The sequence below is a fragment of the Liolophura sinensis genome, chromosome 10 (genome assembly GCF_032854445.1).
Source record: "Liolophura sinensis isolate JHLJ2023 chromosome 10, CUHK_Ljap_v2, whole genome shotgun sequence".
Classification (NCBI taxonomy): domain Eukaryota; kingdom Metazoa; phylum Mollusca; class Polyplacophora; order Chitonida; family Chitonidae; genus Liolophura; species Liolophura sinensis.
Window position 1 is genome coordinate 34,030,233 of NC_088304.1, and position 126,618 is coordinate 34,156,850.

At 41.0% G+C, this 126,618-nt stretch overlaps 4 protein-coding genes and 1 long non-coding RNA gene across 5 annotated transcripts; 2 read left to right on the forward strand and 3 right to left on the reverse strand.

Annotated features, from left to right (window-relative positions):
- The first annotated feature begins 27,295 nt into the window (after nucleotides 1-27,295).
- LOC135476108 (uncharacterized) lies at nucleotides 27,296-31,286 on the forward strand. Its single transcript, XR_010445094.1, has 3 exons — nucleotides 27,296-27,372; nucleotides 30,363-30,454; nucleotides 30,944-31,286. It is a non-coding gene; the product is annotated as an uncharacterized LOC135476108 (long non-coding RNA).
- A 9,270-nt stretch (nucleotides 31,287-40,556) lies between these two features.
- Nucleotides 40,557-65,804, reverse strand: LOC135477143 (uncharacterized). Its single transcript, XM_064757299.1, has 10 exons — nucleotides 65,775-65,804; nucleotides 54,003-54,475; nucleotides 52,792-53,539; nucleotides 51,617-52,440; nucleotides 49,911-50,685; nucleotides 47,551-48,401; nucleotides 46,025-46,784; nucleotides 44,384-45,219; nucleotides 42,515-43,301; nucleotides 40,557-42,043 (listed from the first exon to the last, which is right to left on the reverse strand). The coding sequence occupies exons 1-10, from the start codon at nucleotides 65,779-65,781 to the stop codon at nucleotides 41,577-41,579; spliced, it is 6,528 nt and encodes a 2,175-aa protein (XP_064613369.1). The 5' UTR covers nucleotides 65,782-65,804; the 3' UTR covers nucleotides 40,557-41,576.
- Nucleotides 65,805-67,711: 1,907 nt separating this feature from the next.
- Nucleotides 67,712-77,106, reverse strand: LOC135476714 (zinc finger protein 121-like). Its single transcript, XM_064756827.1, has 4 exons — nucleotides 77,015-77,106; nucleotides 74,502-74,647; nucleotides 73,323-74,146; nucleotides 67,712-70,563 (listed from the first exon to the last, which is right to left on the reverse strand). The coding sequence occupies exons 2-4, from the start codon at nucleotides 74,642-74,644 to the stop codon at nucleotides 69,545-69,547; spliced, it is 1,986 nt and encodes a 661-aa protein (XP_064612897.1). The 5' UTR covers nucleotides 74,645-74,647; nucleotides 77,015-77,106; the 3' UTR covers nucleotides 67,712-69,544.
- Nucleotides 77,107-80,906: 3,800 nt separating this feature from the next.
- LOC135477144 (uncharacterized) lies at nucleotides 80,907-90,099 on the reverse strand. Its single transcript, XM_064757300.1, has 9 exons — nucleotides 90,081-90,099; nucleotides 88,392-88,676; nucleotides 87,387-87,616; nucleotides 86,375-86,543; nucleotides 85,384-85,488; nucleotides 84,666-84,723; nucleotides 83,584-83,705; nucleotides 83,187-83,457; nucleotides 80,907-81,201 (listed from the first exon to the last, which is right to left on the reverse strand). The coding sequence occupies exons 1-9, from the start codon at nucleotides 90,097-90,099 to the stop codon at nucleotides 80,907-80,909; spliced, it is 1,554 nt and encodes a 517-aa protein (XP_064613370.1).
- Nucleotides 90,100-96,870: 6,771 nt separating this feature from the next.
- Nucleotides 96,871-121,390, forward strand: LOC135476219 (vacuolar protein sorting-associated protein 53 homolog). Its single transcript, XM_064756162.1, is given in 24 exon segments — nucleotides 96,871-97,052; nucleotides 98,683-98,813; nucleotides 99,029-99,182; nucleotides 99,708-99,823; nucleotides 100,942-101,015; nucleotides 101,018-101,060; nucleotides 101,448-101,526; nucleotides 102,056-102,118; nucleotides 102,120-102,200; nucleotides 102,978-103,120; nucleotides 104,141-104,279; nucleotides 104,945-105,052; nucleotides 105,593-105,687; nucleotides 106,474-106,507; nucleotides 106,509-106,547; nucleotides 106,549-106,718; nucleotides 109,097-109,333; nucleotides 110,858-110,936; nucleotides 116,040-116,188; nucleotides 116,927-116,996; nucleotides 117,588-117,673; nucleotides 118,365-118,416; nucleotides 119,416-119,520; nucleotides 120,195-121,390. Coding segments are annotated over 24 exon segments (2,571 nt in total). The 5' UTR covers nucleotides 96,871-96,911; the 3' UTR covers nucleotides 120,378-121,390.
- The last annotated feature ends 5,228 nt before the right edge of the window (nucleotides 121,391-126,618 follow it).

Sequence of the window (126,618 nt, forward strand, 5' to 3'; positions counted from 1 at the left end):
CGTCATTGTGGTCCTTCTTTATTCATCTGCTGTAGAAAAAAAGAACTACTGTACTATATTTTAAAAAAATATTAATGACGGCCACCATTAATGACGTCAGAACGTTCTAAAAACAAAGACGACAAACCATGTACATTTTCCGTACAACGTGATATCAAACAACTACGAAAACATTTATACACTGAAAACACTTAATGACTTACTTCCACACAAAAACGTTCATAATGTGATAACAGGAAAATACAGCTTGATAGGTAATGGTCATAGATAACCGGGGAAGTATGGCTTTTTGTCAATTTACTTCAGCTGAACTTTATTCTCACTGGTCATGAAAATTCTTAAATACCTGTAATTTATACTGCAATTGACTGTTGTCAACAGTTTTTGGAAAAATGGAAATCCTTGCAATTCACCTTTTTTACAAAAATTCTTAATCTCTACTGCAGATTTTGTCTGATATCTCACCTGCAAGGAAGCTGGTTGGCCATATCTCATCTGTAATTTATACTGCAATTGACTGTTGTCAACAGTTTTTGGAAAAATGGAAATCCTTGCAATTCACCTTTTTTACAAAAATTCTTAATCTCTACTGCAGATTTTGTCTGATATCTCACCTGCAAGGAAGCTGGTTGGCCATATCTCATCTGTAATTTATACTGCAATTGACTGTTGTCAACAGTTTTTGGAAAAATGGAAATCCTTGCAATTCACCTTTTTTACAAAAATTCTTAATCTCTACTGCAGATTTTGTCTGATATCTCACCTGCAAGGAAGCTGGTTGGCCATATCTCATCTGTAGCGAAGATAGCTGGCCATATCTCGCCTGTAAGCTAGGTGGTTGGTCATGTTTCATCTGTAATGATGGTGGTTGGTCATATCACACTGTAACATTACAAGGTTGTCCATGAAGCCCTGCCCTAAGGCCACTTGGCCGTATTTCCAGTATAAATAGCGAGACAGGTGTCGGACTAGACGCCTTCACAATACATTATCTCAAAGGCTCCGCTGTATCCATCTTATCTTTTTGAGTTATTATTGTTGCATTAAGAAAATCAAATTTCACGGTAGACCACACTTCGACAGGCCTGGTCCTGGTAAAATATAGGCTGTTATTTGTAAAAGGCCTTCCTCGACCTGCTTCTAAATACCCCTGTATACTTAAACGTGAAGGCATTTCTCATTATCAGTAAACTAAACAGTAAGCTAGTGTTTTTATGTTGACAGAGGACAGCATGAAAAAAGAGCTTGTAGTAAAAAGGTATTATACCAGACAAGGACGATAGAATGTTTTCAAGCCCTTTTTTCTGCATGATAATTGTCGTTCACGTCGACAATAAATTTATTTATTTATTTGATTACGGATTAATGTCGTTCTCAAGAACAACTTACTTACACAACTGCTGTAAGGATGACGGTTGGAAGAAATCAGGATAAAACCACCGTCGCCAGGAACCTGACCAACGCCTTAGCTTCAGTCGGCCAATTCAGCAGGATCTACATCCAGACACGCGTACTCCATGACAGACAGGAGCCAGATGGGTAACACCGATAGTGATGCATTAGATGACTGGGTCAGAGACGGATGTCGAACATATATCCTAAATTTAGGATGAGTTACAGCATTACATAGATAGGAGTGTATCTTGAAGAGTATCAAACCAAACCAAAGTAAAGACTTCCTTGTAATGGGGTACACTTTCCCGCGCAATGGCGCCTCTTATGCACGCCGGATTAACCTTCGTTCTCTTGTAAAGTATGAGAGACCTTACTAGTTTCGTCACGACAAAAGCAAAAATATGCCACAGACTACACAGTTCACACAGAATTATTTGATGCAAGGAAGGATATCCATTGGTATCTGGTCGTACATACAGTGGTCGATTCAGCGGATTCACTTCTATTTAAAGGAGCCGTATTTCACCGGTTACCTGTGACCATTTGCCAGCAATCGTACTGTCGTTGTTGCTCTGGTTTTACTCTCGATGCTGTACGTCTGTCACTGTCATCGCTGCTCTCGTCTTACTCTCTCTTCTGTACGTCTGTCACACTGTCGTCGCAGCTTTGGTTTTACTCCCTATGCTGTACGTCTTTAATTATGCTGTTGTGTTCTAATCTTTTCTGCCATAGAATGTATGCATGTACACAGTCTTTGTGCATTTATGTGCTATAGAGATGCCTGTTTCAGACCTCAAACGTGCCCTGCAAAGTGAACAATGAGCTCAAAGCCGTCTAGAGGGATATGGAAGTTGTAGTTTATTGTTGCATCGAACCCATGGTTCATGAGTATACAAACATGTAATATTTCACTTCGAGATGATGGCAGAAGACATCAACATTTATAACATGTATACGACTGTCAATAAAGAGGTGATGCAGTCTGCAAGTTATTACAAGTTTATGACTCCATTAGTCTAAAATATTTGTCAAGAATCATTGCAAAGCTTCGTAACTGTTGTACATTAGTTGTAGTCGGCAGTTCGGAACTGTCACCCAAGTATTCATTAGATATAAAGCATGGCGCAATCACATGTTAAAGTTGGAGAATGCCCAATGTACCCTGTGAAAAGTATCGGTACAGTCGGTTGAATATCCAATATGGCGGTAAGAATTCAAGGTGGTCACCAGACACTCGTCTTTACAGCCAATTAAACACCCGTGTCGTTTTTATGACGGTTTTGTCACGTGCACTTATGCATTCATCCGAAGACACGGCGCACAGATCCGTTAATTTAATTGCCGTTTTATTTTGCTAAGTGCCCTTTACAGAGTATTAATTATGAACTTTCGCCTGACATCAGTGAAGCCTCGCAATTTTTCACGTATGTTCTTTCATATCCGCGTTTAACATTCGCAATACGTTTATTCGTTCCCTGGAAAACATTTTGAAACTGGGACTGTCGTAATTTTTTGTGTGTCAAGAGAGCAAGAAGTCATATAGCCTCCAGCGAGATACTATTCATGAATTGTGTTGTAAAGAAGAAAAACATCAGTTTGGCTGATTTGTACACCTTTTCTGAGCAAATGATCATATTAGAACAGCTTAGCAACCAGCAAACACAATAAACCAAAGGTGTTCCCGTGTCTCACATTCTCATTATACCAGTGATCATATCAGTTCACCTCTTTAGGGTAGACCCTGACGTCATTGATGGGTAATTTGAGTTCAGTTCAAATACATGTAGCATATGCTAGAGCGAAAGATCTTCTGTGAAGAATTGAAAATTGAAAGGTTATATGAGCGAATTGATTTTCCTTACTATTTATGGATATGTAGTAAATTTGAAGTTCAGTTCCCCAAATGTATATCCCCTAACTTTCGCACGGTGCCATGACATTACCACTGCATGCAATGGCACTTTTCTCTACAGTCCAGCATGACCACAGGTTTGAGCTTTCGTTGCTGACGCCATAGCATGGTAACCTCCAGGGATAAAAATTCATTTTTCAGTTCTAACCAAACAGACACAAATCTGGTATATTTTAATCATTGGTAAAAACAATGCAGAAATTTATATCAACAATCTAAAATGTCTGTGTGGCAACATTCCCCGATCATTGTCCAAGAACTCTTCAGTTCGGTGGTAAATTTTGTACGCAGTAGCACGAATTGCCATGGGTAACCTTGAGGTCATACACTCACACAGAATGGCTAGAGGAACAACACGTGACAGAAGATAAGTTCAGAGAAGTTTCATTGTATGTTCTAGTTTAAACATATACCTGGATCGAACTATGTGTAGAGTTCTCATGTGTAAAGAATCCCACTGCAGCGACGCGTAAGAGAACTGTTGAGATTGAGAAGGCTCTTTGTCGGGGATTTTGTCGGGCCTTTTGTCTTACATGAAGGTCTTTACCCTTAACAAATATGGCTTACACATTAACCTGACTCTCCAGGGGAAAGCATACGTGCAAGATGCATCGAAATCTGGTGGATACGCATTGCGTTAACCACATCCAATCAATCAATGTACAATCACAGGAGATGCAGCAATCCTTAGCATTACTGGTATGAGCAAGATATCGAGCATTTTAAACATATTTGTAAATATTAGATGGGCCCTCGTTGGATCACATGGGCCCTCGGTGGTGGAGATTAGCTCTTTGTTGGTTCACATGTACTCACGTTGGGACAGATGGTTAAATCGTTCACTGAATGTGACTATCAGGAGCTTGACCAATGGGGTCGCGTGTTCGAACCCGGCTTTTACACCTTTTTGTGTGGCCTTTAAATCAGGGAGTTTGTCAGGTACCTAGCAAATGGAGGTGGTGTAGCCTACTCCGGGCATTCCGATATCGCCGGTCCAAAAGCCTGACCTCCTTCATAAAGGAGGTGAAACATTTTTGAGTTTTTTTCCTTTTTTGAATACCCGACCAACAAATGAATTGGTGTCACATTTTTATTTGAATAACTGGCTTACTTAAAATGATGACAGCAAAATCTCTCCACCAGTAACTCTCCCATAGCTCCCACAATTTTCCCACAATGTCTGTTTACCATACCATTCATAACACCCGTAGAGTGAGATGTAAATAGGGACGCGCATCTATTAATAACTGTGATGTATATTCTTATACACGGAACTGCTGAGTTGGGTGGTTTAGACATGTAGATGTATATTTTTATACATAGCAGAGGGATACATAATGCAAGTCATGGTTTATTGCTAACCACAAAATGCAAAAAATAAAGTCACCTGGTTAAACGCAAGTCATGATAACGCATCCTGATACAGGCTCATGAGCTCAGTTTTTTGTGGTTGTTTTTCTTTTCTTCTTTTCTTTTCAATATTCTGAAAAATTAGGGAGCTGCCAAAGGATGGGGAATCGTAACGTTTTTAATAACTTCGTACTTCTGGTGTTTATTTTTTCTGAAATTAAAGCAGAATTGTATTAAATCTGCCCAATTTTTAGTGTATATTGAAGTGAACGTTGTTTGTCTTTTTGTTTTGTTTTTTTGAACATTTATCTCATATAAAAACTTAACATCGTGAGCATTGTGAATTAACACCATAGATCTTTGATTTGTCCGTTTTTTGTTTAAAACAGCTATTGAAGACAGCTGAGTATTTAACCCAGGACAAATGGCAGTATATTCTCCGTGTTGAATTAGATGGTCATGCTGGATATATAAACAATTGCAATCAAGGCGTAAATGAGATACACATATTATTATCGGCAAATTATGTACTTGCCTGTTTGAATATTGATTTCACTCATTCGCCTGGAACATACCTTGCCTCTGTCCAAAATAATTGAAAATTTTTGATTGCTTCTCTTTGCAGGATTCCTTCCTAAGTTTATACTTTTCACATGCCATATTGCAGTATTAGAATTGTTGATTAAGTCTAGCAGTAAAGACTACCCAGGAGATTACCCAGCATGTCAGCTTCAGTCTGTACTCTCACCCCTATAGTATGGGTGGTGGATGTGGAGGGGGGGGGGAAGGGGGTAGGGGGGAGTTTGTTATAAATAGACTAGAAAAATAGAAGAATGCATTCAGCCCCGCGGCAAATCCGATAACCATTCAGCATTGAGCATAATAATTTGTGGTAGCGCAAGAAATTCGGTTTTTATCAGTCAGTTGATCGCCGCTAGATGGCTTTTTTAATCACCAGATGGTTCGTTTTTTAAGCGCAACACCACGCCTGCCCTCCAGATCAACTCTGATCGTATAAAACACTGGCTACGTTGTCCCTTTCAAGGGATCACATGACATGGTGGATGGTCCACAGTTTGGCACATGTGTCCAAAAGGCACCCACGCACCTGGAACATCTCTTGTCTCTTCTCGTCTCTTGCCTCTTGCAAACTGTCAATGACTGCTTCTCTTTAAATGAAACCGTCGTAATTTCTGTCTTTATTCACTTTGTTAGCATTACGTTTTTGCGTTTGCAATTTGTGTTGAATATTGCTTTGGAATTTGACGCATTGATAGCGTGCCCCTTGCTACTTTTTAAGCACGTACAGTCGGAATAAAACCCTGATTGAGGTAAAATGACCAGCGACAGGATATCACCGGTAATACGTGTGGCCATTTCCCAATTATCACACTATCATCACTGCTCTGGCTTTACTCTCTGTGCTGTAGTCCTTTAAACATTAGGGTTTAAATAAGCTGTACTTTAATACATTTGTGACGCTGCAGACCGCTTTTCGTTCACCAATATAACACGTGAAAAGCAGGGGAGTTGGTCAGAAACTCACCAAGGATTGGTTGCTCAATCCGGGCACTCACTGGATGCGTCTTTACGTCAAAATGTATGTTAGGTACGTGGTGAAGCGCGGTGGTTTAATTCGGGCACTCTGGTTTCCCCAACCCATAACACTCACCACCGTCTTGTAAGTGCAAAATTCTTGTGTTTAACACAAGTAAATAATTCTCGAAGTACTGGACGTGATGGTTCGTAGCTGTATGGTTTTGCTTCCGTCAGCATAGACATGTGTTTCTTCTCCCACCATTATTATGGCCGCTGTTGTATGAGTGAAATATTCTTGAGTACGGCGTAAGACATCAGTGAAATAAATAAATAAACAGACGCAGTGTTCATTATCCCCAAAATAATTTCAGATTCATTATGCTCTGAATGCTCTACCAGTCACTACGCATGCTGTCATGATGCTTTAGCTCAAACAAGCGCATGTATAGGTCTGTCTGTCGGTCGGTCGGTTAGTGCTTGGCATTATATCTTTAACACCTGACACATTTCTGACATCCTGTCTTAACATGCGGCCTGAGTGCTAGTCGAAATTTGGTGGCATGTCGCAGGTATTGCGAATTTTTTGGTTTACCTGTAGACGGGAAGGTTCCTGATGATGGATGGAGGCAGTCAAAGATATACCACTATAGAACAATGAAAGCACTTTTGGAGGCCAGTAAAATAGCTGACAATATTCAAGACATCACGTATAGGCAGTGGTAGTACATAACAGAGTGCTCAGAGTCTTATGTGGAAGAAGATAACTGTCTTTTGACATCCGTATCATCTTAACTCAAATAGCAGAAGATGGGTTTTTCAGCTTACCTTTCATACGCATGACTTCATTTATATGGCTTGAGCACAAGTGGACATTGTTAATATCTACAGGTACCACTGGCACGGAAAACTTAATTTCAGTATATCTCATATGTTCAGCCTCTCTCGAAAAGTAAATTAATTTATATACCCTTGGTCTATTGAGCGTCTTTAGCATGTGTTTTTTTTTTTACTGTTTTTTGCTTTTTGATTGCTATCGATGTAATGTAAGATCGACATTTCAACCCCAAATCATAGTAGATGCTAGGCCCAATCCTTGGCGGATGAGTGCATATAGAGTGGCATGAATGAATACAGTTGAACCTGTGTGTAACAGCCCAGACCGTCAGGCCCCCGGGCCACGTACTGAACCTGTGCTTTTCTGTCTTTATCTCTTCCCTCTCTACGTTTGCTGGGGTGATGCTATTGTCTATCACCATATGCCTTCTGAATGGTCGAGGGAGGAAGACAAGCCTCCTCACTTGCTCTTGCTCTCTTTAATTTTCTTCACTTTCTCTCTGTTCCCCAAGGGTGACGATGAGCTACTGGGCGTTGATGGTTGTCTTCCCCATCGTGGGACACTTTCTTCTATTCACACCAGGCCTTTGTCAAGGTAAGTATTACTTGTTTATCAGCGCTTTTATGTAATAATTTGTAATTTCACTGAGGTAGGTTGTTACGGTTGAACAGTTCGTATAATTAGGGATTTCTAAATTCGTGGTTTAGAATTGTAAATATTTACGTTTTTTCAAGTAGTTTTGCCTTTGACGACTTGCAGACTCATCAGCAAGTGCTACTTGTAAAAGCTTAATGGCACGAATCAAATGATTCTATTCGGTCTTAACACAAATCACTGAGAAGCATCAGGCAATAAGAAATTGCCCTTAAGGCCTACTGTTCATGTAATTGTCGTTGTGAAGGAAAAAAATAAAGCTCCATCAGTTAAACGCTGAATGCTAACACATTATGTTTTAGCTCCCGGAAGTGACTTCTTAAGAGTTTAAGGCCGTTTGGCGACTATGTCACTCATTACACATTACGTTGCAAAACTGAAAAAAAAATGAGTACACAGTCTAAAGACCAAAACGTAGTGAAATGTGTTAAAATGTTAAACTCTTTTAAACTGTGATCCGGAAATTCCAATTAAACACAACGTGCATATGACGACTTGAGATAAAACGTGTGGAGTCGACCATCCGAGCAACAGCTCAAAGTTAAACATTAAACCACGCCTTCACATTTATTCTAAGACACCGTGCAGCGTGCAAGGCCTGAGCAATTTTTCAGGACTCCTTTTCCATAAAGAAACCGAGTAGGCTGCGTCCATTGTAACAACATTATCATGGGGATAGTAATCCTGCATGAACCAGGGTTCTTCTGGTAGACTAAGGAATACTCCTCCTTTGGCATTTAATGTGGTTATCTGTGATCATAACACAGTATTTTGAGTAATTCTAGAGCAGTGACGTATAATAACGTGCAGCTAACATCACTATTTAAGCATTACATGAACACAATTTAAGTGAATTGACAAGAAGCCGGATTTCACGGGCAATACGTCTGCCAAGACTGTCTTCGCGCTCTACCATAGCATCTTGTTTCATGCCTAAATATGTGTAAGGCACCCTGATAAACTGACGGCTGGGAAGGGAATGCTCCAGAGCGGCGCAAAAGGCCACTTGAGAACGATAATCACAACCCGTTGGCATTTACAACACATGTTGTGGTTTTAAGCCGTCGATCTCATGACATTTTTTGTTATCGTCACAAAAATCTCATGGGATGTGGTTAGATTATAATTACATGTGGGAATCGCGAGCTGCAGGCGGCATGCGTATAAACCTTGATAACATGTGGCTTGATTGGCGTCTTAGTCCCCCACATACAGCACACAATGCTTTACTTACTTTATAACTCACTCAACAATAACACATTCCATTCCAATCGTTTAGGTTAGAGATTGTATTACCCTGCGTGATCTTAAGAACATCTCGGTGGCATCTGATATTATCATACCCACTGAATGGGGTTGTCACCAGAGGTTTGGTACGAGGGCAGTGTGTGAGAGGAGGGTAGTTCTAATATTGTAATAAAGCTAGGCGGGGTGTCAGGGATCGCCTAGACCCCGGAAGTCCCAAACTCATCTACCCCCTTGTTACACGTCTTGACCAACTTTAGGCTAATGCTGCAAATATAAACAGCGTTTATTTGACCAGTTGATCATTATTTTATTAAGTTGAATAAATAGCTTCTCTAAGTGAATTTAAGACTGATATCATCAGGAGTGTTTGTACGTTTGTGTGGGAGAGGGGAAGGGGTGCGTAATTCCCCACTATGCTCCCCGTTTAAGACGCCTATGATTCTGTATTTCTTTCTAAGAAAAGTGAATTACAAAAACTTTCAGAAGTAATGAAATATTCCGTTTTACGGCTCAATATATATATGTATATTCTCCAGGCTATTGAAAAGTAATGACACATCAACAAAAACAAGTGATACATCTAACAAAGTTCTTATGGGTTAATACACTCTGTCTACAATGTATATTATGTGTTTTATTTAGCTTGGGGCGTATAATGTGATGGTATTTAAACAGTTAGATAAGCCGTTAGAATAAAAGCCTGGTGTAACAATAACAGGATCCAGTCTAGTGGTATTCCATGGGCCATGCTCATATGTCGTTTAACGTACTGTGAAAGTGTTTCCTTGTTTCTCCGGAGGAGCGACGGTGCAGGTCTTTTGCGACTCAGTGGTATTAACAGTTTGCAGCTAGGCCGGTCATTTCATCCTGTAACTCACCAATTAAGAACTGAAATGCAAAGAAAAATCCACCTCGTTTCTTCACTATGTCTTTACAGAGTACTGGAGGCATGAGTGTATCAGCTTCAAAATTTATTTACTTATTTGATTAGTGTTTTACGCCGTACGACTATTTCACTCATACGACGTGGGCCAGCATTGCGGTGGGAGGAAACCGGACAGGGCCCGGGGAAACCCACGACCACCCGCAGGTTGCTGGAGACCTTCCCAGGAAGGGCCGAAGAGGAACCCAGCATGAACTAAAGCTCACAGCAACCGCATTGGTGGGAGTCTCATAAAAACCCAGTGTAAAGAGACAATCTGTTACACCTATCTCGCAAATATCTCGTGGCCCATGCGAGATTTCCGCGGAACTCGAATAGGGTTTGTTAAGTGGTCCAATGTCGCCCTCGATTATATGCTCTTACTTTCGTGTGTGATGTGCAGACTCCGCACGTCCAACATATATTATGAAGTAACATGAAGTAACTGTAGATAATGCAACACTCTTATCTGAAAGCTGCTGGGGAAACAGGGGCAATTTCGTGCAGGAAATACGAAACTGTAGAACGAAAGAATCTCTCTTAATGGGATTTTAAAAAATTGTTTTTTTTTAAATAAAAAAATAAGATTGCTTAGTTCACAGGGCTATTTGCATACATTGTAGGAAATATATGACCAGGAAGCTCATACTCAACAACAATGATGCTATTCCCTGCTAACAAACTCGTTCTTCCACATTCTCACATATCCACGGGCTAAAGTCAGCTCTTCAAAGACATCCCAGAACTACAGGTTTATATGTACTCATTAGCATTTTCAGCCCCTTAGTAGCCTGACTCGAGTAATTAAGTCATGTAGGGAAATACACATCATTTACGCACTTCAGATATTGTGTGCAACAGTTCTTCTAGGTCAGCGAACCACTGCTCTGTTGATTTACCGTAATTTAACGGGCTACATTTAAGAGTGACATCTGTAGACAAGAGGCGCTATTTCACTGTTTACGTTTAAACATTTGCCAACTAGGGGCCTCCGTGGCTCAGTCGGTTAGCGCACTAGCGCAGCGTAATGACCCAGGAGCCTCTCACCAATGCGGTCGCTGTGAGTTCAAGTCCAGCTCATGCTGGCTTCCTCTCCGGCCGTATGTGGGAAGGTCTTGCAGCAACCTGCGGATGGTCGTGGGTTTCCCCCGGGCTGTGCCCGGTTTCCACCCACCATGATGCTGGCCGCCGTCGTATAAGTGAAATATTCTTGAGTACGGCGTAAAACATCAATCAAATAAATAAATAAATTTGCCAACTATCACACTGTCTTCGCTGCTCCGCTTTGTACTCTCTATGTTGTAAGTCTGTTATATCCCACACAATGAAAGGAGAGACCCTGATTCAACCCCAGTTTGTGTCATGATTTAAAATTTGACAATTTTCTCTGACATGTTGTTAAGCATAGAAGCATAGATATTTTGAATAGCACTGGTTGACATCATGTCTGGTGTCTTCCTGTGTCATCAGGGCTAGAGGTTTTATATTCATCGTGTTGATTTTTATCGCTGCGTTGGATATATGCGCAGTTGCGATAAAAGCGCAACTGAGGTACATATTTTGATTATCGACAACTTTTAAACAAGCATGTTACACATTTTTGATCTATGCGTCGAATCAATCTGAATGTGAATATCATTCTTCCGACTAGAACATTCCTTGCGTCTTTCCATTATGGTTCAAGGCAACAAAGCCTTCTTCATTTCCACTACATACAAGAGTTATCAATCATGGGATGTTTCGTTGTTCATCGAATTGCTTGAGTTTCTCATTAATAGCATCTATGTGAAATTCGGGGAAACCGTATACCATCAGTGTACAGGTATTTGAATGGGTACCAGTTGTGACTCCCTTTTGAGTGACCTTTACCTGTTCTCATAGGACTGTATGCAGAAACCAGTAAGGAGTAATCCTCACCAGACCCGATCTTTCTCATTCACTAAACGGTATACTGATGATATGCTAGCTTCAAACAATCCATATATAGCAAAGGCTGTAAAAGATACTTAACCATCTTCGCTGAATTAAAAGGAAACCACAGACTCTCTGATGTTACATCTTATCTGGACCTATATTTGTTCAAAGACGGTTTCCTCTCTTGCAGACTGCACAAAAGGGATAGTTTCAAGTTTGACATAGTAAATTATCCTTACTTGAAGAGTGATGTACCGAAGGGCGTGTTCATATTTCGCCCTGTACCATTTGTTAGATCCTGCCTGTTGAACGACGATTTCAAGCAACGTCACAAGTTATTGCTGCAAAAACTAGTGTGTCAAAGTTATTTCGTCAAACGCCTTCACTCCAAGTTCCTTAATTTTTACAGTGAGTACAATTCTCTTCTAAGTAAATATGGAGAGAGCGTCCAGAATCTCTGGCAATGTGCTTCACGATTGTGTCTTATTCTGCTTAACCCGGGGTTAGAGGCGGTGTATTCATCATGTTGAATTGGATCGCTTCTGAGTATATATGAAAACTTGCAATCAAAGCGTAACTGAGATACATATTTTATTTTCGACAACTTATATTCTAGCATGGTACACCGTTTAAATAATGGTTTCACTCCGTCGCCTAGAACATGCCTTGCGTCTTTACTACATCATTGAAACTTGTTGACTGCTTTTTTTGTATGATTCAGTCCTATTTTCACACTTTATATACTTCCATAGTTTTTAGGTGGTTTGTGTTATACGTCGTTTTGGGAACTGGCCTTGCGATTATTGACCTGGAACGCTCTTATTGGTTGACGGCTGTTATACAAATGTCTGTTTCGACGCAAAGATTGATCCAAATTATAAATATGAATAAATAATCTTAAATCACAACTATATCATAAGTAATTTTAGACAGATTTGCTGTATTCAGACATCGTTGTAATGTGAGCGATATGAAAATGAAAGCAATGTTGAGCTCCAAGCAAACAATACCAAACACTAAATAAACAAATGATGTATATCCTGAACTATTTGTCATAAATCAAGCATATATTCATTCATTCTCGTTCATGGAATTGTTATGGAGGAATTATGATCTACCAACGTTTAATTTTCTTCTTCGCCAAATTATCTCTCGCCAAATGTCGGCCTGATGTTCCCCTATGACGTTTAAAGCATTAAACATGCTTGACTTTTTAAAGATAAATGCCTTGATGTTGATTGAATCTAGATGTAAATGAAACATTTTCTTCCACAATTGTTGTCTTCTTGAGTATGATCATTAAGCAACGTCCAAATTATGAAATAAATAAATCACTGTATTCGGTAAGTCTGTTTTGTGTGTATTAGGCATAGAGAGTAAAACCAGAGCAGCCTAATACTATTCAAGTGAAATACGATCTCTTCTTAATTTACCTCAGTCAGGGTTTTATTCTAACTGTTCACGTAAATGTATAAATAGTACCAGTCTAAAATTTACGTGCCTTATGTACATTCATCATAAACATGACCATTTTGCTGTGTTAAATTTTGTCACGATGAAAACCGCATTGGATTTGTATTAGAACAAAACCGTTATTACGGCTTTAGTCTGACTGAACGTTTGGCACACATTTAAACAACAGGCCAATTGATCCCCAGACAGATTGTTTTCTTTGAGCGCATAGAACAATAGTTAAGCTAATGTTTTATCCGTGAAAGTCAAACTCTTTGTTCCGAAACATTTATTCTGAAGCACTCTTCTTCAGTTTCTTGTTCTGATTTTTTATGAGAACATACACCTCAGGCAAGTCGTTTTCATGAGAAATGAGATTAATTTACTGACGAAAAACGTTTTCTGTTGAAATTTTACAAGAGTGTGTGTCGTATGATAACGATCCACGTGGAATGTTAGCTGTAATGACCAAACATTCCACAAGATGCACATGTGTCAAACACTTACACAAGAGTTGTGAATACTTACGCAAGAGTCGTGCACACTTAACGCAAGAGTTGTGCACACTTAACGCAAGAGTTGTACACACTTAACACAAGAGTTGTGCACACTTAACGCAAGAGTTGTGCACACTTAACGCAAGAGTTGTGAACACTTAACGCAAGAGTTGTGCACACTTAACGCAAGAGTTGTGAACACTTAACGCAAGAGTTGTGAACACTTAACGCAAGAGTTGTGGAGTAAAAACGCATTTGTTGTAAACAGGATTGATCGATCATTCCTCACTAATCCTTCTTTAGCATTTGCCAGTGTGAACCAATCATTTCTCAGTACTGACCAATCAGTCTTCAGTATTTACCAGTCATTCTTCAGAATTGCCTCACCAATTCTCGTCATTCATTGATCATATCTCTACAATCATTATTTAGCCTTCTGCGATCATTCTTCAGTATTGACCAGTCATTAGCACTGGTTAATATTTTGGGGCATTTTTCCAATTATTCGTAAATATTTACCATCCATTTTCAATTCTGACCAAGATTCATACTGATTCATCGATCAGTATTACCAGCCTATATAGAATATAAAGCACTACAGCACGGAGAGTAAGACCACTAGGAGTAAAAGCAAATGGTCACATGTAACCAATCATCATTCACCAAGCCCTAATTACCCAACCAGCAATCAAAAGTTAATGGACGTGCACGAGCAACAGTAACAAGAATTGATATTCACAACTTGCACAAAAAGCTGATTTGAATTCACGGATTGCCATTGTCAACGTGTGTGTGTATTGGTGCGGTATAAAAGATTACACCATAGACAGCGCAATCAGAGCATGTGGTGACACGTGTGTAATAAACTGACGGCCAAAAGAATTGCGCATATTCGTATTGCGACAAGCGCCATATACGCCCACACGAATTTGTTTTGAGACAACGAAGAATGTTGAAATATCACGTTACCCATGTATGGCCGCAACTGCACATGTAATAAGTGTATAAACCTGGACTTGCACACTGACAAAAGACACCAAAGTAATGCCTCGATTGACTCCAGATCAACGAGAGGGCCCTGGATGTGGTACCCATGCCCACATTGCAAGGACCTTCGGCTGCTCTCGTGTAACTGTGTCAAACTTGATGCAACGTTACAGACAGACAGGGCAGACATCGGACAGAGCAAGAACAGGCAGGCCTAGGGTAACTACGCGCAGAGAAGACTGGTACCTGCGCACTTTAAAATGATTAAAGGGCTGCTTTGTCCGTTCTTACTCAAGACTTGCAATGTCAAAAGTCATTGGTCTTCAATATAATAAACTTCATGATTTTTTGCTTTTTGCTTTGCAAAATAAATTGATTTGAGCTCTTTGTAAAGTTTCTATTGGCCGTCAGTTTAGTTGGCAATTGGTCACACGTAACCGGTGAAATGCAACCTCTTGTCAATTTGCCTCAGTAAGTGTTTTATTCCAGTTGTTCATTTAAATGCTTGAATAGTAGCCGCACCCGTATTACCATGATTTATGCAGAACTAAGGAAAAAGCTACATGTAGGTAAGTGATGTTTAAATACAATTTATTAGTCCTCAGTGATCTATAATGGCAACCAAAGCACTGTGTTGTCATCTTTTATAGACTGGTAAAGAGTACTATGACCATTACATTTACTGAGAGAAACGTCTGGGTCAACCAACTCAAAAATGAGAGTTTGTGCTGATGTAATCAAGAGCTCATCACAGACGTTCTTCTACCAGTCAACGGTCATGTATAGACAGTCTAGTTTAGTTTGTGTAATCATTACGACATTTTGCAATATTTTGAGTAATGCCGTTTGGCTGTGAGAGTCGATGGTTGATGTACTTTGGGTGAAAAGCTCACCGGCAGGTTAAATCCGAGCAAATGACTTTCAACTTGTTGACGTGATGCATACAAGCCATAGTGCTAACAAGTGCCTTCAGCGCTGGTGATGACATTACATCATTTTGAATTATTCTAGATCAGTAACGTCTAATAAATTGCAGTTGACGTCACCGCATTTTTTTTGCCTGAATTGTGGAGAAAAGGGTGCTAGGGGTGGGTTATTTGCTGCTGTTTAAGTTGCTGTCATAACTGAGGTAATTACCCTTCACCGGTTACGTGTGACCCACTTGCCACTCATCACATCATCTGTGTCTGTGTTAGTCACTAAGTTAAAAGTCTGTTATAATATTATAGTAAGGTTTTATGGTATGGTGTTCCTGACTCCAACAATGAGGAATCGGGTCCAAGCTGAACTGACCATTCTTAATTCTCTTCGGCAATTCTTGGGTAGTTTGCCACAATACTTCACCATCATGAAGGCAGGAATGGACAATAGGCCACATAGCTCATATAATTAAAGACGCATAGAGAATAAGATCAGAAGACAGTGTGATGGCTGGCAAATGCTCACACGTAACAGGTTAAATACGGCCTCATGTCAATATACTTCAGTCAAGATTTTATTCTAACTATTCATGTAAATGCATAGATAGTAGCAATTACCGTCCCCAACCCCTTCCCACCCTAGCAACATGCCTTAAGCAGAATTAGGTAAAAAAAGCCGTGATGTTAATTGTATTTTATTAGATGTCACATGCCCGAATCTCTTAACGCGTTAAATTTTCACCAAAAGGTACATCTTAAATCCGTACGGATGTATTCAGATTATTTCAGGTCATTTATATGTCTGATTCTTCCTCCTCAGTTACTACAGTCATCCCCTGTAACATGATTGACATCATGATGGGCCGGTTCTTTCACCCTCACCCCACCGTCTGCACCAAATACCTCCAGTGTTCCCAGCATCGTGGGGGTGGTGGTACCCCAAACCCAGGGATTGCGCTCCGGGGCTTTTTTGGGACGTCCGGACTACCTCATGCATCGTTCCCAAATCCATGAACAACCCATGTGCCAATGGTAAGATTATAGAATATAAAATACAACAAATACTGTTGCAGAAGGAAGATTTGGACAAGTTGTCGCTATATTTTCACTGTGGTATTCTGTCGTGCGTTTTTCAAACTTAGTTTTGGTTAATGTTGGTTCCTGGCTCAGCAATATAACGCGTTGCTTTCGCTACAACCGACAAGCGTTTGAATCGTAAGGTCGTGAGTTCGAATCCAGTCCTCGCTCGTTTGGTTACGGATTTACACCAATAGGTTTGTCAGATATAAAGCGTAGGGCGGATATTTTTACCAGGTTCTGTTAGATTTCCTTTACCCATAAAGATGATCATTGTTACATAAGTCTATGTTTTTAATTATAGCATAAGATCTGAATTAAATAAATAGGCCCTATGCTTTGGCCGAATTCAAGTAGCGTACACCGGGAACCACCACGCTCTTGTGAACGGACAAGAATGCAATAAATTCTTTGGGACTCAGTATGGTTTTCTCATCTCTTGCTGCCCAGTAAAAGCAACAGTGTGACACAGGAACACAAACACAACAAATGTAACATACACGTACACGTTGATCTCGCTTTGTATGTGAAATTTATTTGGTACGTGTATACTTGCGCCGAGTACTTTTGTTTCCTCTACCCATATAAGGGACTACTTCATATGGAAGTGAAACATTCTTGAGCGCTTCATATAATTCAATTTATACACAAACCAACGCAAGAATACTCCAATGTCTTACGCTTGTTATCAGCTATGCTTGGCTTATCTTGCGCCAGATTACAATCCTGTCTGAGATAAAAAGACAATAGGCCGTATTTCACCAATTACCATTTGTCAGTTATCACACTGTCGTTGCTGTTCTGGTTTTACTCTCTATGCTGTGCGTCTATCACACTGTCGACTGTGTTCTGGTTTTAATCTCTATGCTGTACGTCTATCACACTGTCGTCGCTTGTTCTGGTTTTACTCTCTATGCTTTACGTCCATCACATTGTCGTCGCTGTTCTGGATTTACTCTCCATGCGGTACGTCTATCACACTGTCGACGCTGTTCTGCTTTTACTCTGTATGCGGTACGTCTGTCACCCTGCCGTCGCTGCTTTGGTTTCCCTATCACACTAACGTCGCTGCTCTGGTTTTCCTCTCTATGCTGTACGCCTATCTCACTGTCGTTGCTGTTCTGGTTTTACTCTCTATGCTGTGCGTCTATCACACTATCGTTGCTGCTCTGGTTTCACTGTCTATGCTGTACGTCGATCACACTGTCGTCGCTGTTCTGGTTTTGCTCTCTATGCTCTGCGTCTATCACATTGTCGTCGCTGTTCTGGTGTTACCCGTTATGCTGTACGTCTATCACACTGTCGTCGCTGTTCTGGTTTTACTCTCTATGCTGTACGTCTATCTCACTGTCGTCGCCGTTCTGGTTTTACTCTCTCTGCTGTGCTTCTATCACACTGTCGTCGCTGCTCTGGCTTTACTCTCTACTTTACGTCTACCACACTGTCGTCGCTGTTCTGGTTTTACTTTCTATGCTGTACGCCTGTCACATTGTCGTCGCTGTTCTGGTTTTACTCTCTATGCTTTACATCTATTACACTGTCGTAGCTGTTCTGGTTTACTCTCTATGCTGTGGGTCTATTACACCGCCGTCGCTATTCTGGTTTTAATCTCTATGCTGTAGGACTGTACTGTCGTCGCTGTTCTGGTTTTACTCTCTGTGCTATGCGTCTATTACACTGTCATCGCTGTTCTAGTGTTACTCTCTATGTTGTGCTTCTATCACACTGTCGTCGCTATTCTGGCCTTAGTCTCTATGTGGTACGTCTATCACACTGTCGTCGCTGTTCTAGTGTTGCTCTCTATGCTGTGCTTCTATCACACTGTCGTCGCTGTTCTGGTCTTAGTCTCTATGCGGTACGTCTATCACACTGTCGTCGCTGTTCTGGTTTTGCTCTCTATGCTGTGCTCCTATCACACTGTCGTCGCCGTTCTTGTATTTACTCTCTATGCTGTACGTCTATCACGCTGTTGTCGCTGCTCTGGATTTACTCTGTATGCTGTACGTCTATCTCATTGTCGACGCTGTCCTGGTATCACACTCTTGTTGCGGTTGTGGTTTTACTCTGTATGCTGTACGTCTGTCACACTGTCGTCGCTGTTCTGATTTTATTTTCTATGTTGTACGTCTTTAATTCTGTTATTGTTTGTCTGCAGATCCTTGTTTGGCTGGAATGGATTTTTACGAGGCTGAGAACCATTGTAGGAGCTACTTTAAGTGCAATGGATTGACCACAGATGAAATGTTGTGTTGTCAGATAGGTGATAGGTATGATCCCGTCAGCAAAACATGTGTACTGGACATCTCCAGGGAATGTGTGAACGACGTATGCACGGACGGACCAGCCTTGGTGCCATACCGTAAGTCAGCTTCGGTTAATATTTATTTATTCGTTTATTTGATTGGTGTTTTACTCAACACTCAGGAAAGTTTCACTTGTACGACGGCTGTAATGCAGCCTTATGGTGCGAAGAAACCGGATGGACCGGTGATCCGCAGGTTGCTGACAGGCCTTTCCGAATAGGCAATAGCTCGAAAGTCAGAACGCCTGAACCGATTAGCACAATGTTTTTTTTTTTAAAAGACGCATGCAGCTTTTCAACAAACCGTATGCCGTTTTAGCGAAGCGTGTGTCGCTTTTCAGCAGACGGATTTGCCGTTCTTCAGCAAAACTTATGTCTTTTATCCGCGAAGCACATGGAAAGATCGGCCAGGCAGGCAGTTTTGTCACCATAATTGTGTATATGGCCGTTTGAGGCGGTCTCACTCTTGGGTGTTCCCTTGAATGGGGTTATAAGCACACCCTGAGTCCACGGTTTTCACATGGTGTGAACTTGGATACTAGAAGCTCTGCTACTAACCATCGATCATGCGTGTAGGTAAATCATACATATACCTCTCTTGGTGTTTTACAAACTTCCCAAATATGTCACATCAGTTAAATATTCTTCGGCACGAATCCAATGGAATAAGGGAATGGTGCTTTTGTTCCTTTCCTGCATTAGGATGTTTGTGCTATAGTTTTAGAAATATAGTTTAATAAGTTTACATATTTGTCAGACAGATTCTTCATCGTCATTTTAAAAATCTGGACCCCCATTTTTCTGTTTTCACGTGTATATTATACTCATAAAACATCTGGCTTCTTATTTGGGCTGTTATCTTATCACTAACACTGATCTACTGATCATATTTCATATGACATGTTTACTTTTTCTCGTCATGTACATCCAGGTTAAGAAATACATGTCGTCCTGGTGCTTGGTACAAACCCAGAAAATCTTTCTCATGTTTATTAAATTTTTTGAACAAGTCAACGATCATGATTCCCCGCGCCGCCATCGCAGATCCTGTAATGTGTCGCCTCACCACCCCCCCTCCCCATTCCCACCCCCCACCCATATCCCCAACGATTGCGATCCTTATTCCCTAGTCACCTGTCACAGATGATAAATCATGCTGGCTAGACCTATATGATCAAGGTCATATCCCTGCCGCACACTTTTAATATTCCTTTTCTCTCTCTATTTGAATCCTGAAATATGCGAACGGTAATATGCTGTGTGCCCGCTGAGCATTACCGACACGTAACTATCGTGGCAAGGACCTTGTACAAGTCGCCAGGAGTTACTTCCGTGTAACTACCATACCAAATGAAGCTTTTAATAAGCGGATATGAATGTCAGGAGCCCCCACTTACCCTCATTTTAAACCAGCCTCCACTTACACCCATTTCAAATCATTCTCCACTTACCCCTATTTCAAACCAGCCTCAACTTACACCAATTTCAAATCAGTCTCCACTTACCCCCATTTCAAAACAGCCTCCACTTACCTCATTTCAATCCAGCCTTCATTTAAACTCCACTTCAAACCAGCATCTACTTAACCTTCATTTCAAACTAACATCCATTTAAACTTCACTTCAAACCAGCCTCTACTTAACCTTCATTTCAAACTAACCTCCATTTAAACTTCACTTCAAACCAGCCTCCACTTAACCCCATTTCAAACTGGCCTCCACTTAACCCCCATTTCAGACCAGCCTCCACTTAACCCCCATTTCAAACTAACCTCCATTTAATCCCCATATCAAACCATCCTCCACTTTATCCTCATATCAAACCAGCCTCCACTTAATCCCAATATCAAACCGGCTTCCACTTGATCCCCATATCAAACCAGCTTCCACTTGATCCCCATATCAAACCAGCTTCCACTTGATCCCCATATCAAACCAGCCTGTACCTATACTGGCTCAGTGTAGGCAAAGCGTCAGGCGCAGACGTCAGTAACCTTTCCTTAGGGTGAGTGAATGGTAGATGGATCTAGTTTTTCTTTCATGTACTTCTTGTGTTCATCCATGGCGGTAATCTTAATATGCCGACTGCATACTAATCGCCCAGCTACGGCATCTATAATAATTAACCGCCAGGCCCCAGTATGTTGCCAAGATTAAGCCAGACTGTTATTAGTGATGAGATTGTCGCTGCAGTAGAGGTTTGTGTTGAAGAAAACGTTCAGCGCATTGCATGAGGAAGTTTTCCTAGAATCTGGTCGTTCAGGTCACACTGATTAGCATATCGCCTGATCTTTAATATCATGAAAACAACCTTTTAATGTTTTTGTATTTTAAATTTGATGACAACACATAATTTTGAGCAATTTTAGTTCAGTGATAAATTGCAGTGAACGTCATTTTTTACCTAATTCTGCCTAAGCCATGGTGCTAGGTGACGTGTAAATTTGTTACTTCTATGCACTTATAGGAAGAGTTAGAACCCTAACTGAGGTAAATTGACAAGAGTAACCTTCAAATATTCAGTTGTGCTTTTATATTTTTAATTATCTACACATATCAAAACGGTCAGGTCGTGAGGTGAAAATATTGAGATCACGGATGGCGAGATGAATTGAACCCCTGTACTTCTTTTGTGTGAAACAGAAGACTATAGCATGGAGAGGAAAACGAGGGCAGCTACAACATTGTGATAGTTGTTATATGGTTACACGAAATTTGCAAAATTTGGCGTCTTGTCAGTTTAACCTAACTATAAGGTTTTTATTCTTTATGTACTTGTAAATGCTTAAATAGTATAGTAACTTACAGACAATGTAGTGTGTCCCCCATCCAAGACTACTCACGATGCTGTGTTGTCAGAACATTTAACAAACAATCTCATGAGACAGTGTAAATGCGTAAGGCCTCAAATAGCTGACAAGACGACACTTAAATGATATTAGCCCTGTGTGTATATTCTTCTGGCCACTTTGCTGACCTGGGACAGACGATGTACAAGTTCGAGCCAAGGTGGTTCGGCTCACTGAAGAATAAAAGCATGTCGAAGTGCATGATCTTATCCCATAATGCCTCGGGCATGGCGATTTTTCTTTCCGCAGAAACGCTTAGACCCTCAAGGTGTTAACTGAGCTTTCATTCAGTTTTATCTGTTAATTGAATTCTGTGCTACACGATAGGCCCTTTCAGTTTTTTATCCGCAAACTTTCTAGGTGTGAAAAATATGAATATGAGTAAGGATTATAAAAGGCTACACAGACTGTACAGTTCGGTTTAAAAACCTACCTGCATGCAGTGAATGGTGATGAATATTAAACAATTAAGTCTTACTGGTTAATAACGAAACAAAGTCTTGGCCCGGCGGTCTAGATGATTGACATAGTTTGTTACTGATTGGAGGAGATTCATGAACTGTTTCTTGAGCTATAAAATGAGTATAATTATCTTGTAAGTAAACATGGGCAGAGTGTCCAGAATCTGTGGTACTCTGCTTCATAATGGTGCTCGATTCGGTTTAAACCAGGGATAGAGGCTGTATATTTATCGTGTTGAAATAGATCGCCACGATGGATATATGAACAGGTGCAATCAAAGCGCACCTGAGATTCATATTCTGAATGCATAAGTTAGAGTGTCATTCTAAGAGTTTGTGTAAGACCTTCAATAGTAGCCAATTACACACCCCCTGTCATCACGAATTAAGCAGAATTAGGTAAAAATAAATAACGGCATATTATTAACAAACAGTAACATATCGGCATGTATCTGAGAAACATGATCTCATGTCGGCCCGTTATCTCCTGACACCGGATGTCAGGTCTGTGATTAGATCAGTAGGTTAGTGTGACCTGAGTTGTGTTGTGACTAGGACCATGTAATATATACAGGGATATGCACCGGACCAGAACCCCAGGGCAGAATGGAATATACAACATTTTATTCACACCTATTAAGAAGCTCGTCAGAGTCGTCGGGGTAGGGGGGGGAGAGATTAAAATGCCTGTTTTTCGATCCACATTGCGCACCATTATAACAAACTATATCGTAGAGAATAAAATCAGAGCAGCGGCGATAGTGTGACAGTTGGCAAATGGTCACTCATAACCGGCGAAATGCGGTCTTGTGTCAATTAACCTCAGTCAGGGTTTTATTCTAACTGTAAATACATAAATAGCAGAAACTTGTAAGCCCTTAACAGCAGGATTGAAACAGAATTCCTTAGAACAAATTAATGGCATTAATAGCCTTCTAGTAGATTGTAACTGATCTAGAATTGATCAGAATGCTGAGTTGTCGTCATATTTAACTAGTAATAACATGAAAGCAATGCAAACGTTTAAGGCCTCGAAATGTTTCGTCCGCCATTAGGAGGCCGGGTTGAAAGGCTTATTGTTAAATATGCATTTCTCGTGTATACTCATATCAATATTTCATAAAGTTTTATTCTAATTACAGGTTCATGTAAATGATTAAATAGTAGCTAATTGCGGGCCCCCTATCACCAACGCAAAGACAAAGTTATGTAAAAAATACAATGGTGTTAAATGCAATTTAGATTTATTAAACAGTCACCTGAAAACCTGGCAAGTGACCTGACAGGTCAATCCTAGTGTCGGGCAGGAAATGGGGATTCTGGCGAAGATTCTTCCGTTATGATTGACAAAGGTCCGTGGTTTGTAACCGCCTTGATTGGGGATATGATTAAACATCAATACTACTGGCTAGCTTTGTGAACTAACAACTAACAACAGGTGCAACGTTTCCTTGTTGTTTTGTTTGCTGTTGTTTTCTTTTGTTTTTATTTTGTGTGATGTCTTAGTGCATGATATCGACAAAAAAAATTCTAGGGGGCTACTGAACAGATAAGATCGCTGATGTAAACTAACGATAATTAATAATAGTATATATTTTAATTAGAATTGTTATCATTATTATAATTATTATTCATAATTATGTTGATGGAAACTGTGATGATATCAGTGCACGATGACATATACTTAATATTGTTTCTTGATTTCATTTTTTTAGCATGCCGACTAACAAGATTTCAAATGGACAACAGATTTTACTATGAAAGTGTGCCTTATTTTAATAATTCCAACATGGTTATGCGTAACTGCCCAAAGGGAACGTCTTTTAATGAAGAGCGATGTGGGTGTACCGACAAGATTCCGGTTACCTTCAGACAAGGTAGGATCCAAAGGTTATCATATCGGTAATGTTACGTCACACGTGACGTCACATGTGACGGCACACACTCGGAAATACAACTCATTAAAATGTGTGTATATATACTTCCACTCAGACCGGGGGGTTATCGTGCCATCGCGGCACAATGGCTCATTAGTTTCTTAACAGTGCAGTGGTTGTGTTTTATTCAAGCTCATGCCTTTATCGTACTTGGGAAGGTCTTGCAGCAACCTGCGGATGGTCGAGGGTTTCCCGGTTTCCTCCATAATATTGGCCATCTTCGTATAAGTTAAACATTCTTGACCATGGCGTAAAGTACCATAATGATAAATAAAAGGAACCGTGGCCTGATCGGTGTGTAGAATATATGCTTCTTTTATAATTTTGTTTTAAAATTCTGGTCTCACATTTTTTGTCCCGCTGATATGTTATACTGGTTGATTTCCTGTGTGTGTATTAATCAGCGTAACTTACAGAACGTTTCTGTTTTGTGTGTTAGGGTCCACGTTAAATGTTTCAGTACTTCATCTGTTTGGCTGAAGTTTTGGGTTCATTTATCTCAGTTGGATATCATGGTGCCTTCCAAACAAACTTCTAAATAGCTTTCTGAGGTCAACGGGACTCGTAAGTCATACAGCAGTGAATAACGTAGTCACAGGCGAAAATACAGGTCATATTTATTATCTCTTCAATGTTTTCAGCCTGCGTCCCTAGCATGGCACTTATGTTCTCCGACAATAAAGCCCAGGATGCAGAGTTTGGCCACTTCGTTAAGAACGTCAACGTGGGTGTTAGAGCTGATACAGGGATGTTCCGTGGATTGCCCGAACAAGGATCACTTCTCATCGTTCCTCGCTATGCTAACATGGAGTGGGGAGACTCGTTTGTCTTCTACGTTATTTTCGCCACCCAGAACATCCAGCAGACGAATGCCGTGCTGCTGGCCAATTCGGGCTGCCAGGGGGAAGACAATCCCTCTATCAAGCTATCTGTGATGAACTCGAATATTTTACAGGGGCAAATTGTTTTAAACGGCGGCGAAACTGTCACGGTCTCTGCACCATTTGGCGTGAGTTGAACTGTTTGTATAACTCATATTTATTTATTTATTTATTTATTTATTTAACGTATTTTACTTATTTATTTATTTATTGGTTACCTGATATGGACATTTGTCTGTATTACTATTGCTGCTGTTATTATCTTTGCTGGGGTAAGCAGTTCTGTAATTAGTTCTGGTAGTCGGTCGGTCGGTCGGTCGAAGCTCTGACATGCTTTGTATTAACATAGATCGTTCACTTAACGGAGTTAAAAACAACATCGATATTAGTCTGTGGCACTGACGAATTTCCTATGCACATGACCTAGACAAGACGTCTTCAGTGGAAGTAAGATTGTGTGTATATATAATCCCACTGTCGTTGTCTAACGCTTTATGTTACCAAGAAACCCACGGATAACGAATGCAGGAGTCATATTCATTAATCAGTTATTTGCTTTGTAAATCAGCGTGAGATTTAGTTCGCCTTCCACAAAACTTCGTAAATCCGTCTCGTTCTCTAATAATCATAAATAGGACATTTATGGAAGGTGTTAAATACATGTATTAGTGCAGACTATTGCATATTATTCATTCTTTCAGTCTCTCTGGGTGCGTGCAACCACCACATGTGTTTCATACAAATCTCATAAGCTACAAAAAGGGTATTTGGGAAAACCTTAACTGGATTAGATTATGCATAAATGCTTTTCAACAAACGAGGATGATTAAACAAAATTTCGAAGGGATCAGTCTCTGTTGAAGCGGCCAATCATTCCATTGACGCCATCGTTTTAGTGACGTCATTCCCAGTCATTGTGCAGTACTTTGATTATGCAGAGGGATCAAATTCTGTTTGACACAATGGTGTTTTTTACACTTCTGAAAGGATCTATAGCTCCTTTTAGACGTATCGTATCAAATGCGACTGATCACATGAAAATAAGACAAACTCCTTTTCTCTTCCCGCTGGCACCTTTCTATTAAAACTGATTGAGATTTCTCACGTTTCGACTGAGCTTGATTCTACAAGTCGGAAAACAAATTGCGCGGTGCGAAACTATTCATTATAATACTACAACGTCCATTAAAAATACCTTCATTTTGACTACGAAAGCAGCGAAGTAGCGTTGTCCGTACCACATTTCTATAAACGGTCAATTTCTGCTTAAGAAACTCCCTTGACCACACCCCGTGACTATTGCCTTAACCCACATCTAACACTATTGTTTACTTAGTCTCGGAAATCTCAGTAATTCTCCAAAAGGTGCAAGTAACCTTTGTGTTTCAAAATGATATACTCGGTGACCCGTGTTATCCGGGATCTCGTCACTGTTCAACTCTTCAGATAAGTTCACGCTAAGATTAAACAGACAGTATACGTGCAAGATGATTTCCTTTGAAGTGTGATATGATTTGATATCATCAAGCAGGAGGTTTGTTACTTTTTACAGAAGCCACGTTCTTGATGTTACAATTCAGTCCTACAGTTTTTGATAATTGATATTTATAAAAAAAAATTGACAAACAGGTATATCTGTTAGGTACAGTAGATGTGGCCGTTATAATCTGTACTAATAAACTGAGGGGTTGTCAATGCAATTTGTTGAGCAGTTTTCATTGAGTTCAAATTTGCCACCGTTTTACGGACCGTTTCGGGCTGTTTATAGATGGAAACTTGCCTTAAGGAAAATGTGAGCTTGCCAATACATCGCGTCCTACAGTTAAAATTTTTCTGCAACTTGGTATATGCGAAAACTTTTACGGACTACATTGCTTATTTTTCCTGAATTACTTGTCTTGAATCACTGAATGAGATACAATGTTCGAATCCAGTCCTCGTTAGTTTTGACGCGGCTGTAAGTCGGGGATGGGGAAAAGTATTATGTACCTGACGAACGGCGATGGCTTTCATTTGGACATTTCGGCTTACTTTACCCATGAACTCTCCTGAGGTTGTATGAATCAGCATTGTTAAAATAAACAAATAAATCAATCAATCAAAAATATCAGGTTTGTTTACATCATTTCCTTCAGACAATGGGCTATAACCTGGCTGTTTTGATGTATGACGGATCCACCCTGTCACTCGTAGTTACAAGACCTGACCAGACGGAAGCCAGAGACGAGCAGATTGTACCAGGTACACATATTTCTAGTTATTACATACACAACAAAATACCCTCACTACTGACTGGCATGTTAGCCACGTGAAGGTAACGTTACGTGCACGTATATCTACTATGGCGGTAAAATACCCTCACAAGTGACTATCGTGTTAGTCGCGTGAAGGTAACGTTACATGCACGTATATCTACTATGGCGGTAAAATATCCTCACTACTGACTAACGTGTTAGCCACGTGAAGGTAACGTTACGTGCACGTATATCTATAATGACGGTAAAATATCCTCACTACTGACTGTCATGTTAGTCACGTGAAGGTAACGTTACGTGCACGTATATCTATTATTGTGGTAAAATACCCTCACTAATGACTGACATGTTTGTTATGTGAAAGTTACGCTACGTGTACCTATATCAACTGTGGCGATTAAATACCCTCCCAATTGACTATCATGTTAGTCACGTGAAGGAAACGTTACGTGCACATGTATCTATTATTGCGGTAAAATACCCTCACAACTGACTATCAGGTTAGTCACGTGAAGGTAATATTACGTGCATGTGTATCTACTATGGCGGTAAAATACCCTCACTACTGACTGTCATGTTAGTCATGTGAAGGTAAAGTTACGTGCATGGGTACCTACTATGGCGGTAAAATACCCACACTACTGCCTGTCATGTTAGTGACGAAAAGGTAACGTTACGTGCTCGTATATCTTCTATTGCGGTAAATACCCTCACAACTGACTGTCATGTTAGTTATGTCGCGTGGAATATCTTTTAATGAAGAGCGATGTGGGTATACCGACAAGAATCCGGTTAGCTTTAGACAGGGTAAAAATTCAAAGGTCATCATGTGCGTCACGTTACGTCACACTTGAGCACACACACTCGGAACGATAACTCATTAAAATGTGTATATATATTTCCACTCAGACCGAGTGGTTATCGTGCTATCGCGGCACAATGGCTCATTAGTTTCTCAACAATGCAGTGGCTGTGTTTTATTCAACCTCATGCTGCCTCATTCTGTGGTCGTATGTGGGAAGGCCTTGCAGCAACCATATCTACTAGGGCGATAAAATACCATCGCAACTAACGAACATAGGCATGTGAAAGTAACGTGACGTGCACCTATATCTACTATGACGGTAAAACACCCTCACTACTGACTGTCATGTTAGTCACGTGAAGGTACCGTTGCGTACATGTGTATCCACTATGGCGGTAAAATACCCTCATAACTGACTATCATGTCAGCCACGTGAAGGTAACGTTGCGTGCACGTATATTTACTATGGTGGTAAAATACCCTCACTACTGACTGACATGTTAGTCACGTGAATGTAACGCTACGTGCACGTATATCTATTATGGCGGTAAAATACTGGTTGCCACGATAGTCACATCCACCTAACGTGACGTCCATCTATGGTTACCTTGACGACGAACTGCCCACAGTACTGGTTGCCACGATAGTAATGTCCACGTAATGTGACGTACATCTATGGCTACCATGGCGACGAACTGCCCACAATACGGGTTGCCACGATAATAATGTCCACGTAATGTGACGTACATCTATGACTACCATGGCGACGAACTGCTCACAATACGGGTTGCCACGATAATAATGTCCATGTAATGTGACGTACATCTATGGCTACCATGGCGACGAACTGCCCACAGTACTGGTTGCCACGATAGTAATGTCCACGTAATGTGACGTACATCTATGGTTACCTTGACGACGAACTGCCCACAATACGGGTTGCCACGATAATAATGTCCACGTAATGTGACGTACATCTATGGCTACCATGGCGACGAACTGCCCACAGTACTGGTTGCCACGATAGTAATGTCCATGTAATGTGACGTACATCTATGGTAACCTTGACGACGAACTGCCCACAATACGGGTTGCCACGATAATAATGTCCATGTAATGTGACGTACATCTATGGCTACCATGGCGACGAACTGCCCACAATACTGGTTGCCACGATAGTAATGTTCACGTAATGTGACGTACATCTATGGTTACCTTGACGACGAACTGCCCACAGTACTGGTTGCCATGATAACAATGTCCACGTAACGTTGCGCCTTCCGGAACCATGGCGGTCAGTTTTAGGGGTTGCTACAATGGTAACCAGGTGCACGTGACGTTAGGTAAAGCAAAGCGAAGCCTTTCTTGTCTTTTGTGAAACTGTTCAAGTGTCTGTTATAATATCGTATTATAGCATGATAGTTAAGGTGTAGCTGAACTAATTGTTTAACCTCCATTTAATAGACCGGCCCAGATAGCACAGTTGGTAGAGCGTCCTCTTCGGTAGATCCAGGATCAATCCTTGATCGAGTCACACCTAAGACTTTAAAAGAGGAAGTTGTAACTTCCTCGCTTGGCGTTCAGCGTGAAGGGGATAGTGCAACGACTGGTTGACCCGTATCAGTATAATGGCTCGGGCGGGGCGGTTTACTTGCCTTCGGTAAGTCGTCTCAGTGAAGCAGCACTAGATAAAAGAGTGGTGGAAATCCGTCCTGCAACAAGGAGGCACATTACACGTACAAGCACCCTAATGATTCCTTCGTCGTCATATGACTGAAAAATTGTTGACTACGACGTTAAACCCCAAACTCCATTTAATAGAATGAAACCCTGCCCTGCATACTTGACAATAATTGCGAATTACTCGTCAGAGTTGTGTCCCTTGCTCACATTGTTCGATCGATCATTGAAAAGCATCCTTTAAAGTAAGGCTGAAAAGAGCTATACCAGGTCATTGTGGAATGTCTGCCACTTGTCGCCTAGGCGTACAAATACCAACGATACGAATTACGATACGACGTAACGAAATTTTGTTGGTCGTTGTCACGATCGTATTTATTGCGATCTATCCTTAGTTGATGACCTAAGTTTAAATCCCGATGACAATTTTATGTTACGACCACACATGTAAATGTGCCTTTTATGATTATCTTTCTCAATATTTGTTTCAGCCGACCCTAACACGGTGGCACGGCGCCACTGCGCTCTAAGCATTGGCTATGGGGGCAGAGAGTCAAACTACTTCAGAGGCTTTATTGATCTGGTAAGTTAACACAAAGAAACCACATACATTTCTATGGCCTCTATTTGCAGCCTTGCTTGGGTTACTCTTATAAATATCCCTAATAATGATTTGTTTCTTTTCAGTTACAATTAGCTGGCCTATTCAAGGCTCAGAATGTTTAATATTTCAAGCTTTTAGAGTAATGGTTAAAGGTTCAAAAAGAGTTTTGAAAAGTTAAAGATTTGAAAAGTTAAAGATTTGAAAAGTCAAAGATTTGAAGTGTGTTATATTTAACTTTACTAGCAATGTTAGATATCATGGAAGTAGCCAGAACGGGTTGAACGAGTAGAACTATGCGCCGTTTACTATAATAATAATAAAACATTAGTTTTAAGCACAAATATGTAACTGATAGAAAAGTTAAATGCCATTTCCGATGTAAAACAACATTTCACGTTTTTTCCCCCATATTATCGTATACTTTCCCATAGATCTGATGTATGTGATTTATTTTTCCTTTCCTCTCAGGTTCAGGTATTAACTTGCAACTAAACGGTTTTCAAATTCTGGTGGCGGAAAACTGTCCTCTCGGTCAGGGCGGAAGTCACGTGATCTACAAGACCGTCATTATAAGAAAAAACCACACCGGATGAAGAGATGTAAAATAGCAATCTGTGATTGGCTGTCAAACATTCACGCGGCAGTGTCTTAATATTGCGTGCGAAAACGGTCCTTTTTCAGTGAAGGCTTGTCTTTGAAAAACTGATCCTTGATCATGGGAAATATTTATTCCGAAGACTGGCTGTGTCTGTTTGACAACGCTGATCTGTCTGTGACGTCAGGAGACAAAAATTCATATATGGACTACTTCCGGCGGTTACATCGGTTACATGACAATCTTAAACAGGACAGTACCATAAAGCGTTCTGAAGGATCTGTTCCTCGGCATGTGTACACTTTGTTGAATTTGTTGGAGTTGTCTCCCCTACTGTGGAAATCGTAACACGTGAATATAATGATGACAGTACAGACTCATGGGTGAAAAATAGAGCACTCTCCTATCCTAGATTTGAAAGTAACCTGAACTTTAAAAAATGTATATTTGTAGCCATTTGTCACGACGGTGTATTTTATATATTATCTACCAGTGTAGTTCTACGTTGAATAGGCTGAGCAGACATTCCGGAAGTATACAACGCATACAATGGCAAAGAAGTATTAAATGACGTGATTCAAATAGTCTGTATAACGGGTGATAACGGTTACCGTTTCCTACCGTTTTCTCTAATAAATTATATCTACAGTGACATGATGTGATTTGCTATTTCGGTTTATTTCATACCAAGTTCATCGTTCTTAAAAATTTTATTACATTTTGAGATCCAGCATATATTGTAAAGCTTATCAGTCGAAACACAACACAGCGTCACCATCACCGTTGTTTTATACCTACTATATCAGGAACTGTATCATCTTTACAATAAAACAGTGTTGCTTGTGTAACAACTCACTTTAATTCACGTTAATTTTAACTAACGCAACGTTTAATAAATTAAAACCCAGACACCGCCTAAAGACGTAATTTTTATTGCTTGACTGATTTACCGAACAAGAGTGAAATTTCGCACAACTGATGCCTATATTTGATACCATATAAGGTTTGAAACGGGACGCTCAGATCGGAATAAAAGATAGTTTGTACAGCTTGTAAAAATGACAGTTTGGGGGCGGGGTATTTTGCACATTATCCGTGTACATTAGTGATTCTGGGCACATTAATGATTATGGGCATATTCATGATTATGGCATATTCATAACTACAGGCACATTTATGATTATTGGCATATTCATGACTGCAGGCACATTTATGATTATGGACACATTCATTATTATGGCCAGAATTCCACTTAATACACAACACCACGTGTGTACACTTCCTCGCCCGTCTGTTGCCTCCCACGGTACATTCTTGATTTACTTGATTGGTGACTTACGCCGTACTTAAGATATTCACTTATACGACGGCGGTCAGCCTTATGGTGGAAGGAAACCGGGCAGACCCCGGGAAAACCCACAACCATCCGCAAGTTGATGGAAGACCTTCCCACTTACGGCCACAGTACATTCTGATCACGGAGAATGTGTTGATGGTTTTCTAATGAGCGAGTCGTGCATATAAATCGGATGTTGCGATCATGTTTGTACAAGATGAAAATATATTGACAGACTTCAGTTTGTCATCATCATGTACTGTTTATGCTTTGTAATAAATACACCCGTCTGTCTACACAATTGCTCTTGTGTTTTGCAGTTTTATGCACAGCAAAGTTGTGTGTTTCTGGAGACGGAAATTACTGCACTATTGTTGTGTTATGAATGAAAGCTCATTAGGTTAGGAGAGGTATTCCTGGCTGACAAGTAACAAGTTAATACGTGACTTAAGGATACATGAAACACTCCGGTTTTACTTCGCAATGTGCAGATTACTATGTGTAATACCATATAACAGTACAAACAAATTTTTCAACTTTCACTTTGGAGAGTTAAATGGCTTCTAAGTTTTCTTAAGGCCTCAGCAGTCAGTCCGAAAATTAAGTAACTGGCAGCGGTGACGTCAGCGATGTTCCCTGTTTAAAACGAACTCTGTGGGGAACAGACCGAACGGGTCTGGCCGAATTGGGGACGGAGGTGTGGGGAACAAACCGATCGGGAGGCGGGAGAAGGAATGTGGAGGGGCGCTAAGCTCGCCCTCGGAAGCCCTGCAGTATCTGTGTACGTGCCACTTTCGGTGGGGGGGAGGGGGGGGGGGAGCAACGAATTCCCAGTAAGTTCAACGATGACGTAATTTCTGAAAAACTCTATGTCTCAAACGACATAGCGCAGCAGTAAAAGCTTTGCAGAATTTTGATGCCCAGTTGCTGGAGAGAAAACACATTTTCATCAGAAGGTGTGACAATTTACAACAAACAATAAGGTACCAACCAATAACCAAGAAGAAAAAAGTGATCTTATTCTACTTCTTAATTCAAAATCCAGATTACAACATTCGACATGACTTGATGCTGAAGTCGTGGGTGTGTATAACCATGATTTTGATTATATGGCCAGCAAAGGTTAACACGACATTCGTTAGTGAAACAGTGGCCCCTGTGGTCGAGTGGTTAGCGTGCCACCGCCGTGCAATGACTCAGGAGCCTCTTACCAATTCAGCCGTGTCGAGTTCCAATGCAGATCATGCTGGCCTCCTCTCCTGTCGTACGTGAGAAGGTTTCCCAGCAACATGATCATGGGGTTACTGGGCTCTGCCCGGCAAATGAGCAGATGCTGACCGCCGCAGTATAAGTGAAATATTCTTGATTACGGCATAAAGCACCAATTAAGTAAAAAATAAATACATTGAAGCAATACCTTGGATTGCGCACTTCCATATACGGTAATAGGTGAAAGTGTGTTTTCACGCTAAAGCATCCTTTAGGACAAGTGTCAAGAATGTTCGGTATTCACGCTGGATTTGGAACGCTGCAAGAGGGTAACTCTTCAACCTGGTAAGCATCACTATCACATCACTTGCACAATCGTCCTGGATGACCAATGGTGGCTACTCCTGCACAAGACCGGCTCATCCGGGTCACTCATCTAAGGGGCATAACTCAAGCAACAATCAGGAAGCATCATCAGCAACAACGGTTGTTAGTTTATTGTATGTGTCAATGGTGCATCTGTCAACGTTCTTCAATTGCCGTCTCTCTTCCCAGACTGGTGTTTGAACTAAACCACTTATCTGGAAACTTGATTAAATTTCAGCATCCATATTTAGCTCTCAGAAAACACACCCAATAAATAAATTATCAGAGGAAATATGGTCAGATTTCTCCACGAAAACTGGACAACATTTCCATGTTTCATCTTCGATGAAAATATGTTGTAACAGTGTAACGAGAATGAAAATGGACCAAACCTTGGTTGTCGGTCAATTCAAATAAAAAAACGATACCAATAATAATAATCTGGGTGCCTCGGACAAATGTCATTCTGACGCCGCAATCTCAGAGTAAGCTATTCTTAAATCATAGTGATTGTCTCACACTCTAGTGGTTGTCCCATACCCTAGTGGTTGTCCCATACCCTAGTGATAGTCCCATACCCTAGTGGTTGTCCCATACCCTAGTGGTTGTCCCATACCCTAGTGGTTGTCCCATACCCTTGTGATAGTCCCACACCCTAGTGGTTGTCCCATACCCTAGTGATAGTTCCACACCCTCGTGATAGTTCCACACCCTAGTGATACTCCCACACCCTAATGGTTGTCCCATACCCTAGTGATTGTCCCATATCCTAGTGATTGTCCCATACCCTAGTGACAGTCCCATACCCTAGTGATAGTCCCATACCTTAGTGATAGTCCCATACCCTAGTAATTGTCCCATACCCTAGAGATTATCCCATACCCTAGTGGTTGTCCCATACCCTAGTGATAGTCCCACACCCTAGTGATAGTCCCACACCCTAGTGGTTGTCCCATACCCTAGTGGTTGTCCCATACCCTAGTGGTTGTCCCATACCTTAGTGGTTGTCCCATACCCTAGTGGTTGTCCCACACCCTAGTGATAGTCCCACACCCTAATGGTTGTCCCATACGCTAGTGGTTGTCCCATACCCTAGTGGTTGTCCCATACCCTAGTGGTTGTCCCATACCCTAGTGACAGTCCCATACCCTAGTGATAGTCCCATACCTTAGTGATAGTCCCATACCCTAGTAATTGTCCCATACCCTAGTGGTTGTTCCATACCCTAGTGATAGTCCCACACCCTAGTGATAGTCCCACACCCTAGTGGTTGTCCCATACCCTAGTGATTGTCCTATACCCTAGTGGTTGTCCCACACCCTAGTGATAGTCCCATACCGTAGTGATAGTCCCACACCCTAATGGTTGTCCCATACCCTAGTGGTTGTCCCATACCCTAGTGGTTGTCCCACGCCCTAGTGGTTGTCCCATACCTTAGTGGTTGTCCCACACCCTAGTGATTGTCCCATATCCTAGTGATTGTCCCAAAGAACACCAGTGGTTGTCCCATACTCTAGTGGTTGTCCCATACCTTAGTGGTTGTCCCATACCCTAGTGGTTGTCCCACACCCTAGTGATAGTTCCACACCCTAATGGTTGTCCCATACCCTAGTGGTTGTCCCACACCCTAGTGGTTGTCCCATACCCTAGTGGTTGTCCCACACCCTAGTGATTGTCCCACACCCTAGTGATTGTCCCACACCCTAGTGATTGTCCGATACCCTAGTGATTGTCCCATACCCTAGTGATTGTCCCACACTCTAGTGGTTGTCCCATACCCTAGTGGTTGTCCCATACCCTAGTGATTGTCCCATACCCTAGTGGTTGTCCCATACCCTAGTGGTTGTCCTATACCCTAGTGGTTGTTTTACATACCCTAGTGGTTGTTTTACATACCCTGGTGATTGTCCCATACCCTAGTGGTTGTCCCATACCCTAGTGGTTGTTTTACATACCCTAGTGGTTGTTTTAAATACCCTGGTGATTGTCCCATACCCTAGTGGTTGTTTTACATACCCTGGTGATTGTCCCATACCCTAGTGGTTGTCCCATACCCTAGTGGGTGTCCCATACCATAGTGATTGTCCCATACCCTAGTGGTTGTTTTACATACCCTGGTGATTGTCCCACACTCTAGTGGTTGCTCCATACTCTAGTGCTTGTCCCACACCCTAGTGATTGTCCCAAACCCTAGTGGTTGTCCCATACCCTAGTGGTTGTCCCATACCCTAGTGGTTGTCCCATACCCTAGTGATAGTCCCATATCTTAGTGATAGTCCCATATCCTTGTGATAGCCCCATACCCTAGTGAATGTCCCATACCCTAGTGGTTGTCCCATACCCTAGTGGTTGTCCCATACCCTAGTGGTTGTCCCATACCCTAGTGGTTGTCCCATACCCTAGTGGTTGTCCCACACCCTAGTGGTTGTCCCATACCATTGTGATTGTCCCACACCTTAGTGATAGTCCCACACCCTAGTGATTGTCCCACACCCTAGTGGTTGTCCCATACCCTAGTGGTTGTCCCACACCCTAGTGGTTGTCCCATACCCTGGTGATAGTCCCACACCCTAGTGATTGTCCCAAAGAACACCAGTGGTTGTCCCTACTCCCAGCATTTACAGGGGCGCGGAGTTACGGGTTAAATGTGCTCCACAAACCACTAACGCGTGTACTTTCTATCCGACAGATTCCAACAAGCAAGTTTTAGTCATGGTGTCTGTGTATGCTTTAGTAATATTTTTGTGAAGTCTTTTTAAATTGAGGGCGATATATCCTAGAAAGAAGAGGAAGTAATAAACATAACAAATCCGCTCATTTTTTTTTTTCATTCAACCAATATGTAGTTAACTCCTGCTTCATTGAAGGCTTTGGTCATACTTCCTGAATACATGTATAAACCCGGTCAATGAGATGGTCTCACTCACCAAAGGATTCAGGTGTTATGCGTTTGAGCATACATTTGTTGGTATTGTTCAGCATTACATAGAGCATGATTCGATCTTGTGAAGAGTCCACTTAACCTTGGTCCATGACGGATATATATATATATATATATATATATATATATATATATATATATATATATATATATATATATATATATATATATATATATATATATATATATATATATATATATATATATATATATATATATATATATATATATATATATATATATATATGCTTACAATATATATATATATATATATATATATATATATATATATATATTGTAAGCAGCTATATCATTGCTGTAAGTAGATCTATATCATTGTAAGTAGATCGATATCATTGTAAGTGCATCTATATCATTATAAGTGCACCTATATCTATATTATTGTAAGTGCACCTATATCATTGTAAGGATCTATATCATTGTAAGCATCTATATCATTGTAAGTATACAGTGCAACAAAAGTAAGTTCCCCCCCCAAAACGTTGTTTGATATCTCCCGTGGTATGTACCGCCATGAAATTCTGCACACACTATCCCAGTAATCCGGCGGACGTGGTACATCAAGGATTAATGTGCAGGTGCATTTGTGCGCTAATGAGCATGCGCAAACTGAAAATCGGTCGATTTTGAAAATTTAATAAAAAAAGTCAACCAGATTTAACGTTGTACTTAACAATATTTTCCGTCATATGACGACGAGGAGTCATTGGGTATGTCTACAAATATTGTGTCTTCTTGGTCAGGATTAACTCATTCTCTATCATCATATACCTTAATCAACTCATTCTCTATCATCACGTACCTTAATCAACTCATTCTCTATCATCATATACCTTAATCAACTCATTCTCTATCATCACGTACCTTAATCAACTCATTCTCTATCATCACGTACCTTAACCAACTCATTCTCTATCATCACGTACCTTAATCAACTCATTCTCTATCATCATGCATCTTAATCAACTCATTCTCTATCATCACGTACCTTAATCAACTCATTCTCTATCATCACGTACCTTAATCAACTCATTCTCTATCATCACGTACCTTAATCAACTCATTCTCTATCATCACGTACCTTAATCAACTCATTTTCTATCATCATGTACCTTAATCAACTCATTCTCTATCATCACGTACCTTAATCAACTCATTCTGTATCATCACGTACCTTAATCAACTCATTCTCTATCATCACGCACCTTAATCAACTCATTCTCTATCATCACGTACCTTAATCAACTCATTTTCTATCATTACGTACCTTAATCAACTCATTTTCTATCATCACGTACCTTAATCAACTCATTCTCTATCATCACGTACTTTAATCAACTCATTCTCTATCGTCAGGTACCTTAATCAACTCATTCTCTATCATCACGTACTTTAATCAACTCATTTTCTATCATCACGTACCTTAATCAACTCATTCTCTATCATCACGTACCTTAATCAACTCATTCTCTATCATCACATACCTTAATCAACTCATTCTCTATCATCACGTACCTTAATCAACTCATTTTCTATCATCACGTACTTTAATCAACTCATTCTCTATCATCACGTACCTTAATCAACTCATTCTCTATCATCACGTACTTTAATCAACTCATTCTCTATCATCACGTACCTTAATCAACTCATTCTCTATCATCACGAACCTAATCAACTCATTCTCTATCATCAGGTACCTTAATCAACTCATTCTCTATCATCACGTACTTTAATCAACTCATTTTTTATCATCACGTACCTTAATCAACTCATTCTCTGACATCACGTACCTTAATCAACTCATTCTCTATCATCACGTACCTTAATCAACTCATTCTCTATCATCATGCATCTTAATCAACTCATTCTCTATCATCACGTACCTTAATCAACTCATTCTCTATCATCACGCACCTTAATCAACTCATTCTCTATCATCACGTACCTTAATCAACTCATTCTCTATCATCACGTACCTTAATCAAATTCTCTATCATCAGGTACCTTAATCAACTCATTCTCTATCATCACGTACCTTAATCAACTCATTCTCTATCATCACGTACCTTAATCAACTCATTCTCTATCATCACGTACCTTAATCAACTCATTCTCTATCATCACGTACCTTAATCAACTCATTCTCTATCTTCACGTACCTTAATCAACTCATTTTCTATCATCATGTACCTTAATCAACTCATTCTGTATCATCACGTACCTTAATCAACTCATTCTCTATCATCACGTACCTTAATCAACTCATTCTCTATCATCACGTACCTTAATCAACTCATTCTCTATCATCACGTACCTTAATCAACTCATTCTCCATCATCACGTACCTTAATCAACTCATTCTCTATAATCACGTACCTTAATCAACTCATTCTCTATCATCATGTACCTTTAGGCTGATTATGGCCGTATTTTATCAGTATAACATTAACATCCGATCACGTCTGCATCGCTGCTTAAGACATCCAATGAATAACTGAGATGGTCTGTTGAGATACTGTGTTGATGTTGTGTGTTAAGATGGTTTGTTGAGATAGTGTGTTTGCATTGTGGTGAGATAGTGCGTTCATACGGTTTGCTGAGATGATATGTTGAGATCGTGTGTTCAGATTGTGTCCAGATGGTGTGTTGAGATAGTGTGTTGGGATGGTGTATTGAGACGATGTGTTAAGATTGTGTGTTTAGATTAAGTTTTCAGGCTGCGTTGAGAGAGTGTGCTGAGATGGTCTGTTAAGACAGTGTGTTGAGACTGTGTGTTGAGATTGTGTGTTGAAATGGTGTGTTAAGAAGGTGTGCTGACATTGTGTGTCAAGATGGTGTGTCAAGATGGTGTGCTGAGATGGTGTGTTGAGATTGTTTGTTGAGGCTATGTGTTGAGATTGTGTGTTGAGGTAGTGTGTTGAGATAGTGTTTAGATTGTGTGTTGATATGGTGTGTTGAGATGGTGTGCTTTGATAGCGTGTTGACATTGTGTGTTTAAATAGTGTTTTGAGGTGGTGTGTTGAGACGGTGTGTTGAGATGGTGTGTTGAAATTGTGTGTCGAGAAGGCATGTTAATATGGTGCGATAAGATAATGTTTTAAGATAGTTTCTTGAGATAATGTGTTGAGATGGTGTGTTGAGATAGTGTGTGGAGGTGGTGTGTTCAGATAGTTTGTTGAGATTGTGTGTTGAGATAGTGTGTTGAGATGGTGTGTTGAGATGGTGTGTTAAGATGGTGTGTTGAGATGGTGTGTTAAGATGATGTGTTCAGATAGTCTGTTGAGATAATGAGTTGAGATGGTGTGTTGAGATGGTGTGTGGAGCTGGCGTGTTCAGATAGTTTGTTGAGATTGTGTGTTGAGAGTTGAGATTGTGTGTTGAGATAGTGTGTTGAGATAGTGAGTGGAGCTGGTGTGTTAAGATGGTGTGTTGAGATAGTGTGTGGAGCTGGTGTGTTGAGACGGTGTGTTTGATCCCCAGTGGCTTCAGGTCAGGCGGTTTTACTAAGTGCTGATATCGGTGATTTCTTCCATCAATCTTTCTGGACATAATCTTGAGTACGGTTTACAGTATATAGACCAAAGGAAGATAAACGGAAGGCAACTTCTTCAAAGGATAGAATTTTACTATATAACGTGTCATATGTACAAAATAACTTGTACATATGCATGTTTAGATTACATGTCTGCAGTACGTCTAAGAAAGTTAGGTCTTATGGTCTAGGTCTCTCCTACAGAAAAGTCAATTTTTATTAATGAATTAATAACACCTGGAATTATGGTTTGTTTTAACTATGATATCCAACACATATAACACAGACAAATCGGAATTTGCTCACGAAACCTAACCGAATTCTTCGTTCCCTATTCTGGACAATCAAGAAGCGTATACACCATGCATTTGAGTTTTCATACTCCATCCTCACTAGATGTTGTGTTGGCCCCTTTTCCATTCGCTATCCTTCTGCAAACCCTGCCTTTCCCTTGTGCAACGATCTTTCTTACCTCCCCGAACACCTAATACAGCGCCTCAAGCGTTAAGTGCTTTCCATAGAACAGGGGAGATCATGCATCCAGCACAGAGCTGGAGATAATGACCATCGGACGAGATCGAAGCAGTTGTTTCTCCGGGTAGTAGATTTGATGTGGGTGAAACTGAATCCCTCCAGTTTAGTAGTACACATCAAATCTCCGAGGGAACACCGCTTTAGGAATCAGAGGAGTGGGTCCTGTGCCATTTTCCTCCTTGTCGGCATTGCATGATACCTCAACATACGTTATTAAGTTCAGCCAAAAATCAAAAGATTTACTGGTGTTAATTAATTGTCGCCACGTTTCTGTTGTATTCCCCAATATACACTTTCATTCCCCCACAACGTCAAAGTTACCGACTTTGTTTAGCATATTCAAAATTTATAAATATAAGAAAAGTGAACAAACTACTTGTGGGTATATCGGTTCACATTTTTAAAAATGGTGTAAAGAGCACATTTCAATTTTTTTAAAAATCGTATACTAAATATCTTTTTATAGTACAAAAAATATGATTGATTCTGTCCACTTTTTTCAGTTAAAATAATTGTAAATGTACACGTATGTGAAATGCTATATCTAGATCGCACTATACAAAACTAATGATTTTTCAGTAAGAGACAGACGAATGACAGAAGCACAGCTGTAAGTGGGCTCAGATGAGCAGCAGAGTTCGAAGCTTTCTTCGGGGCTGTGGTACCCGGTCCCTCTTTCGGCCGATACTGTGGCCGGGTTTGTTCCCGGAAATTAGATACCAATTCAGAGCCGACACAATGCCGACAGTAAAAGAAATTTTCAGGATCCCAGGTTTTCTTCACAGTTAGCAGGTCGTCATACTTGTTTCCCCAGAAATCCGTTTTCCAGTTGGGTAAGTCATAAGCCGCGTAATTCAGGTAGACGCCGTCTGTGACGTTGTACACCGCTTGGCTCATATTCCTACCAGCGGCCACATTTGCGGCGTCACCGGCAACGTCAAGCCACGTGACAGAGCAGACGACAGATAGGACGGCATCCCTCAATAGCGGGTTTAGAGAATCCACACTATTCTTGTGTGCAGACACTTTACCTGAAGTATGAAATGATCACATGTTAATGCTATACCCAAAAGCATTTTCTTTTTTTATTTTGAATATACATATATTAACCTATTTGTTATCACTACTCCTTATTATACATACATGCTATTGCAAAACTATTATACCCACAAGACAATAATAACAAATAGTGATATGCTCTTGACTAGAATGCCACGAACATAACTTAATTTACTGTTTTGATCAATAATTTTATACGAATATAAAATTGTGTAATAGATGCAGTGAATTTCTTCTCCGGGTTAAGAAAGATTCCCCTATAAATGGTCTGGCTTAGCTTCAGACGGCAGACTGTATTTTGCTTATTATAGCAGTAATGCGCAGAAACGTTAGTGGGGTGTGGGGAGCAAGACATTTAAGCCCTAGCAAGTTCGACTGAAAAAAACACATTATGAGGTAAACTTTATTCATAAACGGTAAAATATAAGGTCTTACAAACTTACCCCCGAGGATATCATAAAAGCAGGTCTTGGCGTTACTGTTCCCATCAGTGCTAAATACTTGGTCAACCACCATATCTGTTAACTCGCGTCCAATTTGTCCAGCTGATGTTAAGCCATTAGCGATGTAGGTACGATCCAAGGGCAAATCCACATGTAGCCTCGCGTAATCCCAGAACGATTTATGTTGAGAGTAACGACAGGTTAACTGCCATTCCTTACGAAAACCGAAAAACGGCTCAACCGCTCGTCGGCTTGCCTTGTCCCAGGGCCCGGAGTGCAGCAACTGGACGGCAGCAAAGCTGGATCCACCCATGCCCTGGGTGTTGGAAACGATAAACTGACCGCCCCACTCCTCGGGGAGCGTCTTAACCATGCTGTTAAAAAACCTCACGACTTCATGCATGGCAGTTTTCGTTTCTTCCGCGCTATGCATGAGCGGAGCGAAGATGCAGCTGAACTGGACGAATTCGGGAGGTGCCTGATGGATCTGATACGTCAGGGCTGTCACGATTCCGAACGTCCCGCCTCCGCCGCCTCTCAGGGCTCGAAACAGGTCAGTGTTTTCAGTAGAGGTTACGTTACCGTGAATGTCCATCACTCTAGTGCCGGACTTGGTAGCGTTGACGATCCTGCCATCTGCTGTCACCATCTGGATAGCTATCGTGTTGTCCAGAGCGAGTCCTAATGACGGAGAGAGAGGGCTAAACCCTCCACCCATTGTGTATCCTGCGGGTGAAACGCTAAGAGACGACGGCCCAACCACAGTACGACGGCTCCACTTATTGACCTGCAGTGGAAATCAAAGCTTGGTTTTTTTTTTTCACCCCCAACAACTGCTTAAGTAACTTTAGAACGTTATTTACTTAGTTACAAGATCTGACAGCAACCTGACATTTTAATTAATAGAGTACAACAAGTTTCTAGCGTTAGTGAAAGTCAATGTCAGCTTGTGGAAACTTTATAGATCGTTACCTAGACCAGTTGTTCAGGTCTTATGGTAGAAGCTCTATGACACTTCCTTCGGAATACTTGGTGTATTGTGGGATATTTCCGCAGTAAAACATTGGCAAATTGAATTGAAAATTGAATAGCTGAATACAGGGACTATACGTGTGATGATGACATGAGACTAGAAAGAACATAAAAGCAAATGGGTAGGACTGGCGGAGAAAACTATAGTAATATTTAGTAGAAAAAGATGACTAAATCAGAGCAACGGGATTATACTGCCTTCTTCAGGAGATAATACAAGACTAGTCAACCCAAAATCTGTAAATGCTGAACCCTTGATTTTCATCAAGGCTGTAAATAATTTTTATTTTGCTTTATTTATAAAAGTTACCTCTGCAGTCTTAAATTATACCCCGAAGAAGGCATTATTTATTTGATTTATTCATTTGATTGGTGTTTTACGCCGTTCTTAAAATATTTCACTTATACGATGGCGGCCAGCATTATTGTGGGTGGAAATCGGGCGGAGCCCAGGGTGCACTCACGACCATCCGCACGCTGCTGACAGACCTTCCCACGTACGGCCGAAGAGGAAGCCAGCATGAACTAGACCTGAGCTTCCAGCGACCGCTTTGGTGGAAAGCTCTTAGGTCATTATGCCGTGCCGGGGTGCTACACCACTCGGCAACGGAGATCCGCAAGCAGGCAGTCTTCGTCAGTGAAAAAAATCTAGTTGCCCAGGTTTAACCGTCTTTTCTACATACTTCCGAAACGAGATGTCTGCAAATCTTCACTCTCACACTGAAATACTTGTTAGATACGTATTGAAGATGTGTAGGATGATTTCAGATCACACAAAAAGCGTATTGCCTGAGGCAAACGTCTTGAATAAAAGTACCGAAAACGTTCATGACTCACCTCCTGGTAGACGTCGCCCCAGCTGACACCGCCCTCCACAGTCACAGACTCTGACGTCGGACTGTTCGTGTCGATGGGGTCCATGTGAATACGCCTCAATCGAGAGAGGTTTATTTGAAAGCTGCCGTCAGCCGTGCTCTTGCCATTAAAACTGTGTCCGGAGGAGACCACGGTCACCCTAAGATTGTGTTCGCGAGCAAACAAGACCGCTCTCTGCACGTCTGCAACAGAGCGGGGGAACACGACAGCTCCTGGGGACCGACTTCTCAGCTTGTTCCGAAGATGAGTGTGATCGGAGTAACCTGCATCCCGAGGCCTCAGTATAGTGCCATCGAGACTTGTGTTGAGAGACACGAATTCAGCGTTCGACGGCCAACATGGCAACCCATGAATGCAAAATCTGGACACAAATTCGTTCTCTTCTGCGAAGTCCACGGTTTCGAGAGCCGACTTGGTGTAGTTGCGCAAATATCCTTGTGTGGTTTGCTCTGGTGCACTATAAGTCTCGTTGTAGAATTCCAAGATCCTCTCCGCGCCTAGACAATTTTCGCAGGTCAAGAGGAAATAAGGGTCGTATTCTTCCTTCAGTTCTATAAGGTTGGTGTAATGGGGTCCCCACACATCCTCTTGCCAATCTGGGAGGTTTGTGTCAACGTCACTCAGGTAGGCTCCCTCGCCGAGTTCACCTATAGCCTCGCTGTATTCACGTGCTGTCGTGGAGACTTCGTCAGAAATGGACGTGTCGTTCCAGACAAACGCACACGTGAGTGATGTAAGGGCAGTTCTGAATTTGGGGTTGATGGCCGCGGAGTCTGCTCGGGCCTGGGACACCTTTCCTGCAAAATGGAGAAAATAGCATGTTCATTTATTTATTTGATTTGTGTTTTACGCCGTACTCAAAAATTCTACTTATACAATGACAGACAGCATTATAGTGGGAGGAAATTAGACAGAGCTCATGGGAAACCCACGATAATCTGCAAGTTCTGAACAGACCTTTTCACGTGCGACCGGAGAAGTCGCCAGCATTAGCTGGGCTTCAACTCACAGGCGACCGCATTTGTGACCGACTCCAGGGTCATTGTGCTGCGGTCTAACCACTTTGTCAGAGGGCTTATATTCAGACACCACGTCTATTACACTAGTATTGTAAAATTGCATTCCACTGACACTTAACATTAGTTAAACAGTTTAACGTTCTGTCATGTCGAGTAATATCCGGCAAATCGTCGGTATTTCTTGCCATCCTTGAAGTTGATAGATTTTGTCATGTTGTGTAGATTTTTGTCATGTCGTCAGTACTTGTCATATCGACTAGTTTCCTTCAATTCATCAATGGTTTATGTCACATCGGGTAATTTCCTTCCAGTCGTCGATACGTCTTCAAACAGCGTCGATACCGCTTGTCATGTCCGGTAGATTCTTTCAAGTCGTCGATATGCCTTTTCATGTCGAATAGTTTCCGTATGTCGTCGATATCTCCTTTTATGTCGAATAGTTTCCGTAAGTCGTCGACATCTCCTTTATGTCGAATATTTCCCGTACACCATGCGCATGTACTAAATCAAAAGAGTTGTTACAGAGACTTGTTCTGCTTATAAGACGAGTTATATAATACAGCCCTATGCGAGCATAACTTACCGCCGATCAGTGTCTCCCTACACGTGCCATAGTCCAAGGTGACATTCACGATGAAATCCGCAATGCGCCTAGGGTCACTCTCATACTGCAGAAATGTGTTGAAACCGTATTCGTGGATGAAATTATTGCTGCCCACTGTCTTTTGGAATTCGGCAAAGGACGTGTAGTTCGCCATTTGAGACATCAGCTGACCGTCCGGTTCAATGGACTGTATCAGTTGAACATCTTGCATCGAAGGATCGCCCATCTCGCCAAAGTGAAGGAGCGACACGGCGATTGTGCCATTAAACCCGTTTTCCGGGGGTTGAGGAATGCTGACAATCTCTCCGCCCCATTTGGGGGACAGTTCTGGCAGCACACGGTGAAACTGCTCCAGCATGTCTCGACCGTACGAACTGTCCGAGCCGTTGTTTAGCCGCCAGACTCCCAGATAGTGGACGAACGCTTCAGGTGCGTCATGAATGGCGAAGGTCACCCCGGAGACGATCCCGAACGTATCTCCCCCGCCTCCACGAAGGGCCCAAAACAACTCCGGGGCCATGGTTGTCAGAGACGTGCCATTCAGATAGGTCATCACAGCTGTCTTTTCAAACAACTTTATGGCGACGCCGTCGGGAAGAACAAGATCAAAACCTATGACGTTATCCACAGCCAGCCCGAGCGTTCTGGCCAGCGGACCATATCCACCGGCCGTCATGAAGTCGAGAAGAAGAGTTTCGGGCTCATTCGCACCAACCAAGACCTTCCTGTATCTTTCCACCTGAAAACATGTGATGGTAAACACTAGCTTATTTACATGGTAAGAGCAATAGAACATAGCACGTTCACCTGCACCTTTTCATCATTCATGTATTTGACAGGGTTATTACACCGTACGCAATATAGGCGTCAAAACAGATTTTTCCTATAACAGCCGTCAAGCAAGAAGGGCCTTTCAGGTCAATAATCACACGGCCAATTCCCAAACCGACGTAAAACATAAACTAGCAACGAGCTAAGAAAGTATATAAAGTACGAAAATACGACGGAATCATGTGAAGAGAAGCAGTCAACAATTTTAAATGATGAAAGAAAGACGCAAGGTATGTTGTAGGCAAATGAGTGAAGTCAGGATTCAAATCGTGTACCATGCTAGAATATCAGTTGTCAATAACAAAATATATATCTCAGTTGCGCTGTGATTGCAATTGTTCATATATCCAACGAGGCGATCTATTTAAAAATGATGAATATACTGTCACTAGTCGCGGGTTAAGCGGAATTAGACACAATAATAAAACAGAGCCCCAGAGATTCAGTAAGCTCTGTCCATATTTACTTGCAAGAGAATTATACTGGTCATGACGCTGCTTTTCAAATCGAGCTTGACTGGAGTTACGTCGTGTGAAGCGTGAAGTAATAAATGTAAATAAATACAGCATCGGATTACAGCATACAGTCAATGAACAAATATATGCTCGTGGTTTATGGTGTTATCCTTTTTCAATCAATTCATTAATTTCTAAAATGTATTGAAATTAGCCTACCTCATTCAAAACCTGCTCCCAACTTGCTCCAAGATCTGTGGACACTGACGCACCAGTGGGACTATTAGGATCGTTCAAGTTTACTTGGACTGAGTTCATGTCGGCTAGAATAATCAACAGACTGCTATCTAGAAGAGGTCCATGAATTTCCATGTCTGACGCCACTGGGCCGATGCGCAGATTGTACCGTCGGCCGAAATCGAGAGTTCGCTGAATGTCAGACATGGTCTTTGGAAGGACTACAATTGCTGGAGCGTTGGACAGACGCCCGGCTAGTGGTGTTTGCTGGAAGCCCGGAGTTGTCTGGATTAAACCCGTTCCAGATAAGGTCTGGGCCAGCTCGCTGAATTCGGCGTCCGTGGGCCAACAAGGATGTCCGAGAAGACAATACCTGGAGCAAAAACCAACGCCTTGATTCAAAGGACTCGTCATTGGGCCGTCATGAAAGGGAGGATCTCTGTACGCTTCGCATCCTTTCGTTTCTTCCACTGCCACCTGGTCAACACGGGAAAATGTCTGATTGCAAGAGAACTGCTCTATTAGGTCCGATCCCACGCAGTGATGGCAATAGAACAAGCCATCTCTGTCCCACTGCTGTTTAATAGACAAAAGACGGTCATAATTGGGTCCCCAAAAGTCCTCCTTCCACGTAGGCAAATACTTCTCTGGCTCGTTTAGGTACACGCCATTGCCATGCTCATTAAGTTTCTTTCCAAGCTGCTTACCCACAGCAATATTGATAGGGTCGGCCCTAGGGTCTTGCCAAGCGATTCCACAGGTCAGAGAACTGAGGGCAGATCGGAGGCCGGGATGAACTGGAGTCTTACCAACGGGTATTTCTTTTATCTTCCCTGTATACAATAAACAAAGTTTATATTTCACAACTGTGACAAAATTTATTCCTATTTAACTTGGACTGGTTAGTTTCACTGATTGGTGTTTAACGCCTTACCAGAGAATACTTGAGCCCTATGATGTTACAGTTCATTGGGTCCTAGAAACTGACATGCCAGAATTGGATCATGGAAACTGAAATTCCAGGATTGGATCCTGGAAACTAGAATGCCAGGATTGGATCCTGGAAACTGCAATGGCAGGATTGGATCCTGGAAGCTGGAATGGCAGGGTTGGGTCCTGGAAACTGGAATAGGAGGATTGGGTTCTGGAAACTGGAATGGCAGGATAGGGTCCTGGAAACTGGAATGCCAGGATTGAGTCCTGAAAACTGGAATGGCAGGGTTGGGTCCTGGAAACTGGAAAGGCAGGATTGGGTCCTGGAAACTGGAATGCCAGGATTGGGTCCTGGAAACTGGCATGCCAGGATTGGGTCCTGGAAACTGGAATGCCAGGATTGGGCCCTGGAAACTGGCATGCCAGGATTGGGTCCTGAAAACTGGAATGCCAGGATTGGGTCCTGGAAACTGAAATGGCAGGATAGGGTCCTGGAAACTGGCATGCCAGGATTGGGTCCTGGAAACTGGAATGGCAGGATTGGGTCTTGGAAACTAGAATGGCAGGATTGAGTCCTGGAAACTGGCATGCCAGAAAGGAGTCCTGGAAACTGGAATGGCAGGATCGGATCCTGGAAACTGGCATGCCAGAATTGGATCTTAGAAACTGTGTTGCATAATATAAAACCATACAGCATAGGGATTAAAGCCAAAGCAGCGGCGATAATTGACAAATGGCCACAGGTAGATTTTGGCACGTGCTTTGGAAACTTTCCTACACGTGTAATTGATGCTTTCATCATATAGTAAGCTCTACGTATGCAATATTGGTACAAGCCAAGTGATCGCAAACGGTTTCAATTTTAGAGGACCTAAACGATTCTGCAAGTGGCGTTAGTTCCTTGGTGCTCCCGGAAATACAAAAGATAGGGGAGGAATGCCTTCTCCGATGCTGGGTATGAATAAAAAACTGGTATCTGGTACGTTTAAAAATGTTATAACCCCACGTCCACTGGCCTATTATAAAAGTTGTTACAGGACACGTCATGCTCAAACAAAAACGTCATGACACCTGTTTGAATACTTAATTAGCTATTTATGGGACATATCATAGAGCCGCTGTCATACTGTGCGAATGATCGTGCGGGCTCAAATATGAAAATTTCAGTTAAAAAGTGGATTTGATGAGTCGCACTGTGTGAACGCGGCTTATAAAACTGTTCTTTTTGTTCTTTTTCATTCCACAAGTCGAAATGGGACATGTCACGGCAACTGTCCAGCTCTAGATAATAATAATAATAATTGACTTCATGATGCTGTTCATCACATGTTAACCTCTATTACACGTTTTATTTATGCCATGTAAAGCTACAAGGCTTACTAAGGTGATAGAAGAGTAACCTAACTCACCGCCGAGCATGGTGCCAGTGCAGCCATACAGCCCAAGGGACGGGTTGGTGAACCCGCTTAACATCGTCTCTGTCAGCTCTGGGGTCAGGCTGTCATTTTGCAAAAGCCTGTTGAAAACATAGGTGCGATAAAATATTTCATCGGTTTTGTTCCCCTTGTACTCTAAGTAAGAAGTATAATTGGCGTATTGGCAATAGTACTGGTATTCCTTCATGAAGTTCATGAGGGGTCGGACATCGTTGACGCTCGGATCTTCCCACGGACCGTTGTGCATGAAGGCAAACGTTAGTGAACCGACAGTTCTGTTAGAAACTCCTGGTTCTAAGGCGGTGATGAGGTAATATCCTCCCCACTTCGGAGACAGGGTTGGCAACAGGGTGTGGAATAAGTTAAGGACATCCCTGCTGATAATGTCGCTATCTACGTTAATAGGGTAGACACAGGTAAAGCCGACAATCTGGGGCGGAGCAGGATGCAGCTTGTATGTGAAGCTCGTTACCACCCCGAACGTGCCTCCGCCCCCACCCAGCACAGCCCAGAACAGATCCGATGATGGACTCCTTCCTATAGCGACGCCGTCAGCTAGGAACACGGTGCCGTTTGCCGAGGCAGTGGCAAGCGTCCCGTCCGCCAAGACGATCTCAAATTCGACCACGTTGTCGACGGCTAGGCCCAGGGTCCTGGAGAAAATACTATGCCCCCCTCCAGTAGTGTAGCCACCCATGGCTACCGTCTGTGCGCTCCCGCCAACAATTTGCTTGTCATATTTGTCAATCTGAAAGAGGGAAAACGATAATCTCAAATTCCTTTGGCTGCTGCTAAAGGAAGCTTTTCACAAAGCGGTGTTCGGAATTTCGGCCAAAATTGCAATCTAAATCAAACTCTGAAATGCACAATAATACGTTAATATCTGACTGTTAAGGTAATAAAATAATAGCTTAATTAAGTTTAAGTTTAATTATCCGGCTCCAAATGTAAAAAAGAATTCAAGCTGTTTAGATCAAAACGGCTTTAGATTAAACACACACGTCATTTTGCAACTAGGTCAAGTGCCTCTTCTGTTTTCTCTAGTCTGTTAAAATTGTACCTAACATAAGGTAATAAACCAAGATTTATCATTTGACTACATGTTTTTAAGTACGAAAAGGGTGGACAGATTATGTCAAAAAAATCATTTTTAAAAATTGTCATTTTAAAATAAAACCTTATCCGCTTGACCATCCCTAAGCTCCAAATTCGAAAACAAAGATACGTTTAACTGAGCGCAAAGTAATCTTTTCTTATTTTTGCCTAACAGATTTACTCAGCTAAAACTCAAAAGCATTGGGTAACTTACCAAGACGACATATATACTACCAAACACTTCCAAACTTACAGATGTATAATGGTACGAAGCCAACCTCCATAAGTAGATAATAAAGTATTTATTTATTTATTTATTTGATTAGTGTTTTACGCCGTACTCAAGAATATTTCATTTATACGACGGCGGTCAACATTATGGTGGGAGGAAACCGAGCAGAGTCCGGGGGAAACCCACGACCAACTGCAGGTTGCTGGAAGACCTTCTCACTTACGGCCCGAGAGGAAGCCAGCATGAGCTGGACTTGAACTCGGTGACAAGCTCCTAGGACATTATGCTTCTTTAGTGTGCTAACCAACTGATCCACGGAGGCCCCCCGTTACTCCTAACACATTTGACAAACCTCTCTGTATACATCGTGCCACGTATTGCCTGTTTCAGCGTATAGTGTCGCCCCGGTGGAGCTCCGTGCGTCATTCAAGTTGACTTTCCTAGCTTTCATATGTACAAAATCGATATTGAGACTACCGTCTGCTGTAGATCTGCCGTTATAATCATGTCCAGAAGATCTGATAGTCAACCGGATGTTATATCTCTTGGCAAACCGTAAGGCTCTCTGTACGTCCTGACTGGTCTTAGGCAGCACCACAATACCAGGTTCTTTGGTGTACAGCGTGTCCTTCATGATTACCGTGGAGCCATAGTCCTTCATGTTAGGCGTCATCAATGTACCGTCTAATGAGGAGGCCAGTTTGGTCACCTCAGCCAACGACGGCCAACATGTGTGCCCGGGGGAACAGAAACGGCTGCAGAACTTGACTCCTGTAAAGTCACTCTTTGGTGGCCTCTCAGTGGTGCTATTCTCTCGCTGCTCTTCGGGTTTCACCATTGTTATGTTGCAGCCGGTGATACCTACACTCTCGGAGCCAACGCACTGGGGACAGAAGAAAGTGTTGTTCGGGTCCCATGCTCTCTTCGTTTCCACAAGTCTTGGGTAATGAGGGCCCCAGAAATCGTTCTTCCAGTTCGGCAAATGCTGTTCTGCTTCGCTAAAGTAAACTCCATTACCAAACTCACGAAGCCTTTTGCCGAATTCCATCATATTAGCGGCATTGATGTCATCATTAATTGGGTTCTGCCATCCTGTTCCGCAGGTCAAGGACACCAAAGCCGTTCGGAACGCTGGAGACACGGCTGTCCGTTCCACTGGAACGCTAGAGACTTTACCTAACGAATAAAGAAACCATGACAGTGAATTCACTGGCGTTAAACTTCACTTATTGGCACATAGCCTTTCATTCATATTTTCAGTTTTAATATAAAGTTAAATTGCGATTTATTTTAACACTCTTTTCATGATAGCACCAATTACATGAATGCGACCAAAACTGGAAAAGAAAAATTAATCACATTAAAACTCATCTTACAAGGAGGTTTTGAATTTTTTTTTTCCATTCGGGCATTGCGAAATGACATATAAACTACATGATTCGGCAAAAATGATGATTTAAAAATATATCCCAATGCTGTTAGAAGGACCGACTTAATGTCTGTCGGAACAGAATTCGCCATACTTACCTCCTAAAAGAGAAAATGTGCAGCTAAGTCGAGCATTCGTTTCTTGTGACAAGGGGCCATTGGACGAATCTACTATTAAGTTGGCGAGCTCAGGTCGTAGGCTGTCGTAGTGTAGAAACACATTGCTGACATAGCTCCGGAACGAGGCATCATCCGTGAAGTTACGTTTCCATTCCCAAAAAGATGCGACTTCTGTGTAGTCACAAGAGATTTGTAAGCTGCTGAGTTCGTCAATCAGAGGTTGCACAGCCGTTCTGGTCGGAGCAGACCATGGTCCGTAATGAAGCAAGGCTACAACCATGGCGGCCTCCGTATCTGGTATTAGCCCAGGGTAGGACTCGCTGGTCACGAAGTGGCCGCCCCACTTTTCTGGTAGGGTAGGCAAGTAGTTCAGATAAGTGGACAGGATTTGTTTGCCTATCTGAGTATCCTGTTCGGAAACCAAAGGGTAACCACAGAGCAGTGATACCATTGAGTCTGGCGGGATGTGGAGTTTGAATGTAAAACTGGAAATAATTCCGAAAGTGCCGCCTCCACCGCCTCGGACGGCCCAGAACAGATCCGGATTGGATTCTGCCGACGCAGTGACGATGACCCCGTTGGCCGTTACCATTTCTACTTGTAGCAGATTATCCACTGCTAGTCCGAGGGTCCGACTAAGAGGCCCGTGTCCCCCACCCAAGGTGTAACCCCCCATGGCTACCGTGGTGGAGCTGCCTCCAGCGATCACTCGTCCAATCCTGTCCACCTGTAACCACAAATGAAATTTTCATTTTTTTAATTTCGCCAGGTTGACGCGATGGAGTATACAACAAGTGGTGTTCGACAAATCTCGTGAAATCAGCGGAATTTTGAAGTAGAGGTTACAGATTTTACGAAGGCTTCTCACGTCACACTTGATCTGCATGGACGACAGCTATATCATTTCATTATCAATAAAACTGACCCATTCCAACCCATTACTACAAATACAAGCACCAGTAGTTGAAAATTTGTCTTCTGGTGTCATTTCATAACTGGTGGGTTCGCATAAATTTCATAAATCGCGTGACACTCGTACGAATAACGCTTATATTAGTAGTTCCTTTGAGGAGTGAAATAGTGTGAACATCAACAAAACTGAAATCAAATATTTCGTCAAGTATAGTATATAGTTGCTTAAGCAAAAGAAGCTAAGAAGTTTCGTGAAACCGGGCCAGTAACGTATTTACCTCCTGGTAGACTTCGTTCCAGGTATTTCCTGACTGCACCGTGATGGTACCAGCTTCGTGACTCGGATCATCCAGGCGGACAACTCGTCCCTTCATCCCTGACATATTCACCTGCAGACTTCCATCGGCCGTGGACTTGCCCGTACGGTCGTGTCCTGAGGACAGCACGGTGAGTCTAATATTAAACTTCTTGGCGAAAAGTACGGCTTCCTGGACGTCCTGTACCGTACTTGCCTTTACGACCAGTCCCGGAGATTTTGTGAACCGCGCATTCTTCATGGCCACTTCGTTGACGTAGCCCGCGTCAAAGGGCTGGAGAAGGATTCCTCGCAGTCGAGCTTTCAAAAGGGCGATATCAACAGGGCTGGGCCAGCACGCTTCACCTGGATAGCAGTACTCCTTCATGCAGACAGCCCAGGAAGCAGTGACGGTAGCTAGCACCACCAACACGACTACCGACTTACACATCTTACCTACAAGGCATCAAAAATTCATTGTTTAACAGTCTCTAAGAAACGTTTCAACCTATGAGAAAATGATGACTCACTTTCTGAGAGTAGTTGTCTGTCTGAAGAAATGTTTTCTTCTTTGAGAAAATGATTCAGTCTCTGAAACAAAGTTTCATACTCTGAGAAATGTCCAAGGAACCGTCACGGGCAGTAAGTACCACATTAACAACAACACTAACTAACAAATCTTACCTTCAAAGTCTCTGTCTTCATTCTCTGAGAAAATGTTTTATTCTATAAGAACAGGTCCAATTTAATCTCTAAATAAATGTTTAACTCTTGGAGAAAATGTTTAATTCTTTGACAAAATGCTCCATTCTCTGAGAAAATTGTCTTTCTCTGAGAAAATTGTCTTTCTCAGTGAAAAATTTTCTTTGCCTAAACAAATGGAATCGGTGGTATTTCTCCGGGTACATTGTGCTTTTCGCAAGCAATGGTTACTGAGAAATTTTCTCAGTAGAGAAGAAAAGAGACGAAAACATTTTCTGAAAGAAACGAATCAGATTAAAGTTAGTACAAGACTTAACTGCTAATTCACATTTGAACAATTGGAAAGTGTCTCTAGAATTAAGAAACTGTCTTAGTACCAAACTGCTAAACCATGTAAGCTGCTAAAGATGAAAAGTCTTTATGTTCCCTGTCTTTGCTATGACGTTTAATATATTTATTTGTTTGATTGGCGTTTTACGCCGTATTCAAAACTATCTCGCTTATACGACGGTCGCCAGCATTATGGTGGGAGGAAACCCGGCCGAACCCAGGGGAAAGTCACGGCCATCAGGTTTCTGACAGACCTTCCCACGCAGCCACATTGGTGGGAGGCTCCTGGGCCATTGCACAACGCTGGCGTGCTAACCTCCATGGTCGCGGTGGCCCTTCAGACATTTACTTTACGAGCAAACTGTTAATACATGACTCGCTCAGTGCAAGGTAAAATGATTGATTCAACCAGGACCCGAATCAGTATTGCACAGAAATAGTAAAATTTAAAAGGATGCAGAGTCGATTCTGATCGGCTAGTGTGAGAGAAAGGCACTTCCAGGCTATGCATTGCCTACGCTGAATTTTAGGTATGGTAGTTTATTCAACCGTGACCAAGGTTGCAAGATTTGACCATTGTTAGACAATCAGCGTCGATTCTGTAACCCTATAATGCAATAAACAACAATATGTAGGAATCTTCATCTTTATCCTTCGAGTAAAATAAAATGACGGTATTTATCATTGGCCTGATTTAGCTGTAGACAGCAAAATACAGCAATCCCTATAAACAATGACAATAAGGTCACGCGTTGGAATCCAGCTCACGTCCGCTCGAAGGAAGCTATAGGTCAGGTGGGTTGCTATATATACCATGCGACGTACGGGGTTTGGATTCCCAGTTTGCTGTCGTCCTCCTTAAACGACCGGTGAATTATACAGGAAATACATTTCATGCAGCGCTGCGTAAGACGCCAATTCAGCACATAAACAAATTAACAAATACAGTTATGTTAGCACCTACATATACCTGCTGTGTTTATCTGATGAAACAAAACTGAACAACATATGCTTCGTGATACCACAACATGAAAACACTCTGAATACTGGCCTGTAACATTCTCGTTACCGTCGGCATATATATATATAGGCAAGTATTATAATAATAAACGTGAACAACGTCTTCCTTGTTTATGACTTACCTTTATGATCTTTACCAGGTAAGAAAACAAAGTCGTTAGCGTCAGATGTGCTAACTGATATGTGAACTTATAAATTACGGTCTATATATTGAGGCTTTCAAACCGCAGTCCAACTGTCATGCGCGGAAGTATAGATCGTATCACGAATTGAGGCAAACATATTAAAAACATATTAAAGATGTTTTTTGTTCCTCTGTGCATATATGTATAATAAATACATAGAAGTATTTATTTTTAACTGGACAAATGACAGTACAAAGCTATTGAGGCCACAGACGCTAATGATAGCAAAACGATCTGATCATCAACCATGACGAAGAGCTAATAACTGGCCGTATATAAAGCAGACTGCCTAAATTCATATAGGTGTTCTTTAGGAATGAATATAACATACATTACTCTGACTGCGCTCATGATGAGGCCTCTCATTCATTTCACAGTCTTGACACTGTCATTGACTCTATCGCCTATATTCCAATCTATTTATATCATGGGAACGATTATTACAAAAGAGAATCAAACTATAGAAATGGTCATTCCATCTTGCAAAATGACGCCAGTTATAAATAAAACAAACCTCAGTGATGGAAGGTAGAAAAAATAGGGTGTTTTTGGAAAACGATATCCAGACACCAAGATGTACAAAAAGAGCGAATGGGTGCTTGGGGTTTATTTATTTATTTGATTGGTGTTTTACGCCGTTCTCAAGAATATTTCACTTATACGACGGCGGCCAGCATTATGGTGGTTGGAGACCGGGCACAGCCCGAGGGAAACCCACGACCATCCGCAGGTTGTAGCCAGACCTTCCCACGTACGGCCGGAGAGGAAACCAGCATGAGCTAGTCTTAAACTCACAGCGACCGCATTGGTGAGAGACTCCTGGGTCATTACGCTGCGCTAGCGCGCTAACCAACTGAATCACGGAGACCCCCGCTTGTTCTTTAACGTCGTACTTAACAATTTTTCAGTTATATGGCGACAAAGGAATCCTTAGAGTACATATAATGTGGCTACTTTTTGCAGGACGGATTTCCACGGCTCTTTTACTTAGTGCTACTTCACTGAGACGCCTAACCGAAGGCAAGCAAGCCACCTCGTCCGAGCCATTATACCTATACGGTTCAACCAGTCATTGCACTATCCCCTTCATGCTGAAAGCCAAGTGAGGAAGTTACAACTTCTTCTTTTAAGGTTTTATGTGTGACTCGACCCAGGGTAGACCCTGGATCTACCGCTCCCGAAGCGGACGCTCTGCCAACTGTGCCATCGGGACCGGTGTGTACAAAAAAGACATCTTGGCTCCGCGAAATGTAAGACGACATCTTCTTGGCGACATCTTCTTGGCATCATCTTGGCAAACAGAAATAGAAAACCGTATATTCATACAAAAGTACAAACCGATATCAGCAGGCAGAGAAATACTCAATAAAGCATAAATATTCAGCCGTGTCTCAGGAACCAATGACCTACTTGAGAAGAATTCGCCTTCTAAAATGACATTATTAGCCCTCTGGCGCCAATCCTTGTCGACTAATCACGAAACTGCAATAGATCGGTGCTTAGTTCAAGGCTAACGTGTACTCTAAAGGACCCCTTGCAACTAGATGGAAAAGCGTCCCTCTGTCGCTCAGGTCGATTGTCAACCTGCTCACAGTGACAGACCGTCTGCCAAATGACGCAAAGGTGTGTAACAGGTGTAGCCGATGAAATAGGCCAAGCTAAAATATTCCTTTCCAGCCATCAGGCTACTGAAGCCGTTAAAATGTAAAAGATAACATCCTTTTCCGTCTAATGTTAGTATTTAAAACAAGTTTTGTCGGACGAATAATTATACCCTGAATATACGACAATGTCTTTAACAGGCGTTTTGTTACGAAGTTAAACTGATGAACAGGTTCCTCCTATCTAAAGTGAACTGAACGATGTGCTGTTAGTTAAAGTAAATAGCGTTGAACTGTCACTGGAAGAATACTGCATATGATCTGTATCAATTTACAATAATATTTATGTATTGATTGCTGTTTCACGCCGTACTCGAGAATATTTCACCTATACTACGGCGGCCAGCATTATCGTGGGAAGAAACCGGGTACAGCCCGGGGGAAACCCATGACCATCCGAATTCTAATTTACAAGAATATATTTAATATTTAATGTAATGTATAGCTTGTCCAACACATGGCTTGACAATATATGTAGAAATATACAAGAATTTCTTGTGCGGTTCAAATTTACCCTCCCCCCCCCCCCACCACCACCGTTACCTCACTTTGTTAAGCACTAAACTAAAAATGCAATGATAGGAATGGCATCACCTCAATTTTTCACACACATGTTCTTTAGTAATTATTCTTCACATTCAAGTTAGTTAACTTTTTCTGCATAAAACAATACACTTCACTGTTGCACCGAAGTGGGACGATTTCCTGTTTGGTTAAGAAAGAATCCTATCAGTGTATAGGGCCCTCCGTGACCGAGGGGGTTAGAATGCGAGCACGGCGTCCAGTTCATGCTCCGGCCGTAGATGGGAAGGCCTTCTAGCAATCTGGGGATGGCCGTGGGGTTTTCCCAGGCTCTGCCCGGTTTCCTCCCAACATAATGCTGGTGGCCGTTGTATAAGTGAAATATTCTTGAGTATGGCGTAAAAAACCGATCAAATAAATAAATAAATAAATATCAGTGTACAACGCATAGCTCTTCACCCGGTTTTCTCCCACCATATAATCTGGCAGCCGTCGTGTAATTGAAATATTGTTGAGCACGGAGTAAAACACCAAATTAATAAACAATGCATAGATTATTTTGCCTAGGCATTAATTATTATGGGCTGTTAACTGCTATTTGGGATGACGTCAGGTCTATAACGGTTGCGTAGTGCAACACGACAATGAGGCTATTATCACTGCTTTATATTACATGAAGTGTGATTAGCTAAAACTCTCAACACCTCATATTCAATCATGTTTCCGTGACAACAGATGATGACATCTATAATGACATTATGTAGTAAAACGCTATTATACCACGCATACTTTTCACTCGTGACGATTTGGGCGCTACAAATAAAGTGTACTTAAAAATAACCAAAAGTATACCAACAAAAAGCATGGCCGCCAACTACTTCCCAGCACATAAGCGGGTGTGAAACCCGGAAATAACCCGGAATTCGGAAAAAATGCCGACATATCATGTACATATGTTAAGGGATTTTATAATTTTCCAGCTGGCATCACAGGAAGTATATCGAATATTAATACCCTTATTCGAATATTAATGCTTATTCGAAATGCTGGCAAACAGTATAATGTTCACATTTGTGACAAAAATAGCTCTTTTAACAATACAACCTCGTGACAAGCTACAAGATAAGCTGAATAAACTTAACCTATATATCAACGTCAACCACTTTCTTAGACTTTCCACACAATACATACTGTACTTCCTGTTCAGTTTGATATACAAAAATACACACTGAGAAGCAAATAAAGACCTTGAAATAAAAGTTTTGATGAAATTAATTAAACTTCACAAAAAAGCAAAATGTGTCACTTGAAAAACGCAAATATGTGAAATATAGTAACTAGTGCCCAGTGTTGTGTCAATGCCCAGTGTTGTGACAGTGCCCAGTGTTGTGGCAGTGCTCAGTGTTGTGGCAGTGTCCAGTGTTGTGGCTATGCCCAGTGTTGTGGCAGTGTCCAGTGTTGTGGCAGTGCCCAGTGTTGTGGCAGTGCCCAGTGTTGTGTCAATGCCCAGTGTTGTGACAGTGTCCAGTGTTGTGGCAGTGTCCAGTGTTGTGGCAGTGTCCAGTGTTGTGACAGTGCCCAATGTTGTGGCAGTGCCCAGTGTTGTGGTAGTGTCCAGAGTTGTGGCAGTGTCCAGCGTTGTGTCAATGCCCAGTGTTGTGTCAATGCCCAGTGTTGTGTCAATGCCCAGTGTTGTGGCAGGGTCCAGTATTGTGGCAGTGTTCAGCGTTGTGGCAGTGTCCAGTGTTGTAGCAGTGTCCAGCGTTGTGGCAGTGTACAGCGTTGTGGCAGTGTCCAGTGTTGTGGCAGTGCCCAGTGTTGTGGCAATGCCCAGTGTTGTGGCAATGCCCAGTGTTGTGGCAATGCCCAGTGTTGTGGCAGTGCCCAGTGTTGTGGCAATGCCCAGTGTTGTGTCAATGTCCAGTGTTGTGGCAGTGCCCAGTGTTGTAGCAGTGCCCAGTGTCGAATCTAACCAGCATTATCTGTGCTTTATTCCTTTATTTGCTTTGTTCATAGTAATTCGTTTTGAAACAACTTTAACTAACCTCTTATTAGGTTGGCCTAACCAAAAATAGTCCATGGCAATACTACAAATTCACAAAAGACATTTTCAGAGACTGCTGTGACCACCATCTCGATAACTAACTGAAAACTATGATTATTTTTCATCAACAGACGTGATTGCAATAGGCCCTTTTGATTCGACAAGTCTCCTAACTGGTTAGTCAGTTATAAGGACCACATGGTTGGCGTCGACTTACGCTAGGGAATATTAAATGCGTGTACGAACTGCGGTAAATGTTCTTTACCGTCAATCCTAGGACTGTTTCTCTCCATAACTCTCGCACCGGCGTTGCTCGACATGAGTTAGTCCACTCCGTATGTAAAAGTATGTCTATATTTATGTTATGGTGTTATGGTGTTATGGTGTTAGGTATTAGGTAAGATGCCCCACGCCTTGAAATTACACCGTAATTTCCAACATTATTGTGTCTGTCTTAAACATAGATTTGGTGCTTCTGAGTTCGAAACTGCAGTTCAAATATAACAGAAAGTAGAAAATTAAGACGGCGTTTTATTATTCTTTTTCCTATGTGTATATATATATATATATATATATATATATATATATATATATATATATATATATATATATATATATATATATATATATATATATATATATATAGACATATTCTATTAATTCAAATTAAAGATTCTAACTGAATACATTCTAGCATTACTCTGACAACAGAATTTGTATTAAAATTAACTCATTAATTTTTTTGAGTGTTCAGGGGAAAAATCTCGTCAGAAATTCTAAATAATGAACATCTACCTAGCTGTCACCGTGGAGCGCGGACATTTCCTCCTACGGACATATCCCCTTATGGACATTTACCTATATGAACGTTTCTCCCTATGGACAATTCCCCCTATAGACATGTTCCCCCATGGACATTTCCCTAAGTACAATTCAAAATCCGGATTGAATGATCTCATTTTGTAATTTTCACCACTACTTGTTTTGGTAGCGAATTCACCCTATGCTTGTGTCATCGATTCTTGCACATGATGTCCGGGTTATTAAAAGATACATGAGTATTTGACATTAGTTAATTTAATAACCTTCTCAACTTCTTAATATTTGATGCACAAAAATAACTTTAAACTACAGTTTTCCTAATGCCCCAGCAGTCAATCCGGAAATTAAATGGCCTATTCTTGTGATGTCAACGGTGATAGGTTTGTTGTGGGGAGATCCCCAATATGGGGCGCGAAGCTGGTCCCACTCTCCCAGTATGTTCATTGATGACGTCTTTTCCGAATATTTCCGACCACTGACGGAAAATATGCATAAAGCAGAGGAGTTATTAATAATTTTAAAATATGCCTTAAAAATGAATTTCTTTTTCTATTTTTTTGGCACATCTCTTTATTTTTCTTAAAATCACACTCTTCGTTTCATAATACCGTTTTATTTACCCTTTTAACTGTAAGCTTCGTATAATCGTATGCTGAATTGGGTTTGGCATGCATCTTCTATCTATACCCATAAATACCCGATCATAATTGTGTTTCCATTATTTTTGGGTTGATAACACGCGAGATCACACTTGATCACACTCTGGTCTCACTATCACCCAACCAAGATATCACTCTTAACTTCATAAAACGACGTCATGCAAAAATGTCAAGCGTTCATGAAAGAAAAATCGAACAATCAAAGGATATTTACTCTCATACATACACAACAATATGTTTGGTTGCGTTGCCAATCAGATGTTCCCACCAAAATGCTTTGCCTGCACTTTTTTCTATAAATCAATACTTGAAATCGGCTGTTTCCTTGATTGTATACACCAATCAATGTGCTCTGAAGTATGTACGTATGTGTGTATGTATGTATGTATGTATGTATGTATGTATGTATGTATGTATGTATGTATGTATGTATGTATGTATGTATGTATGTATGCATGCATGCATGTATGTATGTATGCATGCATGCTTGGGGTTTAACGTCGCACATAGCAATTTTTCAGTTATATGAGAACGAGGAGTCATTAGGTGTGTGTACATACACTGTCTTCTTTTGGCAGGGCGAGTCCATATCGCTAAGTCGAGGACACCAGACATAACACCCCACCCAGTCACAATATACTCGCACCGAGCCAACCAGTCCCGTTTCCTTACTCTTACCTCTTAGTTCTGAGCGCCAAGCAAGACAGCACTATTGGGCCACCGAAGATGTCACACTGAAGTAGGTAGATGGCGAAATCATGATCGCTGGTCAACGCGAAATAACGTCTCCTATTTATGCACTTATTATATTAGTCGTGTGTAACAAAAAAAACCTATAAAACGACTAATCTGATATTATGCACACATTACGGTGGGTAAAAAAGCATGATATAATGTGATCAGGGACTAATTTACTGATAGAGGTGAAATTCCTCATCCCCTAATTAGAAGGTACATGCACAATGAGGATTAGAAATAAACATTGGACAGAAGAGACATTGTTTGTACATTGGTTCTACCCAGTTTTGACAAACTTCTACTGTTCCCTACAGGTTATTAGTGTATGCTGTTAATTACGTTTACCTAAGCAAATGGAACGACTTCAGCCACAAAATACATTACATACACACGCACGCACGCACGCACGCACACGCACCAACACGCACGCACCATCACATACCCACACATATATGAATATAATGACACGCACGATATCCTCATAAAGGCGTGCCTCAGGCATGCATATCAGCTTCTGTCTTTTGTAGTGGGTTTTACCCATGGCATGATTCACTCTAGTAATCAATAGATCAAGGGTCAATCCTGGGTCGGTATCTTAAAAGATGAAGTTGTAGCTTCCTCGCTTGGCGCTCAGCATTAAGGAGATAATGCAACGACTGCTTGACCCGTATCAATACAATGGCTCGAGCGGGGCGCTTACTAGCCTTCGGTAAATCGTCTTAGTGAAAAGAGCGGTGAAAATCCGTTCTGTAACAAGGAGGCACATTACATGGACTCTAAGGATTCCTTCGTCGTCATATGACTGAAAAATTGTTAAGTACGACGTTAAACCCCAAGCACTCATTCTTTCACTCGCTGGCTCCAGTAACCATGTAGGTTAACTAGCATCTGATAACTTTTTACGAACAGTTATTTCACGGTTTGTGTTTGTTAACTTGTTGATGTTAGTAGGTTGATGTAAGAATGTATGTATGGGTCGGTATACAGCTCTTAATTAAAAGCACAAACTTCACAAAAATGTAGTGCATAAAAAGTATATTTGGGATGAAAGGCCATTAAACACTGTCAAGGATAAAAAACTGATTTGTTATTTTTTATAATGTTTTTTTCGAACGAAAACTCTCTAAAAGCAATTGTATATAAAAGATACAAAACGTGTACCACAGATAGACAAGATGCGAACCACAAACACACATTAATTGCAAACAAATTTGCACAGGAAAACAAATGTGTACCTTCCATACATCATCATTATGTAGCTTCACTTTTAATGTGCTTCAGTTTTAATGTGTACACCTGTGATACACACCTTGTTTACATCGTGAGCCACATAAACACATAAGTACAAAAAGGTACACACTGGCTTTTTGAGAGTAAACTACATTTCACATACTGGACTCCATGGTAGTGTGCTGAGACACATTGGGTATCAGTGAAGTCATCAGGGTAAAAGTATTCATTTAAAAACTCTATATGTATATCTACTGGGAATGAAGAGAGGAGGTTCTCCGTGGCCAATGAGCCAGGAGTCTCTCACCAATGCGGTGGCTGTGAGCTCAAGTCCAGCACTTGCTGGCTTTCTCGCAGGCGTTTGCGGGCATGTCTGCCTGCAGATGGTCGTGATGTTTCCCACGAACTCTGTCCGGTTTCCTCCCACCATAACGCTGGCCGCCATCGTACAAGTGAAACATTCTTGGCTACGGTTTATCAACACCGACCAAATAAATAAATTAATTAAATGTCATGTCAAAGATAGGAGACTTAACAATTTAGTTTAATACCTAGGTAATAGTTTAGACGCATATTAAGATTTCTCGCCAACCAAATACATCAAATACACTAAATGTGAAGTGTAGCAGTCTGTGAGTGTGTATAGTAGTCAAAAGCTGATGATGAGATGCGATTGGTCATAATACGGCCGGAAATGGTCACCTTAGAATCCAGTGTTTGAAATGGAATTGTCTGCATGATTTATAGCATTTATTTCCACTTCGTGAGATGTACAATGTGTAATAATAGTTTAAAGTTTAATGTGGTACAAGCAGTGTTCAAGGTTGTGTTCTGGCTAAAAAGACCATATATAGCTCTTCCAGATGTTTATGTGCTATACAATAAATGTGTGTTGACTACTGCACGGCAATTTTTACTATAACATAATAAACTATGTACAGGCTATTCGAATTGAATGAAATGAAGCAGAGAAATTTTATTAAAGGCCTGCATATTTTATCGGAAACGGACCAGACAACCCTTTTATTTGACGTAGAAGTTCGTCTTCATTCATTGAATTAAAGAGAGCAATTTGAATGGAAAAGCATAAAAAAGCCCTGGACGTTTTTATTCATGTCTTGACATATGAAGAGTTCAAATTTAAAAGAGGCCTCGTTATATGAGTTTTGTAATTTCACATGTAATCTTCGCATATGACTCGCAACAACAGGTTATGGAGAAACGCGCAAAATTCTAAATACACAAGTAAATATTTTCGACGTGGCCCACATAGCATTGCTCCGCAGCTGCATTGTAATTAGCGTACAATATATACAGGAGATCTACACTGACATCACAAATACAGGTGGTAGATCTGATTAAGGTGGCTTGTACTTAATAAACGCCTAAAATACAACGCAATAGAATTGATAGATCTTACGACAAACCACTGCTACAAGTAAGAGCGGATTTTAACAAAAAACAGAAAAGTACCATTGGCATGTATAACCAAAGTTGCAATCGAATTAGACACTACACTTACCTGTTTATGGTGAGAAAGGCCAGACATGTATGATGTGATGAAGCGCAGCCCTGAAAGGGTGAATACTGTACATCTATCCTCTATGGAGCTAGCCTCACTAAAGTTGACAGGAGAGTTATACCCTTAGGGAGCTATTATTGGGTCAAACCGTGGAAACACCAGGGAGGGCACAGAGCAGGGTGCACGAATAGGTCGAACTACTCCACGCGTGCGATGAGCTTAAGGTAACTCACCTGTGCTAATAAAGACATGCGAGCTGAACAAATTAACCAACACCCAGCTAGTCGGGTGAAACACTTGTATAGCGTAAACATATCTACCTTTCATGCCCACTGACCCACGAATGTCAATGTAGTTTGAACTGGCCCGGTGAACAAGTAAAGTACGAGTGACCCTAAATTCTTCTTTACTCATTCCGCCATATTTACAGATTAATCCTGTATCCGGAAGAAACATCTTTCGCAATATTCGCACGTGCTTCACACACGGTTATTGCGAAATTGCGAGATTTACAAGGGAGTCACTTTTGTGTTTTATGGATCATGTTCTATCTTGGCTGAACTACTTTGAATACCTTGTTTGGAAACTGTCAGTCTACAGCGAATTTTCATATTATATCTACCTTAATCAGAAAATTTCAATGACTCAAAAATCTTGACTAAATCTTTCCAATCCGATTTACAAGATATTGCTCACACATTTTTAATGCTTTCCATATTTATATATTTTTAATTGTACCAGGACCAAGTAACAAACGGTTGATTTGTATCTCATAACGCATTTACATGCAGGGAAAATATACTGTAAAGTGAATGAATTTATTAAAAGATGCATCAGGGTGCTTATAAAGGCGAAATTCCCCAAGAAGTTTTTATTCTAAACTATACGATGTATTTTTCTATGACGCAGATGCTGCTGTGTAAAAGAAGACACATGAACATAGTGTTAAGTTGTACATTGCATATATTAGAATATCTGATACATCATGACACTACCCTACATTTTAGTGTACAAGCATGCGTTGCACAGGGTCCAGTTTGTGAGGATGAATCTATAACCTCCGCAACTAGCCAACAAACTTTCTGATGTCATGCCGCAGAGCAACGAGCGAGACCTGGATTCGAACCTTTGGCCTCACGAACCAGGAAACGCTTAGTTATTGTGAATGAATGATTGAGGTTTAACGCCACGTTGGCAATATTTCAGCCAAATCATGGCGACCTGCTGCAGGATCGACGCCTCATGTTAGTGGGTCAACAAGGGTCTTCACACAGATTGGTGTTTTTATTTCCCATGTTTAAGTGCATGAACTGAAGATAATTATTCGGAGGTCAAGAGCAGGAATAAGAAAAAAAAAATTTCTACATCGTTGTATATTTCAAATGCAGTTGTGAACTTTCGATCTCATCAGAGTTACTGAAACCCGTCCCAATGGGACCGTTGGTAGAGCGTTCGCTTCTGGTGTGGGAGATCCATGGTCAATCCTGGGTCGGGTCACACCTAAGACCTAAGAGGGAGTCGTAGCTTTGTCGCTTAGCGTCCAGCATTAAGGGGATAGTACAACGACTGGTTGACTTGTATCAGTATAATGGCTTGGGTGGAGCGGCTTACTTGCCTTCGGTAAGTCGTCTCAGTGAAGCAGCACTAGATAAAAGAGTGGTGGAAATCCGTCCTGCAACAAGGAGCCACATTACATGCACTCTAAGGATTCCTTCGTCGTTATATGACTGAAAACTTAAGCAAGTCACTCACTCACTCATCACTCACTCACTCATCAGTGGTACTGATTGTAAAGTCATGACTATACACAGTATGGTCAGTGTTTACTTGACAACTGATGTAGTCGCTTAATAACACAAAACCAGAAGCCGTGATTTCCGTAATTTGTCCCCGTAATTCGTCATATAAGGCAATGTGCAATTTCTCTTTATATATGACATATTTATTCATACTATGCTGAGAGAAGCAGCCGTCTAGAAAAGAATTCGACGACTGTTTGCTGAGTACGAAACGTGACTGTATATCCACCCACAAGCACGTGATGTGCATATCCAACACCCGGGAACTTCTGACTCATAGGTCTACACAAGGTCGCATATCGGTACAAGCTACATGAGTACATGCCTTAAGTCCACCAAGTCTTTGTTATGCTCCTTGAACCATATCATCTTACAGATGTGGTAGCTGTTACTTTTCTGATTTTTGCTTGAGCCATATCATCTTACAGATAAGGTAGCCGTCACTTTTCTGAATTTCTGCTTGAACCATATAATTTTACAGAAGCGTTATCTGTTACTTTTCCGATTTTTGCTTGAACCATATCATCTTACAGAAGCTGCAGCTGTTACTTTCTGATTTTTGCTTGAGCCATATCATCTTACAGATAAGGTAGCCGACACTTTTCTGAATTTTTGCTTGAACCATATCAATTTACAGAAGCGTTAGCTGTTACTTTTCTGATTTTTGCTTGAACCATATCATCTTACAGAAGCGGCAGCTGTTACTTTTCTGAATTTTTGCTTGAACCATATCATCTTACAGATGTTGTAGCTGTTACTTTTCTGATTTTTGCTTGAACCATATCATCCTACAGATGTGGTAGCGGTTACTTTTCTGATTTTTGCTTGGACCATATCATCTTACAGAGGTGGTAGCTGTTACTTTTACTGATTTTTTGCTTGAACCATATCATCTTACAGAAGTTGTAGCTGTTACATCTCTGATTTTTGCTTGAGCCATATCATCTTATAGATATGGTAGCCGTCATTTTTCTGAATTTTTGCATGAACCATATGATTTTACAGAGGTGGTAGCTGTTACTTTTCTGATTTTTTGCTTGAACCATATCATCTTACAGATGTTGTAGCTGTTACTTTTCTGATTTTGCTTGAACCATATCATCTTACAGATATGGGAGCCGTCATTTTTCTGAATTTTTGCTTGAACCCTATCATTTTACAGAAGCGTTAGCTGTTACTTTTCCGATTTTTGCTTGAACCATATCATCTTACAGATGTGTGACTTTTCTGAATTTTTCCTTGAACCAAATCATCTTACAGATGTGTGACTTTTCTGAATTTTTTCTTGAACCATATCATCATACCGTTGTGGTAGCTGTGACTTTTCTGCATTTTTGTTTGAACCATATCATCTTACAGATGTGTGACTCGCTTGACAACTGGTACTTGACAACTTATAAACTAGCACGGTACATTATACTAATGCTAATTTCATTTATTCACTGGGGAAAATTCCTTGCATCTTTCCACCATCATGAAAACTGTTGAATGCCTCTCTTTGCTTGAATCCGTTCTAGTTTCCCACATCTATTCCTATTCGTTGATAACTTGTCATGCCCTGAAGTTCCATTCACGTTGACGAATGTCTGTTTTGACGCCTAGATTCGGCTAATTCGGCCATCCAGTGAATTGGACGCATAGAGCACCTGTCTATACATGACAAGGGAACTTCGGGGGGCCTCCGTGGCTCGTAATGACCCAGGAGCCTCTCACCAATGCGGTCGTTGTGAGTTCAAGCCCAGCTCATGCTGGCTTCCTCTCCGTCCGTACGTGGGCAGGTCTGGCGGCAATCTGCGAATAGTCGTGGGTTTCCACCGACCTGTGCCCGGTTTCCTCTCACCATAATGCTGGCCGCCGTCATATAAGTGAAATATTCTTGAGTACGGCGTAAAACACCAATCAAAAAAATAAACATGGGAACTTCGCATTGCAACGTTATCTGGGTCTGAACTCCCTGATCAGGGTCATCATGGCAGAGATAGTTTCTGCTTGGCTGGCATTAGAATTGTACAGGAGTTCCTCATACTGAGGTCTGGTCAAGTCGCCTAGGCACGGATTCTTCGGTATGTTCCTGGAGTGTGGCGGCGACTGGGATTTGGGGTGGATCACTGTTAAAACAAGGCAGCACGGCCAAGACGTCCCCATGGGGCACGGGCAACTGGCTGAACACTGATGCCTCATGCTGACCTTCGCGTAGATCCTGAAGGTCGTGCTGATTGATGGTAGTCATTCCGGCATCGAGTTGACGCCCTTCACTCTGAAGACCGTCAAATCCCGTCGAGCTGACGTTGCTAAGGGGCACCATCTTGGTGAGCGGCTTCAAAGCGATAAATGTTCATCTCTTTCTTCGGCTGCTTTGGTCCGTCATGTACAAAGGTTTCTTGCTCCGTTGGGCTGCTGGCCTCTTCCGACAAACCCGTTTTTCTTTTGGACTGTTTCTGTTTCTTAGCCTTTTTGGTGTGCTTGCGCATGTGACTGTTGATGCTCTGACTATTGGATGCGGTGTAGTCGCAGTGTTTGCAGCCGTACACCATATTGGGATAGACGTGGAGGTTTTTCTTGTGGGTCTGCATGTGGTTTTTAGTCCGGAAGCTCTGGCCACACTGCTCGCAAACAAACTTCTTCACGCCGGTATGGCAGATCATATGCGAACGGAGGCAAGACTTAAACTTGGCGGAATAGTTGCATAGGTTACACTTATACGGTTTAAGATTTGTGTGCACGATCTGGTGAGCCTTCAGGAAGCGAGGCTCACGGAATTTGTCTCCACAGATCTCACACATAAAGGCCTTTTCGGCCGAGTGGGTGCTTCGATGGCTGCGCAGATTATGTCGGTCATTCGTCGCGAAGCCGCATTCGTCGCAGACGTAAGGCTTCAGACCCGTGTGCTTAAACATATGCTCTTTCAAGTTCTTCCTCCATGCCGTCGCGAAGTCGCACTGATCACACTTAAAACATTTCTCCCCCGTATGGACTCTCATGTGCTGCTCCAGATCCCGAGGGGACCCAGTTTTGTAGTCACAGGTGGAACAGATGCAGGGCTTCGTGGGGTCCTTACTGCACTTGTGCTCACTGACCTCTTCCTTGGTGTCGAAACCCATGCGACAATTCTCACATCGGTGAGGCAGTTGTAACAGTTTACAACCAAATGCCTCATGATATTTCTTAGCGAGTTCAGAGTTTGACGACTTCCCGCAGCCCCGGCAAGGAAAGGCCGAGTCTTTCTTGTGTACTCCCTCCATGTGCCGTTTCAGGTGTGCAGGACGCCGAAAGGTCGCCTGGCAGAGGCTGCACTTGTACACATTCATCCCTGAAACGGAGAAAAATTTCCATCGGGTGAAGGATTTGATGACAACTTGATTGACATGAGAAACGGTTTCGAAATTGTTGCCATTCCAAGACACATATGTTTATTTATTTCGTTGGAGTTTTACATATACGAGAACAGTCACGTGAGAAAACCAGAGTGCTTGGAATAAACCACCTCCCTTCGTCATGTACTAGTACCTCGAACAACAATCTGGCTATGAGTCACAACTAAACCACCCAGGGTGATTTTGCGCACCATATATCTGGTCAGATTTGCGTATGCCAGTAGCCAATGGGCAGATTTGTACCTTGATAACTTTATGTGATAAAGCTGCGAAAACAAGGATTTTGTCAACGAGCAAGTGAGCGTCCATACCCAAACATTACATCTTCAGCCACACTTATTCACAACATTTACGTGTACTTAGATGCACAAGTAATAACATTCATTCAAGTCACTCCATTCATGTTAAAGGAAAGTCTCACTCCAACTCCAAGATAATCAGTCATGCGGAACTGAATGCAGGCACTTTCATACCACGAATACTTTCAACAGGCATACTGGAACGATATGAAGACTTATTTACATATTACTGCAACGCACAAGTATTCCAGAAAGACATGCTATAATTTCATTCATCAATGGTTGTATATAAGTCAACAGTTATCCTAAACCACACAAATCATAAGCCTCCGCAGAAAATTACTCTGGTAAACAAAGAGGTACAACGATTGGACTAAGTCCCAGTACATCAAGCTGACTTGCTCATGCCTTTACACAGTCCCAGCGCATCAGACGGACTTTACCATGCCTTAACACAGTCCCAGTACATCAAACTGACTTGCTCATGCCTTTACACAGTCCCAGCGCATCAGACGGACTTGCCCTTGCCTCTACACAGTCCCAGTACATCAAACTGACTTGCTCATGCCTTTACACAGTCCCAGCGCATCAGACGGACTTTACCATGCCTTTACACAGTCCCAGTACATCAAACTGACTTGCTCATGCCTTTACACAGTCCCAGCGCATCAGACGGACTTGCCCTTGCCTTTACACAGTCCCAGTACATCAAACTGACTTGCTCATGCCTTTACACAGTCCCAGCGCATCAGACGGACTTGCTCATGCCTGTACACAGTCCCAGTACATCTAATTGACTTCCTCATGCCTTTACACAGTCCCAGCGAATCAAACTGACTTGCTCATGCCTTTACACAGTCCCAGCGCATCAGACGGATTTGCTCATGCCTTTATCCAGTCCCAGTACATCATCTAGACTTTACCATGCCTTTACACAACCCAAGCACATCGCTCATGCCTTTACACAACAAAAGCACATCGCTCATGCCTTTACCCAGTCCCAGTACATCATTTAGACTTTACCATGCCTTTACACAACCCAAGCACATCGCTCAAACCTTTACACAACCCAAGCACGTCGCTCATGCCTTTACATGAATAATTTCAATATACGAGAGCCCCCACGCATTTCCTATCAATATGCAAAACAAATCGCAAAGCAGTAAAAGATTTTGGGATGTCGAATCATACATTTGGTACAGTTGTGACTGTGAATCGTCAGGCTTCATTTACAATCCATCTCAACATGTCATAAAAGGTAGCCTTGATTTTGTAAACAATGATGATCTGCGAAGGTGAGGTGTTCGCAGTATAGAGAGCCGAGAAAGATAAACATGAGAGCTAAAAAGAAGATGGTCCTTTCAGCGCTTGAAAATTTGCAAATAAACGGGAAAAGGCAGAGCCTTCAGTCCTTGGCACTTTGCTTGAGCTAGTCGACCTATACTCTCGAGGAACTATTTAAAAAACATCAGTCCTTTCTCAGCCAGAGGAGTATATCCGTGCATTCCCGTCACATCGACATGCCACAACCTCACCGGATTTCAAAAATACATAAATTCCCATACAAAGCTCGCTTTATTGCGAGGTCACAAAGCTGTACAACAAAAGCTGAACCAACCCTCTTGCATTTTGGAATAAGTGCCGTTGTCTAACTGCAAAAAAATCAGGCGTTATATTGGTGATCTGCTAGCTTCGCTGGATTTAAAGCAATTAACACTCTCCAGATGGTATATCTGGAGAGCAATCTACCGAAGGGTCCTTCATATGGCGTGTATGTCAATGTTATTCCATCAAACGCCTTCACTCCAAGTTTCTTAAAATTTACAACGAAAATTCTCTTGTAGATAAATGTGGACGGAGCGTGCAGAATATCTGGCGCTCTGCTTTTTGCTGTATCTAATTCCGCTTAACCCGGGGCTATCGTCCGTATGTTCATCGTGTTGAATTATATATGTTGGATACATGAACAGTTGCAATTAAAGGACAACGCAGCTACATATTTTGTTAATGAAAACTGATATTCTAGCATGGTACATGATTTGAATACTGATTTCACTCAGTCGCCTAGAACATACTTTGCGTCTTTCCAGCATCATTGAAAACTCTTGACTGCTTCTCTTTTCATGATTCCGTCCTATTTTCGTACTTTATATATTTTTTTTAGTTCATTAGTGCTTTGTGTTATACGTCGTTTTGGGGAGTTGGCCTTGCGATTATTGACCTGGAATGTTCTAACTGGTTGACAGCTGGTATACGAATGTATGTTTCGACACATAAGTTTAAGAAAGCACCCCAAAGGTGAGAAGACCAGAACCATAATTTGGTACCAATGGTCGCTTGTATATTATATTCGGATTAAAGTTTTCAAATATGCTGATTGAAGTATGCTAAGTTACCTGATCTTACACCTGTTTTGCTGCCTTTCGGTCGTCCCACCTTCCTGGACTGCAGAGCAATCATTTCAGGGGCTGCAACTGTACTGGGTTCTTGACCTTTTACTGGATTCTCTGCTTCTCTGGATAGGTCCGAGTCCAAATTGAGTTTACCAGTGTCTGCCTCGTTGTCGGCAGCATCATTTGTTATCCTTGCCTCCGTTTTTTCAAAGATTTCGGGATTCTGAAGGCCCAATAAGTCCTTGGTCATTTCAACTATCACAGACTTGGCGTTTAGCTTAGATTTCCTCTGCGACCGGTTGTTCTCGCCAACTTCCGCTCTGCCAGTTCCAGCATCCGGGTCTTTCTCGTGGTCACTACCTGAGTTGTCTTCCCCTGACGAGAGCTGCACCAGTTTCTGGGGTTTGTTCTTTCGACGTCGTTTTGGTGTGGGCGGCGCACCCGTGAGAACTGTGCTATCCTCACCGACTGTCATATCCAGAGGTCCGTCCATGGAGTTATCCGACTCCACGACCTTTCTCTTTGGCGTGGACGGTTTCCTCGATGTCCTTCTGACCGGCAGGGAAGTCAGAGGTGGGAGCGGTGTGACCAGAGAAACATCGTCATCTCCCCCGGTGTCACCTGCTCCTCCATGAAGGGACAGTCCACAAAGTCTTTCCCTCACGGACTCCGGCACTTCGCCTACGTCGTCCCCTGACTTGGCAGAAGACTTAGCCACTTTCAAGCCCCTCCTTCGTGATTTAAAGTGTCGTTTGGTTGTACCGTACTTGTCGTTGTCGCTGTACAGCCCTCGTTTGGTAACCTTCTTCTCGTTTCTTTTGATCACCCTGAAAGCGGAATCAATAAACGGTTTAATACGCGGTTAGTGAGCTACGAGGTTCCAACCACAGAGTGACGTGACTTTGTGCAATAACGTCGCCGTTTTACTCGACATTACTGTACAACGGAAATTCGTATATTTTAGCCTAAATGCATCCGAAGTTTGGAAATTTTGCACTTTAAAACATTCAAAATCACTGAAGAACATGAAGGTGCTAAAGCACAGCAAAATAGGACTTGACAGTAAAATAATGCATAGCTGACCCAAAAGACGTTATAACCAACTAAGCACGGAAATTTTAACTTGTGAAATTGTCAGCCTTAACTGAGCCACCCCTCACAGCATTAACAAGATTGGGTTACCTGTGATACAGTTTGAGGAGCGTCTCCATCAGACCGTCAGCGTCAAGTCCTGTCTCTTGAAGAATCCGGTCAAAGATGACGGCCAGGTCATGGCGGACACAGATTACGACCTCTGACTTCGATGAAGGGTCAAGGTCACCCATCGTCTGAGAATGCGGAAAAAGGAACCATTGGTGATATTATAGCATACGGCACAATTAAGTTACCATATGCGAATGTGGCTCCCTATCACGCACTCATGGCGCCCTACCATGCCGTCATGATGCCCCAACTTGTAGATATGACATTAAATTAGGCAGACGTGACGCCAATTATGCAGACGTGACGCCCCACCATGCAGACATGAGGCACACCATCCAGGCATGACACCCCACCATGCAGGCATGTTACCCCACCATGTAGACGAGATGCCCACCATGCAGATATGACACCTGCCATGCAGATACCAGGCACACATGAAGCTCCACCAGGCAGACACGGCGTAAACAATGTAGACACGACGGACCACCATGCAGATATGGCGCCTACCATGCAGATATGAGGCACACTATCCAGGCATGACGACTCACCATGCAGGCATGTTACCTCACCATGTAGACATATAGCACACCATGCAGATATGACATTCCATCAGGCACACATGACGCTCCACCAGGCAGACACGGCGTCCACAATGTAGACACGACGCCCCACCATGCAGATATGGCGCCTACCATGCAGATATGAGGCACACTATCTAGGCATGACGACTCACCATGCGGGCATGTTACCCCACCATGCAGACATATAGCACACCAAGCAGGCATGACGCAGAAATGGCGTCCCACCATGCAAGAATGATGCCCCAACATGCACACATGACGCTTCACCATGCACACATGACGTCTCAATATGCACACATGGTCCCCACCATACACAAATGGCGCCGCACCATGCATGCATGACGCCCCAACACGCAAACGTGCAAACATCATGGCCCAATATGTAGACACGTCACCCTAACAGTCAGGCATGGCATCCCAACATGCATGATGAGGAATTTAAGAGACTGCCGATTTTGACTTGAATCAGGTTTGAATCAACTTCTCCTGTTCTCGAAAGTTCTTTATAGTATGAGGCCGCTGTCGCTCCATATACAACTACAGTGCAAAGGCCGTGTTCCAAAGAGCGATCGTACTGCCGACAACGCTAAGTTAACTGTCTCACTACCATCGATGATAATAGCTTTGACACGCGTTGCCATGAATGATGGTTACAAATAGCTTAGCCTGCAATTGTTTTCTGCATGGAATCAGCCATCTGCAGTTGCCGTGGTGTATAATTAACTCCTTCGCCTTCACAATGATTTTCAGAGAAACTTCAATTATGATTTCTTAACTTTTAAAAATGAGGTCCAAAGCTTTCAAACGTTGGAAAAAATATCGCATAGGCATCCCATACATGTATATATACACGTAGGCTTTATCCTTTACAAAACATGAAATTTATTTATTTATTTATTTATTTTATTATGTTTGCTAATTGAATATATGATTGCCATTCTTTGAGATAATCTTAATAAATAAATAAATAAATAAATAAACAAACAAACAAGTAGCCAAAACCACTCACTGTGCCTATTTGACCTCTGAAAAAGTGTGCAGTAATATCGGTATTCAACGTCACGATGTGCTCGATTTCTACATTGTAGCCATGGGGCGCCGTTGTGCCATTTATACCGAATTTTAAAAGCTTTGAAAATGATTTTAAAGATTTAGAAATCATTTTAAAGCTTCGAAAATAGCTGCTCTGAAAAAGACTTTTGACGTTCTATACATGATTTTCAAAGCCTTAACAATGATTTTGAAAAGCCTCAAGACTGAATTCTATATATATATATATATATATATATATATATATATATATACAGCTTTAAAAATCATTTTAAAAGCCTTAAAAATCTGAGGTAAATAGCACAACTGCACCCGACATTATCTACAATTAACCCACACGTACATGTAAACCTATATATGTATACTGTATACTGTATACACATGTAGGGGCTCCGCTTTAGCAACCATTAAATTAAGTTTCAAATTAGTCACAGGTCTACACGATAAAGCCACCATCGCGTGAAAGCGCGACCCAGCAAGGCCGGGGGCCACTCAGCCTGAGGGACTCTCTCTTCACTCCAACCGCTATCCGCCATTGCTGTAGTCGTGACCTATTTTACTTTGCCTGCTTCAGGCAGTGAAAACACGGCCTGACGTATTAACTAATGACTATCGTACCACATATTTGACTCATTCTGTCCCATAAACATCAAAGAGGCGAATCTAGTCAGCTGAGGTTATAATCAACCGGTGAGAAATAAAAAGATCTTAAGCGCTAGACTGGAATGATGTACACGCTGAAGGGGGGTTGAAATGGCGGTGGAAATGCTGTCAGGTCGTAAGAGTTGTTGACAGTTTCCTACTGAATGCTGATTGCTGCAGAGGCAGTTTACAACCTTCGAATATCATTTATAGTCTTACCTATCACTGTAATCAACCGGATTTTACTTTTTTCCTGCTCCGGTGTGGCTACCCCGTCCACAGTCCACGGCTTACTACGACCGCCATGTTTGTGCGGACACAAAGACGGCAGATGAACAGCTGGTCAAAGGGAGAAAACTCTGCAAACGACTATAATAACCCAACTCGTAGGCATTCTCGAGCACTTAGCCTGATCACAGCAATAGTGACAAAAGTCGTCAGGTTCCATCCACAAATCTGTAGCACGTTTTGTTTTTGCTTAATGATGGCAGCTGCTCTAGGAATGGAATATTAACATGCCATGCAAAAGACAAACTAACCTCTCACCGAACCGTTTATTGCCTTATATATAAGGTAAGTTTAACGGACATCGATCATTCATGGAAAAAACCAAAGAGCCTCTCACCACCGCGATCGCTGTGAGTTCAAGTCCAGCTCATGCCGGTTTCTTCTCCGGTGGTACATTGCAAGGTCTGACAGTATCCCGTGTATGGTCGTGGGTTTCTCCCCAGCCATGCTCCGTTTCCTCCCACGTATAAAGCTGGTCACTGTCGTAGTTAAGTGAAATATTCTTGAGTACGCCATAAAACACCAATCAAATAAAAAAAATAAAAATAAAAAAAACTGGCCTAAGTAAATACCATGCGGAGTCTTCAGGGCTGTATCATACATAAATGGATTGGGATATTCATATTTCATGCGTACATAGGCTTACTTATTATTTGCTGTTTTCCCTTTACTTTGGAACTAATTAAGCAATGAAGTCCGTATGTAGCCAGCTCTCTCTGTTATCCTACGAGTGGAGTACACAGCAAAACTGATGCATATTAAAATAAAAACTGTGATCTGACCACTCTAGCAGACGTGTCACATGTTTTCTATAAAACACCAGTGTTTTAGAGAAAATGTGGAAATGATCGTGAAAACCGTAGGCAGGTTAGTATGTTTTACTCAATGCAGACCTATCAGTTTCCTCGATAGGCGTGTAATCATTTAGGTGAAAAATTCTCTTGTCCGCGGAGTAAATCGCCGCCCTTTGGTAGATAACAGAAGCTGTATATGTCATATATAAGGTACACACTGCAAGGAAAGTCGGCCAACTCAAAAATCTGAGTTATACAATTGAGCGAATTCAGCTCAGAAAAATGAGTCATATGACCACGTCATGAAAGCCATCTGGCTATATTGTTGACTCGGTTGGTTAATCGGAAAACTCACAAAAGTCTTTCATGACTTGGCTGATCTGGTCATATATATGGCTCAAATTGTTTAGTCAGTTGACCCAAATTTTTGTCTCCTTGTATGAAAAGACTGTGATTTAAGATCATCTAAGCTGTCTTATAAGCACTTTAATATTACCACCCAAGAGCAGCATGTTATAACAATAGAAACGCATGACATCAGTACAGTGAGGCAGCATTGTAAATGTGTCCGTATTGTATCGGACCGCTCTGCTACACGAGACACTGTCGTGCGTGGCATGACTGAAATAATACATTGCAAGTGACCTTAAATCGGAGCCAGACCAGCAAATAAACAATTCCAACGGCCACCAATAAATATCGGCCCAAAAGAGTCACAGATTCGAATCCAGCTCTCGCTGCGGCATTAAAAAGGAAGGGACCTGAAGAATGAAGGTATTTAATTTACTTTTGCCCTCCAGTTTACTCCATCTAAAGACATTCCTCAGCACCATTTACACACCAGTACAATAAACAAGCAAATGCTAGTGGAAATTTATTTATTTATTTATCTGATTGGTGTTTTACGCCGTACTCAGTGATATTTCACTTACAGGACGGGTAGTGGAAACTAACCACCATTAACCATTAACATGCGGGAATGGACACTTGAGATGAACAGCACGCCAAACTACCACCTTATGCATGATTACTACAAGCTTTCAGAAGATAGGTCTTCCATCACAGTCAGATCCATGGCCATAGTACAGTGGTGAACACATTTTTCCTCCCACCACAATGCTGACCGCCGTCGTATAAGTGAAATATTCTTGAGTACGGAGTAAAACACCAATCAAATAAATAAATAAATATAACATGATGTATGTTCACTAAAGAAAAAATAATCCGTTAATTTTAACAGAAAGTCTGTTGTCTAAGTGAAGATATTTGTTCTGTTATTATAACGTAATACCGTGTCAAACTCAGCATAATACACTAGTGTTAATCTAATAGAATCTGTATATTTCTTGTGCTATATTCAGCAGAATGACATGCCTCTACATGTATAACAGAGTACATTCTAGCATCACTCTGGCAAAAGACTTTCTGTTCAATTTAACAAATTAATTGTTTAAGGGTACATCCGCCTATGCGCGTGCATTGGACAGAAACAAAGGTGTTGACGAGGCAATTCATGAACAAGTGTACATCTCTGCTAGCCACACATCGTGTCATATCCCTAAGCTTTGTCGTAAGGTCATCTCATGGTTATTTTAATATCTTAGACCATTGTATATATTCCCTCTTAAATATAGCTTGGCCAAGCCACCCTAAATGTGTTCCACTGTCACTTTGCAGTTTGAAATACCGGTACCTGATGGAAGTAGTATCTTCTAAAAGCTTGCAGTATAAGGTTATAAGGTATAAAGTGTTTTGTCGTGTTCTTCCTCAGAAACACAAAACCATCTATCGGTATACCTGTCAGGAGACGCCTATAGTAGTAAATAATAGTGTCCAAAACCCATATACAGTAGTGTATATATGTATGTATGTGTGTGTATGTGCGTGTATGTGTGTGTGCGTGTATGTGTGTGCGTGTATGTGTGTGTGCGTGTATGTGCGTGTGCGCGTGCGTGTGCGTGCGTGTGCGTGTGCGTGTGTATGTATGTATGTATGTATGTATGTATGTATGTATGTATGTATGCATGTATGTATGTATGTATGTATGTATGTATGTATGTATGTATGTATGCATGTATGTATGTATGTATGTATGTATGTATGCTTTGGATTTTACGCCGCACTTAACAACTGTCCACTCATATGACAAGGAGTCATAAGGTGTGTGGACATTTAATGTTTTTAACAGGACGAGTCCGTGCCGACAAAGCGCAAATGAAGCGCCATGCCGCTGACACCTGCTGACTTCCTTAATCTAACCTGTCGCTGCTGAGCGCCAAACTAGGCAGCAACAAGTACCAGTTTTGAAGTTTTTGGTACTACCGGTAAGTGATCGGGTTTGACGCTTTAACCATTTGGCCAACGAAACGAAGTGATGTTTTCAGTAGTGTGGTAGTCTATATTGCAATTTTGACACTGATTAGAAAGTCTCAGACAAAAAATACAAAAACCAACAAAAGAGTCGCCAAGCGAAACAAATACTAAGCTCTGATATATTATGTTTGAATTACTGGCCGTGAAAGTCTTGTGCTTTACATGAGTCTACTCTCATGAGTGGACTCACAGGTCCAAATATTTGTAAAACAGGAAGACCCTATACATAATCATGTAGAAGTAGGGAAGAAACTAAAATCTGAATATATAATATCTTACAGTATTTTTACAGAGTAGAGCACTGTAAATACTTTGCAAAGAGAAATGGACTAAATCCACAAACAAAACTATACAAGCACCTGCTGTTGGTTTACAGTACTGTCATCCCATTGAATTACATTATATTATATTTTAGCGGGAACATTGCATCAAGTTGGAGTTTGTACATTTGCAGTACTTTGGCTGTGGAAAGCGACTTGCTTATGTAACAAGACCATTATAGCTATAATTTCACAGCCATGAAGATCAGAAGTGTTTATCTACAAATAAGATGTAACTACAGTCCAGCCATGTTATCCCAGTGCATCGTAATTGTGCTTATTTTTGTGAAAAAGATTTATGAACATTCATCCAGGTTCAGAGTTTAGTAAATGTTTTCACAGATATACATCTTTCAAAAGCAGGAGGAACACAACGGCCCCAGCAGAAGTTATACATGCGAGTATGGATGGGTGATGTCTTGAACTTCCTGCCACGGCCATACAGGGATCGTTATATCCTGCAACGTCACGGCATTCTTCGTCTTCCGGAAAGCCGAGTTGAACTCGCGCGTAGCGAACATATTCATCGCGACGGCTAACGAACCACGAGGCACCCACCAGTTTGAGGCTGTTGTCAATGGTGAACCCGTTCACGTCGAATAGGCACCTGTTTAAAGGACAAAATGGTTTACTGTTAGTATATATTGTGTCTAAAATAGAGTCAAGTTGTATCACTTTGTTTCTGTTTGAAGAGAGCTATGCGCATGCTCATCTACAAGAGTATAATCTACAAGATACACTCAAAAAATTAATCTGTTAAGTTTAACCGGAAATCTGTTGTCTGAGTTATGCTGAAATGTACTCGGCAATTACAATAGATTATTCTGTTAATATTCCATTAATTCAGCATAAAGATTCTATTAGACAAATAGGACACTGTGTAGAATATGCAGTGGCGTAGGAAGCGGGGAGGAGGCTGGGGGCGTGCCGCCGCATTTCCAAATGGGGGGAGGGGGGAGGCAGGACATGTTCTGTCCCACACACTTTTCGACCCCACCACCTCTCCACCTCGCTGCCTACAGGTCTGATTACTCTGGTAAATGTATAATAAACATTGCTCAGTCAATCCGCACGCGCTGTTAGAGTAAATATTTCACGACTCACATAGTTCGTATCGGTATTTCAACGGAAAGTAATTATGTTCAAGTAAAGTATGAAAGCAATCCGAAAAGTAAATTTGTGCCCAAATGTCAAAATGTGTAGCATAGGCCTTCTTCATCATAACTTTGAGGATGGATATTTTTTTCTCTTAAAACACGTTCAAACGCGCCTACGGCTATATAGGCTCCAAAGAGTCACCTCATTAGTTGAGATAAGACCCCCCCCCCCCCCACCCTCCGAGGCAACACACTTTTCATTTTCTTCCTACACCCTTGATATGACACAGTAGTATGTTATCAGAACAGAATAAATTCTAGCATCACTCAGACAACAGATATTCTGTTAAAATTAACTGATTAATTTTTTAAGTGTGTCATATAAGAATGTGGTCTGCTTTGTGCCAGTATAGCTATTCGATGAACAAGCCTGTGAATAATATACAGCAGATAAGTCACTGGGAAAAAAACAACCATCTCCGTTTTAAGCCAAAATGATAAATTATTGCATATCCAGTATTAATTAGCTGAATATTTTTTGTTGCAAATCCATAATTAACTTTAAATTGTCATTACAACTTCGTCCAGGAGGTCTTTCAAGTATTCGGATGAATATGCAACCTCTGAACTGACAGCCGGTTCCAGTACACCGGATATGATTATACAGGTCTGGAAGAATTAAACATGTGTATCCAAATCAACCCGAAGACTTATATAAGCAGAAAGTTTTTTCCAGCTATGATACATCAACACAGTGAAATCTGGATAGACCGGGTTCTCGAGGTGAACATCCAAATGGTTGTTGATTCGTAAAGCCCCATTCATAAATCTGCACACAGACTCGTTGGATGGTTCTCTGAATTTGTCTCTCCGCCAAGGAGGCCGTTGTTTTAACCGGCGTTTATTTGTTTGAGTGTCTGTCAGCAACTTTGCAGCACAAATTATGCAGTGATTTTGGATGCCATTTTGTACACAGGTTGGCCTAAGACTAAGGACAAATCCATTTAACCTTAGGGGTGATTCGGATCTCGAACAAGCAATTTTTGTTACTGAAATGTTGAGTATTGTCCCTTGTCTGCAGCTTTTTGTAGTGAGGGAATTTGTACATTTAGCTGTGGCGGAGATTTACGTCATTGGAATGCCTCCTAATTCTGGTTAACCCCTGGCTGGCTGCTATATACTCGTCCCGTTACATTAAATCTCCATGTTGGATATATGAAAAACCGTAATCAAAGCATAACTGAGATACATCTTTTGATTATAGACTACTTATAAATTAGTACTTGACACGACATATTTATTCTTTCTAGCATCATTGTTCTGATCCACTCTTCATTACTTCTCTTTGAATGACTCCGTCCTAATTTTGTCCTTTTTGCTGGTTGTTGTACGTTGCTTTCGGCAACTGGTCTTGCAAGGGAATGGATCGTCAGTTTTGGTTGATGCTCGTATACGAAAATCTGTTTGGAGTTAAGTGTCCACTCGTCTTGGCTGAAAATTCTTTTAATGGAGTCCTCACCTGTATAAAAGAGCCTCAGAGCAGGACTGTCCAGCGTAAGGGCGGTGCGCCTCTTCCGTGAGCGGTGCCGTCTGCTCGTACAACAGGAAGTAGTAAAAATGAGGAACCTGGTCTGGTGGTGCCGGGCCGATGTACCTCATGACGTTATTCCCTTTGTTCACGTCATCATACGGGACATTGATCATTAACCAATGCAAGAGCGGCCTCGCTCCCGTCCCGACCGTAGAGGATGCCGTATCCGGATCGACCATGATCAATGTATACAGCTTACCTGCAATACATGTTAAGGTTAACATACGCAAATATACATATATAATGGTGTGGATATATTTTGAGTTCGACATAAAACAAACAAATAAATAAAGAAAGAAAGAAAAAGTAAAGCAGTAGTTATTACCTGAATCATCGACAGGAATGAACGATAGTCTTGCGATAGTGAGTTCTGCATGAGGCTCATCCCGCGCAAGCGCAGCACGTATGTATCCATCACCAAGTGGATTGGCTGATACGTTTGCAAAACTACAAGAAAGCAAAACAAATTTTTCTCATTTGTATACTTAGGAAGTTGGCATTATTACTAATAAGTGGATTATCTTTAGATTATAATCCACCACAACTTTCCAACAACTGAAAAATCACTGATTCAGTCTCTGTATCAAAGCCGGGGCGACGTTAAATCACTTAACAGCCAATTTAGGAGTCAATTTATCAGAGAGGAAATACGAGTGTAGCTGAGGAGATGTGAAGCGATGCGTTAAGTTATCAAACACTTGGTCACATTACAACTACATGTCAACTCATGACGTCAACTGATACGTTTCAGACGTCAGACGTCATGCGTTAAGTTATCAAACACTTGGTCACATTACAACTACATGTCAACTCATGACGTCAACCATACTAACTCCTCTCGGAAGTATTCGCAGCAAGATCTGTAGCTTATAGGTCTTGATTTGAAAGTCACGTTCACTAATACACTGAGGCTATCCGCTTCGGAGAGGAAAGATCGACCTTGGTTCACAGCAGCTGAAAAATAAATTGAAATATATTTCGCTATATTTCTATTTATTTGATTCTTTTTTGATTTGGGTTGAGCGGTATATCCGGGAATTTTCACTGATCCTATTTTTTATTTTATAAAGTTTATTTTCACAGAAAGTCTGTTGTCCTAGTGATGCTAGAATAATCTGCGGTGAGAACATGTAACGCATTCTAGCATCACTCAAAGAAGTTATTTTCGGTTGAATTTATAAGATTTTCATTCGAGTAGGAGGAGGAAAGCTGAGGACTAGGTGTAACCCACTTCCTTTCGTTATACATGTAGGTACGAAAACTTTAACTTCAGCTTAAACAGCGAGCACTTTATTTGAACACGTCAACTCACTCGAAGGGGCCAATAGACTGCTGGGACAACAATCCATGATCCGGCGATACTTTTACCATAAAAATATTAAGCACGAAATTCTCAAAAAGACCTACAGAAAGGCATTTGATACTTTTCCATCTTCACGAACCGTCCGTTTAATTTCTACCTTTTCTGAATAGCCAAGTAATCTTTACAACACAGCTAAGTTTCTGTGGGAAATTATATTAATAATTAAGCAGTATAACTAGTGAAGAGGTCAAGGGTTCACCACGTGAATGTCAAAGGTTACACGAGCTTTCAATCCCCTTGTCCGGGTCTTTATAACCTTTGGAATTTACATGGTGAAGCATTTTCTTTGTTGTTGTTGTCACTGAATGTATGAACGACTATGGGCCAAAAGTAGTACCGGCATGTAAATTTATGAAGCAGGTTTAGAGAGTAAAAACAGGAGCAGGTATGTAAAAAGCAATCACTTTTCATAAATTGTAACCAGAATGACATCAAAAGTCACTCTGAACCCATCCAAGAAGGTAAATATGAAATACATAAAACTGTACCTCGGGACGGTGTTATGGCTAATGTCTTCAAATAATGCTAAATTAGCTTCAAGTTATTGGCGTTTGCATTTGATAAAGAAACAACCTATGTACAAGCATCACCTGTAACTGTAAAGATATACCTAGGCCAGGCTTTACTTGGGCATCAGAGCAGTGGTGTTTTGTCTGTGAAAAACAGTGATCACCTTCTAACGTTTTTGCATATTTTTCACCAGGTTATTTAGAATTATCAAGCTGTATCGATTAGTTTGATGATCGATAAACAATCTCTTACCATCGGAGACTATCATTGGACAGTTGTTCACTACACCCCAGGATTTCTGCTGCTCCACGGCGTACGCATCACCTTCGGCTAATAACCAGTTCATCGCCACAGGACCTGTATAAAATAGACAAGCAAATAGTCGTTAACTGGATACGGCGACTCCTGACATAACTGCACTGACCACTGTTCTCTTCCAATACACGTTCCAGAAAAGCACGTGATACAGTCACATTTCACGTTAAATGTTGTACAATAGTCGTGCCAACATCTTCAAGGGTTACTCTACGTAATGATTTCTTTCTTTCGGGAGTGGGAGGGCGCTCCGTGGTGGAGGGTGTTAGCACGCCAATGACCCAGGAGCCTCTCAACAATGAGGTCACCGTGAGTTCAGGCTTACTCTCAGACCGGAAGTGGGGAAGGTCTTCCAGCAAAATGCGGATGGTCGTGGGTTTTCCCCCAGACTCTGCCCGGTTTCTTCCCGCCACACTGCTGGGTCATATAAGTGAAATATTTTTGAGTACGGCGTAAAGAACCAATCAAATAAATAAATAAATGCAAATTTAAAGCGTACAATGCTGATCGCAACAGCATCTAAAAGTTCATTTGATATAAGATAGCCGTAAATTACATAGTCTTCTAATCATTTCTTTAAGTTTTGGCACATCTTACACTTTAGAAAGTGTTAACCAAGCATTATGCATGATTAATCTCCTAAATCGCTGTATTTCGTAACCAGTTTGCCAACAAAACTTCAAAAAAGGGCTCCTCTGCTTTGGCTGCAAGTTTATTTATTTGACTGGGTGTTCTACGCCGTACTCAAGGATAATTCACTCATATAAACGACTGCGGCCAGCCATATGGTGGGAGGCTAACGTTTACGTCAGAAATTTTGTCGAATATGACGCTCCGTTAAACCTGGCCGTCATAATGTACGTGAAACATTCTTGAGAACAGTGTAAATAAATTATTAATAAGCAATAATTAAATTCAATTCGTGCACCTGATAAACTGTGAATCTCCGCAAATTCACTGACATTGAAAGGTTGGCCGGGTATTCGTTCCGAGAATTTGGGGTCAACTGTGATCCTCTGCTGCTGGGTATAAAGCAGGAACACATAGGGGTTCCCAAACCGGTTAGGGTTCTTGGGGCCGTGGTAAGGATCCACTACCTGGATAACAACAAATAAGCATACGAATATACCGAGTTCATATCAATGGAGAAAGAACACCTGTTAGTGTTCTCACAAATCCACTACCTGGATAACTAAAAATAAGCATGCAGTTATATCCAATTAACATGAATGGGTAAGAAAAAATAAGCACATAGTTATACCGAGTTAACATGAATGAAGAAAGAACGTCGGTTAGGGTTCTTAGGAGCGTGGTACAAATCCACTACCTGGGTAACAACAAATAAGCATGCAATTATACCGAGTTCATAGGAATAGGGAAAGAACAGCTGTTAGTGTTATTTGGGCCGTGGTAAGGATGCACTATTGGGTAACAACAAATAAGCAGACAAATATGCCGAGTTAATTTGAATAGAGGAAGAACACCTCTCAGTGTTCTTAGGACCGTGGTATGGATCCACTACCTCGTAACAACAAATAAGCATGCAGTTATACAGAGTTAACATGAATGAAGAAAGAAAGTCAGCTGGGGTTCTTAGGAACGTGGTACGGATCGACTGCCTGGGTAACAACAATTATATTGGGTTAGTATGAATAGAGGAAGAATACATATTAGCGTTCTTAGGGCCATGGTGCGGATACACCAACAGGATAACATAAATGCATGTACTGGCCTGATCTAAATATTGAAATAACAAAGGCACTCTGGATAATTCCCTTATAAAAACCACACAAATGTAAGCGAATAAGATGTGATAAAAATAGAAGGCATCGGCAAACCTCCAATTCTGGCAAATTTAAAACCAGCCAGCGGCATTTGGATTCGATCACAAAACCATCTGCATTGGTGATGGAATTCGATGGAATCGGAGCCATACAAACCTCCGATCTAGTGAAGTCGTTCCCAGGAATGTTGACATAGACACCGTGAATAAAGCCGTAAGGGACGTCATACACTAGCAACGAGAACAGTTCACCGGGAGAGCTCTGCCACGTCATTTCCGGCATCTCACGTGCATCCCAACACAGATGTTTTGCTGATGACAACGGGTCCAGGGTGAATGATATAGTCTCTTCAAACTCGAAGTCATTACCACAAGCGTAATATTGTCCTGTAATCCGAAAGAAAATAGGTGCTATATTGATGGCCAAAGAGCATATTATCACTATTACTCAGAAATACAGGTAAGACAATGGTCAGGCTTGTGGGTGGCCTGAGGAAATGGGACTGACAGAGATAAAGCACCGCCCTTCGTCTGGTACCTGACAAACAGCCGCACCCGCCGCAACCGCCGCAACTGGATCTGGACTCGAATACACGACATCTTTAGAAATAGGCCTGATGTCGCCACACGCAAGGTCTTTACCCGTCTGTTCCAACGCGGACCAAATTTTGGTCACATTTATAGCGTCTACTATTAGACGACAGTTGGACGAAAATTCTGGCCTATAGCCCCAATCACCTGTTTGATTAATGACCCAAATTCCGATGCTGGCTTTGCAAAGGATTTTTCTCCAAATAAATGGAGTAATGTTATAAAGGAATGATTACGGCTTTAGCCACATCGGCAGTTTTTCAGCTGTGTTGTTCCGAGAATTGCACTAGACGCTCAGGGTATAGGTAAAAAGCTACTTGAAACACCTTACTGAAGGTACCTTTTTAAGAGTGGTTTTCGCACAGTGATGATTTATTTATTTACTTATTTATTTACTTACCATATTATGCTCTTTTGTGTGTTTACGCCGAACTGAATAATATTTTACTTATACAACAGGGGTCAGTATTATGGTGGGAGAAAACCGGAGAGAGCCCAGGGGAAACCCACTAAAACACCTATGTATCCAATACATGCTCTAATTATTGCGTGCTAATCTGATGGTACTTACCTTCAGGGGAGGTGAACGTAACATGTAAGTACCGATCGAGAGTCACAGGGTCAAAGGTCCCGGGAGTGAAGACTAAGGAACTCATGCTCTCGGGTATTTGGAATCCCTGGGGCAGGAAGCATCCGAATCCCTGGGTAAAGGGCCCCTGGGGACATCTCTGGTTGTAGTCCGTCCCGAACCAGAACTGTGACGTATCTAATGCAGCATTCCCAATGGCGTTAAGACATGCTTGAAGGTTAGACACTCTGTTCTGATCGGAACACAGACCAATCGACTGACCGACGGCTGTATTCAGGTATATGGAAAGGTAGACAAAAAGAGAACATAAATTGATAGTTAGCGACATATATCACACGGTGAAATATGGTCCCATCAGCTGACCAACGGCTGTATTCATGTATATAGAAAGGTAGACAAAAAGAGAACATAAATTGATAGTTAGCGATATATATCATACGGTGAAATATGGTCCCATCAGCTGACCGACGGCTATATTCATGTATATGGAAAGGTAGACAAAAAGAGAACATAAATTGATAGTTAGCGACATATATTATACGGTGAAATATCGTCCCATCAGCTGACTGACGGCTGTATTCATGTATATGGAAAGGTAGACAAAAAGAGAACATAAATTGATATTTAGCGACATATATGATACGGTGAAATATGGTCCCATCAGCTCACCGACAGCTGTACATACAGGGAATGAATGGATGAATGATTATGCCCTAATGGCTTAACAGCAATACTGAAAACATATCGTGGCGAGAACATGCTTAAACCAGGAAACAATATATGGTTTTCAACATGATAATGAAAATATCCAAAATCAAACAAATATACACCGAAGCCTCTCGCCAATGCGATGGCTGTGAGTTCCAGCTTCTACTGGTCGCAGGTTTCCGCCAGGCTCTGCCCGATTTCCTCCCACCATAATGCTGGCTGCCGTCGTATAAGTGAAACATTCTAGAGTACGGCGTAAAACACCAATCAAATAAATGAATATACACCGACATTTAAAACTGGCTAAAATATCACAAACGTCATTCAAAATTCGAAAACCACATTAGTTATTATTAAGATATAATCTAAAAAATAGGGAGAAAAAGAATGCATAAACTCACAGTTAACGAACCTATAACCAGATGAAGTTCTACTTTAACAGTGTTTGTTAAAAAAATAGTTTTCAAATGCACTTTATTTTTAGCACAGCTTAAAGGAGAAAAAAGCATACAAATGATCCTAGAATAAGATGAAAGAGCGTCAAAATTAATTGGCAATTATGGTCTTTCATTTTTTTAATATTTTTATATTTTTGTATGGTGGATATTTATTTAATTTATTTGAATGTAAATTTGTTGTTTATATCCAACGACATGCATTTTATTCTGAATTATGATAATATTTAGGAATATATTAAAAATATAAACAAGATCAAAATCAAGGTTGAGCACATTTGTTATCTGAAAAGACCAAATTGTGTAATAATGTTATAAATGAGAATGTAACACAAAGACTGTATGTCACAAAATGTGGTCCCACATATCCCTCATACAAAATATATTTTCAAGCGTCTTTTTCTATTCAAAAAAAAAATTGAAGACTTTATTTACGACTAACTTTCGCACTCTTTCATCTGAACTTCATGGGATGTTTAGCTTTTTATCCATCCATCCTCGTATATACCATCCACTGTTTTCACCATTTTTATCCTGATGAGAACTGTTTCGGTAAAGGTCAAGACTCTCTCCACCAAGGCCAAAATTGTTTCACCCAGGTGAGAAATGTTTTCACCAAGATCAAAACCCTTTCATCCAGGTTAGGAATATTTCCACCAAGGTCAAAAGTTTTTTGGAAACAATTCAAAGTCACAAAAAGTCAAATGTCGTATGAGGTCCAGGGTATATTACACTCTTTACCTAACTAATAATGCATGACCAATGTATTACGCGGGACAGAATTCAAGCAATGTACAAAAGGTACAGGGTTCGCATGCTACATGGTTGTACACGGTTGGTTAATTCGGCCAGTGCGTCGTTCTCTTCCCTGCAAACCAGGCCGTCACGAATGACATCGCGTGTTCCAATGCTTCCGGTGGGGCTTTAAAGTAGGCATGCAAGCTTGGGGTTTTGCGTCGTGCATAACAAATTTTCAGTCATATGACGACGAGGATCTTGTAAACTGTAAAGAGCAAATAAAGTAAAAAAAAAGTAATGCGTGACATAAATGGAAAATTAACACAGAATTATGTCTAGAAATACTTTAAATTTTTTTCCTTAAGCTTTCTTCTATCTCACAAATAGCACAAAAGTGATATTTTATACGATGGGTTATTTAGACCCTTATTTTAGAAAGGACTTATCCAAAGGAAGGTCTGAATGCGCATTAAAACTAACTACAATGATTTTAAGGAAGTTCATTAAGGATTTTTTCACAAACATTATTATAACACTATATTAAAAACTGTATAAGACTTAAAGTGACAGGCAGACAAATGTTTAGGTCCACTGAAAGACTACCATTCAAAGCATCTTAAACCGGCATTAAATATTTTTTTAGATTCTTTTCAACTCAGTAAAAGTTCAGTGAAACTTCGTCTTGTCACAGCTTCAGCGCGTTTCCTATGTCGAGAGCAAGGTGGTGTCACGTGTAGTTTATCTCACTAACGTCGAAGGTATTTCCCGTACAATAGTTTAAGAAGTAACCTTTGGCAGATCAAAGTTTTGGACTTCGGCAGTGAAGGACCAAGTGATAAATAGTTTTCTTGGAAAATGGACATTGTGAAAGGATATTTCTTACACTGCTTGAGCTGTTCAACTATTTCAGTCAAATATTTTGTAATGAGCACAAGGTGTTCAATCCTCATTAAATCAATAAAATGGACAGTTGGGTTTAGCCTACGCTAATGTATACTGACAGATGTTGTTGGTATATATGGTACCATATATACTAAACTATTGTATACTACTGTATACTAAACTATATACCTCGGAGGTGCAGTTATACATGAGAGCCCACGCCAGAACGTGCTCTTTCACTCTAGCTCTTTCAATTCAGTCAAATCTAGCTCCATTTGTGTTTACCAAAGGTGTTCAACAGTCTCTGACTGTCGACAGGAATTCAGTCGTCAACATGGTGGTCACTCCGCATTTGAGGGGCTCTGCTAACTTTATAGGCTTTCGGCTACTACATACAAGCATATATCGCGTGCGGTATATGATATGAACGTTAGCGAGTTTCTTTTGTACAGATATAGGTCTAGTTTGACTCCATCGTAGACTTGCTTATGACTCTCTTAAAAATGCACATCCACATTATTTTGTGAACCAGCAGTACACAAATTGTGTAATTCATGACTTGTGTAAATATGTGTGCATCGCTGATACACATGTCACCGTAAATGTACACATTTGTATACCATCGTTTTTAGAGAGCAGTAACTATAAAAAAGTGTCTTGTGAGACCATAGTTTTTGTGCTTATCCCCTGTGTATAGGCCTATAATAAGAAAAATCACTAAAACCAGGCTACCAAGGTTATCCACTTTTTCTCCGGTTCAAAACACTGATAAGCCTTTTCTTACATTTAACATGAACGTTTGAACTATGTGCGCTCAGCATTCTTGAGTTTTCTCAAGCAAGCATTCACATGCACCTGTTTGTTGTCACGGCAAGACGTCTTCATGTCAGCCTTTAGTCACTAATTTTGATCTGGCCTGTCTTCTTTTTAAAAAATCTAAAAACAGAATTTCCTTTTCGCTTCTTATTCCAGAGCACATAAGGATTTTCAATAATGCTTTTCAGTCTTGCTGTCTGAAACTCTCGTGTCATTATCCGGACATGCGTGGGAGCCGAGGGTAAAGACTATGAAGCTTGAAAGATGATCAACAGCATGCATCGCGCACAGGAGAGCAGTGATAACTATCAGAGTTTCAAGCAACCATGTGACAGCCTTACCAGTGCTGGCTGTTACTTTTCCCTCCCTCTGCATGCCTAATCATCACGCGAGGTCAACCGTGACAGGTAGTTGAAAGCACACACCAAACGCTTGGGTTTCGTAACTCTCTAGCGGTCACCGCGGCGGCGGCCAGCATTATGGTGAGAGGAAGCCGGGCAGAACCTGGCAGACCTTCCCAGAGGAAGCAAGCATGAACTGGAGTTGAACTCACAGCGACCGCGTTCGCGAGAGGCTGCCGAGTCATTGCGCCGCGCTAACCACCTCAGCCACGGAGGACCCCTCCGGAAGTTATGTAGGCTGCTGCATATGGAGACATGCATCTATACGAACCTGGAGCGCTAATCTGATCCCATATAGGTTCATCAAATATGTCAAAAAATGAAAAATGTTTTTGCAGACATTTCTTCATTTTCCTCTAAGGCAAACAAAACACTAACGTGAGATATACGTCAGATAAGATCATTAACACTAGCCCCGGAAGCTCCACCACATTAGATTGCTGTAGATGAGATCTCAACCATTTGGGGGTATCGAGAGATGGCATGAGGCTGTGAGACCTTAGGTTGCCACAGGCGTATTTTTGAGTAGACATCCAAAGTTGGGGCACGGAGAGATGCTATTTATAGATTATAGAGCAATAAAAGCGATTTTTTGAAAAGATTTGGGGGAGGGAGGTGGCGATAGGTTAAGAATCTATCTGGGCACATTAAGCGAGGTTGCATAGGCCACCTTTAGGCGTATAAAAGAGTTTTCAGCCATGAAAACAGGAATTGGTGCCCCGAGACATGTGGTCAAAAAGACTGGAGCCTAAAATGACAAAAATTTTTAAAGATTACCCATCATTACGTCCAGATTAGGAGTCGTAGTTCCAAGTGTAGTACTGGTGGCTCTGACTGTTATTTGACAGCCCTAGTTGAGCGTCTTTGGCGAATTTTATACACTTTGTAAGGGTCGAAGGATTCGTAATCTGTTCGTAAATCTGATAGATACAAAAAAAAAAAAGAATTTCAAGAGTTTTAATGTAATTTGAATACTTTCTGACTTTATGTAATTTGTGAAAACCAAAGAGAATCTATCTCTAAATTGTAACTGCCAAAGGTTGGAATTTGGCAGACGTACTTATAGATAAATAAGAATCGATGATGCATGCATTTAATCTATTCGGTTAAGAAATAATGATTGTTTATATAGTCTTTGTTGTTCATTTTTGTACAGTAAATGTGTAAGAAATAAAGTCTTAGAATTTAGACTCCAATGTATACTTTGTATTCCTGCCAGTTCAAATTCTCACTGACACGTGGAAAGGTTGGGGGTACAGGCATATCTGGGTCAACCACCACTGGAAAAGTGGGCAACCCGGTTCCGACGCCATTGTCACCAGTTACCAGAAAAGACACCAAAATAACATATGCATCGACCTTCTGTATAAAATTTAAAAAGCATACCTTTTTATTAGTGTCATGTTGCATAGCCGAGAGATCTCAGATCAAAACAAGCAAAATCTCAATCTACGAAAATTGAAAGCACCATGTGATACATCTTCTGAACCAATCAAGCGCGAGTTATTTTCTACGACGCAGATGTTTCCGCCAGTATTACCCGAAACTTGTTTTACCTTTTTGCCATATGAGCGTGGGATACGAATGACGCAACATCGTTTTTCCGTGTGAGGGGCCTCCGTGGTTCAGTTGGTTAGCGCGCTAGCGCAGCGTAATGATCCAGGAGGATCTCACCAGTGCGGTCGCTGTGAGTTCAAGTCCAGCTCATGCTGGCTTCCTCTCCGGCCGTACGTGGGAAGCTCCTTCAGCAACCTGCGGATGGTCGTGGGTTTCCACCGGGCCCTGCCCGGTTACCTCCCACCATAATGCTGACCGCCGTCCTATGAGTGAAATATTCTTGAGTACGGCGTTAAACACCAATCAAATAAATACAATAAATCGTGTCTCAAATTAATTAACGTCTCACGTTGGAAAGTTTGCCAGTAATTTGCAATAGGTTGATGGTTTACTCGGTTCAGTTTATTTTCTTTCACGGTCTATAAGACTTATAGCCACTGTATAAATGAAACGTTCTTGAGTTATCAACAATCAAATAACTAAATAAATATTATGAACCATGGTCAGGATTAATTAACACAACAAATAACCACCTGTTTTCCTTGACATGGCGAGGTAAACACACACACACACACAAAACAAATTAAATTGTCATTAGTTTCAGTGAAGCGTGGTTCATACTCTCCTCTAGACAACTGAAAGGCACTTGACTTTAAATGTAACATTTTGACACTGGTGGAGAAGGTAAACGTTCGATTGACACTTTATACAGTGTTAGAAATTAAGGACTTTACGAGGTATTTAAAAAATGTTCAATAAGCATAGCATCTCTGAAGAAATTCATTTTGAAGATCTCAAGAATGTTTCAGGAGAGAAAAAATATAACTTCTTAACATACCGGAGCCTATCGCTGCCAAGAAGATCGGAAGTACAGTTGTAACCTGCATTTGTTATGGTCAACCCACTGGCTGAGGTGCAAGGTGGTCTCGATCTCGGTATACAGTAACTGTACGCACAGGCTGGTTTCAGTACGGGTATATGACAACAGGTAAAGGCTATAGGTGTTCCCCAGCCTGGTCCGTGCAGCTGAAGTGTTCACGGTTCGCCCGTACCCAGTCACGTTTTTATAGTAAACTCTCTGGTCATGCCTCAAAACACATTGGGTTCAATCCCCACGTGACGGGCATGGCCGGGTTTGTTTATATATGCAGTAACTGGTGAAAGGCTCGAACCTTTAGTCTGAATACCTTGTATAAATACACAGGTTAACGTTGAAGTGTAGGCCTACCTGTGGCACATTTACTGGACTTTTTTGTTTGGTTAGTGTGTAAGGCCTCACTCAAAGTTTTCACTTACACAACCTAGGTCATATATATATATATATATATATATATATATATATATATATATATATATATATATATATATATATATATATATATATATATATATATATGTGCATTTAAGTAGGCTTATAGACCTGTATGCTTCATGCACCATAGCAGAAGTAAAAAAATGTCACGGTCTTCTCCAGTGTTATCTATATGTGTGGAAGAAGCTGTAGTGACTGGGATGAACAGCCGCCCTTTATCCCAAGATACACTAGAGACCTACTGACTTCAATTCGCAAACGAACCACTGAGTAACTGCCTGGAATGCGCTGCGACCATGTTGGTTATCGGGCCGGTCAGCTTGGGTCAGCAGGGCTCACATACAACAATAACGCCTCAACTTTTTGTACTCATTAGCAACATCTTCTGTTCGCTCGTGGTTTAAGGTTACATAACGGTTGACGTTAGATAAAGTCGTGCATTCACATGGCGCATGCAGTAGCGAACATAAGCCGAAAATCTCTCCACACAAGAAACATGTCTGCGTAAATATGTGGGTGGAATTGCCTAAAGACTGTAGAAAAAGCCAAGTGAAACGACATAATTAACAACTGTAGAATGCGTAAGGTATATGTAATCATTAGAAATATTTTTATATAACAGCAAAGGGGGTTTATGTTGTATACATATATAACAAAATTTCACTTTTTTTTTACACTTTTTCGGCACCATGGTAATGGGCCACAGACATTTCTAGAGCACCGGGTGTTATATATATATATATATATATATATATATATATATATATATATATATATATATATATATATATATATATATATATATATATATAATGTAATACAATCCCTGTATGAATGTAGGCCAACACGTGTATATAAACAACGAATGTGTAACACGTATTAGTCTGCGTGATTTCTCTGAAGTTCTCATGGATGAATGCTGAGGTTTGGCGAGTTCATGTTCTGAAATGACCTCTGTATGCAAAATAAACTCATGCATTTGTTACATTACTGTTAAACACCATGCTCCATAATTACGATGACGGCCAGTTTTATGCCGGGGAGAAACCGAAGTGACCGACGTTACTGCCTAATTTCCCTTATGTGTGACAGATAAGTCTATGTACAAATATTATATGCACCTCATATTGGTGGTAGACAAGTCGTATTTGGACATCGTATGTCTCATCATGTGTTTTACCGAGCCATTGCAAACCGAAGTGTTTATATGTTTTTAAAGAAGATATCGCCAACATATTGACTTAAAGTCGTTCTAGCGTGTGTACTTATGATCAATTGATTCTTCCCTTTATTCTTTCGTCTGAGTGTAACCAGCTTCCTAAATTTCTGTATGTTTCTAGTATAGGCCTATGGCACGGTGTTTAAGATTAATCAAAAATATTAACATTTACATGTTGTCTTTTGAGTTTACGGTAGATCTTTCCTTTTCTAGAATGCATGCTGTATTCAGCTATAATTTTAAAAATTACAAATGCGAAACTATAATATTTTTGAAGCATGTACCATTATCATTCAGATTACATTTACTACGTCAGCTCATTTATGTTAACTTTAAACAATGAATTTAAGAATAAAATGTGTTTGATAGCTTACAAATTTATCGTGTTGTTGTTACGCCCTTTAAAAAGCATTGATGGCTCCGTGCATAAAAGTTATTTCCCCTAGTTCGCATGACAAGATGGCTACGCTGGAGGAAGACGATGGAGCGATCGAAGATGACCAGTTTCATTCGGGGTTGGACTTCCCCCCTGTAGTGCAAGAGGCGATAGAACAGGTGTGGATCTGTTATCACTAATCTCAATCAACTCGTAATTTTGTTTCCACTGTCCGAATTGATGATGCCAACTTCCATCAACCCATTTTGCCGTTATGAAGTGAAGTCTACTACCGAGGCGCCAATTTTCGAGGCAACTGATTGGAAGCTGTCATGTGTCTTATTTAGATTTCTTGTACGGTTGATAGGGGATTGTAATTGCAGTGTATACTGTGCTCTGTTATGCCCGTATTTAAAGGGATTTCGGGATTACAAAAAGATTTTATCACAGTTTCTTTTTTTTTCTACCGGTACAGAATTTGTGAATCACTTAACACTTTGTGAGAAAGTCATTGTCACTTGATCCATTTTCCAACCTGTACAGAAAAGATGCAAAACTTTTATTTAACAATGAAAGTGGAAATTTCCTTTTAGATGGTCAATTGGCAGGTTTGTAGGGTGGTAGTGGTGCACAAACTTTCAAACAGTTAAGTCAGCCACGCCAGGCTAGGCTTGTAGACTTTATCTTTGTGTGGCAGTTTAAATTCTTGATAGAGATACATAACTCCAGCACTAGTCCAGCTAGATGGTCAATTTTTATGTTCATTGTACCACTATATTTTAAAACAGCACCTAGTCTATCAAGATAAACTACTTCAGCACAATGACAGGGTGTGAACTCAGTACCTTCATTGGACATGTGTCCGTTTTATGATAGTTGTATTCATTTGCATAGTGTAATGTTCACGATCACTTGTCTTACACCAGTATGGTGTGCATACAATTAGCAACAAAGCTTAGCTGGATATTCCTACCCTAACGCCCCAGCTTTGATAATATAGACTTCCACATGGACAATTTCACTAAAACAAAAACTGCTCGAACCGTACCTTAATTTTGCTATCCACTGATTCCCTAAAACGCCGAAAATTTAATATATCAAAGCCAGCATTGGTAAAGCATCTTTCAACAGTAATCCAGCTGTTTAAACTTTCGAATCAGACGACTCAAATAAACGTCTGCTGTGTTGGGATTTTTTTTTTCATCTTCGGGTATGGTGATGGGCCGCGAAAATCTTATTCCAGTGAACATTCTGTTTACAGTTCATGCAATTCTTAAAAAGGATGTTGGGTAGGATAAAATTTTGCGTGGCCCATCACCTTGCCCAAAAGGGCTCGAGTACTGTTGAAAGATGGTTTACTATTGCTGACTGTGATATATTACATTTCGGGCGTTTTAGGGAACAGTGGATAGCAAAATTAAGGTATGGTTTGAGCCGTTCTTTTGCTCAAATTGTCCGTGTGGAAGTCTACATGACCGAAACTGGGTAATATGGTAGGAACATCCCGCTTAGCTTTGTGCTAACATTCAGTGTATTTGTATATCACATATGGGAAAGTTCATGAGTAACTTGGTTGTTGAATTACCTTGAGCAGTCCAGTTTTCTCCCCCAATAAATCTGACGGCCATTGTATAAGTGAAATATCCAGAGTATGATAGAAAAGGACAATCAGATCAGTAATTGAATTGTTAACAAGGAATCTACTTGCATTTAGTGTCTAACTTGTATGAAACCTGAGTTTATCACCATTTTTATGATCACACAAGAAGGAAGTAAAATGTATAGATGTATGTATGCATGTTTCTTCAGGTGCTGCCCAGTTCTGACCCATTGGACAGTCCCGACTTCAATGCTGTGGAGTACATCAATACCCTTTTCCCAACAGAACAGTCACTGTCTAACATTGATGAGGTGGTAGGCAAGATGAGACTGAAAATCAGGTAGGATGTGGTTTACAGGGTTATCTCCCTTCTACAACTTCATGTGAATGTATCTACCGTAAATTTTAAGGATTTTTGGCCATGTTTCTCGTAATCCTTAGTTTATGGCTTGTTCTTAAATGTTGTGGAACAAGTAAATTTCTAAGACTCGGTTTTAACTTTCAGAATTTGTGTTTTAAGGTATCTGATTTCTTATCTGTTGTTGTTGTGGACAGAAAACTGGATGATGAGATCCGCACAGTGGTGAGAGGGCAGACCAATGTGGGGGAGGACGGCAGACAGGCTCTAGAGGAGGCCCAGAAGGCCATCATCCAGCTCTTCTCCAAGATCAAGGACATCAAGGACAAGTCTGAGAAATCAGAGGAAATGGTGAGTTTCATGACTCACATAGCAGAGATGATTTACACTCACGGCCATCTTGGATCTCTAAAAAAAAAATAGAATTTCATGGCCTCTCTCACTGTGACCTGGACCATGACGTTCCATTGTTAGAGATCCAGCATGCTCACTTGTCTTTTACCAATGTGGTGTGTGCATACCTGTATGTCATACATGGGAAAGTCTGTCAGTCAGTTGGCCAAAGGCTAGTGGTTTACTCTGGGTATTCCCGTTTTCTCCTACTGTAAAAGTGTTATTGACAAAATATTGAGTATGGAGTCAAACAACAGCCTAATAAATAAATGGTTGGCCGGACAGTATCCCAGTGTGCTATTATTTGTTTCCAATATATAACTAGGTCACGTGTCGACAGCAAATGTATATTTTTTTGATATTTAATAATAGCATTTATAGCATAGTAAAACTTTGACTAACGAATGCTGACTAGTACTGAAAAGTTCCGTACTAGACCCTTTACACATTTGTTAACAGCTGACCGCTGGTCTGTGTTTCTAGGTGAAGGAGATCACAAGGGACATCAAACAGCTTGACCATGCCAAGAGGCACCTGACCAGCTCCATCACAACCCTCAATCATCTCCACATGCTGGTGGGCGGAGTTGATTCATTACAGTGAGTTATCAGCTGTTCTTCTACAGCTCCCATAGTGTTCTTTACGTCTTCTGATTGGTGAAATCTCTGAAGAGCACACAGCTAAAACTTTTGTTTGTGTACTGGTCAAGCCATAGGAGGTGTTTATACAGCCAGTAATAAAGTCGGAATCATTTTTTATTTTAAAATAACCTCTGCATATATCTGCAAGAGCCAATGTACATGTATACATCCATGTCTCGGTTGATGTCTTATTTCAGGTCAGGGAAATGGCTGTATGCTTTAATAGCCTCTACAACAGATCAGGTGACTGGTTTGGTTAAGTCACATGGACTTACGTGGTTAAGTCACAGGCGCTTGCTTGGTTAAGTCACAGTGACTTGCTTGGTTAAGCCTCATTGACTTGACTTGGCTAAGTCTATGATCATGCCTCATATATATATGATTAAAAAAAAGGAGTGGGGGCAGGGGGGGGGGGGTGTAAAGCAAGGACTGCCACTGAGCCTTTCTTAGTCTCATGCTTCAAAATGAATGAGGCTGTTGCCCTAAAGCTTTCGTCATGTTGTTCATATTAATTATTACCCTAAATGACCTAAAATTTTGTCCACAAATGTTCATTTTGGAAGCAAATAAATGTCACAAAGTATTATTTTTGGTGCTGAAACTTACAACTTTCAAGTAGAATATCATCCCATGTTCCAAGCAAACTTCAAATCACCTTTCTAAAATCAACAGAACTCTCAGAGTCAGAGAAAATGGGCAAGTTAGTCATGGATGATTTTTAGGGTAATCTTTCTGTTGGTTGGAAAAATGTGGCACAGTTAACAAATTGTCCCTCCCCAGTTACATGTTTTATATACAATGGTGGCCAATATGGATGGCTCAGCCAATAGTTCCTTTGGCAGAGCACAAAATACACCCAGGCACATATACTTCTCAGTTCTGATTGGCTAGCTGATATGCTCTTTGATTTACCTGAGGCATTAGAGAGTTCTGGACGATCGGTGATTACCAACTTTCATGATTAGCAAAAAAATTTTCAGAAATAATGTAGACGAGTGATGAGCCTGTCAAGCTCTTTAAGTGGTAGTTTCAGTGTCTGTGAGTAACTGGTAACATAAACCGAATTTCCATTTCAGATCTTTGACCCGTCGCCGTCAGTACGGAGAGATCGCCAACCTCTTACAGGGCGTGCTTAACGTGCTGGAACATTTCAGAAATACCTGACCATTCCTCAGATCAAACAGCTGGCCGACAAGTAAGCAGGTCCCTGTAAAAATGAATTTTTACTCTAATTCTAATAGTAGTTAGGACACCCGGTTGACATTACAACTTGAGAATTATTATGGTTCTTGTAACTATCCCCAAATAAATTTGCTTCTTTAAAATCCTCTGCATTTTACTGTGGGCTATTTTGATAAAATTGGCATAAAATTTTAAATTTTCGATCTAGTGAAGGTATGATGCTGGTTTTGAACACCATGTTTGTGGGTTTGGTTCTTTTTTTTGCATTTTGCTGTTCAGAATGTTTTCCTCAGTGTGTCTGACTGAGATTGTGTACATATAGTTTTGTTTATCTAATATGGTATAACTTTCTTTTTGTTTATCAACTCAGTCATACATAGCGCTGTTGTTGTTGTTGTAGGGTGAAGGAGATCCAGTCAGAACTAGCCACACAGATTCAGGCAGATTTTGAAGAAGCATTCCAAGGACCAGCAGCTAAGGTAATTAACTTGCACTTTTCCATGGCACTAAACTGGCACTAAAAGTACTCCCACATGAAACTGTATATTAATGTAGTCGTTATCTTTTTGTTTGAAGCGTTTGAGTTTGCGTTTAAGTGATAGACAGGCTTCCATCACTTTCTGGTCTGAGAAGTCAGATTTGTTAATTGTTATTTGGCTTTTTTGTTTGAAATGTACAATTACATATGTTGCTAAATTTGGTGGATTATATGTCTTCAGTTATTGTTTGTTTCTAAAACACCGATTAAATAAATAAATAAATATATAAATTGTTTATTTCAATGAAGCGCAGTGACCCAGTGATCACCGGTGTGTTGGTGGAGTTTAAAAACCAACTCAAGGGTAATACGTGGGAAGGTCTGCTAGCAACTTGCGGATGACCATGGGTTCCCCCCTGGGCTATGCTCGGTTTACTCCCACCATAATGCTGGCTGCCATCGTATAAGTGAAATATTCTTGAGTATGGTGAAAAATCAGATAAAGAAAGAACTTGTTTGTGTGTTAACAGTATGGCCCTGGGAACCAGAAACTACTGATGGAGGCGTGTTATGTTGTCAACGTTTTAGAGACCACGAGTTAAGAAGGATCTGCTGAGCTGGTTTGTCAAGTTACAGCTGTCAGAGTACCTGGTCCTGTTTGCAGAGGACCAGGATGTAAGTGGCTGATTGCGATAATTGTCTCCCCTTTATAAGTGCAACAGTTAAAATAACTGGTTAGAAACAGTAATATAAATCTTTTAAAAAAAGTTTTTTGTGTCAGTCTGTTCATTTGCACATCTGTCTAATATTTTCCGATTTTGAAAACCTTTTGTGAGCAGAATCATTTTGTTTGACTTCCGATCAAGTTTGTGAACCATCTTTATCTGTGTTGGAATATTCCACATTTAACATTAAGTATAAATTCTTCAATTTGATTGGTTATTTTAAAATATTTGCCCGTCTGTTTATTGTCATTAGTTATTTTGACAAAATCAATTGGTCAGATATCTGGCAAACACTGGTAGCAATCCAGCTTCCTGCACCTTTACACTACCATCAGATGAGGAACATTTTCTTTTTCTTGGAGGGGTGAGAGGGGGAGTACAGGGGCATTTTAAAATGATCAAATAAGTAAATGAATGAAAACCACTCTAATCAAAACTTTAACTCAGAAAACAACAAATTCAGGTTATTGCCATGATTATATATTGTTAAGAAAATTTATAAGTTTTTAAAAGGAACAGACAGAGAGATGCCTTGACAGGCGCAGAATCTGAATGGTGTAGATCTGATTTAGAAAGTGGATTTAAGTAACAGTATTATTGTTCTTAAGTTCAAAACCCACAGTGGCCTCAGCCAATTTTCATCACCAGAATCTGTGCTATATTCCGAAAGTTTAGTCTAAATAACTGTAATACGGTTAGGCATAAAATCTATTTGACCTGTCTGCAGGTGGCATGGCTTGACAAGATTGACCGTCGTTATGCCTGCATAAAGCGTACCCTGGTGGATTTTGAGGAGAAGTTTGGTCACCTGTTTCCTCCAGACTGGGAGGTCAGTGAGAGGATCTGTGTGGAGTTTTGTAACATTACAAGGTAAGAGAAACGCTGCTCGTGACCCAAGGGAAAGGCCAATTTAATCAGTAATGGTGCTGTAAATAAATTGTAATCTCATGGACTTCCTCTCAAAATAATCACCCTGCTCTGTGATTGTAGTATGGAGGGGTAATTAGCTGGGGAAAAACCTTATTACAAGTTATGTACATATTCGGTTAAGTAAAGCTTGCATATTCACTGTCCAGCATGGTCATTAGGTGTTGAATAATTATTTAAAACCGCCGTCGTGTATGTGAAATATTCTTAGTACGGCATAAAACACCAATAAGATGGATAAATAAATCAGATAAATTCTATGAAATTACAGGAGGATTTATTGATCACTGATGTACATACCGAAAAACCCTGTCAGGCTTGATGTGTGTTTTTAGCTGGACTGATCACATGCAGTAATCTTTATTTATTTATTCATTTATTTGGTGTTTTACACCGTACTTAAGAATGTTTCACTTATACGACGGCGCCCAGCATTATGGTGGGAGGAAACGGGACAGAGCCCAGGAGAGGGGAATCCACAACCATCTGCAGGTTGCAGCAGAAATCCCTACGTACAATAATCTTTTGTTCATGTGATTAAAACTGAAGAGAAGTGCACATGAAGCACACGTGTGTAATGGACTTCTACAACATTCTACTGAAGTTCATCAGCACCCAACATTAGATGCTCAAGTCCAGATGGTCATGTGACAGTGAAAATAGCAAATACCGTCTCAAGAAGATTTTGCAGTGAAAAAAAACACTTTTGTACTAATGAAAACGGCTGAAAAGACGCCAGGACGGATGACAGAAACTTGCTTTAGAAGTGAAATTTTCTTGAGTTCAACATAAATCATCAATTAAGAATAAAATTTTAAGAATAATTAATGCATCAAGGTGTAATGCTTCACACAAGTTTGATTGCAGCCTTTGACCATTGGATTAAGTAGACTTACCTGGAGTAGGACATTTAACACTAGTAAAAATAAATACGTAGGAATCTTTTATTGGTTTGTGTCCCAGACGAGAGCTGTCTAAGATCATGGGGAAGAGGGTGATGGAGATTGATGTCAAGCTGTTGTTGTTTGCCATCCAGCGGACTACGAGTTTTGAAGGGTTGATAACGAAGCGGTTCACGGGGATAACACTTCAGGAAAGTCAGGTAACTGGGGTTCCACTCTGTACGTGTCGTTGTAGTGTCATCCAGAGAATAAGGTTGTTACCTGTGTCATTGATTGTACTCCTGGCCTAGCGCACCACTGGCAAAATATTTGTACATGTATGTGTTTTTTTCTTTCTCTAAAAGTTAATACAGGTTATGCTGAAACTTTAATTTTTGTTTCAGTAGCATGTTATTGTATGCATGCCTTCTTATTAAACCTCATAAAGTCTTTCTAGAATGAAAAAAAGGAAAAATGCCAGAAGCTGGCAAATTCAGTGACTTAATCATGGGTGAAATTTTATGTCAAATACAGTATCCTAAATATATGCTACTTGTTTTTGTCCTTGGAAGACAATGATTTAATACATGTAGCTTTCTGTATTAAATCCTATGGATTTTTGGGCACACTCAAAGGGAGATAACGACTGCTGCGCTCTCGGTGTGTACATGAAAGTCAGATAAATATTCTTAAAACTTAAGACTATTCAATGAGATATTTTATAAGACAAAGGGATTATTGACATTTGGTTTGATAATTGGCTAGCATTTCAGAGAGTTGAATTTCTGCCATTCCTGGTATTAACTACTTGTGGGTTGCATGTCTTATGGCCGACCTATATACATAGGCTGGGTTTACAAATTACAATATTTCAATCTGGCCACAGGTGAAGCACCCACCCAGCCCTGCCCTGAGGTCGACAAACCCCTTCGGGGAGCCGGTCAACCCGTTTGAGGAAGAGGAGCCACAATCACCTGTTGTACCTGAAGTTGAGGTAGAGGCCATTCTACCCCTGTGTAGTCATCAAAATTGTAATTGAAACACAAGTCTAGAGTCCTGTAAACCATGTAGGTTAGAAATATTTAAGGTAATGAAGGTCTACATCAATTAGAAATATGTGCGGTCTCCTTGAATAAAGAAAGAGATTTCTGAGGTAAAAGCCATTTACATACATCAGAATGGAACTTTTCACTAATTAGTGGGAATTTATGCTGTCCATAAACATTTTCTTTCATAATGTTTCTTAAACCTTTGTCTGAATTTCTGTTACCCTGGCATAATAACAGGAAGATAAATGATGTCTCCTGTTGTAGCTGAGTTGGCGGTAGTGGTCATGTAATCCCTCCATAGTTATAGGAAACCATCATCAAATGTTGACCATTTTTTGACCAGTAATTGGTGTTACCTCCATGGACGCCAACTGGTATCTGATGTCAATGCTGACAAACTTTTGTCTAATTTTTCTGCTATCTATGTTTGAATTATTAGATTAATGGAATTAATGGGACCCTGAATTTCTGTGATCTTCTTTCAGCCTACCAATCTACAGCAGGTTGTCTCCCCTTTCAATGGCATCATCTCTAAATGTTTTGAGCCTCACCTGAACATTTACATAGAGTCACAAGACAGGTAAGTCTAACCTGCTGCAATTCCTGATACCTCGGATTCATGAAGTCATATTTTTTAGCTACTGCTGTGAAAAAAACATTAGTTTAGTTTTGCTTAATAGCCAGTTTTTTTTAAATATTCTGTTCAGTTTGGTTTTGCAAATGCACAAGTTTCTTGTTTGTAAATATATGTTAACAAATGTAATCAAGATTGATGGTGTCAAAACATGAATTGGTTTTAAAAAAACAAAGCTAACCTGAAGAAATATCCATTATTTATTGGCATAAAAGACACATGTTTAGTGCCTTTATATAGTATCAGTAAGAGGCGTTTGTTGGCTGAGTGGCTTTTTAAGTTCACTTGCCTCAAACAGATGTCAGTATTCATGTGTATCATAGTTCAGTGCATATCTACTCAGCTATTGTAATGTCTTGTTTGAAGATTTGCTTCATGCAACAAAATTGTAATTGTAATTCAAAGTTAAAGTTAGTGTTTCTTTTAAGTGACATATTTTGATTCGTTCTGATTTATTCATCCACCTTATTTGGCCACATGAGAGGTTTTTGTGAAGTTTGATTAATTTCTGATGTCAAAAGCTTTTAGAAAAAGTGTTGGCATCCAAAGTAGCATTTTAAGCCTTTAAAGTATTTCTGGATGCAGATTTTCACATACCAGACTTCAGGTGATATCAGTAAACAACTTGATGTATGCACAGTATGTTTGCATTTATCAGCAATAAGTAATTTTTGAGCAAAGTAAACATAAAAACAACGAAAATCCACATCGTGGTTGTTGTTGTTGTTGTAGGAACCTGTCTGAACTGATCAGTCGTTTCTTGGAGGGACCTGCGTCAGCACGGAACGCCGCGCATGGAGACGGAGGGAGAGCAGTAACGTGCTGCCCAGCTGTGCTGACCTCTTCGTCTTCTACAAAAAGTGTATGGTTCAGTGTTCGCAGCTCAGCATGGGTCAGCCCATGTTAGATCTGACCAAGACATTCCAGAAGTATCTCAAGGAGTACGCCATGAGGGTGTTGCTAGGAAACCTGCCAAAGTGAGTACACAGGCCTGAAGTGATGTCGAATATGGAGGAAAATCTCTATGCAGCTTATAGTGAAAGGCTCCCCTCTTCCCTTGATGCTTATAGTGCAGATTCTTCCCCTTTAACCATTGATTCGTTTCTTTTTAGCTGCAATAGCCATCTCCATACATCGCTCAGTTTGTCTGTTGGTGGCTAAGTCAGTCTGTCTTTCAGTCAAATATTGGTCATCCTCATCCTATCTTCTATTGTGAGCCTTTCCATTTACAAGGTGGGTTTCCATGACCTACTGGTTAGCATGCCAGCACAGAGCAATAATCTCACCAATGTGGTCGCTGTGAATTTAAGCCAGGCTCAAGGCCTGGCAGCAACTTGCAGATGATCGTGGGTTTCCCCTGGGCTCTGCCTGGTTTCATCCCACCATAATGCTGTCCGCCATAGTGCAAGTGAAATATTCTTGAATAAAGGGCACAAGATTTCGTTGACTTCTTGCATGATGTCTTAGCTCTTTCATACAATCTTTTAGGTCACCCATATATACCCCAATAGCGTCATTACTTAACATACCTGTACCAAGCCAAACGAATGAATCGTTCAGTGAGTTCCTAAAAAATCTGTACCAAGTCAAACGAGTGAATCGTTCAGTGAGTTCCTAACATACCTGTACCAAGTCAAACAAGTGAATCGTTCAGTGAGTTCCTGACACACCTGTACCAAGTCAAATGAATGAATCGTTCAGTGAGTTCCTGACACACCTGTACCAAGTCAAACGAATGAATTGCTCAGTGAGTTTCTAACATACATGTGTACTTGTACCAAGTCAAACGAGTGAATCGTTCAGTGAGTTCCTGACATACCTGTACCAAGTCAAACGAATGAATTGCTCAGTGAGTTCCTAACATACATGTGTACTTGTACCAAGCCAAACAAATGAATCGTTCAGTGAGTTCCTGACATACCTGTACCAAGTCAAACGAATGAATTGCTCAGTGAGTTCCTAACATACATGTGTACTTGTACCAAGTCAAACAAATGAATCATTCAGTGAGTTCCTGACATACCTGTGTACTTGTACCAAGCCAAATGAATGAATCGTTCAGTGAGTTCCTGACATACCTGTACCAAGTCAAACGAATGAATTGCTCAGTGAGTTCCTAACATACATGTGTACTTGTACCAAGTCAAACAAATGAATCATTCAGTGAGTTCCTAACATACCTGTGTACCTGTACCAAGCCAAACAAATGAATCGTTCAGTGAGTTCCTGACATACCTGTACCAAGTCAATCGAATGAATTGTTCAGTGAGTTCCTGACATACCTGTGTACTTGTACCAAGTCAAACAAATGAATCATTCAGTGAGTTCCTGACATACCTGTGTACTTGTACCAAGCCAAATGAATGAATCGTTCAGTGAGTTCCTGACATACCTGTACCAAGTCAAACGAATGAATTGCTCAGTGAGTTCCTAACATACATGTGTACTTGTACCAAGTCAAACAAATGAATCATTCAGTGAGTTCCTAACATACCTGTGTACCTGTACCAAGCCAAATGAATGAATCGTTCAGTGAGTTCCTGACATACCTGTACCAAGCCAAACAAATGAATCGCTGAGTGAGGTTCCTGACATACCTGTACCAAGCCAAACAAATGAATCGTTCAGTGAGTTCCTGACATACCTGTACCAAGTCAAACGAATGAATTGCTCAGTGAGTTCCTAACATACATGTGTACTTGTACCAAGTCAATCGAATGAATTGTTCAGTGAGTTCCTGACATACCTGTGTACTTGTACCAAGTCAAACAAATGAATCATTCAGTGAGTTCCTGACATACCTGTGTACTTGTACCAAGCCAAATGAATGAATCGTTCAGTGAGTTCCTGACATACCTGTACCAAGTCAAACGAATGAATTGCTCAGTGAGTTCCTAACATACATGTGTACTTGTACCAAGTCAAACAAATGAATCATTCAGTGAGTTCCTGACATACCTGTGTACTTGTACCAAGCCAAATGAATGAATCGTTCAGTGAGTTCCTGACATACCTGTACCAAGTCAAACGAATGAATTGCTCAGTGAGTTCCTAACATACATGTGTACTTGTACCAAGTCAAACAAATGAATCGTTCAGTGAGTTCCTGACATACCTGTGTACTTGTACCAAGCCAAACGAATGAATCGTTCAGTGAGTTCCTGACATACCTGTACCAAGTCAAACGAATGAATTGCTCAGTGAGTTTCTAAAATACATGTGTACTTGTACCAAGTCAATCGAATGAATTGTTCAGTGAGTTTCTAACATACATGTGTACTTGTACCAAGTCAAAGGAGTGAATCGCTCAGTTAGTTCCGTCCAGCATGTAACTCACAATTTTGCACTGTTGCAGGTTATCTAACCCCAACAGCAGTATCACCTCTGCCTCAGGCCTCATCCAGAGCATCCTGAAGGAAGGGGAGATAACCAAGCTTAGGGAGGAGGAGCAGTGCAGGATCTGTAGTATCTTGTGTACAGCTGAGTACTGTATGGAGACGACGCAACAGCTGGAGGAGAAACTCCGGGAGAAAGTCGACCCCGAGCTTGCTGGCCAGATCGACCTCAATGCCGAACAGGACATGTTCCATAAGTATGAGCTTTGTTACCTGCGCTGTTAAGCTGGTTGCCCTGAAGGGGACAAATACACTAGTGCTGACCTAAATGTGGCTGCTCAGCTTTATTGTCAAGGTGGAGTGAAGCGTAAACAGATTTATGCAACATTTAAACTTGGATTATTATTTACAAATTGTCAAATACAATGGAAAGGCCTTCATGGCCGGGTTGGTTAGAGGGTCAGCGCAGTGCAATTAACCAGGAGCCTCTCAGCATTGCATTCACCGTGAGTTCAAGTCCCATGCGCTCTGCCCAGTTTCCTCCCACTGTGATGCTGGCTGCTGTTGTATAAGTTAAATATTCTTGAGTACGGCGTAAAACATCAATCAAGTAAAAACAGATAAAGTCTAATACATTAGGAACATCCCAATCCTGATCCTTTTCTAATGTAATAATATAAATATAAACTGTAATATGCTGTAATTTGGAGCTAGATATATGTTTACATGAAAAAATCCAACTACCACAATCTGTTGATGTCAGTGTTGTGTAACTGTTAACCCATTTGTTGATGTTAGTGTGATGTCTGTGTATACCAGAATTTGTACTTTTCATAGAGGATATTGCACAGTGAATGTTGAATAACATAAATATTGTTCGAGTGAGAGGTGGAAATAATAACGAGACGCGAAACATTGAGTGGGTTATCATTTCTACCTTTCAAGAGAACAATATTTGTAATATTTAACCTTCACTGTGCAATATTCCATTTATTATTTATGTCCTGACATTTTCTCCATATGTATATAAATGCCTATTAGTTTATCTGTTGCATCGGTGAAAAAAATAAGCAATCTGCTTTGCCATCTGCGTCATATTTCTGATTCGATTCATACCCGCTGCAATTTCGTTCACGTCCGCGCTCACAAACCCGTTTTACAGTTTTAAACACTGTCTGTAGGTAATTAAGCATTCTACGAAGGTGCTTAATGCTAATGGAATATAAGTATTAGGCCGTGGGTCATGGGTCAAGGTCTTTAGCAGTGTAATAGCAAAATGTAATAACAAAAGTGATATCTAACCAGTGAAGATATCATTTTTATCAGTGTAGGAAATACTGGGATTTCACTGATGTATATATAATAATATGTGATATCTAACTGCACCACAATTTGTCCACTTCAGTGTAATATCTAACTGTATTCAGCTGATGGTACAGGACCTGGAGACAGCTTGTGAACCAGCCCTCAATGCCATGATGAAGGTAAGAAGCCTATAGTGTAATATCTAACTGTATTCAGCTGATGGTACAGGATCTGGAGACAGCTTGTGAACCAGCCCTCAATGCCATGATGAAGGTAAGAAGCCTATAGTGTAATATCTAACTGTATTCAGCTGATGGTACAGGACCTGGAGACAGCTTGTGAACCAGCCCTCAATGCCATGATGAAGGTAAGAAGCCTATAGTGTAATATCTGACTGTATTCAGCTGATGGTACAGGACCTGGAGACAGCTTGTGAACCAGCCCTCAATGCCATGATGAAGGTAAGAAGCCTATAGTGTAATATCTAACTGTATTCAGCTGATGGTACAGGACCTGGAGACAGCTTGTGAACCAGCCCTCAATGCCATGATGAAGGTAAGAAGCCTATAGTGTAATATCTAACTGTATTCAACTGATGGTACAGGACCTGGAGACAGCCTGTGAACCAGCCCTCAATGCCATGATGAAGGTAAGAAGCCTATAGTGTAATATCTAACTGTATTCAACTGATGGTACAGGACCTGGAGACAGCCTGTGACCCAGCCCTCAATGCCATGATGAAGGTAAGAAGCCTATAGTGTAATATCTAACTGTATTCAGCTGATGGTACAGGACCTGGAGACAGCCTGTGAACCAGCCCTCAATGCCATGATGAAGGTAAGAAGCCTATAGTGTAATATCTAACTGTATTCAGCTGATGGTACAGGACCTGGAGACAGCTTGTGACCCAGCCCTCAATGCCATGATGAAGGTAAGAAGCCTATAGTGTAATATCTAACTGTATTCAACTGATGGTACAGGACCTGGAGACAGCCTGTGACCCAGCCCTCAATGCCATGATGAAGGTAAGAAGCCTATAGTGTAATATCTAACTGTATTCAACTGATGGTACAGGACCTGGAGACAGCCTGTGACCCAGCCCTCAATGCCATGATGAAGGTAAGAAGCCTAAAGTGTAATATCTAACTGTATTCAGCTGATGGTACAGGACCTGGAGACAGCCTGTGAACCAGCCCTCAATGCCATGACGAAGGTAAGAAGCCTATAGTGTAATATCTAACTGTATTCAGCTGATGGTACAGGACCTGGAGACAGCCTGTGAACCAGCCCTCAATGCCATGATGAAGGTAAGAAGCCTATAATGTAATATCTAACTGTATTCAACTGATGGTACAGGACCTGGAGACAGCTTGTGACCCAGCCCTCAATGCCATGACGAAGGTAAGAAGCCTATAGTGTAATATCTAACTGTATTCAGCTGATGGTACAGGACCTGGAGACAGCCTGTGAACCAGCCCTCAATGCCATGATGAAGGTAAGAAGCCTATAGTGTAATATCTAACTGTATTCAACTGATGGTACAGGACCTGGAGACAGCCTGTGACCCAGCCCTCAATGCCATGATGAAGGTAAGAAGCCTATAGTGTAATATCTAACTGTATTCAACTGATGGTACAGGACCTGGAGACAGCCTGTGACCCAGCCCTCAATGCCATGACGAAGGTAAGAAGCCTATAGTGTAATATCTAACTGTATTCAACTGATAGTGGGGACCTGGAGACAGCCTGTGACCCAGCCCTCAATGCCATGATGAAGGTAAGAAGCCTATAGTGTAATATCTAACTGTATTCAACTGATGGTACAGGACCTGGAGACAGCCTGTGACCCAGCCCTCAATGCCATGATGAAGGTAAGAAGCCTATAGTGTAATATCTAACCGTATTCAGCTGATGGTACAGGACCTGGAGACAGCCTGTGAACCAGCCCTCAATGCCATGATGAAGGTAAGAAGCCTATAGTGTAATATCTAACTGTATTCAACTGATGGTACAGGACCTGGAGACAGCTTGTGAACCAGCCCTCAATGCCATGATGAAGGTAAGAAGCCTATAGTGTAATATCTAACTGTATTCAACTGATGGTACAGGACCTGGAGACAGCCTGTGACCCAGCCCTCAATGCCATGACGAAGGTAAGAAGCCTATAGTGTAATATCTAACTGTATTCAACTGATAGTGGGGACCTGGAGACAGCCTGTGACCCAGCCCTCAATGCCATGATGAAGGTAAGAAGCCTATAGTGTAATATCTAACTGTATTCAACTGATGGTACAGGACCTGGAGACAGCCTGTGACCCAGCCCTCAATGCCATGATGAAGGTAAGAAGCCTATAGTGTAATATCTAACTGTATTCAACTGATGGTACAGGACCTGAAGACAGCCTGTGAACCAGCCCTCAATGCCATGATGAAGGTAAGAAGCCTATAGTGTAATATCTAACTGTATTCAACTGATGGTACAGGACCTGGAGACAGCCTGTGACCCAGCCCTCAATGCCATGATGAAGGTAAGAAGCCTATAGTGTAATATCTAACTGTATTCAACTGATGGTACAGGACCTGGAGACAGCCTGTGACCCAGCCCTCAATGCCATGATGAAGGTAAGAAGCCTATAGTGTAATATCTAACTGTATTCAACTGATGGTACAGGACCTGGAGACAGCCTGTGAACCAGCCCTCAATGCCATGGTGAAGGTAAGAAGCCTATAGTGTAATATATAACTGTATTCAACTGATGGTACAGGACCTGGAGACAGCCTGTGAACCAGCCCTCAATGCCGTGATGAAGGTAAGAAGCCTATAGTGTAATATCTAACTGTATTCAACTGATGGTACAGGACCTGGAGACAGCTTGTGAACCAGCCCTCAATGCCGTGATGAAGGTAAGAAGCCTATAGTGTAATATATAACTGTATTCAACTGATGGTACAGGACCTGGAGACAGCCTGTGACCCAGCCCTCAATGCCATGATGAAGGTAAGAAGCCTATAGTGTAATATCTAACTGTATTCAACTGATGGTACAGGACCTGGAGACAGCCTGTGACCCAGCCCTCAATGCCATGACGAAGGTAAGAAGCCTATAGTGTAATATCTAACTGTATTCAACTGATAGTGGGGACCTGGAGACAGCCTGTGACCCAGCCCTCAATGCCATGATGAAGGTAAGAAGCCTATAGTGTAATATCTAACTGTATTCAACTGATGGTACAGGACCTGGAGACAGCCTGTGACCCAGCCCTCAATGCCATGATGAAGGTAAGAAGCCTATAGTGTAATATCTAACTGTATTCAACTGATGGTACAGGACCTGGAGACAGCCTGTGAACCAGCCCTCAATGCCATGATGAAGGTAAGAAGCCTATAGTGTAATATATAACTGTATTCAACTGATGGTACAGGACCTGGAGACAGCCTGTGACCCAGCCCTCAATGCCATGATGAAGGTAAGAAGCCTATAGTGTAATATCTAACTGTATTCAACTGATGGTACAGGACCTGGAGACAGCCTGTGACCCAGCCCTCAATGCCATGATGAAGGTAAGAAGCCTATAGTGTAATATCTAACTGTATTCAACTGATGGTACAGGACCTGGAGACAGCCTGTGACCCAGCCCTCAATGCCATGATGAAGGTAAGAAGCCTATAGTGTAATATCTAACTGTATTCAACTGATGGTACAGGACCTGGAGACAGCCTGTGAACCAGCCCTCAATGCCATGGTGAAGGTAAGAAGCCTATAGTGTAATATATAACTGTATTCAACTGATGGTACAGGACCTGGAGACAGCCTGTGAACCAGCCCTCAATGCCGTGATGAAGGTAAGAAGCCTATAGTGTAATATCTAACTGTATTCAACTGATGGTACAGGACCTGGAGACAGCTTGTGAACCAGCCCTCAATGCCGTGATGAAGGTAAGAAGCCTATAGTGTAATATATAACTGTATTCAACTGATGGTACAGGACCTGGAGACAGCCTGTGACCCAGCCCTCAATGCCATGATGAAGGTAAGAAGCCTATAGTGTAATATCTAACTGTATTCAACTGATGGTACAGGACCTGGAGACAGCCTGTGAACCAGCCCTCAATGCCATGGTGAAGGTAAGAAGCCTATAGTGTAATATATAACTGTATTCAACTGATGGTACAGGACCTGGAGACAGCCTGTGAACCAGCCCTCAATGCCATGGTGAAGGTAAGAAGCCTATAGTGTAATATCTAACTGTATTCAGCTGATGGTACAGGACCTGGAGACAGCCTGTGAACCAGCCCCCAATGCCATGATGAAGGTAAGAAGCCTATAGTGTAATATATAACTGTATTCAACTGATGGTACAGGACCTGGAGACAGCCTGTGAACCAGCCCTCAATGCCATGGTGAAGGTAAGAAGCCTATAGTGTAATATCTAACTGTATTCAACTGATGGTACAGGACCTGGAGACAGCCTGTGAACCAGCCCTCAATGCCATGATGAAGGTAAGAAGCCTATAGTGTAATATCTAACTGTATTCAGCTGATGGTACAGGACCTGGAGATAGCCTGTGAACCAGCCCTCAATGCCATGATGAAGGTAAGAAGCCTATAGTGTAATGTCTAACTGTATTCACACTTTATTGCCAATTTTGAACAGTAAAACATGTATAGACGTTGGTAATTACACTGTATTGCCAATTTTGAACAGTAAAACATGTAAAGACGTGGGTAATTACACTTTATTGCCCATTTTGAACAGTAAAACATGTATAGACGTGGGTAATTACACTGTATTGCCCATTTTGAACAGTAAAACATGTATAGACGTGGGTAATTACACTGTATTGCCAATTTTGAACAGTAAAACATGTATAGACGTGGGTAATTACACTGTATTGCCAATTTTGAACAGTAAAACATGTATAGACGTGGGTAATTACACTGTATTGCCAATTTTGAAACATAAAACATGTATAGACGAAGGTAATTATGCTTTATTACCAATTTTGAACAGTAAAACATGTATAGACGAAGGTAATCATCCTTTATTGCCAATTTTGAACAGTAAAACATGTATAGACGAAGGTAATCATCCTTTATTGCCAATTTTGAACAGTAAAACATGTATAGACGAAGGTAATCATCCTTTATTGCCAATTTTGAACAGTAAAACATGTATAGACGAAGGTAATCATCCTTTATTACCAATTTTGAACAGTAAAACATGTATAGACGAAGGTAATCATCCTTTATTGCCAATTTTGAACAGTAAAACATGTATAGACAAAGGTAATTACACTTTATTACAATTTTGAACAGTAAAAGATGTATAGACAAAGGAAATTATTTGGGAGTTAAAAAAGAATAGTAAAAATTCAAAGGGATTTGCGCTGATCGATTTTCTGCAGAAAATATGTGGTATAGCCTGTTGAAGAAATGTGAAACATACAATCCACCATGCAGTGTCAATCTTATCTTGGAATTGTGACATATGACATGTGAAACCTCACATATTTGCCACAGCGTGCCATGAAGTGACAAAATAATGGGCATCCTGACTCTTCATGATGATGGGATCATGATGGGGATCATGACTCTGTTGTTCCAGCGTAATTTGGGAATGGATTATTGACCCTCCTACCCTCTTGTCTTTGTTTTCAGATGCCGTGGTCAACAGTGGAGGCCGTGGGAGACCAGAGTGGATATGTGACAGCCATCATTTCTCATCTAAAGCACAACCTCCCACTCATTAGGGACAATCTTGTGTCCTCTCGGAAATACTTCACCCAATTCTGTGTCAAGTTTGCCAAGTGAGTAAAATACTTCACTCAGTTTTGAGTCAAGTTTGCCAAGTGAGCTTTGTTTGTAAAATACTTCATCCAGACCTGTGTCAGTTGGACAAGTGAGTTCTGTGTGTAAAATTCTTCACCCATTTCTGTGTCAAGTTTGACAAGTGAGTCCGATATGTAAAATACTCACCCAGTTCTGTGTCAGTTTGACAAGTGAGTCCCACATGTAAAATACTCACCCAGTTCTATGTCAGTTGGACAAGTGAGTCCCATATGTAAAATACTCAACCAGTTCTGTGTTAGTTGGACAAGTGAGTTCTGGTTGTAAAATTCTCATCCAGTTCTGTGTCAGTTTGACAAGTGAGTCCCATATGTAAAATACTCACCCAGTTCTGTGTCAGTTGGACAAGTGAGTTCTGGTTGTAAAATTCTCATCCAGTTCTGTGTCAGTTTGACAAGTGAGTCCCACATGTAAAATACTCACCCAGTTCTGTGTCAGTTGGACAAGTGAGTTCTGGTTGTAAAATACTCAACCAGTTCTGTGTCAGTTGGACAAGTGAGTTCTGGTTGTAACATACTTCATGTAACTGTTCTGTGTCAAATTTTCAAACTTTCCAAGAAAGTTCAGTTTTTAAGAAGCTTCCCCCTGATTTTACCGAGGGGGTTCTCTTTGTGAAATTCATGTACACATTACTTCACTCAGATTTAAATCAAGTTTCACCTACATGTATGTAATTTGCATGCGTCATTACGTTTCAGCACCTTCATTCCAAAGTTCATCAATCACTTGTTCAGGTGTAAGCCAATCAGCACAGTAGCAGCTGAGCAGGTGAGTTGGCAATAAAGGTACTTCCCTGGACATTTGCATTGTATAACATTCGTTGAAGACCACTTGTCCTCAATCAGTATGCCATATCTGTATGTCTGAAGTAAGAAAGTTCATCAGTAATTCACCAAAGGTCAGTGGTTTACCCCAGACACTCCACTTGATTCCTCCACCCATAAAACTGCCTCCCATCTCATAGGTGAAAAGTTCTTGAATCCATCTTTGAACTCCAATCAAACAAATAAATGCATTTCCAAATTAGTTTGCGTTTGTGTATGATAACTGTTAGCATACCCGGATATGAGGTAATATTAGAGTACCTTAGAGGCCGAGGTGCTTAGCACGCCATCCTCTCACCAGTGTGGTCACTGTGAGTTCAAGTCCAGTACATGCTGGCTTCCTCTCCGGTTGCACGTGGGAAGGTCTGGCAACAACCTGCGGATAGTGATGGGTTTCTTCCTGGCTGTGCCCGGTTTCCTCCCACCATACTGCTGGCCACTGTCATATAAGTGAAATATTCCTACGTACAGCGTAAAACACCAATCAAATAAATAAACCAGTAGTGTTCCCTGTTGTTGTTGTTGTGCTCCTCAGCTGTTGCTGGACACTCACTCCCTGAAGACAGTGCTGTTGGACTTACCCTCAGTTGGATCACATGTCACACGTAAACCTCCTGCCAGGTATGTTCTCATATCCTCAAGTAATCTGATTTTCAGCCAGATTAACCCTAAATCTGCCTGCCATTCATATGCCATCCACACTGAGCTATCTTTGAGGAGGAAAATCAAATGTGTAACATTTATGCAAAGTTTATTGGTAACTTGTCAAAGTCAGCTGATTTGCTGCCTGCTTAAGTGAAGCATTCTTGATTTGATTTGATTTGATTTGATTGGTGTTTAACGCCGTACTCAAGAATATTTCACTTATACGACGGCGGCCCCAGAGCTTAGCCTCGTGGAACGGTCTCTTGACGGAGTGAAAGTTCAGCTGACTGATATAAGTCTTTTACCCATCTGCATTAAAGTCTTTTTAATGCATCAACTACTGGTCGGTCATACAAGGCCTTTCTTTGTAAATTGATGGATTGGCCTAAAACTGGCCTGAACAGTTCTCTTGTGATCTGGTGAGACTACGGGATTTTTTCGGACTCCTTATCGCTCATCTGGTTCGCAGTGATACTTAATCCAAACAATCCACTTTGGATAATGGCGTTTGCTATAGAACATAATCATACCTCATAATCTGTTAATGGGAATGACATTTTAAAGTTAACATGGATTTATCACATTCATTTTATCCTCAAATTTAATCAGATGTAGAGCTTCTCCAAGTATTATTTTATTATTTACTTTGAATACTTTGATTTTTCAGTTATACAAAAATTGTTGTTAAAGGGATGACCAAGGCAGAGATGATTCTCAAGGTAAGCTGTTTATTAAAAACAAGTACTTGTACTTGTAACTTTTTCAAGATCAGTTCATGTTTGAGCACAAAGCCAGTTTCCTGTTCCATGGAGAAAGGACGTAATGGAAGGCTCTGCTGTATTCCATCTCCCTCCTCTGTGGAGCTTTATAATGAAATGAAACTCCAAAACTGAAGTTGCCGAACTTTATGCAGACAGATAAATAAAATATTGAATATACGTGTTGTATCGTCTTGTTTTGACAATTTCAAGCCTGTAGTTCACCTGATTATTCAGCCAACACAGCCCACTTCCACAGTGCTGAGCAGAAAGGTACCCTTGTGGCTGTAAACCTTCAGGCTTTGTCTAGCATCTAAGGTACCTGTATGGCTGTAAACCTTCAGGCTTTGTGCAGAATCTAAGGTACCTGTATGGATGTAAACCTTCAGGCTTTGTGCAGCATCTAAGGTACCCACATGGCTGTAAACCTTCAGGCTTTGTCCAGCATCTAAGGTACCCATGTGGCTGTAAACCTTCAGGCTTTGTCCAGCATCTAAGGTACCTGTGTGGCTGTAAATCTTCAGGCTTTGTCCAGCATCTAAGGTACCCACATGGCTGTAAACCTTCAGGCTTTGTCCAGCATTTAAGGTACCCACGTGGCTGTAAACCTTCAGGCTTTGTCCAGCATCTAAGGTACCCACGTGGCTTTAAACCTTCAGGCTTTGTCCAGCATCTGCAGGTTGATGCGAGGTGCTGAATGGCTCACCACATGGTACTGCACAGCTCCTATGCATTACCTCAAGCTGCTGATTGTGGCTCCGCCAGGAAATTGGCACACAGTGCTGAGCAGATGGCATATAGCACTACCTGGCTTATGAAGTTTTCTGAACAGCATCGCACATTCGTTATGTTTTGTTATGTTAGGCTTGTGCCTGTTTTGCTTTTTCTGCAATGTGTATCTCCAAGTATCGCCGACTGATGTCAGCCAGCTAACTATTACACAATGCATGTCTCACCCAGGTTGTGATGTCACCCCATGAACCACCCCAGGGGTTTGTGGAGAACTACGTTCGTCTGCTGCCAGGCTCTGACATCACAGACTTCCAGAAGCTGCTGGAGATGAAGGTGAGGAAAACAGTGATGTACAGTGTGTGCATGAGATCCCAGGTTCAAATCTATCCATGGATATTTTTTTTTTGTAGTGTTACCGTGTTAGAGCTTAAGTGCATGCAAGTGAGTATTCACTGCACTGTCTTAAACTAAAAGAAAGCCAAAACATAAAGTGAGGTTCATCAAACAGACAGCTGAAAACTATGTCGAAAAATACTTTCATTTATAGTTTTAGATTTTTTTAAGTGTTGAAAGGCATTTAAATATTTGAATTCTATGGTGAGCTTTATGAGCCATACTGATGGCATCTAGGAACTTGACGTCACATCACCTGTTTTTCCTGATGTTCGCCAGAAGGAAGGAATTTTTTAATATATTTCAGTAAGCTTTTACTAATGGGTAAAAAGAGGTATTACAATATCAGGTGTAATAAGATTTGGAAAAACGTCCTGTGACATCAGACTTCCTAAACTCTGATAGAATGATCAAAAAAAGCCCTCTTTATGATTCAAACTTTTGAAGGCCTTTAATTCTCTTCAAAAAATATTTAACATGGGCATCTGGTTTCCTCTTCTCGTAAAACTGCCCGCCATTGTAAACGTGAAATTTTCTTGAGGATTTATTTAGATAAATAAATAGATAAATGTAAACAAATAAATAAATAAATGCACTGCACTTATGTGTTCCAGGGCTTGAAACGTGGAGACCAAGCCGTCTTGTTAGACATTTATCGTACTAGAGTGCCACAGGCATCAACAGGGCTAGGGGAGACAACTCAGTCAACAGGGTCTTCCTTCAGCCTCAACCCATCTCCAGAGCAAGAGTCCAGTCGAATCAGAAAACTGGAAAAACTCATCAAAAAGAGGCTATGAGAAAGGCTTTTTGGTATTAAAACTCGTCTGTTATGGATTTACATGTGCATCCAAGTGAAAACCCCTTAGTATCAGTTTGCCAACTTGTAGCTGTTAAAATTTGATAAGGACTCAGTTTATGTAACAAATCAGTTGTGTGCTGAACATAAAAAAGTTTTCTGGATTGACCATCATCTGTAAATAATATACATTATGGCTTGTGTTTGCATAAATAAGTTAAAAACGGCACCCTATGTGCAAATATACGGCCTGTAAACAGGAGAGCATTTGTTCAATCCCAAATCACATTAGACATATGACTGCATTATTGATGCATCCTTGCTTGGTGGTCAGCAAAATGGTATAGGTCAGGCACTGATTAATCTGGTGTCAGACAGTACTCTGTAACTTTATATAGATGGATTGCATCATGGTTTATCTTTGATGTGGCATTTCAGTGAGATTGGATTGTCTAATACAAGAATTGTTGTCGTTAAAACATTGTTAAAAAGTGATACCAAACCTCATTCAAGAAAAAAGAGCAGAAATTTCTGGGATATGAAGGCAGACAACTGACTTATAATTCCATGGAATCTGGCACACTAATAGTCTCCTTGCTGTATGAACTTTAGTGGTGAGAAATTGTGTGAAGTTAATAGAAGAAGACCCCCAGATGAAGTTAATTTGTGATTTAGTTGTTAAACACATACAATTTCAGGGGATGTTTTTCGCAAAGTCAGTATAACAGATTGGCGAAAAATTCCATGAAACAATAGGTCATATAGCCTATGCTTTGTCCCTTATTGCTGTTAGCTCTTGTTGTTGTGTCTGATGTTTATTCTGTACAGTAATTTATAATCTCAAACAGACTATTCGACAAAGCAATCATGGGATCAGTTGATTGTAACTATGTCGGTAACATGTATTCCCAATGTCTCGTAGTTACAATCAATTAGAACAGAGTCTTTTATTTGTACAATTGCTTCTGTAAAATACAGATGTAAAGATATTTATAAATACAATAATATTCTATGCTCACCTGTGTGGTGTTACAGTGGTTTTTATTCTGACTTTTTTTTCTATTTATCGTTCATTTTAGTTGAGAGAGCAGAAAAACGTTTATAATCAAACTGAAAAAATTTATTTTATATATAACTAAACAACACTATCTGATATTACAGTTGTACTGTCAGACAAGTGGCAGATGTCATTTAGAAAGTGGATTAAGTAACAGTATTAACGTTAATAGGGATTACACTTTCTGAATATAGCACAGATTCTAGTGCTGAAAATTTGCTGAGACCACTGTGGGTTTCGAGCCAGCGACCTCAGAGTCAGGCATCAAACCGCCAGCAATACATGTCAACCATCTAGACCACTCGACCAACAAGCCTTCCACAAAAAATAGAAAAAATAGAATTACCCCTCTGAAAATCACAAATGACACACTCCCTTATGTGAATATATCACACAGGTTTTAGATGTCATTTTAGATTTTTTTTTTTTTTTTTGTTTTTTTTTTTTTTTTGATTGGTGTTTTACGCCGTACTCAAGAATATTTCACTTATACGACGGCGGCCTGTCATTTAAGAAAGTGGATTAAGTAACAGTATTATCGTTAATAGGGATTACACTTTCTGACTATAGGACAGATACTACTGCAGCAGCCTGTGGATGGCCATGGGTTTCCCCCTGGCTCTGACATGCTTCCTCCCAAAATAACACTGGCCGCTGTCTTATAAGTTAAATATTCTTGAGCATGGCTTACAACACCAATAAATAAACAAGTAATAAATTAACAACATTTATGGGCAAAACCTAAGTTACAAATGCCACCTGCACATACTGGAAAGATGCTTTAACATTTTTGATGACAATGATGATGATGATGATGGTAATCAATCATGATAGTGATGATGACACGACAGCCACATCATGAAGATAGAATGTATTCTACTTCCATGGTCAGAGTAGCGAGCCTCAACCCTGAATCTTAGTACGGCCCTTTTCCCCAGAAAAAAAGCCGATACCGGTGATATTGCAGATTCAAATCCAGCTGTCTTCTGGATGTCGGGTACCTGTCCGATTTGTGCTAATTCCCGTGGAGGTTTGCCACGTTTGCCATACAAATACTTATAAGTGTGAAACCGAGAACCCGACGTAAAACACTGATAACTTAAGTAAATAACGCCATGTAATAAAGCAAAGAAATAAATATAAGAAAAAAAAACAACAAGAAAATGAAACTCACTCACAGCTTTGATTGGGATACGCCTAGACCAGTTACGTCTAATGTGTGGAAAATGACATCACTGCATATACATTGTATCTGTTACCTGATTTTACTGAAGGCATACTGCTGTGTGTGTGGCCGCGGGGGGGGGGGGGGGGTGCATTACTCGATACTGTTTGTTTAAGCACTCAGACGAACAGTTAGGGCAAAACCCTGAGGTACACTGACAAGAAGCCGCATTCCATGTGTTACATATGACCATTTGCCAAGTATTACACAGGTCCCTGCTCTGATTTTGCCCTGTGTTTTATTTTCCGTTCACTGATCGACTGTTATTTGAGGCTTTTTACACATACGTTCTCTGTGCCTTGCGCGCTTTTGATTGATATTTAATTGGGACATCCGTTGAATTTTAACATTTATAAGAGTTCCTCGAGGCATCCAATTTGCCGAGTTCCAATTTCGGAGGCGGAGATGGGGGTTGTTGGGTTTAATTTATGATGCGGCCAGCTACTTTGCATCTAACCTCATCCGGGAGCCACACTTCGCTCTCCAGATGGTCTCCGGTCACATCCCCAGTTTTACACTCTATGGAGCAGTGATCAAGTGCTGATGTGCTCACTCACAAGCGCAGATCTCAGATCAGCACGTGTTTAAACGCGGTAATTATATAGAAACCGACAAAATACAGAGGAAACTTAACAGTTGTAACGGATGGCAATGACATTCTGGCAGTTTAAACGGTATATATGATATATAGACAGGAAACTGGAACACACCTCCACGCGCATTATAGCAGAGACTTTGGCTGGTCATTTCTCTTGTTATTGGTAGTGCTATGCAGGCTAGTTCAATGACCCAGTAAAGTATGTAGATAAATAAATCCTCTGTTCATTTAATTAATCTGCTTAAAATAAAAATGCTGATTTTAAAACTAATAGCTCGATCAGTAACGGCATTTTCAAAGTGTTATTGTATAGAACACAACTGTTACATATCACACTGTTAAAGATTAGCGAGGCACCTGTCGAACCCTTTAGGGTTTTAAAACAGCACTTAAGTTTTAAAGCTTATACATGTCCAGTGATAGGTCACTAATATATAATCGTGTGCTATGCAAACGATTGGTGAAAATCTCACAGGGGCCTTCTTAGAGGAGGTGATTAGCACGCCGCGCGGGGTAATCAACCATAAACCTCTCACCAATGCGTCGCTGTGAGTTCCAGTCCAGCTCATCCTGGCTTCCTCTCCGGTCGTACGTGGGAAGGTCTGTCAACAACCTGCGGATGGGTTTCCCCTGGGCTCTACCCGGTTTCCTCCACCATAATGCTGACCGCCGTCATCTAAGTGAAATATTCTTGTGTACGGCGTAAATCAGCAGTCAAAGAAATAAACGAAAATCTTGTGTTTATAAATAGTTCGGGTTCATGCATGAATCTACAGACGATGGCACACTTTACTAACGTCGTAAAGCGTTTTTCAGAACTTTTCTCGTAAATCGTGTTGCCTTAAGGCGTTATAACCCAGACTACGCCCCCCCCCCCCCTCCCTACACGAACACAAAAAAATTGCCAGAATGTGAAAGTTATCATTGTGACTATTAAATGCACGGCGATCAATATCAAAATGCCCTTTTAACTGTACCATGAGTTCAGAGACCATGAGTTCAGAGACGAAAACGGGGATTGCTGCACCATATGTATTTCCTTTTCACTCGTGCGGAGACCCGCAACGAAAACGTTGCAAAGCTACCAGTAAAATAAAATAATGCAGTTACAACTATATTATGTATACCTATATACAAGTATCTGGCATAACAGACACCGTTGATCACCATAAGGATTGCGGGGCCTCCGTGGCTTAGATGGTTAGTGCGCTAGCGCAGCGTAATGGCCATCTCACAATGCGGTCGCTGTGAAGTCAAGTTTAGCTCATGCTGGTTTCCATCTCCGGCTGAACGTGGGAAGGACTGGCAGTAACCCGCCGATGGTCGTGAGTTTCTCCTGGGCTGTACCCTGTTTCCTCCCACCATAATGCTGACCGTCGTCGTATAAGTGAAATATTCACGTACGGTGTAAAACACCAATTAAATAAATTAATTAAGATTGCCGGTAATCGCGCGTCCGTTTTATCCACGTGTGCACCAATTGTATAACTATACAGATGACTAATTTATAATCTCTGGCAATGAAGTGTAAAAGATTAGTGCCAGAGAACAGATATTAGCGATCCTATAGCGTCGAAACAGGTAATTAATAAATTGTTAATGAAATTACGTTTGTCAACCTATATAATTAAGACTGATTTGTTCGATAAAATGTTGTCAGTCCTGAGTCTACACATGACTTGGCGTCAAGGTGTAATAATATTCGCTTGACTTTTGCTAGTTGTCTTTTAGGTATGATGTCATCGTAATCATTCGACATGATCATCAGGGTTGTATTTCATCAGAAGTTGTCCGCTTCGCAGCAGAGAGGCGAGAAGATGAAAGAGCCCGTTCAACAACCCGGCAGGTAAACAGCCGGCCACCAGCTGATGGTCACTTGAAAGAAAATGCCATGGGATTACCGACGGACACTAAAACTTTCGCCCCCTGTAACACCTTGTATGGATGATTGTGTCCGACACTCGCTGGGACTCAGTTTTCATTATTTATTTAATTAATTTATTTATTTAAAGATATACATACAGGTGTATTTTTACAACTAAATATATATATAACATTGTACATATAACATCGTCCACTGATGACTGTTTTCATGTCATTGCCTAATAGATCTGACGGCAACGCAGCATTTAGTCTACAGTAACATCTAATAAATTCACTGCATTTATTTTGTGAAATTCTCCTTGTCATTTACATATATTTAAGCATTTACGTGAACAGTTAGAATAAATCCTTAACAGAGGTATATTGACAAGAAGTCGACTTCCAACATATATAATCTGTGACCGTTTGCCAGATATCACACGCACTGTCGCTGCTTCTGGTTTTAACCTTTATGCTGCATTTTTATACCCCTCTTCTAACCCCTTTGTGCATCGCTTAACATAATTAACTTGTTATCTTTTTTGAATACATATACAGTGTTTGGCAAACGACCGTCTCTTCATGATAGTCGTTATGTATATGTCGAAACAAACACTGTCGTTGTGAATTTGGCATTCTGTATGTATGGGACGTCTGAAGCTGTATATGGTTATTTGGCATAAATTCCTTTCTCCGTAACTCCTAGTTTATATCTTCCAGTTGCAACAATGTGTAGGTGGTAGCATATTAAAATTGGATTTGGAAATTGCATTGCATTACAAAGGCATGTCTTAAGTCCGTGACAAACGTACAGTGTAAAACTTTTTCCATCCGACTGGACTAAGATTCTAGGGTCAATGCTATACTGTCAGGAATATTAGCCCTACACAGAATTGTTCGAAAATGAAATCTTCTTCTTAAAGTTGACAAAATGTTACCCTGACAGGAGTCAGCTATTTTCACCACATCATCTGAAATCCGAATCGGTTAGTAAGAAATGAAAGTAGTTGTTAGTCCAAGCGGCGTGATACCGTCTCCCGGCCAGTCAGTGTTTGATGTAGCTGTCATCTTCGGGTTGTTTTCATAGAAAGATGCGGCATAGATAATGAAAAACATCGCTGGCAGTGTACGAACACAGAACTATAAAAATAACGGTTTGTCTTATGGGGAGCAATAAAACAGAGACAGCGGAACTAACTGAACCATAAATGTCCACCCAGCCAGACAGGCGGGATTGGCGAGGGGGTAAGGGAGAGGGGGTTCTGTCTCGTGTACAAGGGAGGGTGGGAGAAGGAGCCCCTTTTGTCTGGGAATAATATTGTTGATATCACCTTTAGGGTTCGTGCATACATACGTTGGGAAGATTCTGATGTTTATGTATAAATATTTAATAGATGGTTCGTTGCTTAACTTCAAAGTCATAACATGCAGGGAAAATATACACTCGTTTAGCCAATGTTTCTGCTGGTTTGTTCACACATTCAAAAAATTAATGTATT

Coding starts and splice junctions, on each gene's coding strand:
- LOC135477143 (XM_064757299.1), bottom strand. Junction 52,441..52,791: donor CACATTTTCTCTTTTAGGAG/GTAAGTATGGCG, acceptor TTTATTCGTTAG/GTAAAGTCTCTAGCGTTCCA. Junction 48,402..49,910: donor CACTGGCACCATGCTCGGCG/GTGAGTTAGGTT, acceptor TATTGTATACAG/GGAAGATAAAAGAAATACCC.
- LOC135476714 (XM_064756827.1), bottom strand. CDS start 74,644: ATGGGTGACCTTGACCCTTCATCGAAGTCAGAGGTCGTAATCTGTGTC. Junction 74,147..74,501: donor CTCCTCAAACTGTATCACAG/GTAACCCAATCT, acceptor TTCCGCTTTCAG/GGTGATCAAAAGAAACGAGA. Junction 70,564..73,322: donor CAAAACAGGTGTAAGATCAG/GTAACTTAGCAT, acceptor TCTCCGTTTCAG/GGATGAATGTGTACAAGTGC.
- LOC135477144 (XM_064757300.1), bottom strand. Junction 84,724..85,383: donor TCCAATGATAGTCTCCGATG/GTAAGAGATTGT, acceptor TTGGCTATTCAG/AAAAGGTAGAAATTAAACGG. Junction 81,202..83,186: donor TCTGAGGCTCTTTTATACAG/GTGAGGACTCCA, acceptor ATATACTAACAG/TAAACCATTTTGTCCTTTAA.